This window comes from Ciconia boyciana, chromosome 1, assembly GCF_034638445.1.
Source record: "Ciconia boyciana chromosome 1, ASM3463844v1, whole genome shotgun sequence".
NCBI classification, from domain to species: Eukaryota; Metazoa; Chordata; class Aves; order Ciconiiformes; family Ciconiidae; genus Ciconia; species Ciconia boyciana.
In genome coordinates, this window is record NC_132934.1 from 202,479,142 (window position 1) to 202,614,221 (window position 135,080).

Below are 135,080 nucleotides of genomic sequence, written 5' to 3' on the forward strand. Positions count from 1 at the left end.
CGGTATTTGCTGTGACCTTCACGTGCGAGGCCGTGGGAAGCCTTCCACAAGTTGACTTTAATTTTGAAGCTATGAGAGAAGTTGGGGAAACTCTCTCATGAGACTGAGCGCGTTACGTCCCGACGCTGGCGAGACCAGAGGCGCTGCGAGCTGGCGTCCGGAGGGACCGGGGATCTGCCGCCTCACCCCGTACGCGGGAGGCGGGCCTTGCTTCCCCCCAGGGAGGCCACTGCCAGGGCACGGCCCGGCCCGAGGCGGCGGCGAAGGCCCCGCGGCGCCACCCCGCCCGCCGTTGCCCGGGACGCCGTTTACGACAGTGCCCCGGCCTCGCCGTACGGCGGAGCTGCTGCACGGCTGCTGCGCGGCGGCTGGTTTCCGGTGGGGACTGGCGATGGCGTCCGGGTTTGAGAGCGAGCGGAGCTTGGCGGCGCGCAAGGAGCAGCGGCAGCGGCAGCGGGAGGCGCTGCTGGCGCAGGTGGGGTTCCCGGCCCGGCCTTTCGCCGGGGGCCGCTTAGCCCCCTGCCTCCCCCCGGACGGGTGCTGGGGAGGCCTCGTCTTGCGCGGGGTCGGTGCTCTCCTGAGGGCCGCCCTGGCCGCGGCCTCCCGCCCGCAGGCCCACCAGCGGCAGATGGAGGAGGGGGACGCCCGGGGGAGAGCCCCTTCTGCCCCGAGGGGAGCTGGACTGCGGTACCGGGAGTGGCAGAAAGCAACCGGGAACTTAGTTTTGAGTGACAGCCACCTGAGTTTATGTGTTTTGCCACTTGTAGTGATATTGATCCACTTCGTATTTCACTTATTACGTGTTTCTGTGCTTACAGCTTTGGAGAGAGCCAGGGTCGGTCTTCTTTACACCCTCTCTTCAGATATTTGTATACATTGATAAGATGACGCCACCCCCACTCCCTGGCCTTCTCTTCTCTGGGCTAAACTGCCCCAGCTCTCAGCCTGTCCTTAAATGAGACATAAAAGGCAACTCCTCCTCCTTGTCCTCCTGGCCCGTCTTTCCAAAAGTGTCAATATACCTCCATTGCAACACTCCGGTCATGATATAGTAATAACTTGTGATAACTTGAACAGAAGTGGGACAGCCTGCTTTTGTGGAGCCGGGATGTTACTTGCTTGGTTATATCTTGCTGTAGTGTTAGCCAAGAATTAGGAGGCTCCCTCTCACAGATGCTTTGGTAGAGTTGCTGTGATGTGGAGACCTGGGCTAATGCTGATGTGTTTTATTCAAAGTCTCCCTGTATGCTGTGTTTGGTACTGGTGCAGTAAGCTGCTGATTCTTGTTGTAACTTGTAGGTAGAGTGAATGATAAAACAGTAAATAGCACATCAGTTAGATGACGTGACTTGTTTTGAAGTTTAAGGAGTGGGGCATAACTGTATGGAAAGAAAAGTGTAAGAGGAGGACAGGGTATGCAAAAAGTATGAGGTTGTGATGATGACCTTTTGCGAGAAGGAAGGCCAAAATAAGCAGCAACCAAATCTTACTGGGCAAAGATGTTTTCAGAAAAAAAGTAATGGGAAAATGACTTGGAATAGCCTGACGCTTACATGGTAGTGATGTCTTTTTCTCAAGGCAAAGTAGGAAGACAGAGAGAGGATTTCAGGTAATATATTCTGTGGGTGTCTCCCTTGCACAGTTGTGGAACTGTTTCTAGGCAATAGAAGTTCCCTTCAGTGACTTCACACGTGTGGGGTGATCCTGCACTGTGTGATTCCCCCTTTTTGGCAAGCAGTGGAAGGGAAATTCCTTTAACTTAGTAATAGTGAATCATACAAAAGTTTGTTGTTAAGATGTCTTTTGTGCTATTTGAACTGCTGTATGATACGTTTAAGAGTGCTCCTTTGCTCAGTTCAACCTCTTGGATGTTCAGAAAATACTTTTAACTGGAAGAAAGTGAAACTTATATAGGACACCATTATCCTACTTTACATCGTCTCACTTGGTGCTGCTTACACAGTAAGATATCTGGGGGATTGCCACTCTCTCAGAATCATAGAACAGCTCAGGTTGGAAGGACCTTGAAAGATGACTTGGTCCAACCTTTTGTGGGAGAGGAAGCCTAGATGAGATTATCTAGCACCCTGTCCAGTCGCATCTTGAAAACCTCCAGCAGTGGGAACTCCAGCACGTCCCTGGGAAGGTTGTTCCAGTGATTAATTGTTCTCACTGTAAAAAAATTTATGTCAAGATGAAACCTCTCCTCCTGCAACTTGTACCTGTTGACCCTTGTCATCTCCACGTGGCTCCTTGTGAAGAGGGAGCCTCTGCCGTCTTTGGAGGTATCCTTTAAGTACTGGAATACTGTGATGTGGTCCCCCCTTAGACTTCTCTTCTCTAGGGAGGAAAGACCTAACTCCTTCAGCTTTTCCTCATAGGGTGGGTTCTCCAGCCCTTTGATCATCTTTGTGGTGCTCCTTTGGATGCTCTCCAGTTTGTCTGCATCTTTCTTGAATTGTGGGGGCCAGCACTGGACACAGTACTCCATGTGCGGCCTGACAAGTGCTGAGTAGAGTGGGACGATCACGTCTCTATCGCTGCTAGCGATGCCCCTGCAGATGCAGCCCAGGATCCGATGTGCCTTTGTTGCTGTGGTGGTGCGCTGCTGACCCCCGTGCAGCTTCTTGTCGACCAGGACCCCCAGCCAGCAAGGCCGCTCCCCAGCCACACGGATCCTAGCCTGTGTCGGGCTCTTGGGTTATGTCATCCCAGGTGCAGGACCTTGCACTTGTCTTTGTTAAACTTCATACAGTTCTTGCTATCCTGCTCTTCCAGCCTGTCCAGGTGTCTCTGTAAGAAGTCCCACCCTTCTGACGTGTCCACCTCACCACCTGCTCTGGTGTCATCAGCAAACTTGGTGAGGGTGCTTTCAGTCCCATCATCCAGATCATTTATGAAGATGCTGAGCAGTGTGGGGCCCAGCATTGATCCTGGGGCACCCCACTTGTGACAGGCTGCCAGCCTGAGTAAAAAACATTGATAAATGGCTACTTTTTGTAAAAGCCTTTTACAGTATCAGGCATTGTTACAGTAGTTGCTTAAATAATAATTTTCTTATTTTCTTATTTGCTTCTACTTGCATCAGCACCTTAACGTGAAATAAAAGTGCTCTGTGAGGATGTTGTTTAAAAATGTTGGTGTAACTTATTCTTTGCAAACATCTGTGGATGATTTTTACTTCTTTTGTTCATATCTCTAAAATACTGTTAAAGTAAGAGATGTAGCAAAAACATCACAAAGGTGTTTAATATAGTAACTGGATTGTGGTATTCAATATGCTGCAATCTGTGGAAAAGGTAATGAATTTATACTTAACCTCTCATCATGTTTAGGTAAGTCTCAGTTCTGGCAGGCGGTAAAGCTGAGAAAGGAAGTTTGGTTGCAGTAGTGTTGGAGAAACGCTACAGCAATGAGCCAAAGCTACTCTCATAGAGAAAAGGTTGAAGTTGGGGATGAGAGCACTTATTCAGACAGAGGATATGAGGGAAAAAGGGGCAAAGGTTGGCTTTGGCAGAGTTTGAGTTGGTACCAGAAAGCATGATATCTTAAGCATAGCATATCTTAATGCTTCTTAACTGTTAGGATATGTCTCAAGAAGTCTTTGATAGTAATGTAGCTTCATAGGTCAGTGTTAATATGTTCTTGTAGGTTTAGATGCTGCTCATCAGCCTTGCTGAAGAATATTAGAAAAACTGGTTTGGAGGTTTTAGAATGAAACTAAACCTCATCTTTTTTCTTATCAATAAGATGTGCTGTATTGCAAGGTATGTATATAGGATCTGTGTTGAATTTTGTGATTTTTTTTTCTTTGACTTGAACAAGAAACAGACCACCATTGTATTGTTCAGCATGTTTTTAAAATGCCATGAATACAAATTACTCCTAGATGGAAATCTTAAAAACATATCTGCAACTTCTGTGCAATACTAAATAAAACCAAATACACAACCCTCATTTTCTGGAGGAAGGCAACCCTAATTTTCTATATACAACAGAGGGCTCCGAGTTGACTTTTAGCACTCAAAACTAACAACTGGGGAGTAAATAGCTCTATAAAGATGCTACAGCATTGCTCAGACAAAAGCTAATCAAGTGTTAGAAGCTACTGGGAAAGGAACAAAGAACAGAGAAAGTGGTTTCACAGACACATTACAGATTTCTGTATAATATGAAATAGTGTTTATAGTCCTGGTCCCAGCATCTCAAAGACAACTGAACAGCCTTGGAGAAGGTGGGAAGAAAGGTGTCAGATGATCTTGGTACAGACTGTCCAAGGAGACTCAGGGTTTTGAGATGGGGAAAAATAGGCTGAAAAAAGTTAATATGAGAGAGTTCTGTAAAATCATAAGTGATACGGAGAAGGGAATAGAGAATCTGCTGTTTCTTTCAACACAATAACTAGGTCATATTAAGGGATTTGCAGGTAGCCAGCTTAGAGCAGACAAAAGAAATGAACTTTCGGATGATCCACAAGAGAACTTGTAGGGCCTCTTGAATAGCATGTTGTAAATACTGACACTTCACTTCTATCCAGACAAGAATAGCCAAAAAGCAAAAATATATGTTGAAAGTTATTGACTGAAAAGCTGCTGAGCCTCAAATTGCTGGAGGATACAGGAATATTTTGGAGATGTCTCACTTTGGCCTTAACCCTGTATCCACTTTTGGCAGCTTCCCTGGACATTACTGGACATTTTTCAGTTGGAATACTAGCTTAGATTCTCAGTTCTGAGAATGACAGAACACTAAGAAATTCAATACAGGGAAGCAGGATGGAGTATAATTTGTGAAATACTAGGCACTATGGTTTTACAAGTCCATTTTTTTGTGGAGTGCAGGAAGGGGTTTTGAGACAATGACATTGTTTTCTACAGGATTTAACCATTAGAGGTGCTTGGTCCCTATATGGCCATTAAGAAACTTTTGCAATATGACTTTTCAGCTTCTTACTGAAAGTGCACATTCTAGAGTCTGTGTTATTTTTCCTCAGTGTTATCTTTCCACTTCCGAGCTAAGTCAAACTCCATGACTTTCAGGGATTCTCTTGGGTGCATTGGGTAGCACTGAAATGTACATTAATGATCAGATGTTTTTTGTTGCTGTTGCTTGTGGAATTGCTGTGTTCATCATTGAACTATTTCTTTTCCTTGCAGTAAGAACTAAAAGCTTGAGTAAGGAGAGGACATGTTGAAGGTTGGTAGTTTCCCTGCTACCCCCCTTTCTGTACCAGAGTTTTAGAATGTGTTAGCAAAAGTGTATAATAAGCATTTTATCCCATTTAAGTCGATATGGGACAAAGGAGACTGTAGAGTTTCCTTTATCCCTATCTTGTCTGATAGAGAAATTTAGGAATGAAACTTTTTTTTTTAAAAATCTCATTGCATGTTTCCTCTTCCCATTTATTGACCGAATAACCTAACATTAAGCTATGTAAAATGGCAACATTTAAAAGACTTCTCATGTAGCTACTCTGTTATTTCTGTGCAAAATCAGTTTAGCATTTTGTAACACGGAAGCATGAGGATGTTGTAGTTGCCATGTCAGTACTCTGCTGTCTGCTTTTCAGAAATGGAACTGACTTGCTGCCACCTTTTTGCTGACAGAATAACGTTTCTGTCTCTCTTGGAGTTGAGAGACACTGTAACTTGCAAAGCCTGGAGATGAATATATATAGATATATATAGATATAGAGAGATATGTATGTAATATGTACTAGTACATCAGATGTGGTCACATAGTACCATTTGAAATAGCACTTGATAAAGTGGCTAAATCTTCTACATTTAGCTTAAGTAATTGATGTTGTCCCCATTAAGCATAGAATCACAGAATCACAGAATCGTATAGGTTGGAAAAGACCTTTAAGATCATCGAGTCCAACCGTAAACCTAACACTACCAAGACCACCACTACACCATGTCCCTAAGCACCTCATCCAAACGTCTTTTAAATACTTCCAGAGAGGGCAACTCAACCACTTCCCTGGGCAGCCTGTTCCAATGCTTGATAACCCTTTCAGTGAAGTAAAATTTCCTAATATCCAGTCTAAACCTCCCCTGGTGCAACTTGAGGCCATTTTGTCTTGTCCTGTCACTTGTTACCTGGGAGAAGAGACCGACTCCCACCTCTCTACAACCTCCTGTCAGGTAGTTGTAGAGAGCAATAAGGTCTCCTCTCAGCCTCCTTTTCTCCAGGCTAAACAACCCTAGTTCCCTCAGCCGCTCCTCATCAGACTTCTGCTCTGGACCCTTCACCAGCTTCATTGCCCTTCTCTGGACACGCTCCAGCACCTCAAGGTCTCTCTTGTAGTGAGGGCCCCAAAACTGAACACAGGATTCGAGGTGCGGCCTCACCAGTGCTGAGTACAGGGGGACGATCACTTCTCTAGTCCTGCTGGCCACGCTATTTTTGATACAAGCCAGGATGCCATTGGCTTTCTTGGCCACCTGGGCACACTGCTGGCTCATATTCAGGCAGCTGAATATGAGCATCACACATCTAGCAATAGTCAGTACTTAGCTAAGTTTGAACTCCATTTTTATTTTTTATGTTTTGAACTTTTCTTAATAAACTCTCTTTTGAATTAAGTTAAACACTGATTTTGTCACGAGCAGGCATGAAAATCTTTCTTTTTCTCTGTCCGTTCAGAAAAAGACGAAAGGAGAAAACAGACAAATGAAAAAAACTAGTCTCCCCTTGGGGGTACTCTGCCTGAAGTTTTATGCAGGAAAAAAGTTGCAAATGGCAAATTAGTTGGTATGGTTTTTTTGCTTCCGTACTTCTTACTGGGGAAGGAAAACCAGTCCTTATTTGAAGAAAATGAAGTATTTCTGAAGTTTATGAACTCCTAAAGATGTTAATCTGTTATTAAAATATGTATATTATTGATAATATCAGTAAGTGAGAACGGATTAATGTCTTGAGTGTATTGACTTTCTCTGCTTTACTTAGGTTACCTTGATTATGGTTAGGCTGCTTGCTGCTATACTGGTGGAACAGAACTGGGAGAAAACTACTGCAAGGCTTTATCTCAGTGCATTTTGATTGTCTTGCTTGCAAAGGCAAAGAAAGAGATGCGCAGGGACATTTCACATGTGGCTGACGTAGTCAAGACAGTTATTTGGTGGTTGCAATCTTGAAAGCTCCTGCTTTTTGCTTTGTGAAAGACACTTGGGAAGCTGTGTAGGTCTTTGCTTCTGATAATCCGAGAAGTTTGCAGAAATGACTGTGCTTCGGCAGTTTTGTTTCTGGAAAGATGAGATGTTCAACCAACTCATCTTAAGGAGCTGTTAGTTACAAAATACTGGAAATTATTAGTCAGTCTTCTGTTCTATAGAGTATGTAGTTGGGGCTAGGATAAAAGGGAGCTCTTCAGCTCTGGTTCTTGATAGTTAGGACAGTGAGGAGTCTGAGAAAACCTTCACTATCTCTTCAGAAGTAATTCTTCCCAAATCACCAAGCTCAGTAGAAGAATCTGGGATTAGCTCACTCGTGCAGATTCCATATCCACAAAAATCAAGAGATTAAATATTTACTAGATTTTGAAACGGTTATAGAAATAGAATGGATTTCTTTAGTAACCTTTTACTTTTAAAACAAGCTGAACAAAAGAAGTTGCTTCTTGGTTTTTTTTTTTTTTAATTTATTTACTGTTCCATGTTTTTTGCCAGTTATAAACTTACACTTCTTTTGAAGAACCAAAATACCACTCAACTCATGGATTGAGAGTTCTCTTTTAAATTTTGGAAATGTATTCTTTTATTTGTGTAGTCTGTCTTCCCAACTGCATTGGTAAAACCCAGCAGCTGGTAATGTTTATGAAAATGATCAGTAATCAAATAATTAAGTGTTGACATGGAAATTGTTATTAAGCTCAGATATAGCATCTTGTTTTGATGAGTGCAATAGTTCATGACACTACTGTTTTAGTTTGCAAGGTTAGAATGAGAAAATAATCTGATGGGTGTTTTGTAAGTGCAGGGATGTGTACTTTTCCTAGACATGAACACAGGGTTTTTTTGGTAAAAACTAGCAATAATTCAATTTTGGATTATTCTTGCATCTGTGCTATGATATGGTATTTCTGTAGTTCAGGGTTGCTCTTCTGTTATTTGTTTTTTTTTTCCATGGACTTTGAGTCTTTCACTCTTTGGTCTCTGAGAGTGATGTGATTTCACCATTCCTTGTGCAGAAAATGCTGTCTTTTAATTGTTAAGGATTACTGATAGATTACAAGTTTCTCTTGATAGCAGTACATACTGATTAAAAAAAAAAAGTTGAGTGTAGGTAAGTAAGACCTTACTCAGTATTTCAAACAAATAAGATATATTCTTGAAACAATGTAAATAAAATGATACCTTGAAACAGGTTCATTGCACAAACAAGAAATTGTGTGTTTAGTTTTACTTACTTAGGTTTCTGAAAAAATTTATTTGAGATGTGCAAGCCATTGTTTTTGGAAACATCTTGTTTGATGCTTTTGAGTTAGACCTCTACCTTTATTTTTGTTTTACTTTCTTTGAAAATATAACCTAAAATTAAAAAACCCTCAATGTGTAACAATATCACTGAGTTCACTGTATTTGAGCTCTAAACAAGCTGTGACATCAGCAGGTTTTCCCAGTGAAATTTGATCAGGTATTTCTTCATAAAAGCCTAACCATTGGGTTGTTGCAGTGATTAGCATTTGCTGAGGTGATGGAATGCTTTGGCAGTATTACACACTTTAGTTTTCAGTGGAAAATTACAGAAATTTCTCCTTAGACAGAAATTAGTAGCAGAACATATCACTGGTAGGGGTTATAGAGCTGTTATTTGTTGAAAGTTGCTTCTGTGCTGTAATACGAAGCACCTCCTTTTTGTTTTTTCCCTTTTAAATCCTTTATGAAGTGTTGCATCCCTGACTCTCTGTTGAAGGAAGTAAGCATGTCAGTATTACTACACTGACTTAAATCTTTGAGTGATATTAGGAGAGTAACAGCACTGAGAAATGAATACTGCCTTTTCACAAAAGGCTTTCAGATGCTTTTGACAAAGCATCTCTATATGCATTTTTGCAAGCAACATCTTTGATTTAACAGACAGGTCACTCTAGAAGGCAAGTGATGAAGACAGGTGTCTTCATTGTTATATTCTGTAAGTCCTTCCTCTAGAGCTTGCTCTGCCACAGGAGTGGAGAGGTCCTACATTAACATGAAATATCTGCCTATGGTTTCCTAGCAGTTGTAGCTACCATTGTGCATCTCTTTATCTGTTGTGTCTGCAGCTGTGACAGCAGAAACAGTTACTGCCTTCCAAATGTTTCTGACTGACGGTTGACATCTCCTACAGTCTGCTCTTTAAATTGCATGTCTGACTGTTCTGTAATGATTATTGATCACAAGAAGCTTAAATGATTTAAGTGCTGGTCATTTCAGTGGCTTGTCTTCTGTGCCTTTTGGCAGGCGAAAATGACAAAGAGCAGTGACTTTTCCAGCTGGCACAGCCGTGTCTGGAAGAGGTGGAGCTACAGGCAGCACCTTGACTCAGTTGTGATTTGGCAAGTTGGGGTGGAAGCTAAGCCCTTTCTTGTGTTTCCACTGCTGTCCTCCTTGGGAAAGCTTCGTGGATGTAACAATAATTGGAATATTGAGGGTAGAAAAAACAGTCTAAGCATTCATGAAAATAAGTGTGTTATTCAGGTAGAGAATTGGTATAAGAACATCAGAACTGCAAGGAAGGGTATGTTCAGGTTCCCTGAGCTTTGAGGTGATGGAAGCTGGGAGGGTACTAAAGGCCACAGCAGCCTTTCTGATAGCTGAATATTGGAACTGGTAGATGAGTGGAATGGATTGTGTAATAGGATGGGAGGTGGTCCTGACATTAGAAATGAAGGCTCATTGTTTAGGTTTTGGGTGCCTTATGTTAATATCTGAAGGACTGAGCCTAGGTGTTAGGTCTTTTGAATTTATCTAACACAAAGCTGTTGCCAAAAGGAGTGTTTCCACACTTCTTCCTCCTGTTCCCTTCCTCCCCAAAGTGCACATTTTTTTCCTCCTTCCTTGTGCTTAAAGTAGTAGCCTTGATGACCTTGCCAGAGGGCCAGCTTGGAAGCTTGATCTGCAGGAAGCTGCACCCTGCTCTTGGTGGGATTCATTTTGTGTCAGGGTAGTCCTTGAAGTCCCTTGAGGCTGGCGTGCAGGGACGGACCTGTGCGGGGAAGATGGTGGGAACATGTAAGTGGGAGTGCAGAGAGGAGAGGTATGGGAATGGAGCCCTGCCCTTCAGTGGCAGGTAGCCGTTAAAGCAGCTTAGCTGTTGCTCTCTGTATTGGATGTTTTTGTCATGCTGTATTGATCTAGTGTTGTGCTGTGGAGTTTCTTCTGATTGCTTTTTGGAGAAAAAGGGAATTTTTCTTCTTTTGGATGGAGAATTTGGCTTTTGAATGATGATGATTATCATCTGAAGAGCTAGAGACTGACCACAGTTAAAGATGGGAAATTACATGGTCTCTGCAGTGATATGGAAAATTTTCCCTGGCCTTGGTGAGAGCTGAAATGGTACATAGAGTTGGGGTCAGGAAAGAGCATTGGTCAGGGTTTCTGTGGGCTGGGGAGGGAGTGTTTTAGCCTCCATCCCTAGGGGAGGCATGTCCACTTCTGGACATCTTTGGGGGACTGTCATGCAACAACCTCCATTTATTGTGCAACCTAAACCTTGGCCGTTGGCAGTGTCTTTGATCTTTTCTGCTTCTTCCTGTGGTGTCATGGTGTCATTTTTACAGCTTTTGGTGTTTGTGTCTGCAGTGTATTGCAGGCTGTTTGGAGCAAGGTTTATTCTTCATTTAGCAGATACCGTTGTCAGCAATCATGCAGGCTGGCCTTAATGACCTGCCTAATGAAAACCAGAAAGCACTTTCCCTGAGCTTGGCTTCCTTCCTCATTCAGATGGGCTGTGATATCCAAGACCCCTTTGGCCTGCCTGTGGTAAAGACTACAAAGTTTGGCTCTGTTCACCTTGGCAAACATTGCTAACATAGTGCTGTAGAGTAATTATTGTTTTTATAGCACCTTACCAACAGACCTTTTGGAGTGCTTTGCCAGCATTATACTTCACCTTGTGCTTGTTGCAAAGGAGACTATGAGCAACTTTATTGGGGTGTTGCAGAAGTATGTAATACAGCATGATGCTTGCCCTTCCTGACACGTTGCTTGTAATGGTCCTGTGTTCGTGTGGCATGCCATTTGCATAATTAATGCATTACTTTGAAATAGAGGTATTTCAGAAATTCAGTATTCTATATTTATGGAGGAAAAACATAAAAAATATTGCAGTGGTGACCTAAAATGTACCTAAACACTAAATGTATTAAGTACTCATTTGTAAAGGGGAAAGGATAAATTGTTGGATATTTTTGTGGTATCATAAAGTTTAAATGAACCTTAATGTGAATCAAATGCTTGAACTCCTGTGGGCTGAGAGATGTGAAACTATTAGAGTTGGCCTTCATAGCACAGAACAATGAGTCTGACAGGGGACTTAATTATGTAGAAAAGGAAGAAAAAACAGTTAGGTGCTAGTAAGCCCTGCATCATTATAGAAGACAAGTAGAATAGAAAGGTAAGATTTGAAGCTAATGAAGTAGTGCAGACAGATTTCCCTCCCTCCCTCCCCCCCCACCTTGAAATAATTGGGTGTGTGTGAGGGGAAACCATTCACCTACAATAAAAATGAATATTGTAATTTGATGGTAGAGGGAGCTAGATAGTTTTTAGAGATAGAAAGGATGAGAGGGTATCGCTGCTAACTTTCTAGTTCTGTGTTAAAATGATAATTTAGGTGAAAATACAACTTCTTTCATCTTTTAAAATCTCTAGGCAGCTTTCTATTTTTTAATTTTACATATGGATATTGTTAAGAATCTTTTATATTTTATATCTTTGTCTAAGAAGAAACAAACTTTCACCTGATGCTTTTGTGTCTGTCTCTTTTTAACATTCTGGTGGTATTGCCACTACAGATTCATCTTGCCCAATTCTTTTTCATTTAGTATTCAGGAGACAACAGTCTGCAGTTTGATGATTTCTAGTCATCCTGTGTTCTGAGTATGTATTTGTATACTTCAGCCAAAACAATGATCCACCTGCTTATTCTTTTGTTGTTTTGTTTATTTATAAACTGGAAAACTGTTTTGATGTCAGAATAAATGTCTCAATGTGCTCTTAACTCATTCTTTCTTTATCCCTGCCTTTTGAATTTTAAGATGTAGCATTCACCCTTTTAGACTGTCAGCTTCATTCTAGAGATGGAAGTCCCAGTCTTGGCCTCTTTATTTGAGCTGACTTAATTTTTTTTGTTTTGTTTTGCTAAGGCCCTTCTAAAATTAAGAAGTCTGGGTAGCAGCCTTGCTTTGCTTGCATTTAAGTGCATTAGAAAGTTTATCACCTTCTGGGGCCTCTAAGAAAGTAGGCAGTGAAGATTTAAAACGATGCTTTATTTGGGCCAGTATTTTTTTTCTTTTTTTTTTGGTTCTTTGTGCCACTTTCAGTATTGCTAATGACAATGTTCAAAAATACAACAGCACTCCTACCTTATAAGTTAGATTTTTTTTTTTAACTTTTATTTTTTAGCATGTATTTCTGTTCATTGAACTCTTATGGTGTACTGGTCATCCTCCTGCAAGCCTCGTTTTCTATCAGTACAAAAGCTGCAGATTTCCTTCTTGGCTGTATCAAAAAAGAGAATCTGGTCTGTGATAAGGAGGTTGCTGCCTTGTGCAGTGCACAGGCTTGTATTTAGAGTTTGTTACAGAGAACTAATAGCTGACCAGGAGGAAAGACTTCAACTGGTTGTGTAATTGCCTAGATTTTCTTTTTTTTTTTAAAAATATTGGTCTTTTTTAAACTTGTATGCGATCTATTGGCTTATCATTGAAAACACTTTCTGGTAAAACTTGGTGTTTCAGGATGAAAACCAGACTCCACCTTTAGTTTTTGCTTTGACTTTAGTTATTTAAAAAAGAACCCCCACAAACAAACAAAAAAACAAAAGCAAGCTCAAACTTGCAAGACTTATCTCACACAAAATTAGGGTTGTAAGAGTATAAAATAACTTTCCTCCTGTTTAATCAGGTGTGGTGATATATTGCACTTTGGGATAAAGAGTTTTATAATGGCAAGTTATATTTAAGTAAACTTGTTTGTGAAAGTCATGTTTCTCCTGAAAGTAATAGAGGGAACTTTAGAGGATGAAAAGGTAATTATTTTATTGATGTGGTTTATAAAAATCCTTTTCAGGAATTGGAACTGTCTGCAGTGTTAGTAGTAAAATAGTAGTTGCAGAAATAGTAGTAAAAGTATTTCTAGTTTTATCTCCATAACCAGAAAGGGAAGAACATTCTGCAGCCCAAAATGCTAATCCTTATGTACTTATATACTACTTGAGAGCATGGATTTCTGCAGTTCCAAGTTTTGCACCTGGCTGAGATATTTTCGAAGTTGAATGTGCACAGAGATAGGCTTGCTAACTTCTCAAATTAACAGATAGTGAGCTCTGCTTTGCAATGCAGTAATTGCCCAGATAATTTTTTGAAATAGAAAGTCAGAAGTCCACTATATCATATCATATGCAGTTCATGAAGGCTGTAAGAACAGAAGACTTATTGGAATGAAGAATGGAAGTTGAATGTTTGCATGTCACTCTTATTTAGGATGATAGGATGAAATCAGTGCTAGAGGAGCTGCAAAGCTTCAGCTTGAGGAAGGAGGGCGCATAATATGTTTTAGCTGAATTTCCCCTTTACCATGTAATCCAAAAGTATTTTTATTGCAGTCCTCTGAAAGGAAAAGTTCTCAACCACAGTTCTCGACATTGTGTATGGTTGTGTCAGTGTGGCTTACAAAGGTGCGTCTGTAAGTAAATGCTACTGAACTCCGCCTAGTTATTTTTCTTCTCTGTTTGTCTTAGGCCCAAATTAGTTATGAAAAGGAGCAGAGGCACAAGCTGCTAAAGCATCTACGAGGTGAAGATACGTGGATGCTTGCTGATGTGAATGAACGTGTAGAACAACTGGAAAAGGTGACGGAACTGTAAATCATTGAATCGTGGTGTTAGCTTTATAGCATGTTCGTATGAACAGAAGGATTTAAGGGCTTTAAGATGATCTTTAAAAACCTCCCAATTTCTGAATTCTTTATGCTTCGATATTATTTTTTTTTAAGTGGAAATAATCTTTTACTTACAAAGAGGAAAAATTTCTGTCATTCAATTCCAGCCTCAGTTTCTACCAAATGCAGAAGAGCAAGCACTGCCAGACAAGAATAGTCCCATGGGAAGAAATCTGGAGGATCCAAGGCTTCGTAGCAGTCCTGTTTGTGGTCATTCACAGGAGAAGCCTTAATGGAACCTCTGAATATCGCATCCTTTTAGTGTAGAAATCTGTGCAGATATTTCAACAAAGGACAGATGTGTATTGATGATGCAGTGATTCCTGAGGAAATAGATTTGTCCAAAATAAATGTAGTGTAGAAGATATTCTATGTATAGTTATAGTGTCTTAGTTCCAGTGAAAAAGATAGTGAGAGGGGAAGAAAAGTCAATTATGGATGTGAGGCATGCCCTCCCCCTCGCCCCAATAGAACAGAGAGAGAGTAGGAGAAGTAAAATGTAGCTATGTCCAGCTGTGTGTGTTTTACCTTTTTGAGTGTGGTTTGGTAAGTAGACTGTGATTGTTTTTCTTGTATGTGGGTGATTTGGTTTACTGGATGTCATTTACAAACATTTACTTGTAGGAACATTCTGTGCAGAAAAAAAAGAAAAAGGATAAGCATGCAAAAAAAGCTAAGAAAGAAAAGAAGAAAAATAAGAAACAAAAATCTGAAAAGAAGGATGACTTACTTGATAGTTCTTCGGTAAGTAAGAAACTTTAAAATGCTTCAAATGACATTTTTAAAACCTGCACCATTTTAGTCTCTGTGGGTACACATGGTTAGTAAAATTAAGACTCATTCTCACCATTTTCTGTTGTGAAAAACTGTGGCAGTTTGTCTTTTTAATATACCAAGCTTTTAATCAATTTAAAAGATGCTGTTATATGAGTGCTTGTGAATTTTATAATATTGAATTCACACATTAGGAACTAAGGGATTTATGGTTTTTCAGCAGAGAGAAATTGAAAAAAATCGTCATTCTAGGATAGAGTGGAAAAATTCATAGGTTCCCTGTAGTGAGTGGTATATGGTAGAATGATGTGTCTAAAATTGCAAATACTTGACTTTGATTTTAAGCATGAGTTACTGCTGCCTTTTTCCATGGATGTTCAGCCATGGAAACTCCCAACAAGATGAGAGTTGTACGTGGTTCTGAAGGAAGGCTCAAACTTGTGCATTTGAATCTGTAAACAGATGCCTTCACATTGAGGGGCACTCTGGCAAAACAGTACAGAGGCTGCATTAGAAATCTGGTTGCTGCTTTCTGGCTATGTTGTGTGAAACATCCTCCAAGCATTTTGGTGCAAGTCAGGAAGCACTGTGATTTTTTCTTTTCAGAGAGTCTCTTTTATTGAGTGAAGAAACATGCAGTATGATGACATTTATTTTCCAGGGACCGATATCAGAAATGAACTATGCTTTTCAGTGTGAGAAGTAACCTAAGACACAAATGTCCCACATTTCCCATGGGAGTCATCAAAACCCCTCAGATCACATCAGTGAGTCCCAGGATACAGCACATTACTGGCTGATACCTTCGATTCAAAGTCTGTTATTCCCATGACAGGTTCATGTAAATAGCAAAGAAACTCTGTTCAATGGAGTCCTATTTGCTTCAAGTGTAAAATCTCAGTACACTCTTTGTAAGTGCAAATGTAGGAAGTTGGATATGAAAATAGGAGGAGGTAGCATGTACAGTGCTTTATATTGTGCTGTGTTACTGATTTTGCTTTTTTAATGTAAAACATACTTAGTAAAGAATTTAGATTATTTTGTTTTTGTAATGCCATAAAAACAATCGGTTTTGGTTTTATTCTGATAGTTTTAACTTTAGCAGTGGTAAGCAAATAAACTGCCAGTATGAACTAATGTTACATACTGTGATGTGCTCGTGAAGTATGGTGGAATGTTTTGATCATGAAGGAACAATATCCTATGGGAATATCAATATTCTATTTTTATTATCAGTATTTTAAACTAATAAACAGTATTATATTAGTAATGCTTAGCAATCAGAATCCATTTTGATTATCAATATATTTGGTAAGTATTGCATTTTATCAAAATATAATAGTATGTTAAGGTGTTATTCTCTACATTAAACTATTTTTAGGATTCTTCAGTTGAATGGGTTGAGTCAAATGTGTCACAGTCGGATAACACAGAAAAGGCTTGGAAGGTCAACAAGCAATCAGATGCTGTGAAAGAACCCTCCCTGCAGGTGAGCAGTCTGATAACTACTCCAGAAATAAATTCAGCATGACCAAATGTGAAACATGCTTAGGTTTCTTGACAGCTCTTTTGCAATGTGTTGAACAAAACCTATTTTACAGACAAATGTCTTTGTTTAGCTAGGTAAATGTTACTTTTCATTCATCAGAAGACTTCTCTACCCAATAGTTGCTTAGTATTTAACAAGGCACTACACTTAAAGTTGCCTAGCACCAATTCCTTTCATCATGTTTTGAGGCTCTAGCAACTTAGCTTGATTTTCTTGGAGAGGTAAACTTAAAGATCTTGACTAGGCATGTTATTTTTTTTCTGCATAATTTCGGTGCCTGTTCTACAGTTGAATGAATTTTTGCTTCTGTGGTGCTTAAACAGATGTAAGGAAGATGTCAGCCACAATATTTATGGAATCAATGCTGCTTTTGATCTTCCTAGGTGAATTCTGTGCTTGGTAAGCAGTGTTCATTCTGGAAAATGGAGTAATTCTGAAATGCACTGCTGTGATTTTAGTAACATAAATGCAGTTACATATCATCCTCAGTTGTGTGAAAGGATGATTTTTAATTTAGTGTCTTATTCCACTCCTGAAAAAAGTTCCTGCTTCTCATTCTGAATTTGCACATCTTGTTAAGAGAAATAAAAAGGATCTCTGAATCATATCTATCTATCTTGGAAAAATATAAAGTAATGAATATAAATCCTTATGTATGTCATGATAATTTATACTGCAAAACCATTTTTTTCCAAGCATTTCTTATATAACGTGCACCTCGGGCTTGTCTATTTTTGAGTGAAGGGTGTGGTTTTGAAAGGAATTTCCTGGTCATCCCTACTTTTTGTATTTTGGCTCACATTATGAAGAAGTCTTGGAGCATGTAAATCCATTTCCTGTTGGATTCAACTAAATTAGAAGGTATGTTCTCAAAGTGCACCTGAGGTGCTCCATGAGACAAGTCTCAGACTAGTCCAGATTGCTTACCTAAAAAAAAAAAAAGACAGAAACAAAAAAAAAAGTCCCCATACTGCAGATCTGAAGCCTATATAGAAGACAGAGTCAGGCTCTTTTCAGTGGTGCCTAGTGACAGGACCAGAGGCAATGGGCACAAACTGAAACACAGGAGTTTCTGTCTGACCATCAGGAAACTGTTTTACTCTGAGGGTGTCCAGGCACTGGCACAGGTTACCCGGAGTGGTTATGGAATCTCCATCCTTGGATATATTTGCAATGGCCTGGACATGGTCCTGGATAACTGGCTTTAGGTGGCCCTGCTTGAGCAGGGGAGTTGGACCAGATGACCTCCAGAGGTCCCATGCACATCCACTTCTTTTGATCCATGTTACTTGTTAATGTGGGCATAGATACTATTGAATCACTTGAAGATAGATTATTTTTCAGTTCCTTCTCTTTCTTAGAGGAGATCTAAGAAGTGGAATGTTGTGTTTCACCTCTGAAACTCTCTGGTGTGTTGCCTAATATAATTTTTAAATAACAGAGAAAGTGTGATATATAGCATCTATTCAGATTGACAACTCAGACTTGAACCCTACTGAAGACATGAAGACTATTCTGCAAGGACAAGTTTCAAAATAGGTGTAATCTTGTCATTTTGGTTGCTATACTATCCACAGAAGTGTTCCAAAAACTTATGTTAAGAAATATTTTCGTAGAGTAGTTGTTTATAATGTGTATGTCACTGCTTTCTGTTGAGGCTTCAAGTTTTGTGTGTATAAAGGTAGTAGGTATGTCTAGGCTTTTTATATGCTGCTTTTCTTTAGAGAGTAGTCCTCATTTTTAAAATGTCCTTGGTCTGGCTTAGGTTTGTAAATGCAGTTTTCTACCTGTTATTGTGGGTACAGTTCACAGAATTTAGATGTGTAACTGCTTAATTTGAGGGTGCAGTTAGTGCCTAGATATCCGAGGTATGAACTATGCTCAGTTACTGATTGCAGATTTTGTATATGCTAGAAGAGATGTAAGAGGTCACGAAGTCAGAATTAGCAAGATGAAAAGGAATTGGTCTAGATGTACAGTGTTCGTTTAAGCAAATGATAAGCAGTCTATACAGTTTGTGTGTTTACTAGTGTCTTAAATATGTTGTGAAGGTGTATTTCAAATTACAGAAAGACATTTACGAAATTTATTTGTGTAAATGAATATTAAAAAATTGAAAGATTAGGGTTCTTAAAATCATATTTGCTTTTCATTAAAGTATTTCATATGTGTTTATAAAACCTATACTGTTTACTGTAAGTAACATTTGCCAGTAGTTGCACTGGTTTGATTTGTACCTAAGCCATGTTTTTGTTGGAAGTATGAACACTGATTCTTTGTGTTTATTTTAAAGAGAGAAGAATGGATGAATTTAGACTTCATGTCATTGAAAACCACATCAGTAGCAGCTGTCAGAGGTGAAAGGCACAAAGAAGAAATGTTGGAACGACAGAAAGCTCAGGAACTTGAGCAGGTAGGAGGAATTAATATATCAATGTTTTTCTGCATCTTACTAAATTTTGTGTGATGAATGAACCAATGAATTGGTTCAAATACGTAAGTCTTTGTATAGTTTTTAAACTAATGTCTGATGTGTTGTGTGATAGTGATTTTAATTAAATTGGTCAGTTATTTGTTCTGTTTGGGATGGGAAGGGTTAATACAACAGGCTTATCTTGTGGAGAAAAGCCTTTAAACTATCTTCTAGGTAAGGAGAAAGCCAGTTTTATTAGTACTAAGTTCTGTAATATTTGCAGTGCTTCTGAGGTGTTTTACTTAATAACAATGACAGACTGTTGGTCTGGCCTTCTTCCCCATGGTGTGTGTGAAAGGAGCACCATTGTTTTGTGTGATAAAAGCTTACCTAAGTTAGTGTGTTAAAGTGTAGGGTGCTGAGGCTTGTTTTTTCCTGAAGAAAGAATGCAGAGCAGTTGCCATGCCTTTCATGCCGCAGTCATGCATGAACACAGGGGTGAATCAGGGTCTGGCTGTGGAAGGGGTTGCTGTCATTAAATTAGTTCTGTTTACATACAGTTGCTGGCTGCTTCCTGTGTTCATTCAGCTCCTTAAATGCAGTGTAGTCTGATCTGAAAACCATAGTTGCTGATCAGTATCTAATATTTACTTGTCCTAACATCTCACAGTAGGCCATTTGTTGCTGTTAGGTTTTCCAGTTAGTTCTGTTGTGGCTAGGAACCAGATTGACCTGGAATGCTGTTCTTGTGTAGTAGGTGGCACTTTGGTTATTGTCTTTTGAGAAGCGATGAATCTTCTTGATTTTTTCCCCACATAATTTTTTGCTGAACGTTTTTTCTGAACTGTTGAAGGATGATGTAATGTGGAGATCTTAAATCATCAGAATGTCAGCATGTATTATATGGTTAATGACAATTTATAGGTATTCTTGATCCTAGAAGAATATGATTTTTACAGACTCTCCCACACAACCACTTGCTCTCCATGCAGGTTTATACTTTTTGTGTTTTCTGCACCACAATGTCTATCCTTTCTTTGATACCCAAAACAATGTGTACAACAGATGCATACAGCATGCCAGTGGTGGTGATGAGTTGACGATATGACATAGACAAATTCAAAATTTTGTCAGTGCTGGAATGCCTAATCAACCCTTTTCTCCCGTGGACTTCCTTGCCTGCTTCCAGAGAGGTCAGTTGACAGGATCACAATAAGCGATCTAGTTTAGGGGTGAAAAGCAGTAACTTGAGGTAAAACTAAGAGCCTCCATAACAGCAGTGCTTCAGACGCAAGTGTGTGTTACTGCTATACTAGCAATGCAGTCAAACGGTAGAGCTGCTTCTGTGTAATAAAGGTGCCAACTAAGCACATGTTTGAGAACTTTGACTCAGGATGGAGAGTTATGTTTATTTCTACCTGTCTTTAGATAGCACAAGTTATGAGTAAGCTGTTCTATTCCCACAGAAGTCTCACAAAATTTATCAAGTATTCTAGAAAATACAAACCATCTGTTATGCACACATTAAATTTATTTCTATTTTAGGCCATGCTGTCTGAGAGAGAACTCAATCCCTATTGGAAAGACGGTGGTACAGGTTTGCCACCTGAGAAGGATGAAGCAGCTTCAGTTAAGAAAGGTAAACAGCAATTTTTAGTAATAATCTTAAATTTCTGTCTCTGGTCTCTCTGTTGCTAAGAAGTTACTAATAATGTTGATGTAAAGGGATTTTGAATAACATGTAATGAAGTAAAATTTGGATGAAAATTCAGTAGTGAATATTGGGTTAATTTATGAATATTATGTTGTTTTGCAGAATTTCTCTTCACTGGTTTTTAATCTTGAGTGGTTTGACCTTCAATATCTTTACAGAAATTCTCCATTTTGAACTAATTAAAGGAAAGCATGATTTAACCAAGACAAGATAAATTGTTGTCATCTCATTTGGTTCTTTTCATTCCATTACACAAATTATAGTTTTAAAATATTCAACCACAGAAGTCTGAGTCACATTAAAATGAAGTACATTACAGATGCAGTTTGTGAAAAATAGTATCTCTTTAACCTTTTCACTTCTTTCCTTACCCTAGGGTTATCCTGACTATTTCCAGCCAGAGCGGTTAGAAAAATGTTTTTCATAATGTCATGAAGCATTTATTATGTGATAAGAAGGGCCCTTGTATTCTGTCAACAGGGAACAGTAGGGTCCCTGGCTTTTCTCTTTGGGAGCCTTTCCCTGTGGACAGTCTGTCCTGCAAACCATTAGCCTCATGCCCACTTTTAGGAGTCACAGAGATCAGCAATCTGTAAGAAGTGACAGGTATCAGTGAATACGCGTCCTGAATGTTAAGACCTCTGCTAGCTTCTCAAATGGAAAGCGATGGGTTACTCATTCATTTTCTGAGAAGGGGAATGCACTTGTTTGTGTGTAAGGGGTATGCCAAAGAATGGACACAGGAAGTGGAAACAATAAGAAGGTTCTTTAATTTCATAAAAAACCCCACAACTTCTCATATGCCACTCCTGTCTTGGAAACTGCTTGTTGTGTTCCATGATAAAATGGAGAAGCTTAAATTTAATCAGTGGTATTACTGAGCTATATCCAGCATTGACTTATAAAAACATGTAATTGTATTAGTATATTCTTTCTATTTTTCTTTTGTACCCCTTCAATTTTTACATTAAGTTTAGATGAAGGTTTAATGTCACATACAGAGTAAGGTCTCTCAGAGTAAGGTTAAATAGTAATAACTACTGAGATATAAAAATATGACCTCTCGTTGTTTTGTACTTTAGTTACAGTGGTAGAAGATGCTGGATTAAGTTGGTTACGAAAATCTTACCAAAGGATGAAGGAGCAGGCTGAGAGAGAGAAACGAAATTTTGAGGAAATTGTAGCTGAGAGGTATGGGGTAAGGATCTTCAATTTTTTTCATACTAATAGATGCTTGGAAAAGGTTACTTTCATGTAAAGGCACAAATACTTGTGATGAATAGTTTAAAGCTACCCGGCCTTTTATATCTTTTTTGTTAAATATTTTTTAATATATGGGATCCTATAGCAAATTTAAAATACTTATCTTCTACATCAGGAGGTTCAAATGATCCCAGTTACAAAGTACCTGAGTGCTTCCAAAATTACGATGTATACTAGAAAATGTATTTTTTTCTCTTGCACATAGCAGATAATAATGCACATTGTGGATAATAATAATGCCAAGATAATTTGGAGAGCTGTGTCAAATTTTACCAAATATGAATCTTCTGGCTACTTGTGATCTGCTCAGTTGACATATAGTAAGAAAACTGCTTGCTTCTGAAGAGTTTAGAAGTCTTCAAAATTTATTTTTAATAAAACAGTCTGCCATAACAATATTAACTCTTTAAAGCCTGTGCCCCCTCTAAAGACAATATTATTGTCTTTAAAAGCATTGGTCAAAGGTGTGGGGTGTAAAATCTTGGCCATACTGTTACATTTGAATTTTCTGTGGGTTTTTTGATTAGGCTGGTTTGGTTGTGGAAATCTTGGATAAGACAGTGTGGCTTGATACTATTGTCTTTGAACTGAATTGTAGTCACTCCTGAGTGATGAAACAAACATGGTCAGTGCTGGTGGAAATTATTCGGTGACAGTGATTGTAAAGAATATTATTTTTAAGAATCTTTCTCAAGAAACTAGAGTTCAAACAGCATGAACCACTCTGGCTGCTGAAGTACAGGATAGTGATTGAAAGAGATCCCTGGCTGATTTGCTTCAGTATGTAATGTTTTGAGGAAAAACCAAACCAAACCAAAAAAAGTAATTGGTGCCTTTTAATTCAGCTCAAAAGAGGGAAGAGAAACAGTCCACATTTTGTGTAATTGCGTAATGGATAGAGTATTTGTCCAGAAAGCCAGAAACAGGGATTCAAAGCCTGTTTCAAGGTAAAGATTTTGAACCCACTCTCTTGTGTTTTTAAGGGTTTAACTAGATTGTAAAATGGTTTAGTGGGAATGTCCATTGGTTCTATAGAAGCTGAGCATCTGGTGAGCATAAATGCAAAGTTCATGAGTAAGAAAGAGGAAGCCTTTCTCCCTAGCTCAAGCCCCTGATCTGCGGGTTGCTGGGGGGAGACAGTTCTGAGGCTCTAGTCCCTGTTCCCAGGAGTGCTTTAGCACTTTACTTTAGAGCCACGGGATGAAAGTTAGAAATGGTCCAAGAGAAAGGATCAGAAAGCCTTCCCAACAGAGCATCTTAGACACGAGGCTATAAGTTCCATTTTTCATACTGGTCTTCCTTTCCACTCCATGGCTCATGCCCTTTGCACAGTGACTTAGTTTCACAGAATGGTGCCTTTCTTGTGATACTTTGTAGAGAGCTTCACAATACCCTATGATCTTAAAAGCAGTATGACTTTTTTTTTTATTCTTTCTTATAGTCAATGGAGGTATTTCAGTCACGGTTAGAAGAAGCTGAAAAAGTTGCATCCAGAAAGGAAAATTATTATAGAAGTGGAAGATGGAAGAAAAATGACTATTCAGAAAGTGAGAAAGAGAAGAAAGAACAGCATATGAAAAAGGAGACACGAGATGAAGATGATAGAGACAGGAACACGTTTGGGGGCTATATTAGGGAGAAGTATGGCAAGGGATGGGCACAAGGAGACAAAGGTTACAAAAGAGATATGTCAAGAGAAGACCAAGAATGTGGACACAGTAGCACGGACTCAGTATTGAGAGGCTGCAGCTCCAAAACAGAAAAACACTCCGATGAAAAACGAAGTCAGGAAAAGAGTTCATCTCTAAGCAACATGAAACACAAATTTCTGAAACCCTCTGAAGATGATTCATCATCGTACAGTGCACCTAGAGACTACGTGTCACAGCAGTCCTCTTCCAAACTGCCGGTTCATAGCTCTTTGAGCAGCCGTTTCCAAAAACCTAGTGAGGATACTGCACTGTGGACCAAAACACACACAGAAGATAACAATGAGAAATTAATGTCTGATCAAGAATCGTTGGGTACTAGGGAACAAATTGATGAAAGTGGTTGGGACAGAACTCCAAGTGTTGAAAAAGAGAAGTCACGACAGGAGTACACAGGCGATATCCCTGAGAAGAAACAAACGTTATCTGACAGTAAAACATTGTGTTCTAGGTATTTTACGAACATCTTTACTTGTCTTTTGTTTGCTGTATTTTTCATGGCAAAGTATACTGGAAACTCTGTCTTCTTTGTGACAGTATTAGATCTGATCATATTGGATCTCTTTAGTTAAGAGGAGGCTAGCCTCCCAGGTAGGAGCAGCTAAAATGGACCACTGTAGAAGTAATGAACACCCCCTACTTGTCCTGTCTCCTCAGCATATTTGAGAATTACTAATGATAGATTATTTTCTGCTTCTTTCTAATGTTAGTTCACACTGCAGTAAAATTGGCCTCTTAAGCAAAAAACCTGCAAAACAATATATTAACTGTTGTTGAATTTATAAAAGACAAACTTGAAATGTTAGAAAATGCTGACTAAAAATGGAAATAATTAATACAGCAAGGATAGGTTTGCCACCTGTGAGATGAACTCATATGCTAAAGTGGTAGCATGTGAAAAATAGTAGAAGGTATTGATTAGAAAAGTGCATTTTCTGTGGAAAAGAGGAAAGGTGAATAGGAGTGGGAAGGGAAACACAAACTAATGTGCGGTAGGAATTTCAGTTTGCCTGACTTGGTTTAGTGAAAGACAACAGAGAGTAGTAAGGAGAGGTGGTCAGGAAAGTAAGTTGTAGGCAGCTGAGCTTTTGCTCTATTAGAGGCCACCTGTTTTCCAGTATTACCAGCTTGCTGGTTCTTCCAGTGATATGAGTAGTGTGGTTATTACTGTGAATGCTTTCCTTTAGATCTTCCCAATAATAGGTAAGCATGTGCAAAAGTATTTTAGAGTCAGGATGGTGTTATTTAATTGCTTGGGAAAGCTGGACAAGTAAATATTCTTGGTTGGGTGTAAGAAGGGTGATATGATTTAGTTGGAGACAGCATTTGATGAAATATGATGAAGTGTAATTCCTTCTTTCTTATATGCTTATGTCAGTTACTTGCAGAAAAAACTTCCTATAGTGGGGTTATGAATTCACTTTTAATGCTTAATTGTTGGATTCTAATAACAAGGCAATACCTTAAAAGTATTTATTTTATTTATAACTGTTCCTACGTGTAGTACTTGCAGATACCTCACTGTGTATTTGCAAAGAAAAATTGTACATTAAATGAGTACTGCATGAGTAACCAGAAACAGGCAGCTTAGTCTACACAATTCTTTGTTGTATAGGTTGCGTATTTTTTCCAGATTTTACTTGCTATATTTTCTACTTTGACAGGAGCCAAGGACATTTACATTTTCTTTGATAGCAGGAAGATAAACTGTTTGCATGATGTTCACTTAATCTAATTTATTTATTTATTTATTTTTAAAAGCATGAGTTTGAATATACATCATGGCAAGAGTAGTTCCTGATTCTGGCACGAATAGTTTGTATGCACTATGGGAAGTCCAACTCATAAGTGTTTGTCATGTCTTGTTTTATTGTTTATTTTAGTGTTTGCGTAAGTATTATTTTCCTGGAAAATGAGAAATGTATCTTTATAGTTGTTTTAGTTAGTCTGAAAAAAAGATCTTATAGCATTAAACCTGTGATGTATGAGACATTGAGACATTCGAATTTAGTGATCCTCTTTACTTTTCTAGATATTGCCCAAATAGTTACTGCCCTTGAAGTGCCTGGGGTTTACTACTTAAATGAACTTTGTAAGCTTCTGATTAGAATGATTCATGGTGTGTCTGAGCTGGAGCCTATGAGGCTTCCTCAGCTCTTGAGTCCTGGTTTGTTCACGACTTTGTTCAGGTACAAGGTCTGCACAACCCACAGTTGTTTCCTGCCTGCCTTGAATAGTGCCTTGGTATCCAAAAGGAAATGTAGGTGTTCATGTAAGGAGGGATGCTGTGGTGAGCTGGGAGAGTGCATCTGCACTGCAGTTCAGGCACAGACTCCATGAAAATGAAAATATACACTCAGAATTATATGTCTGGCAAAACCCCATCCTGTTAAGAAGCTTCTTTTTTGCGCACGTAAAAAGGCACAATTATGCATGGTTAGAGTCTTATCCGTCATCTTAAATATCACGCACTTTTTTAAAAAACCCAAAAACTTCACTGATTAGCAGCAAATGATCTGAGTAAATGACATATAATCCTTTAGTAAGTCTACCTTCATTCTCAGTTTTGTTTCCTCCATATCTTCCAGAAGGAGAAAGCAAGATCCAACAGCTGTGTTGTACAGCTGATGGCAAATAGGAGTTCTGACATCTAGTAAACTTTATTTAACTGTGTGAAGTACTAACTATAGGAGAGTTTTGGTGTTCATCCAGAATGCAGAGACAGTGAAGGACACCACCTGAAGACCCTGCACCATGTTCTTATTTGATTTATTTATTTATTTTTTATTTTGGGGGGGGTGGAGGGAGCTGGGTGTTGCTTTGTATGTGTGGTAGGTTGACCCCCTCAAGCAACTAAGCATGTACCCAGCTGCTCGCTCATTCCCCCTCCTATAGAGGGAATCAGAAGAGCAAAAGGGAGGAAAACCTCATGTATCGGATAAAGACAGTTTAACAACTGAGGAAAGAGACAAAAACAAGTGGTGCAAAGGCAGTCAGTCACTCGCCGCCTCCCACGGGCAGACTGATGCCTAACCAGTCTCTGAGCAGCAGCTACTTTGGAAAGACTGCACTCCCCAGCTTTTATTGCTGAGCATGGCATTATGTGGCATGGAATTTCCCTTTGGCCAGTTCGGGTCAGCTGTCCTGGCTGTGTCCCCTCCCAGCCTATTTGCTGGGGGTGCAGAGGGAGAAACAGAGAAAACCTTGAGGCTGTGTAAGCACTGTTCAGCAGCAGCCAAACACTGGTGCGTTGTCAACACTGTCACCAGTTAAGTCCAAAGCACAGCACCATACGGGCTGCTATGAAGAACATAAACTCCACCCCAGCCAGACCTAGTAGAGCATGTAATTATTGAGTAGATGTTGGTGATACCGTTGCCTTGTTATTGTTATCTTGGAAGAAACAACTACTCCTTTACAGTCTTATTTTTGGTTTTTTTTTGGTTAAATAACGGTGAATCACTTTTTAATTGCAAGTACAAAAGCTGTACCTTTTAGCTTTTGGTTACCACATGTAGTAAGTGCAATGCTAATTGTAACTGGACAGAGCTGCAAGTTTTGGGAAACTAGATTGTGTACGGAAGTAGTTTGCTTATTCAAGTTCAAAGAATTCAATTATTATGATAGAAAAGATAATTCTGTTCTTTTCCTCACAGAAGAGAAATAAGCTTAGAAACTATTTAGCTGATATTTTCTTTTGCATGTGTTAGTGCTGTTAAACCTGATTGTGCATCTTCTTTGATATTTTAATTCTATTTCTCAGCCAATACAATTACTGAGCTGATTTATTAGTAACGTGGAGATTATTTAGGCCTGGAAAACCATATAGCCTCTGCTTATTCACTTATTTATTTCCAAGTTCTTTGAAGCTGACTCTTAACTCCTAAGCTTCTGTGTGTTTGAGATAGCGTATGACCTGTTTTCCTGTTTCCTTCAGTGGGAATTGTCTTTTTTTTTTGCAGAATTTTGTAGAAAATTCTGGCTCTTGGAACGTTTCGGGTTTGGATATGTGGGGTAGTTATCTGTTGGGAGTAATTTATATGCTGCTACTTTCTTCTTCCTCCTGAAGTTTCAAGTCTTGTAATACATGTACTCTTTCAGTGGTGTTCAGTCAGTCACAAAAAGTAAATCTTCATTGACATGAAGGCTTGGATTAATAGGTGTTGCTGGTTCAGTTCCTCATCTCTCACACTGACAATGTACCTTTTAAGTTTTATCCCTTCTAAAACACAGAAAGAGTTTCTTCAGCCTATAAATCAAAGTGTTTTGGACAGTTATGACACAGGTTAATTAAAAGTGCTGATTGGATGTCCAAGGGATCTCCCCAGAGGAAAAGTCCATCCAGCTAGTGTTTGCTGAAAATCACACTTAATAATGTGACTGCTTCAGAGTTTAATTTGAGACAAGATAAAAAGCAAAACAAAACAATGTCTCTAATATCAAAAAGTTCAGATGATGATTCAAAGGCTAACACTGCTTAAAAAAAGCATGTGTGAAGTAATAAACATCTTTCTCCCTTTACTGAAATAGTTTGCCTTGTTTTGAAAAATATAGGTTAAGGGGAAGTGAGAACTTCATCCTTGAAAGCTCTGTTTCAGATGAAGTTAATGTAAATGTTTCTGCTGAGTTTTTGGGTTTTGGATTGGGTATCTTCAAAACAGATAAAAGTAACTTTGGTAATTTCCTTGGGGCTGGGGAGATCTGGCAGTTAAAGATGACACCACCTTCAAAGTTCTCCTGTTCTTCAAATCCTACAGGGTTTAACCATCTCGAGTAGTGAGTGAATTCTCTCTCTTTTAATAGCAGGGACCAATATCATAACTGTATTCTTATGTCTCTTCTGTGTTAGATATTTTACTTTCAGAGTTAGTTGGTTTTAGTCTTTCCTAGAGTTAAAGAGCCAAACTTGTTGGATGCCTCTTTGCAATAATTCTTAGAGACCTTATTTATTATCATAAGAACTCATACACCAACCTTTTAATATTAAGATACAATACTGTTTATTACTAGCTGTAGCTTCTCTAGGGAGATTTGATATTTTTAAAATGGTGCTAGTTAATTTTCCATGGAAACTTTACCATATGAGCCATAACATCTTTAGAAGCCAAGATTGTACTGTGAGCAGATAAGTATGGGCACATAAGTGGTTTTCAAGAGATGGAAGGCCACTTGGCGTGCAGGAGAACAACTAGGAAATGGGTGATTTTGGTGGAGCTGAGAAGTAAAAGCATGACCAAAGCCAGAAAGGACAGTTACAGAGTGGGTTTAAATTACTCTTTCTGCTCCTCTTTTCCTTGCTTTTTGTCTGCTTATACCTGCTACTGGCTCTTGACTGTTTTTTCATGCTGAGAAAGTGTTTATAGATAGTGCTTTTCATTTTAATTGCTCTCAAAAGTAAAAGGAAACATACCTCATGAAAGTTTTATTTAAGCATTTTGGTTTCACAGTCCTTGGCAACTTCTGATTGCAAATATATTTTTATAATATGTTGTTATCAATTATTTTGACAATAGGAGCATATGTACCGGTACAGGAGGCATATAATACTTAATTACACAGGTGAATACTACATTGTTTTTTCTATGGGTTTAGTGCTGCTGGTGTTTTACAGACATACAGTAGAGGATGAGCCGCCTCGGGTCCTTAGTGAAGAGGAGATGAACAGACTGGGAGCAAGGATTGTGAAAGCAGAACTCATGGGAGACATGGTAATGTCTTTGAAAAATTTTCATGATTTACTGCAATTTTTCTTCAAAGCTCACAGTGATTTAGTTTTTTAAAAAAAAAAAAGGTATTGATTCAAGCAAATAAAGTCCTGCAAAATTTGATCAGGTGGGATTTGAAGATATTGCTTTTACTGTAACTTCTGCTTTATACGCAATGGTTCATAGACTAGAATAGAGGATTCAGGTCCCCAGGTTTTGTAGGCTAGGCAGCATATCCAAAACCAGTTGTTCTCTGCCTTTTTAATAGGATTTAATGTCTTTTTATTAAGCAGGGAGCAGGTGAAAACTACAAAGCTCCCAGTCTGTGTTACAAGGTAGACAGTGTCTAGAGCTTTTGTTATTTCATCTACTTTGTCACAAGTAGATGCTCGTGGTCCATAGCTCTGCCGTATAAGCATACTTATTATATGGAAATATAAAACTGGAAGGAGCCGCATAGGCCATTGCATCCAGCTCTGCAATGAGAACAGCTGTGTAATGCTTTGTGGTCAGTTCCACAGAATGTCTGCCTTGAATGAGACTCAGCCCATGGAGCTGAGATAACTCAGCTGCACGTTTAACATTGGTTTAGGAGGCTTGTTTCAGACAGCAACCTGAAGAGTCGAGAATTTCACTCTTTTGGAACACTCTAAACTCTGGAAGTGTTGGGTGGTGTGGGTTTTTTTTTTTTTTTTTTAATTACATTAAGTATATCTGTAGTGAGTTAATTGCATTCAGTAGTACTGCCTGGAAGTTTCAGTTATAACAAGGTCATAGTCTGTTAGTTTTTAAGCTATGTTTTACAAGTGCTTGCTCTGAATAGCTGCTCTTAAGGAAGTATTGCTGAATTTTTTTGAAGGATATAATAAAATAACATTTTTTTAGAAGTGAATCCTATCACTATGGACCTTTGTATTTTTTTTTTAAAGGTTAATATTTAGTGCACCTGTTTACCTTGCCTTTTGTGACAGAATATTTGCACCGAAATCTGCATCACTAAGAAGTAATAAATAAGACATGTTATGACTTTGAGTGCCAAATTAGTATTTCCTGAGAGCCGTTGATTCTTTGATTTGTAGGAAGTTTAGGATATTTGACATACAAATTTATTGCTGGATTAGGATATGGTGTGGGTCTTTGTCAAAGCCCCTATCACATAATTTAAATTTTTTTCAGAGAAAGTGTCCATTTTATAAATGTTTTCTTTTCAAACCGATTTTATACTATGGATTCTTTTTCCACAGACTTTAGACACAGATGTCTGCATGTAGCTTTACAAAATTTGAACAAATACACCTTTTCTAGAAATGCTGTCTATTTGAAATCTTATCAGCTTCAAAAGTGAATGAAAAGTAACTTCAAGCAGTGTATTTTCTACTAAGGTATAATGAGCGTTAATGATTTAAATAGATGCCTCCATGTTTTAATCTGTAGTTTTCATAGTTAATATACAAAAAAATACACTAGTGAGGAAAAAATATGTTTATGAATGTAATTATATGATAGGTTTTTGAGGGACTGGTGTTAGTCACTTAAGATATTATTTTAAGACATTTTCCTACATGAGAGAATGATTGAAGCTATCTATATACTAGTTGCTATAAAGTACTGGGGAGGGGAAAGTTTCCAAAGACACTCATGGAGAGCAGCAAAAATTTGTAAACTTTTTTTTTTTCCTACTGCTCAGCTTCAATAGCATTGTCCAAATAAAAGTTTGGGCACAAGTGTGAGTTTTTTTCTTTTCAACCTGACAGTAACTGACTAAGAGCAATTTGAATAAAAACATACAGGTGTTCTGTGGAGAGAGTGTGATTCTTTTATTATTGTACCATTTTGTTTTGTTTTGACCAAAATCATGTAGCAGAAGCCAACATTACAATTTTACTTTTATATATACATTTTTCTACATATGCACTCTGAATTAGCCTAGTTAAAAAAAAAAAACCAACACAACCATAGTATAAATAATAAAATAACTAATCTTTGCTTTGTTGCTCTTTAAATATTTTTTCATGGACTTTCTCTGATCAGATTGAAAATGCAGCTTGTTGTTTAAACAAGTTCATCCCCTCACACCAGAAGAGATGGTTATGTAGCAGCATGTCCTTGTGGTTGGAGCTCAAGGCTGACCATGTGGGACAAATGAACTCTGAATCTATTTTTTGTTACTGACTTGCTGCTTGGTGTTAGCTAATGACTTAATTTTAGGGTGGCAAGTATAGGCATGATTGTTGGAGTCCAATCAGTGAAACTTGCAAAGTGGTCAGAGTATAAATGGTTGTATTTCTTATAGGTTGATAGGCTGTCATCTGGCAATTCTTAGCAAACCAAGATATTCTAAAATGTTTGTATCTATTTAGTAAACAGATGCATGAGAGAGCAGGAGCATCAAAAACAATTTACACAAGACTGTAAACAGTTCTCATTTTCCACCTCCTGTCCATTTTAATACCCAAAGTAAGGTCTTAAGTGCCAAAGTTGGACATGCGGTGTAGAGAGATATGGAACTGCATAGCAAAAATGTCTGAGAGGTATTTCCCTAGACCCATTGCATGCATATGTGTGTATGTGTTTGTATATATACATGTATGTGTATATATATAAAAATAAATCAAAGGATATGTAGCATAACCTGGAAATGTTATACACTTGATGTTTTAGGCTTCCTTATTTAGCTTCCTATACATAAAGTAGTATCTATGCTTAGCTACACAAAACTTTTATTAGTATAACTGAATAATGTTTAAGCATATTTTTTCTGGTGTTTTTATGACAATATATGTTTCTATACTTTAGATGCCTCTGTTCTGAACAATTTTTTAAATTTTATCTCCAGTAAAGAATTGTGTGAATGATATTGACATGTTTTCTTTAGTCTTTTGTGTCATTAGAGTTTTAAAAAAATCAAAACATGAAGAAATGGAATGAATAGTTAATTCTGATATAAAGGTCTCTAAAAGTTTAAAATGGCTAAACTAATGGAGCACTACTACTTTCTTTGAAGGAGTTAGCTTCAAAACTTCAAGCAGAACTTGAGAACGCCCGCAAATTGAGAGAGACTCAAGGGCAGATTCCAGCAAAGTCTGGCAGAGAGGTAAGGGGAAAATATTATTCTTTTCTTTGTGCTAACACAGTGGTACTATACAGGTAGCAGCTGAATTACAGAGAACATGAAATGTACTTAGGGAAATGACAAGGTGTGACTTTAGGTGAGTTACTGTTCAAATTGAATTGTACTTTTTGGTGGTAAAAACTTTCTCCCATTGTACTTTAGCAACTTCCATAGAATTTTTTTACTTGTAATATTTTGTCAGCAATGATATATATCTTCCATTAAAAATAGAACTTTTATGTGTTGTGTTGTTGACTGTGCTGGCTGTTACATGACTCTGATGTCTCTGAAGAAGCTGGCACTTAAAATGTTGTCCTTTTTAAAGGGTGGTATTCAAGAAATGGATAGTAATCTTCTTCCACACCAACTTTGATATAGCTACAAGGAAACAGGGTTAATATCTTCGTTCATGAGCTCTGTCCTCATGATAGAGAGGAGACTTTTAGACAAAACCTAATGTTCTGGTTCAGTTTGACCCCAATTCCACAGTGAAGATTCAGCTGCAAGTCAGCTGAGTTTGAAAAGCCACTAATATTTTTTTCGAAAAGGCTTCATCTCAGACTTCATACATTGACTAGTATTTTTCCAGTCTTTAGAAGACAGACTGAACTGGAAGTTAATGTGTGGCCTCTTGCTGACTACATTGTGACAGCCGTATTAAAGTATAAAGTCTCAGATCTTGAATTCACAAGAATTTAAGACTACAAAAGGTCTGTGTAGGTAGACTCTGCTTTGTTGCAGTGCAATTCTTAGGCGTGTTTTTCGTGTATATACAAAAAAACCTGAATAAAGCAGATTGGAGTTGTGTAATTACGCAGGAAAAAATCCATTCAGATTTTAAAATTGGAAAGTAGAGGGCACGTTATGGGTGGTCCTCAGAAATGTTGGTAAAGACCTGTTCCTTAGAAATTGAGTCATGAATAACAATTTTGGTCAGCCTTGCTCTTAACCATAGTCTGATTTTTATCTTAATTTTTAATTAAAAGATTTTTAAAACTAACAGCATGTAGTCATTGCAAAAGTACTAAATGTAAATAGTACTTGACTTTTCAGAAAGGAAAAATAATTTAATAAAAACCAAGTGAAAACATATTTAGCTTGAGGTCTCTCTTTCTAGCTCTCTTCATCCTGAGGGCAACTGATCTCACAGCTTGTGCTCTTACCAAGTGATACACTGCTCTGCAACATGGGGGAGATTCCTCCCTAAATGTAGAAACACCAAGCTCAGCAATGCAGGAGTTTGAGGATTCAGAAGGATAAACTGACAAAGAAGAAATAGTCTGCATCCTTCTGGCCTGACATGGGTCTATTCTGTCTCCGGACTGGCATCTGAAAAATGCATGAGTAGTCCAGGAGGAGCCTTACTGAAAAAGAAAGATGTATTATAAACTTGGCTAGATTGGAAATACCATCTTGCTATCGTAAAGCCTCAAAGCCTCAGGGATTGCCTTAGTAATTTCTATTCATGAATATGCTACAAGATAATGATGATTTTTCTTTTATCTTTTGTGTGCCCGTCCATATTCAGTTTTGCACTCTTGTGTGCTTATTTACTCAAGCTGGGTGTGGGGACTTACAAGGCATGTCCGCTCCTTGTCCTGCATTCCCTTTAAACATGGTGGAAAAAGTTGTGAATAACCCTAGTCTGTCGCCTCTTTTTCTTTCTCTCCTGTGGGAGCTTGACTAAGCCACCATTGACCACCTTAGTGTTGTAATTGATATAAGCTTCTTTGGAAGACTGAAGGGATTTAAAAACAGGGCTCTTTCCTCTGAAGTATCTTGGATGCAAAATGTCTACCCTTGTGAGTTCCATGTTGGCTTTCTCTGAAGCTCAGGATCAGTTTCTTACATAATCCCAGATGTAGGAGCTTGGTTTTTAAGTCTGTTCATCTTAGAATGTTTATTTTTATGTTAGAGTCCATCTGTCTTGCAGAAACGATCTTTAGTTTGTGGGAACCAGGACTGTTGACAGTTCTGCTGTTTTGGACTTTCTGTGGTTTGCCGATGCAAATAGTCCCTTACAGATACAACAGGGTTGATGTTTGTAATTCTGCAAAGGTTAGCTCTTGAACTGCATCATGCCAGAACAGCATCAACCTCTTTACAGCAAGCTATAAAGTTGCGCAACTTCTTAGGCTTGCGGTAAATTGGCAGACTCCCCAAACCATGGTGAAAACCTTGAAGTTTATTTGAAGTCATTTGGGTTTTAATTACTGCCAGGGCTTTCTTTCCAGAGGGTGAAGGTCTTCCTCTACATTTTAGAGGCTTGCTGTCTTGTCTTTATGAATATGCCTTGCCTGTTTCATGGCTACTTCTAGCCTGTATTACATGGCTTTTGAGTGTGAGCAGTCCAGCAAAGCTGACAGTTGCTCTGTCCTAAGTCCTATCCTTGTGATAGTTGCCACGGTAGTCTTAACTGGTTTTACAGCTTCAAACTGGTTTTGGACTACTGGGACACAAGCAGAATGTGTTGGATACTCCTGTGTATCAAGGGCCAGCTGTATCACACTGTGTGTCTAAACAGCCCAGATGTTCAGAAACCATCTCATAACACAAGAGAGGCTGATTTGTGAAGGTGTATTTGATACTGTATGAATTGCTCTTTCTATAACATTGACCCCACAAGTGATAGTCTCAGTCAGTTCAGCCAGATGTATTGCAAGTAAGACACCTGAAACAGTTTCCACGGAAGTGGTTTTCCAAATGGATGTCCCATTGATCCCAAAGTTTGATAGCTTTGCCTCCGCTACCAATAACCAACATGAAGCATTTTGTTTCAGGCAGGTCTGTCTCTGGTTCCTTGGAGCAGCATGGCAAATGTCATGCTGAAAGGTCCTGAAACGTGGCTTTGCCTTATTTGCACTTCTGTTGGGAGAACTGGGGAGATAAATCAGGAAGCAGTGAAGCCAATTTTGAATGCATCTCCCTAGGAAAGTTTTTTTCCTTGATTAATTGAACATGGATCAATTTCCCAATTCAGTTCACTGTGTGGCTGAATGAAGACTCGTGCTAGTATAAGGGGGTGTGGATGGGCGGCTGGGGTTTGTACAAAGGACAGGATCAATTCTTTTGACAGTCGTGCTGGTTTGTTTTGCCTTAAAGTGATCAAGAAACTACAGACTGAAGGGACTGTAAAGTTGTAGCTTAAATCCTGGTTTTATTTGTTTGTTTGTTCGTAAGTGAGAATAGAGGCAAATCTAGCTTTTATAGTTTGTTTGATTTAGACAAGAATGCTACCCCAAGCAACCCTAGAAATGTGGTTTTGAAGTACAGTTTTCCAGTACTGATGTTTGGTGTTTAAAAACCTTATGTTTATGAGCTGATACATTTTGCCAAGCGTACAGATCCTGGTAAGACCATTTGGTTACTAGTTTTCATTTTGGCCAAAGTCATCCATAGTTTTAAGACCTGCTGTTTGTGATGCATTTAGATGTTGCAAGTAGAGATTTCCAGCTGAAAGAAGCCCAAAAGCATGAATGTATACATCTTTCTGAACCTAGAATAGCAAGAAAATTGTAAAAGATACTGAAGCAGAAGAGAAGTCCATAGCTGCATTCTGAGTAAGCCCACTTGGGTGATTTTATAGCAAAAATTTACCTTGAGGAAGAGGATTGGTTTTGTTTTCTTTTTTCTTTTTCCTTTTTTTTTTTCCTTCTTTGTTCTTGGTAGTTAGTGTAATGTTTCTATTAAATGAAGTGAACACCCACAAATAATAATGTTATAGGTTTTTTGTGTATGAAGGTATCCCAGATTAAAATTCAGTACAGGCTAAAACATGTTTGGATTCTCTTGATATTGAAAAAAAAAAAAAAACCAAAAAACTTAGTTTTAAACCATTTTTCAGCAGTATTGAAGTGTTTCTTTTATGCACTACCAGCCCACATTTTGCCTGTCTAACATTTTGGTTTGTTTTCAACTGCTAGCCTTCCATGTGTCCAAAGTGCAGAAAAGGTGAAAATTTATTAGTTGAGTTGTTTTTAAATTGTTTGTGGCTTTTGAGTAGCTTTCTAAATGGAATTCTTTTGCCTGAATTGAGATACGAATTTTTCAATAAAATTTGTGTGGTTTTTCTGAAGAGGTTAGTTTTTATATGTATTTCAAGAGGTTAATTTTTAAATATATTCCTCTTGAAGCCATATGAGTAGTTGTTATCTTGCTTTTTTGGTACTTCACGAAAAATACTAGGGAATGTTGTTTAGGGATATTGGTTCACTGAAGTTTTTTAATTTTTTCCACATTCCCCTCCCCCCCCCCCCATTTCCACATCTTCTTAAATATTTAATTTCTCAATTGCACTTTTTCCTACTTATTTCCTGTAGCTAATTTTTTAAAATAAAATATCTATAGCTATAAATAAATACAAATATATACCTATATATACACACATGTGTATGTGAAACCTAAATAGAGGATAAGTGTTTTTTAATACCTCTGAACTGATGTGCTATCGTAAGTATTTTCCTAGTTAGTTGTGCTAGGAGAGCTAAGAAGCATTGCTATTATCAGGCTTAATGCCTGGATAAGCAAGTAAGAAGATACAAGTTTTCTGCTCTACAGTAAGCAGAAGGACTGTGAGAGGACACCACCATGTATCAGGCTGTAAGTTGGGAAAGCTCCTCAGTAGCAAGGCTTGTGAAACAGAACTCCAGACTAGACAGGAAGATAATTGGAGGTAAAAGGTAGATTTATCAATATTTCTTCTCTTCGCACCTCTAAATATGTCAATATCTGATATCCTTAAGTGCATCACAGAATATTTTCTGTATTAGTAACATTAAATAAACATTCTGATCCTAATTTTTTCTAGTTTGAAACGTGAAATTAGATCAGAATAACAGTTTAAGCACTCCAGACACCGAACAAGCCTGAGTTTTGCCACGTGGGATTAGATAGATCTCATGGGGTAGAGACTCTGTGTGTATTGTAAATGGAAAGTCTGGGCCTAAAAGTGCAAAATGTATAGGTGTCTCGACTGGTTTTGTGTGCTCGGCTTCAGTGAGAGAGACACTGACTTGTTTGAATGTAGCATCCTGGAAGTCTGTATACAGAAGCTACCTGTGTGGTGTGTCTGTTGCACACTGCGTGGATGTCTCAGCTTGGGTAGAGCCCCTCTGTTATTCGCTGCAGGCTACCTTAAGTGTGTAGTCCTATGAATTTTAGTAGGATTACAGTTAGATTAGGGCACCTGTTAAGTGAAATTTGGGGCCCTAAAGGCTATTGTGCTTAAATACTTGGGTCACGTATATACAGCTACAATGACTGCATATGCAAAGACCCTTTTTAAAAAGATGAATTAAAATGTAGATTGTGCTTGTTTTGTCTTTACATTTGAGCAGGGAGTCAACCTTCAGAGTCTATGGAAATTAAAAAACTGGGTGAATTGGCATTTGGGCTGTATGAAGGGACTAACCCTGAATTAAATATTTTCATTTCATTTGTGATAGAATTAAGCATCTGAACATTAGCACCATTTATGTCTAAATTTTCATGGGTATTTTGAGAAAAGCAAAGTTGCAGGTTGAGCCCTAGTGAAACTGTGTAAGAGAAGGCTGCTGTACCATAGTGTTTCTGAGTTAGGATAGGTGATGAAAATGAGTACTTATTGAATGTAAGGAGACAGAAGAAAATCGTGGTGACTTCAGCATTTAAAAAGTAACTCCCATGTGTTCATGGTTTACCTCTAAATACAGTTTGTATTTCTGTTATCTGAAAGTGCTGCACAGCTCTTGATTTGAATGCATTGGTTACGAGGATGCTATGTCTGCCGTTGTCAGTACCAGTCATAACTGATGTAATTTATGCTTTTGTTCTGTATTTTTACTTAACAAAATATATCTGGAATATTAGCATTCTTTTGAGGCAGATCATTTGCAGTGGTTTTTGGTGGTACAAAAATTGGGAGGTAATAGGTTAAATGAGCAAGAGGCAGATTGAAAACAAATGGAGAAAAGGTGATTCTTCACAGAATGGTGGCTCCAGGATGTTGTGGATATTGTAGCTTAAGTAGATTCAAGGAGAGACTGTATAAGTTCATGAAAAAAAATTCCCTTGAGGTTTGTACAGAAATGATGTCTGGCTCTTAATTGCTGAGTTGCAAATGCTTGGAGGCATCCTTTCTTTTTGTACTCTTCATGAGTCATTCACTTTTGGGTACTGCTGGAGAAGGCATGTTGGGCTTTGGTTTGATCCAGTATAGCTGCTTTTATGTTTTAATCTGCACGTAGAAGTGTTCTTTATGACGATTCTAAAAAAATTATGATGTGCGTTATTTGTGTGCTTTGCCTTTTCGATTTTTTTTTTCAGATTTTTTCCCATCTCTTGTCATACTTCTGTCAACATGGTCCCTGCATAAGAATTAGAGTCAAATCGGCTAGATGAAAAACAGTTTGCTTTTGTGTTGCTGCCGACTGCCTTAATTTTGTTTTGTATTTTTTAATTAGGAAGTTTATTGACATGACACAAAATTAGGTAAATCTAGACTCAGTTCACAGTGGTGGATGAATGAAGTATAAGTGTATGTATCTTTTAAAACTGTTTTCAGTTCCAAATGAAGTATGGTCTATAAGAAAAAACCTTCTCAACACTAAGCCTGTTTCTCTGTTCCATAGCTCTTAATCAGTATGCAGGAGACAGAAAGTAGTCTCTGCTGAGCGATTGCTAGAGACAGTTCTTAATAATGATGAATTGTGTTTAAAATACAAAATCAATACAAAATTGAATGAAAGGTAGAAGGTGGTACTTTAAGCAAAATAACATGGTAGAGGATATACTATTGTAGAATGTTCAAAAGAAGAGAGTGAAGTTCTGAAAAGGTAGAGAGAAACAAATACAGGCTTTTCTGTCATGCATTTGAGAAATTGTAAGGAAAACACGAATGATTTCAGCATAGCAAATCTTCATTTGAATAACTGAATTTTTTATGAAAGTCCATCAGCCTTCAGTCTAGTATGATGCATTTAATAAATATATTTAAAGCATAAGGAATAAAACAGTGGTTGAGATAGATATATAGAGAGATATATATACACACATGCATAAAATGTGTAAAAAAAATATATATGTATTCCACAAGAGATGTATATATTCCTCAGATAGAGCAAAAAACTCAGAAGAAATCTGCTAAAGTTTTTCTAATGAAGAGTATGTAGTGCTTCTGTGAAGCCTCTTGGGCATGAAAGATATCTGGAGAGCAATAGTCTTCAATTTTGGCAGGCACTGTATTTCACTTTACAGTAGGCATCTGACTGACATGATGCTGCTTTAAAGGAGAAAACTTTTTCTAGGCTACCTATTGCGTCTGTAAGGGGAACACTCTCCAGTCCGTTGCTTGTGCATCTCAGGTGGAGAAGATTTTATAGTGCAAGGAAAAGTTAATTTAGCTAATTTTATGGCATTAGTAGGGCTTGTCTTTTAGTGAAAACCTTCATAATATCAAGAGCTCCATGTACTTCAAATGCTTCTGCTTTTTTTATTTAATTATTCTTCCCGAGTATAAATAATAAGGGTGATTACGTTTCCAACACCTGCTCTTACAAACTACATCTGAACACAAATTTTGATGTATTGAAGGTCTGATGTTTAATTTGGATCCCCGAGATGCATTAGAGTCCAGACTGAGAGCGAATTCTGGGGAACCCAGCTCACTATAAATCAATTTTTTTTTTCCTTCTTGTTGAAGAATTAATGCTTACCATGTTTCAGAAAGGAAACTGAGTACAACAGCTTGGCTTATACCTCAAATCCTATTTATTATAAAATACCATCCATTGTAAACCATTGCATATAGTTCTGCATTAAAAGAGACAGGATGGAACATGCTGCATCTTTATCCAGAGAAATTATTTGCAGCACAGTTATTATCCTAAGACAAGTAAACCATATGACATTAGGAGTAGCTGAGAAGAATCAACTGTAGAACAAACCTGAAATAATATTCTTTTGGTTCTAGTAATGATAATAGGGAAAAATGAGAATGTTTGTTTATTTTTCATGAGTTTTCAAGGTTGGCCTTTTCAAAAATAGCTTAACAATGACAGTGATTCCTTGGACAAAGAGCCAGTTAACTAAAAGTGAAGTGGGGGGGGTGTGTGTGCGCATGTGTGTTTGTGTATATGTGTGTATACATGTAAAATTTAGATAGTGATTAATACTTTGGAATAGGACGTGAAAGACAGAAGAAAAATAATCAGTGCTTCTGATGTGTGGGGTTTTTTCTTTCTTTAGAAAAACCCCAAACCAACACCAAACAAAAAAAACCCCAAATCACCCTGAAAATTAACATTCAGAATTGCAGGTATGCCAGCATGTTTAATTTTAGGTTTGGGAATTGAGACTATAAACACAGATATTTTTCTGCAATAAAAATATTTGGTTGTCAAAATTTACCTGTAATATGTTTTAATAACACATGGTTGAATGGCCTTTCATTGTGACATACCCAATGCAGAACTTAAATACAATTGTAGTAATGCTCTTAGACTTATGATATATAAAGAATCATTTAAAAAATTATTTAAAACTGCTTCTCAGAAAAATATAGCTGAGACACTTGTATAAAAACTAGAATGCTGAGGATTAATGATCCTCACTAAATGCACAATAAAAATCTGATTTCATTTGGAACTTCAGATGGTGGGGAGATACAGCAACAGATGGCTCTTGGCCTGTTCATTCTCAGATGTTTTCAGCTCATCATAATTTCTAATTCCTGCTGTTCCATCACACTTGAATCTTGTCTGCAGGATGGCTGTGCCATTCTTTCTTCAGCAAAAGTTTGTGTTTTCCATAAAAGAGTTGACTAGCTCTAACTGGAACAGGGAATAGTAAAGTGGGCATACTTTTGCAGAACAGCTTTAGTATCATTAGTGCATACTTTTTAAAAATAATAGGTATATGCAGTTTCTCGTGAGTGTATTTCCTGAACTCTTGTTGATGTCAGTAAGAGAAGATTACACAATTATTTATAAGACAAAAACATATTAAGGCAAAGTGGCTTAACTTCCTGAGTGTAATTTATAGGAAATTGGTTTTCGCAATTAAAAAGTACTGGAGAAATTGTATCAGTAACTAAATGATGTAAAAATATCTTACTGGTTTCAGTACATGTAACAAGTATGAAAAGGCAGAGCGGATAAAACTTCTTAGAGCTCAAACTGTTATACAAAAGCTTTGGAGTATGCTTTGACACTGGAAGCACTTGTAGCTGATGGTGCTGTTTTTTCTAGCTCTGTTTTTCTCCTAATACTGTGTCGAATTTCTGCATATTTTTACTGCTGTATCTACCCTTTCACTGTGTTTCCTCAAAGTCAGTTCTGGTTTTCTTAACAAATTTGACACCACCCCAGCCCCAAGAAAAAGCAAAAGCAAAAACATTCCTGGAAAGCCTTTCTGGTGCAGTAGATACTTCCAATCAGAAATGGAAAGGTAGAACCTCACTGATGCTTCTCTTGGTCCTCACACAGCCTTGGTAAATACATGGTATTAAACCTTTTTAGACTTAAAATAATTTACATGTAAAACCATTTATAAAAGTGTGAACCATAAATTAACAATATATTTTGTATGTTTAAGCAATGAAACACAATTATTGTGTTCAAAATGAAGTTTTGAAAGGATAATCTGATCAACCAATGACTGTTGGGACCACTTGGTCTTTAGTGTAGTTACATGTAAGGTCTCATTAGCTGTTGCTACCAACATAAAGCAGAAACATTTAATAGAAATAGGCTGTTTAAGAAGAGCAATTAAACTGTGCACCCATCCTTCTAAAAGGAATGAAGACATTTGGCTTTGGGCCAGCATATCTGGATAACGAGATGCTAGCAGCACGGCTTGCAAAATTGTGTGCCTGAGATTTTTATAGAGGCTCTTCATGGGTGCTGCACTGATGGCTGTGGAGAGTGCGGCTCTCCAACGGTGTCTCGAATGGAAGTGCCACTACCAATGTCAGCAGTAGCTTTACCATTTTCTTCTGCCTGTCTAGGCAAGAAGATGTTATAGGCTCCTTGCTTTTTCAAGACTTCGGCTTTCTTCTGATGTCTCCCAAAATAATAGCAGTGATAATGGCTCTGCAACATCTAATTGCTCACATTCTTCTTCTGCTTCCTCTGCTTTTTTTTGAAGACCCTTTTCTACATATACTCCTTCAATAACAATTTGTCAGATTGGACTACTTCTCTTTCTAATAAAAATGCATTATTAAGCTCCCTCATATGCCTAAATTACTGTTTTCTGGTTGGGTTAATCTGTTGCTTTCAGTTTGTAAAATTACCTTTTCTGATACTACAGTCTCTGAATATACCTCATATACCTGAGCTAGGGTAAATCTCTTTTCTAAACAGTGAATATTGAGGCCTAAACATTTTTGAAACTTCTTGCAGTATTTTTACTGGACTTTTTTATTTACTTGTTACTAAATTTTTATATTTACTTAAGTAAACGCTATTTTTATTTACATATGCTGAACTTCTGCTTATCACCTTCTCAGTTGTATATTATATTTCTGTCTTTAAGATGAAACAGGAATTTGTGGACTTAAGAACCAACATGCTGTAATACTTTTCTTTTTTTATAGTCTGAGTATATATGTTTGGTATCAGATGTTCTTGCTATAGAAACAAGCCATCTAGTCATTACAGTTTTTTAAATTTTCTTATATCCCATACCTACAGTGTCTCATTGATGGTATGGTTGACTAACCATTTCAAAGTGTAGCTAAAATATTAAGTGTATTTAAAATATCAAACTGCATCTTTAGACCTCTTTTTAAAGTTGTATTTGCAAGGTTATGTGGCTTCCTGACATCCAATATTATTGCTCAGTTAGACTTAATCACTTTAGTTTTCCCCATTACTAGGCACATCACTGGGCACATTACATTCTGCTGTCAGTTACACATTACTAGTTCCAATCTTACTTCCACAGGCTGGCAGTACAACTCTTACTGAATTTGATTTGAAGTTTGTGTGCATGTCCATTCTACTGACAAGATATTATTCTGATTGCCCCTTCTCAGAGATGCTCTAAGAAAATAAGTAGTGAGAGCAAATAGGTTTTTGAATGCAGGGATGATTGGAGGCATTCAATATAAAGAGGAGATTAATAAGAAGGTCAGGTTACTTATTCTGAGTAATAAACAGTTTAGCTAAAATACCCTTTTTTGTAATATAAGAACAAAGAATTGTTGAATTTAAAGGGCAATGGATTTTATATCAATAAGATTAAATTAAGTTTTTTACATAACATGTTATTAACCTGTGTCACTCACTGACTGGGGGAAAGAAAGGATAGAGACCAAACAATTAGCAGTTATCTAAGTACCTAATTATTTTCTATAGAGACCAAACAATTAGCAGTTATCTAAGTACCTAATTCTTTTCTAATAATGAATGTTTTCACTTATAAATAGGAGCTATGTTTTTTTTTTTTTCAGTCTCATGCTTTATACATAAACCTATCACTACCTGATGAAGATACTCTTATGTAGACTAGTTAATTTCTGTGTTACAGCCTGCATTAGATTTTCTAATGCTTGTCACTGTTAAGCACAAGGTCTTGATTATGGCAGACCAACTTTCTGGTCTTGTAAAGCCTTTTTTAAATCCAATTTCTATATTAGCTTAATACCTTTTGAACTTGTAATAGTGATGCTTATTACTATGTTTACTGAGTCTTTCTTGAAATATTAAATTTTTAACCTAGGTAGAAGTTTAATCTTGCTTCCCTTCTTCATGCTGCTAACATTTCTCTTAACCTTATTTTTTTTGAAGAAACCCAAATCAAAGATGCAAGTTTTATATAGTGGACTGCTGTTACAGACCTGTGACCATTTTAATTTCATCTTAAACCTTGGTCTTGATATAGAGAATGGTCTACCTACTGATTTAGTAAGCATTACCTTGAAGTTCACAGTTCCATTGTTCACAACAAATGGCAGAGCCTGAAGGGTGGCTTAGATGCTTTGAAACCTATGTTACATGGGGACTCCAGGTAGTGACTACACTGACTCCTAATCACTGAGATGTGGCCTTACAAATAGCGAGCACTGAAGGAGGCAGACTGTTCCTTCTAAATGGGATTGACGCATCCTTCTGATAACTGTGGCGATCGTGTGTAAACGCAACCTGAGAACCTAACAGAAGGGTAACTGAAATGGGAGAAGAAAGAGTAATGGAAGAGAACAGGAGATAGTGTATGGAAGAAATAGCTATGTCCAGCACTCTGAGAAGTGCTAGATGTCTTCTAGACACTTATTTGATATTATAATATAAGGGTAGGCTTTTCCAGTAGAGGAATAAGACAATATTCAAAGCATTTCCTTTCTCTTACAGTCTATGGCCAATGGAAACAGGTTGTATACTTAGTCCAGCATCTGATTTGTCCATAGCTAGCATTTAGTTGTAGAGGTTTGTTCGTTGCTGAAGATTGTTGCTGAGCTTTGTTATTCCTTCATTAAACTGTGCTTGTACCACTTTAGTGTAGCTCTTGGTAAACATTTGCAGACAGCTCTCAACTCATGCAGCATACAGCTGTTTGTTGACTCAGTAATTAAAAAAAACATATTTGTTTTTCGTAGCTCTAGTTGCTCCCTATCCCACAATATACTGACTCTTAAAGTATATTTTATTCTCTTTAGCTATTAACATTGAAAAACAGTTCCAGCTGAGTAGATCCTATCTCAGATGCTTGGCCTGCTTACTCCCTTTGTTCAGCTACTCCAGTGTCTGTTCCTCAAATTAAGCCATGCACCTGGTGGCAGAGATTTTCCATTTCCTCCTGCTGGGTTATGGAACAGGCATCATCTCTGGAGAGTTCAAAAATCTTTTTCAGAACTGCATTTTATTTATTTATGTATTTAATTTAAAGCATTTATCTTTCAAAACCAGACTTGTCTGCTTTGTTTTGTTCAACTGGGTGTTAATTGCTGTGTAGTGGTTTGTATGTTTGGTGAGAACAACTGTGTACTTTGCATATTTAATTGGCCTGAAGTAAAAATTCATGTTCCTTAATTAATGGCAACAAACAATTCCCCTCTTATTCAGTAAGAGGGGAACTATCTTTGTTCATTCATACACACTATCTTTGTTCATTTCAGACTGTAAATTATATTGTTTGTATAGCAGTCATCACAAGATTCAGGGGTAGTGACTGAGTCTCTTCTCCAGTTTCAACTTTAACATTTAATAACATGTATCATATTTAAAGTACTTTAATATATATATTTTAAACCTATATTGTACTTATATAAATAGAGATAATGCTTATCTGATTATAATTAGTAATGAATAATTATTACATTACTATCACCAACATTTCTGTTTATAATATAGCTTAATATGCTTAATATTTAATAATATATGTTTAATAAGTCATTAATTCAGAAACTTGAGAGGTTTAAAGTAAGCTATGTAATGCCATGCCACTGCACGAAGAAATAATACACTCTCCAGATATTAAAAACAAGTTAAAACAGAAGCAAAAAGCCAGACTCACGTGAATCTCTACATAAAGCACAAAAAGATAATTATTACCTCTTTTATGAAAGATGGTAACAGTTCCTGTATATTCGTAAGGTCTCCTGGACAATTTCAGTTTGTTAGTAGGAAAGAAAGTAGTTACTCCATTCTTGTGCTATGCTGAATGACACATAGGTGTTACTGCATACCATGTCATATAGTCATAGGAATGCAAGTCTATAAATGTGTAAAGAAAATATCAACAAATAAAATGAGTGTTAAGTATACTCTTTCAGTTAGATGGGTATCCACACTCCCTTAAATACTTCAGAAAAGTCTAATACTTCTGTGAGTCATGGCTTTTCCCTGCAAAGGCTCTTTCCCAGTGTGCCACATTTGTTCAAGCATAGAGGAATTCTGTTCTTTATTATACTTGTGTGAGTTTGTCCATTACAAATGTTAGATACATTGCCCCATAATTCCAAGAATGAGACTTTGGCACATTTTAAAGGTTTATGTTGTAATTGCCACCCTCCATTATTTTTGTACTGAGACCTATTTAAGTGATATAATGCATGCTGAAAGATGTGGACATTATGTATTGGAATTATTTTTGCGAGCTCTGGTGAAAATCATCTCTTCACGGCAGCTTGCTTGAAAACTCCTTTCACTAATATGTCAATTTAAAGATGATTCCTAAAGTTTATTCTGTTTTTAAAAGAAAAAAAAGTTGTTGAATAGGAAAATATTATGTTTAGAATGCAAATAATTAACTTATTATTCAAAACTCATCTTCTGATACTGCTATAACCATTTGATAATCTTTTTTTTTTCTACCAGAAAGCTTTCTGCTTCTGATGTGTTTAGAAATAGCTTTAGTATTTATTGCTAGTAAGATCGTCCTCAAAATCAACTTTTGCCATGCCTTTTTATGTTAATACAAATAACTTTCTATATTTATGCTGTGGTTTTAATTCAGTTCTATTTAGACAGGATTTTGACTTCTGAAAGATGTCTTTACCTCTAATAACATCTTTACTCTTCTGAATAATCATGCCTGGCATATTTGATCCATTGGATTCATCTTGGTTCATAGTATGCATTTACTTTTAGTCTCTAACATGACTTCACATTAGTCTTCATGCTGTCCATAATTATTTTATCCTTTTATCTGTTCCTTTTAATTTCTCTTTGATGGACCACTTCTTTTTTTTGTACTTTGTCTTCTAAAGCTAAATGTTACTATATTTTTTTTCCTTTTCCTTTTCTCTGGAATATTAAATCTAAATACGTTATGGTCAGTCTCATATCCCTTGTGTCAGGACTCTGGACTCTTTGAACTCAGGAGGAAAAAAAAAAGTCACAAAACCCACAAAAACCTGCCAGCTGTAGGGTTCTAACTCAAAGAATTCAGTATGTCTTGTATCTAAATGTTTATCCTCTGCATCATTTCATGTTGTGTAAATGAGAGCCTGCTGAAATCTCTCATTGGAACTTACTAATGCCTTACTGCCTTCCTCTCTAGTTTCATTGTACACATCTATGTTTCTCAATAGTTTTTGAGCCCTTCTTGTTTTTTTTAGAAAAAAAGAAAACATGATGATGATTCCATATTCTTCTTAGGCAACTGTAATGTCGTTCTACAGTCCTTAATGTTAGAAGAACCTTTCTAATACTTAATTTGCATTTCTTCTGCAATTGAAACCTTTTTGTTTTCCTCTTATTCGTCACATATTCCGTTTGCCAAAACCTTTTGAGTTTTTGTCAAAAAACTCAGTTTTTGGCTAGTTTGCCAAAACCTAGCAGCATGTGTTCCCTAATTTAGTCTTCCTTCTCTTCTAACTTTTTTTTTAAAGAACTTTTTCTTGTCCTCTAGTCATTCTTCTTGCTTTTTTCTAGTTTCTCTTCCATTAAGTTTGCATCTTTCTTGAAATGTAACGTCCCAAATAGGGTGTAAGGCCATCTGAAGACTTGCATCTGGAAAAATGGAAGTATTCCCACACAAGTCAGCTTATAGTGGTATACATCTTCTGTATAGGTTCCAGTATAATGCTTATTTTTTTCCACAAAATATGTTTACTTGGTTTGTGAACCATTCTGCATCTCCAAGATCAAAACATTCACCTGGAGAAAAGATCATATCTAGAGAGGACTACTACTAAAACCAGAAGCTTAACAGCAGCTTAGTGTTTGGTGGCAGCTACTAAGTTTTTATATCATGCTAAAATAAAAAAATGTTCTAGTACTATGTTCAATTGTGAGTTGCTTATTGTTAGAATAAATAGACAACTTTGAAGGACCTCACGGGACGACATTTATCAGGAAGTTGAGAAAGTGATTTTTGAGGCAGAACTAGAGCACCTTTAAACAGTAAGAAGGTGGGAAGGAAACATATGCCTGTTTATGTGGATGATCATTAAACATGGAAATAAACCATTGATATCTGTATCAAACATGATACTTTTACTTAAAAACACTCCAGAAGCATGTCCAAAATCATACTTTTAAGTCAGAAGTTAATCATCGTTATGGGCAGATTTGGTAATTTTTCTTCTCTCAGTCTATAAAAGGCTTTTTGCAAAAAAATTAGCATTTAGGTGTTTGATTACTGTATTGTATTTTTGCTTGATCTTCAGCCAGATGTTTTAAGTCTGGTAGCAGCCTACGGAGATTGTAATATTTGAAGTAAAACAGTTGACCCTGCTGAGGATGGAAACTTAGTGAAGAATTTTATTATCAGATGCATTAAGAGAAAGGAGAAACATTTGAGTGGGCACAGAGGCAGCTCTATTTTACTGATTTCCCGCACCGCCCCAACTCATTCCATGGTTCAGACCCAGAAGATACTCTGCTACTGCCTGTATGTTAGTGTGTTGGCACGCAGAAATGAGAAGAAAAAAGGAAGTGCAACTGTTGTTAGGATCTAACATTTTAGAGCTTGTCTTCAGAGGCACATAAAGTCTGTTTTTCTGACATGTAGAACACCTTGTGAATTCCATTCATTTTGGGAAAATAATAGGCTGCTCAACAGGGGCATCCTTTTTGAAATGTCTGTATTTTAAAAATTTTAGCGAAGACACTTAAATCTTGGGATAGATGTTTTAAAAAGGAATTAGCTGCTTGTAAGTTGGCATAAGAATCTTGTGTTTACTGTTCTGTGCAGTTGCTGCAGCATTGCTGTTGTAATGTCTATTGTTTTTAGTGATTTATCTTTTTGAAAAAGTCGTATATACAATGAGGTGAAAATTTAAAGACTGGGAATGGAAAAGTTGCAGCCATTCCTAGTGGAAAATTTCCATCCCATTTCTTGTCTCAGCAACACAAAGATGTGGGGAAGGAGGGACCTGATTTCACCTGACGTCAGCATCTTTTTGTAGACTCCATAGGGGCAGCAGGCCCCTTCACAGTTTTCAGTGAATAATCTAACAAGTAACCATTTCTGAAGGGTCCTGTTTATGTGAAATCCTCAGTCAGGCATGTCTTTCCACTCATTCAACTGTTACTTGCTGCCCCTTCTGCGTGTGGATTTGACTAGTCCTCTTGGGAGAGCTGCCGTATCTCTGCTTGGCCACATGGGTTTGGTAGGTTTGGGACAAGGTGGGTTTTTTTCCTCTACAAAGGTGTGGTTCATTTCAGACTAATTATCAACGCTCTGGATTTTTGAGCTTTCACTGCAACATCTGTGGTTATGTCTTCAGCTTCCAAACTTGTAGAGTTACCCAAGTCTTTAAAGAACTAGGGCATTTGTCGTGTTTCCTACAATATGTTCTGTTGGTGTTAACTTCATCTTTGCTTTCCCTGTCTGCTGTGTATAAATTTTTAAAATGATTCCCTGTTTCCTTTCTACCTTTTTGTACTGCTCTTTTTATGATTTTCCTCTGCATGATTATCTTGTGTTAAGTCTAAAGTATTTAGCCTGTGAGTGTATTTGTCTTTTCCACCATTTCAAACAAAATTTTATGGTTATTTCAACAAAATGTTGCATGTGGGTGAGTTTCTTGTTGTCAAGTGAAGTACTCCTTAGGAAACATTTTTCCCCCCTCATTCTGGTTTTTAAAACTTTGCTTTTTCTTTTACTTTCCTCTTCCCCAGCTCTTTCAACTGTTAAAATTGTTTCTACTGTCTGTCACAGTACTGGGCCTTGCTAATTCATAGGTTATTTAAGCATTACAATATTCACAAATGTCCACCTATTTTGTTTGGGTTCTTTTACACGCAGAAAGAAATGACCAATGCCCTAGCAACTTGCATTGATTACCTCTTCGTTATTATATCCAGAATACTCCATTTGCATTTATATCCCATTTAAAAGTGTGGTGTACATCCTGCTGCTTTTCGCTCATGTTGCATTCTTCCTCCACCCTGTTGTCCTTTGTCTTTGCTCATCTAATGCTGATCTTTTTTTTTGTTGTTGTTATGTTTTCAAATTAATAGTGCTTTTAATGTTGTAGCAATAACGAGGTCTCACACCTGTCTGAAAAGCATAATGATGACATGAAAACACAGTCCCCCCCCTCTAGTTGCCTATAGCCAGGCTTGACTTTTAGCACATGGCAAGTGTGGGGTGGAGGCACACGGCCTTTTTCTCCTATTGCGGTGAATCGCCTCTTCTCCCCCTACTCCCTCCCAATAGAGAGGAAACACCTTATCTTATGAAAAAGTAACAGCTGAGGCATGTATCTGGCTGATGCTGGAAATAAGTAGTGTTCTATGTATATTCTCTGAAAACATCATTATTGTTATTGGAGGCAGACCAGTGTGGGACATCTTGGTTTGCTTTGCAAAATGAGATTTGCCTTTAGTGATACAGAAGAGAGAATTTTGGCTTACCTAGACAGCTTTTTTGGTCCATAATGTCTACCTTCGTGTGACTTTTCTTGGAAAAATATAATTAAGCCATTGAAGCTAGCATACTTCAGTATCTACAGAATTTTCAGACTTCATTGGGGTTTCTGGGTCAATCTTTCATTAGGCAAGGATGGCAGATGTAAAGCAGACATCAATTGTTTGGTGGAAAATAGTTTCAAATTAAGATGAATAAAGTTGTTTATAAGATTTGACAAAGGCTGTCCTAATATCACCAGATTTAGTGCTGTCCCCATTATTTGCTCTAACTTAATCAACTGATTTACCTAAACATCTTTGTAGTGTAATCAAGAAGCTCTCAAGCTTTTTAATTTTTTTTTTTTTTTTAAATTCTTAATCTTTTCAGAAAGTTAAATCCTTGTTTTTCTGGTGAAGAATTTCTGCCCTTTTTTAAAATTTTTATATATATATATGGGTGTGTGTGTATATATATAGGGAGAGGGATACATATATTTATTTAAGTCTGAGAACACCCCTATGAAGTGGGAGTGTACTATTGTCCCTGTTTGGGAGGGAGCTCAGCTGACCTGGCTCTTGACAGGACGTCCATCATCTGAATGGACATCCGTCAGCTGAAAAGGTAGTAACTTCCATTCCAAAATAGAAGGTAGTTTGTGGGAGCAGATGAAAGTATGGGAAGACTGAGGGCTGGGCGCATAAAGGGAGTGATGTGGAACAGCACTTAGCACTCCTGTGCTTTACTTGTAGGCAGCTGGCAACAATAGTGTAAACTGCCACTGCAAGTACCTAGAAATGGAGTTTGCAATAGCTGAGGTGTAATGAAGTGTTTAAGCAGTCATTTGGGAAATGGATGTATTCATTCTACTCCCTGGTATTTCGTCTGAAGGACTGGAATCCATGGGAGTGCCTTCATCTCTGAGCTATACGATAATACTCCATTTTCATATGTGCTGATAAATTCTGTCTGGCTTAATGAGTCCTCCATGTCTGTTCTTTACTCCTGCTGTACAGGTGTTCCAGGCCTCCTCTTCCTCCTCTCTCTGCTTGGTGGATAGAGAAGTCATGGGAGATAGATTTGTAATCTTTCTGAGCTGCATTGAAGTTAAAAGAATGAATGATATTCCTCCAGAATATTTTTACAAAAGGGTATATTTTTCTGAATTAAATCTGTGGCCGCAGCCCTTTTTAATGAACTCAAGAGTGTTAATGAGCACTAGGTCTGAACTAAGTCAACCAGGGATAAAGCTTAGGGCTAAGGGTGCTTAGTCTAGGCATTCTGATTGGGTTTGGATATGGAATAGATGTTAAGTCATCCATCTCTGGCAAAATGGAAGCAGTTTTGGGCATGCTCAGAAGCATAACTTGATATGACTCTAGAACTCCACTGAGAAAAACTTAGGTGCCCATAAGATCTTAAGTGCTGAAGGGTAGACTAGGAGTTCAGGGATTACACTTTTCTGTCCAAACTAAGATGACCTTGCTTGTAGGTAATTCCTTGAGGCAGGTGTTTGCTTCTGGTCTTACAGTTCTGAAGATGCCCAATATAATAAGGATTTACACTATCTGGCAAAATGTTCCTATTGTACAAGGAAACCGAGGGGTCTCCTCTGTGCTCATACAAGTGATAGTGATTTTACTATCCATTCACCTGTCACTGCCTGACAGATTGAACTGAAGCTAGGCAATTGGCAGCTTGCTTCTTGGGTTCTGATAAAGAAAAATCAACATTACTAGTAGTTTTCATGTTAACCTTCTGTATCTATGTCTAATGGTAAGGACCACTCTGTGAACTTCTTTCTGATAGGCAGCATTGAATATGTTCACAGCTGTTCTGTTTTTCCTCTTTAATACAATTTAATATAATCTCAGACGAACTGTCAGTCATAGCTAATAGGGTTTTTTCTTAGTGTTTTTTCCTTTTCCCCCCTTCAACTGAAGTAGAGATTAGGAGCATAATGCAGAATGGACATGCACTTTTTTATGATAGCATCCCTGTGTAAGTTGTGACATGGATCTTGTGATATCTCTTCAGTAGCGATCTGCCTTTCAAGTTTGAAATGAAAGTTCAAAAAACTCAAACAAACCAGAAGACTAGTTCTGGGTCCTGTCTTCTATTAGTTTGGGTCCTGGGACATGGTGCTTTGTGAACTCCAGTATTGCAAAAAAAACCCAAACTGTTCAGAATGATGATAGAGATAATGAAAGGAAAATTACACTGTTTATGTTTAGTTTCCTATTGGTCTTTATTCAGTTTAAATAAAAGATATATGTCAGACAAAGGATTCAGTTGACTGATTGCACTATTTCTAGATCAGGTAGCTCCTGTTTAGAAGTTTTGAACTCTTACACCAGTTATAATAAGCATATTAAAGTAAAAAGAAAATACATAATCATCTTTTTTTTGGCTCATAGGTCCTAAAAAGGTCTCCATGCTTTGTCAGGTAATAGTAATTCTGAAATAGCTGGCAAGATGTGCATTTAGCGCTGTTTGTCTCATTAAAGAGAACAGGCTAGAACTTGTTGACTGCAATAACAGTAAGCAAACTGTTTTTTGCTAAGAATAAAAGATTTCTTACTGATATCTGTTGATTACAAGGAAAGCAAAGGCAATGTGGAAACTTGCAAAGCTCTACATCCATTGTAAATAAGCAGTTGTATTACGTTCTATATAAAAAACACAGGAAGTCTGCTTAAAGACTGTTTTGTATCTGTAACAATGTTAAATATTAAAATATAGAGTAGAAAATTGCTGAAAAACTTCTAGCTGATAGTACAAAAGATGTTAATCTGAAAATACGTTTACAAGAAATTAATTTCTGTTTAGTTTTACAGAGGGGGGAAATGATAACTTTCTATGTACATTTTTTAGTATTTGACAAAGTGATTATTTCACTCAACTGTGTTTCAAGGCTACATACTTATATCACTAAAAAAATAAGAGTTATTTCAGAATATTTTTCTACTGTATTTTGTCCAGAGCTAGAGCAGTTTTGGGAGAATGAATGCTTTAAGCTTGTTTCAGTTGCCCATTTCCCTCTAATCTTACTAGTTTATGGGATCTTTTAAAAATGACTTTTTTGCAGTTCTTCTATGGGTAGTAAGTTGGTGTAATAAATTGCATGTGCATGATTAAGGGTAGCATTTTGGCCTATAGAATTCTCATTACTTTATATAATCTATGAGGTGGAAAACACAGCTCAGGATGTGATTAGCTGGCTCACAAACTTTTTTTTTTGACATGCTGTTGACCAAGGATCCCAAGTCTTTTCTACAGAGTTTCCCCCTAGTCTGTCTTCAACCTTTGCCAATGAATGAGTTTGTCCTCAGGTGCAAGACTTAGCATTTGTTTGAGGTTCCTGTCGGCCTATTCTTTCAGGTTGTTGAGCTCCCTCTGAATGACAGCCCTACCCTCAAGTCTACCAACCATGTCCCCATCCCACCTATTTGGTGTCTTGGCAAACTTTGGTGTCTTGGCAAACTTTAATGGTAGTTAAACTATGAGGAGTGCCAGTTAGACTTTGAAGTATTGACAACTACTCTTTGAGCCTGGTAATCCAGACAATTTCCCACCCATCTTGCAGTCTACACATCCCTCCAATTTGGCAACAAAAATACTATGAGACTGCATTGAAAACCTTGCAGACTTCAAGGTAAACAACATCCCTGGTACTTTCCTTGTGCACTAAACCAGTCATCTCACCGCAGAAGGCAGATTGGTCAGGCATGATTTGCCATTTGCAAATCCGTGTTGGCTGTTCCCAGTTGCCTTGCTGTTGTTGTTCTGCTTGGAAGGGGCTTCCACGAGGACTTGTTCTGTAACATTTTTGGAACTAAGGTGAGGGTGGTTATCCTGTTGTCCCCAGGTGTTTCTTCTTCACCTTTTTGAAGGTGACTCTATACATTTACCTTTTTCCAGGGGCAGCCACCGATCACCACTACTCTTCAGATGTGATAGGGAGAGACCTCTTGTCCAGTGTAATGTATGCATCCCATCTAGATCCATAAGCTAGCATATTTCCACTTTGCTTAAGTGGTCCTTAAGTTGATCCTTCTTTCCTGCAGGTAGTACTTCTGTCCTCCAAACTCTACCACTAGGCACTGGGGCCTGAGAAGCCTGAGGGCAGACCTTGCTGGTAAAGACTGGCAAGGTATTGAGTGTCTTAGCATCTTTAATGTCCTTTGTCACTAGGCCTTTCCTCTCTTTCAGCAGTGGACCTGTGTTGTCCTTGCTTCTAGAAGGATATCCAGTATGCTCACAGAATCCCTTCTTTTTTGTTTGCATTTCTTGCTAGTTTCAGCTTCAGCTGTGGTTTTCCTAATTCTATCCCTGCATGCCTGGAAGGTGCTTCTTTGGTCCTCCTGGGTAACTTGTCTCAGGTTCCACCTCCTGTAAGCTTCCTTTTTGTTTTTGAGCTTTGTTAGAAGTTCCCCATTTAGCCAAATAGCAGATCAAACGGACCCTTCTTATCCTCTGTGGAGGTTGTCCTTGAAGATCAGCCAGCTCTCTTGGGCACCTTTGTTATTCATGACCATCTCTCATGAGATCCAGCCCAGTAGATCCGTCAATAAGCTGAAGTCCATTTTCCTATAATCCAGGGGTTTTTTCTTTGTTCTGTTACTTGCCTTACTCACTTCCCTTAGAATCTTAAGCTCCATTATCTCGTGGTTGCTGCAGCCGAGGCAGCTGCTGACTTCCACATCCCTGATTATGCTGTTTTTTTAAATTTATGAGCAGAAAATGCAGTAGAGCAACACTCCTGGTCAGTTTGTTCAGCATTTGTGTCTACTTGTCCTCAATGCATTCAAAATCTGGATTGCTTGTTGCCTTCTGTGTTGCTCTTCCAGCAGGTGAACTGGTGGTTTTATTCCACCATGAGGACCAAGGGTAAGTGTGTGAAAGCTTCCCTTGTTGCCCTGTCCTATGTGTGCCTCTCGCCTCACATCTCCAGCACCTCAAGAGCTTGATTTAGTCAGGTTTGGAAGATACCTTCCTCATGATTCCCAGATTTCTTTTGATATGTAGAAGCAGTAATTAAATACAAGTGTAGTTTATGTGAGATTGAATGTGTTTGCTATCCAAAGGCAAATGACTTATTTGGCATATATCAGGTAAACGCTTGTGTTTGTTTCCATGTATTTTGGCACATAGATGAGTTAAATGTTGTCATTTCTGCCTCAGTCTATAATTAATTTTGACCTAAATAATCAATGTAGTAATCTCTTTCTTCTTCAACATAGAAAGAGATACTTGTGTTGAGCTGTTTGTATTTCCTGTTCTGCATATCCTAGTATCAAGATTAAAAAAATTACAGCATTACATTGTGATAAAAGTGATCTGTACTGGTGGTAGGTGCAGTGTAGAAAACAAAAGTCTGATCTAATGGAATGTGTTGAAAAGCAATAGCTAATGTTTTGGCTAGTTTGTTAGCCAAGTTTGGAAAGGAAAAAAATAACCAACCAAACAAACACAAAAAAACCCCCAACACCCCCAATCCACAAAAAGCCCAGAACTGGTAATGTGCTGCAGCTTTTCAGATGGTTTTCAGGAATACACCGTTATAATGGTGGTGGCCTATGTTAATTCAATATTATCTATTTAAGTCTTCAGAAGCATTGTATTTCTTCTGGGGGTAAAGCTTTATGAGAAAGAACCAAGAATACAAACTTGGTTCTTTTGGAAAGGTTTTGTTAACTGTGCACTTAACTAGCTGAATATATTTTTAATATTCTGTTCTTTTTGAATGTGGAAAAGAATACCTTGTGTAAGATAATACTGTCTGCTTTAAATTATAATGAACATGCAAAATGTAAAGAATCTGTTATTTAATCCTTAGGATTTTAAACACTTATTTAGTGTGGTTTAAGTGTTTCTTTTGTTTTTTTCTGTATCATGTTTTAAAATACATCTTAAAACCTGACACAGGCTTCAAGCCGCCAAGAGGATGAACAAGTGGTCCTTGTCAGAACAGATCAAAGTGGAAGGGCATGGCCTGTGGCTGCACCAACTGAACCACAGGAGCCAAAAGGAGGACGGAGAAAGCGACAGATGGTAAGTTTTACAAATGTGAGTATTAAAATGTAATTCTGAAATGATTTTGTAGTTTTACTTTTATGATGCCATAATTAATATGAGTGTCTTATCAGAAAGTCAATAGGTAGTTAAAAAGTTCCTCTCAGAAGATGATTGTAATTAAGTGTTAGAGTACATATTTATTAAGCATATATTAAGTTTATTTTCAGACTACGTTTCCCTAGGGATTGCTTTAGGGCTTATTTAAATGCACATTCAAGGAAAAGTAAGTTTTTCAAGTTATTACAGTCTCTTAGCCAAGTAGTTTATATTACATAAAGTTATGTAAATAATGAAGATTAGCAGAGGTGAATATTTGCAAAATAAGAAAGATGTTACTGAGATACTCAGGTCTCAGGGGCTAATTTTCTTTTTCTTTTCTTCTGATAAAAAATACTGCTACTGCTGATAATAAAAAATATGACCTAATCCTTGTAACAAAGTGCTTTGGGGAACAGTGAGAAGCTTGGAGGCTGGAGCAGTGTTTTATTCTTAGGATAATTGCTTGCAACAGTAAATAAACTAATATTTCGATCTTCTTGGGATAAGAGGAGATCACGATATCTCATATTTCTAGCAAGCATGTTCTTGATTAGTAGCACAGATCAGTTTGTAACACTGCTGTGGAGGAGTGAAAGGCACAAGAGGGTGAAGAATTGGTTGTCATCCTCCTGTTGTTTCCATTTTGGAAAATGCCATCTTGCTTTATGTTAATGACCATTCCCTATGCTCCTTCAGGATTTAGTTTAGTCCTGCCTTAAAGGACAAACTCTGTTCTCTTGTGCACTCTGTCTAAGATGGCAACATTTCCCAGCAGAGGTACCACATTTATACAAGTTTTCAGTACTGTCTGTGATTGCTGTATTTCAGTAGTGTCTGTGACTTGACAATTCAAAAGCTTCTGTGAATAATGAAGATTACTTTTTGGAATATTCCATTTCTGTGAGCTGATTAACTGTTTCAGTAAATTACTGTACATCTTTCCTGAGTAGTAATGTTGTAGCTCTGATAGCTTAAGGATATAAAGGGTATAGCGATTGTGGGAAGAGGCTATATTTTTATTTAGATGTACTAATCCAATTGAAGAAAGGGAAGGATGTTCTTTTCCTTAGGTCAAATGAAGCAGCAAGCCCAATTGTTTCGGATATGCTTAGCTTGATTCATGATTCTTTAAACTTGTTGAAATTATTAGGATCTGCATTTTATAGTTGATCTTTCTCACGAGGTTAATATTTATTTTCAATATGTTTGTTTCCAGGTCCCTACTCATATAGATAAAGAAAGAGTAAGGTATTTTCAGGATGATGATAGTATGAGCCTGAAGGATTTGGTCAAAAATGAGAAGATGAGAACAGCAGAGGATCAAAACTCACTGTTCATGCGTATGGCGTCAAAGGTAAGGTGTTGTGTGTATGGCTTTTTAATTAAGCATTTTATTATTAGAAATATCAGGGAGGACATGAGGCCTCAGTGCTCTAGGTATGTTGGTTTTGGTTGAGAATTCTGATTGTCTTGAATAATAATAAAGTCTGTTGTAAGATGGTCCTGGTAGATGTTATCAAAGTGACGGAAACCTGTATGCGTGCAGGAAATGTGGTGTATTCAGTTCCTTCATAGAGGTGATTGTGCTGTTCCTCTGTCTGTAGAGTTTGACGCTTTTGAGGTGAATGCTTTTAGATTGTGTTGTACATTAATGGGTTACTTATGCCCAACAAAGCAGGTTTTCCCCAAATTAGCGATGAATAAAAGCAGCATTTTCTTAGTGTTTAGAGTGTCTCTTCCATCTAGAAGTTACAAGAATCAATGAGATTTGAAGCAAACTACCTGAAATTCCGTCAGGATTTCCTGGATAATGAGTTACTTTCTGCTTACAGGCCACAGAGATTTATACGTTATGGTTCCATGAGTGATTTCACTTAAAAGAGTGGCTAGCTCACAGACAGATACTGCAGTGAAAATGGAATGACTAATTTCTGTTATCCAAACTGAGTAATAAAGGATACTTTCTGTACTTGTTATGGAAGGGTTTGATAGAGGTGATTTCCAATAGCCATGACATGCATTTTCTCTAGTATACTTCAAATTTTACTAGGTTTACTGCTCAAGTATTTTGTGCACCACTGAGCAGGTTTTGAAAAAGCTTGTTAGCATGGAATTAGTGTCATCACAGACAAAATTTGTTTTTCCATTTATCTAGAAAGCAGAAAGATCCTGGAGAGTAGGTTTTGTTTTTTTTTTTTTCTTTTTTCTTTTTTTTCTTTTTAAAATTCTCCTTCTTCAGGTGGTACTTAAAAGAATCAGAAAAGCCATGATAGTGCCCAGTAGAAAATATTTAACCTGCTGCTATAAACCATCTGGCAGGAAGTTCTTCTGGAGAGATTATCAGAATTTAGTGTGGTTTATGCATCTTCTCATTCAGCTGCTTCTGGTAGAAGTTCTCATTCTCTCCCACTGGCATACTCAAAAAAATGATGCCCTTGGGGTCCAGTTAAACAAACATGTCTTGTTGCCAGTATTTGATTTCCTTCTTTACCTTCCCTTCCAAAAAAAAAAAAACCCAAACACATAAAACTTTGTTTCAAAACCTGTGTAATAGTGCAAACTATTACCTATAATTAACTAGCATATCTGTCATGCAAACATTTACAAGTAAATGAAAATGTAAGGACACAATAAAACTTTGTACTGTCTGCATCATATGATAATAAGCATAACAAAGAGAAATGGTTTCCATTTTCTCAAGAACCTTATTCATCTTGTATTGTCTCCATTGAGTATTTTCTTTAGAAGAGGTAACTTTTGTGAAAAATGGTGGTTGGTGTGTATGAATGTCTATATTAAAACATAAGTGGAATGGCATTTAAAAAAAAAAATCTTTAACTCAAATCTGGGCATCAAAGGTGAGTTTGTAAATCAATATTAACATGTCTTTCTGAAAATATTATTAATGTGCACAATTTGTCCTGTGTTTAGTCTGATGTTTTCATGTGACTGCTTCCACTGAACAGTTTACAGGATTGCTTTTTGTGCTCCGATTCTTTTCAGAGATGTGAAAATAAAACCAGGATAATTTGAGCTTCCTGAGTTTGGTAATAGCAAATGTTTGCAGTGCCCCTGTGAAGACATGGTGAAGAGTGCTCTCAAAGAGAAATATTTTTTTGCTTGTATTTTTCCAAACTCAAATGAAAGGCCATTCGGACTTTTCTGAGAAACCTGTGTGCATTTATACAGTAATGTACTTGGCTTGCCCCTGAAATTTCTAAACTTTGTGAAAAGTATTGTTTGTGTATTCATATATTTATTGATTCCAAGTTTCTTCACTTCAAATTGGAAATCATGTTTGACTCTTAGAGCATGTTCAGTTGTCCTTGGTTTAGTTTTTGTATTTTTGACATAATATTAAGTAATTATTAATGCAAGGAAGACTAGCAAACTTGAAGGGAGATCAAAGATTTCTATATTATTTAGTTTTATAAGTCTTCAAAGGGAAAATCCTGATAATTTTTCTTTGGTTTTTTTTTTTTTTTGTTCTGTTCTTTTTGTCTATTCAATTTTGAAATGCTGTGAATTTTCCAAGTTCTTGATGACTGAGGCACTTAATGCAAGAGCAGCTATATGAGAGATTCACTCAGCCCAGTATTCTATGTCCAACAGTGGCTGCTTAGGAGAAAGAGTGTAAGACCAGGTCACATTTCCAATGATGCAGCCTTCATGTACTTCCCTGGCCTTTAGCAATTTGGAAGTTTTTATGGTACCTCCTTACCTGGTATTTCTCTCTGCTTTTGGTTTATGGATAGTTATGTTAATTGGGGGTTGGACTGAATATCCCTGGTTACTTCCTTTCTGTGGCTCCTCATCTCCCATTCTATCATCTGTATCTATTGCTAAAAGGCATGAGCTATAATTATTGAATTTGAAGAAAACAGAAAACCAAATCCTGTATGCATAACATCTTTGGTTAGCATTCTTGTACCTGCAGCCAGTTCCTCAAAGATTTTAGTTACTTGCACTGTAAGGATTCTGGGACAATGGTGAAATTTGATCCATTTAGGAATGGTGCAGAAATGGCTTGGCTCAGTATGTGGCTGTTTTGAAAATAAAGATTCTGTACAAGTGAGGGTGAACTTTGGCAGCTGAACTTCTGCATCCATACAGTAGAGGAAAATACAATATAGTGTTTAACTTCTATAAAGAGGCAATTATGAAGAAATGTGGAGTCTATTTAGTGGGAATTTAAAATTAGTATGTAAAGAGAAAATGCTTGCAGGTTATGAGGGACTCTCTAATACTCAGCGCTAATTGCACATGTATGCCACTAGTGAAAACATTCCAAGGGAGTGAACACCCTCCCAAAATGGGATAAAACTTTATTTAATTGTTTTTATATAAAAATAAATCCAAGAGTGAGTGAACAGAAGAAAAAAGAGCTTCTGGAGGTTAAAAGAAAAATCAAATCCAGAACCCAACCATTATTTAAAAAGTACTTGTCATGTCCAAGTAAGGAGAATGGAAAAGAGCGTGAGCCTAGCAGCCTTAGAAGTAAACTTTGATAAGAAAGATTGAAAAATTATCCTGAGGGAATTACTTTAACTGATTATTTTGCATTTGCTAAAAGCATAAAACCAGGAGTTAAACTCATTGGAAGCAAGAAGCCTGCAGGAATGTGGTGTTGAAAAAACCTGATCAAGGTATAATTAGAGCATTTAGGAAAGATAAGTGCATGCCAGAAGAACTAATGAACTATTTGCATTAATATCCTCTGTAAATGAGGTCAGAGTGATTCTTTTGCATGAGCCGTTATTTACAGGGAATAAAGTGAAAAACTGACTCAAGTTAACAGTGTCAGTAAAATGAATTTTAGCTCAAATTTATAGAAATCCATTATTTTAAAAAGAAACTTGAATTTGAGATGAATAATAACAAATGACTAAAACCGAATGGTCCTCACTTAAGTGGTCTGAAAAAAGTCAGGTGTGACATGCTGAACTATGAACTGCTGAGTGTAATCTTTATTCATCCTGAGGAACAGAAGATGCAAGTATAATGGCAATCTTTAAAAATAAAACAGAGGGCAGGAGTAAATGGTTATTTTTTTATTATAAAAGGAGGTTACCAGTGGATTCATCAGGAATCTCTTCTGTTCAACACATGCATAAACCATCTGGAGGAAGGGATACTTTATGGCCTGACAAATTGTTATTGCTAAGTAATTGTAATTATTCAGGACTGTCAAAAGTAGAGGTCACTGTAAATTGTAGAATTTCAAAATACAAAGTGGGATTTTTCTAACATTGTGAAACTTATATCTGAACTGATTTTTAAGATTCACTTTAGAGAGTTGCTGGAGAGAGATACATATTTTAGTGGTGTGAGTCATCCGTCCTATTTTGAATGCCATCTGAAAGACATGGGTATAAAAGGAATTAAGATGTCTCGCTCAGACACAGGAGATTATGCTATAGACCTCTCAAATAAGGAGAAAGAGATCCCACCATTAAGTGTCAAGACAATAAATTCAGATGAAGGTCAGGGTTGATGAATGCAAAATGATGGTAATCGTGAAGCTGAGTGAAGCCATAACTGCGCGTGTACCACAAGAGGCTGTTACTGCTTGATTTGAGAGTCATTGCGAGTCTGCAAACATCGTCTCAGTGCTGGTGTGATTAAAAAGAGAAACAGAATTTTGAAGGTTGTGAAAAAAGGGAATTTAGGACCAATTTAAAACATACAAGGCTACTATAGTGCACCCATGGTGCACCCGTAGCTTGAATGCTACCCAAGCTTGTAAAGCATACCCTGTGTCAACGGCACAGAATGGTGGCCATTTGAACAAAACTTCAGTAAGCAAAATTTCTTCAGCTGGGGGGAAAAAGGCAGCTGGTAGACTAGAACACACACTTAGCATAAAAGTTTAATAGAAAACAACTCTTTTTGTTTCTTTTATGTGAAGTGGTCACAGAGCAGAATTTAACATGAAGGAGGGTTTGGTTTTTTTTCCCAGTGAAGAAGGAAATTGTAGAACTCGTGCTGTAGAGCATGAGATGCTGTGGAGGCCTTAATTGTGAGTGGGAGGAAAAAAAATACAGTGACTTTGTGAAGTACAGTTTCATTGGTAAATATTAAATAGGGAGATCTAGATAGGCTTTTGACTTGGGATTTCCACAGTGAAATGCTGAGAGCTGCAAGTGTGTAGCAGAAGTGTCAGTTCTACATGCTTTGTTTATGCTTTTCCCCATAAGTTTTAGCCATTGCTGGAGATTGATTTTGCAACATAAAATGATCACACGGGGTTAGAGTGAGCAGCTGAGTTTAGTATGTTTCATTCTAAAAGCTTCTTTTTTTGTTTGTTTGTTTTGTGTAAGGATAAAATTTCTTAATAATGTTAAAAGAATATATCGTGTTTCCTGGCTTATGCAACTGCTTTATTTTAGTTTGGGAAGGCTCTGAAGTTCCCACTGACTTCAATAAGCTTTGAGTCTGATGCTACGTACTGTGTTTCTTTTTTGTTACTAGGCAAAGATGCAGTACATCACAGTATTAGAACAAGCTTCTTGAATTAATAACTAGCTCTTGACTAATCTTTTAAGACTGAGCCATGTTATTTATTTACTAGCTAAGTGTGCTGGAGCATGTGCTCAAAATAAATGTTTTGGTCAGTTACTATTCAAGATGAGGGTGTTCTCTTTTGGCTCTACAGGGAATCTGTTGCAATGGATTTTTAGTTGTCTGAATTTTAGTTCATGGTACTGAAGTCCTCCAGTCCCGTGAAATGTCACATTTAGGTTTTGAAGGTATTTTTGTTTGGCTTTCATAAAAAGCAGCATCATAGATGCCAGGTTTTCTTCTCTGTTAAAATTTGTAACGCTTTTAGTAGTTTCTGTACAGGTGATTCCCATCTCTTGTCACCACAAAATGTGATGGTCTTCTCCACATAGTGATTGTTTCTTGATCCTGAATTAAGAAACTGTCTCCTAGGCATCCTGAGTTTTCTATGTCTTTAGGTAGAAGGCATTCTTGTTCACAGCATTGCAAGATCAGTGTTAATGCTGAAGCGTTGGCAGCAGTCTGAAAAATTTGGTTGTGATAACAGACATTCTAGATGGTTTCTTTATGTACTTTATAAATCTATACTACAGAGACTATCTGCATTATGATCTGGGGGCTCAGTGAGACAATCTTCAAAAATCTTGCATCTCTCCTAAGTGGATTCATCAAGGTGATTTTACGTCCAGCAGGAAGTCTAGCAACCAAACCCCTTGTCAGTTTTAGTTTGATAACATAGTACACAAATTTGACACATACAAATTACTTTCTCTTTGTGCCTTCATTTGAGAAGTGGAAAAAAAAAAATTCCACACAAATGAATCTGTCATCTTTCAGAAGAGCGGTGGGAGGAAACTGCTGAAAGTCTATAAATGATAACCTACCTAGGATGGGAGAAGGGAGATCCTACCCCTTAAATTCTGATGAATAATTTCATTCATTTTATCAGTCTGAACTACTTTTGTTGAGTGATTGTTGTGATTTCTTAGGCGTGGCTACTGGAATAGAAGAAGTTATCCACTGCAGACAAGGCAATTGCTTTTAAAGAATGAAATATAGGGTATGTTTTTACCAACAACCTTCCTTTAAGGATCTCTGTTGCACAACTGCTTCTCATTACAGTGTTGGTTTTGCTTCCTTAAGTAATAATGTCAAATCTAATGCCAACATGATTTCCGGGGAAAATGGATGTTTGAGGGGTGGCTCATCCTTAGGTTCAGTTGGATACCTCTTTCTGGTTGAATGGAAAATAAACCAACACTTCTTTGAATAACCCAAAAGAAATTTGGTTATTTTTTTTTATCTGTTGCATTTGTCAGTTGTCTTAAAATTGCTGGCTGCTCAGCCAAGTAAAAAGAAAAGTCAGACTACAAACTTAAGGAGCTTCTGCTACCATAATATGGCCAAATGTGTCTCTTGGGTTGGTTGGTTTGTTTGTTTTGTTTAGAGCTTCTATCTTATGGTCAGATTATTTTTCCATATTGTCTGTATCTTGTTCAGTGCAGTGAATGTTCAGTGTCTGGCAGGAAGGTGGCTCTCCAGTCCTTACAGCTCTTCAGTTATGGAGTGTGATCACCCTTATTGCCACCTTTAATTCAGTGTGAATTTACCACTGTGAAGTGAGGAGCCTAAATCCTCCCTGTCGTCATCACCTCAATCTTGTGCAGCGTGTTTGCTCCTGCTCCCGTGATGTTGGACCAGCCAGCAGTGTAATTCCCCATGCACTTGTGGCTGTGGCCAGCCGTGGTTACTGCTAAGCATGTAGACTACAGCACTGTTATTTCCTTCATAGATTTTCCCAGGGCTTTTATCACTTTCCTAGACTGTGCCAAAAAGAAAATTCCAGCCACACAGCTGTTGAGGATGGAGGAAATGGGCACTGCTCTCATGAATGGGAACGGAATGAGAAAGACAGACCAGCATATTTTCCAGCTTTTGCACAGCTGAATGCTCTGCTTCACATGAATGTTACTTTCCTGATATTTAGTGTTTTAATGGTATTTCAAATTATATACAGACTAGTTGTTATGCATCTCTGAAGATAATGACATAATTGCAGTTTTGTAAAGGGAGATGGGGATGTTGAAATAGAAAGACATAATTCATAAAAGGATTTACTTTCTTAAATGAGACTTGGAAGAAATGTCAGTATGTAGACCCAAAATATCCACAAAACCTCTTTGCCAATGTTATCTCATGCCTGACTCCCACTCAGATTCACAGACTAAACATCTGTTGAGGTCAAGCCGTACTCTTCCTTTCAAGTCTTTTTCCCACCTGTAAAGTTTCCTTTTCTCAAGAACTCCATGAGATCAGATGGAGGGAATATGCCATCTCCTTGCTATTTGTTTGCCTCTTGAGCCTGTATTTTAAATTTAGATGAAAAGCAAGTTCTGATTTATTGCCCATTCTTGCCCATTGCCCTTCTTGCCCATTCTTCTTTTTCTAGTCATGGTTCTAATGCATCCTTGTTGTACTTGAGGCTCTTATCTCCTGTTACTTTTTGGCTTCTATTCACAGCAGGTTGATGTGGACGTCAGTTATCTCAAACAGTTTGAAATACAGCCTCTCCCACAGCCGTCCCGTGCATGCTATTATGTCAAACCTATAACATCATGAAAAAACCTCAAATCTTTAGTTTTCAGTGGTGAAAAAGCTTTTTTTTAAAAAAAAACAAAAATTAAAACCCTAACACTAATCTTCTTGATATATGGAAAAAAGCAGGTCTTAAAGTCTGATTCTTTCATATTTCACTGTTACACCTAAAGAAAAAAAACCTGTTTGAAGTTACTGTATTTCTACTTTTTTCTTTCTTCTGCTAGGAAAGCAGATTGGGTTCTCACTGCTTCAGAAGCATGACTATAGGATACAAAAAAGTCAACAAAATATTTGAAAACTGATTTTTTTTTTTCTCTGCCAGTTTGAGAGTACAAAATATGTGAGAAGTCTTAGGTTTTCACTACTGATAGCTTTGAGTACCCTGTCTGTAGTTCCTTCTGCCCTTGACTGTTTTAAGTAGTTCAATTTTCCCAAATTCATACTGTGAAGATTTATGTAATCCTTTCACTTATGTCAATAGATGCTTGTGGGTGTATAAAGACTGATTTCTAGAACATTACCTCAATAGAAATTACCTTCTATTTGTACACATAAATTCTACTAAGGCATTTTTTTTTCTTTTTCATTACCTTTTACTAAAAGACAGTGAGAAAGATTAATTTGTGTTGTTCATAAGACCATTTACATTTTGGCCATAAACTCATTTTATTTAACAATCTGTGCAGTAATCCGTAACATGAATTTAAACAGTGAAAAATACAGAACTATATTAGTAATACTGACCTTCATTTATGGATTTAGTAAAGAGGTATGCTGGTATTACAGGTTTGCAAAAAGGGAATTTGCATGTTGTCTTTCCTTGGTTCTGAAGTCTGTAAGATAGAGAATTGCTTTCAGCCTTATCATTTTTACTTGCTGTGCAAATCTACCTGTGGCACATCTTTGCATTTCCATCACCGTAGACCAAAATAATAGTCTAGAAACATTTTAAAAGCTAAAGTGAAAAAAGCAGAATGTTGCTGCTGCTACTATTACATAATAAACCTTTTTCTTCTTTCTTCACGTGGTGAAGCTGTTCTAGCACAGTATTTAACAGACATGATAAAACTCTAACAAAGCTCTGGTGCACTGTTGCTTTCTACATTTACTTAAAGATCTACACATATGCATAGTTTGCTGTAAAAAAATTAACATAAAAACCCAAGAGAAAATAATTTCAAACACCTTGTTCTGCGTTACACTATGTTTCAGTTCAATGCACTGAACTAAACAACATTCTGTGTATATTTTGTAGACACAAAGTTAAAGCTGTTCCTGCATGTGGAAACAAATAAACAGCAGTGACAGCTGGATTAGGAAAGAAAACCTTAGAACAGGAGAAACTGTGTATGTAGACACAGCCCATATTAAATGAGTGCATAAGCATTTGGTGTTCTTCATGAATTATCTTAAAATTACAAGATATGTTGCAAATGAAGACTTGTGCAGGACAGTCTTTTTTAGGCATTTAAGTTATGGCCAGGGATAGCTGTAAAGTTAAACGCTAATCATACTTTTAATAGCAGAATTCTGTGGCTGAAGGTATTTTGTTTGGCTTACATTTCATTTCATTGACTTGCATATAAAGTTTTATCTGTCCTAATAACTAATTTCAGCAAAATCTACAGTTTTCATTTCAAATAACCGAAGCAAAAATAAGCATGGTCCCTAACCATTAAGCAGTACTCTGCTGTTTGTTTATTGCTTGACTTCTGCTGCTCAAAGGTAATCCTGAACTACCTTGCTCATCAACATGATTCATAATATTTTTCTGTCAGCGTCACAGGCCTTAAAAGCACTCTGTGTTGATATGTTAAAATCCTTTGATACTATGTGTTTAACATATTATTTCACTGGGATGATAGGTTTGGGAAATGCCTGTATGCTGAATTATATGTTGAATTAAACCTATGAATTCAGACGTTTGCGGTTGTAGGGAGATTGGAGCTATAATAAAATGAACATGATAAAATTCCGCCTTGATTTGGCTTGAGCAAATGCTATTTGAGATCAGAAAGACTGTTTTCTGAGGTGATTTTGTTGTAAACAGTAAGTGCTAAATGCTGAATAAATTTAAATGTGATGAGATGTATTCATATGTCACTCAGGTTTATATTCTAAAATAATAGTTTATTCTTCTTTATTGCAGCTTCCCAAAATATATTATGAGCACAACATTCCACAAATATTAACTCTGTCATTTAAAGTTGAAGACGTCATTGTTGCCATGACAATTTAAAACCAAACTGATACGTTTTATACAATCTATAGACTTTTTTTCACAAATTTTCTAAGCAGATGCACTTTTATTAGCTTATATGGAAGTAACTTTAACTATGATTACGTTAGCGAGAAAACAGGAAAGGCAGAAGTTTAACAGTTGCATACAAAATAGAGCAAGAAAATAAGCAGAAAAGTACGTGTACAAAAAAGCTGAAAATAACCCACACTAGAAAGATGCAGGTATATTTTGTTACCGTGCTAATTGCATTTAATGGAATTTCCTATTTCATCCCCAAATTTCAGGGGAAATTTGAAGAGGGAAAAAAGTGTACTCGGGGTATTATATAGGAATAATCCCTGATGATTAGGAGCTCTGTCTCTTGAGGTTTCCTTTCAGTGTCACAATGATATTAAATTCTTTAGTAGGGCTTTCTTTTGAAAGGGCGCACCAAAGAGCAAGTAATAGCAGCAGAGGGAGAGATAGGAGACACAGCATGCAGCACACTTCAGATGGAGTGTGTAGGCAGCCAGCAGTGTATAAGACTCCAGGAGTTCTACTGTAGCAATAAGAAAAACAGAATCAGTTTAAAATTAAGCTATGAGTTATAGTTCCATCAGTCTGAACGCTTGGCAGAAAAATAAGGCTGACCCTGGGGCATACCTGACACAGATCTACAAGAGTTACTTTCGGAGGTAGTCCCATGCCAAGGTGCCTAATGGCTTCAGTAATGTAAAAAATGAAAAAAGACATCAATTATTTTATGAAAAGAATGTTATATAATGAAATTATTAATGTAATATATTAATATTATTCATGCTAATTATAATGTTAAGGATTTCATCAGCAAATACAACAGCAAATACAACAGCAAATTGTGGTTTTTCCCTCTCTCAAATCATTCTCATTTATGCATAGTCAGATGCTGATCTCTTTCTGAATTCCTGTGCTGAATGGTTAGCGATCTCTCTCCTTGTTTTGGGTTTTGGCCACATTTGCACACATTAGATCTGTCCAAATGAGAGGCCTAAGGATGATTTTTATCTGCTCCTGAAAGAAGTTTGGATGCCTTCCCTGGCTGCTGTTTAAATGTTTGTGTATTACAGGCCTTTCTGGGCCAGGGCAAGCAAAACTTGTTAACTTGTTAACCGTCGCTGTTAACCAACAGGGTTAGACCAAAACTGCATCCTGGTTGTGGAAAATGGATCCCCTGTCAGATGGATGGTAGAAATTTCACAGTTGTACAATTACACTGCGAGATGTAGGAGGCTGTGTCATTTTGCCTGGTGCTAAGAGTCCTAAAGCCGCCTGTGTATTCTCTGGTTAACCAGTGCTTGCCAAAAACGAAGGAAAAGTTGGAAAATAGAGGGTGCGTACAAAGGAACAATGTGGCAGATGAGCCCAGAACAAAAAAGTAAATGGGAAAGAGAAGACAAGGGACTGTGGAGATGATCTGTCTTATGAGAACATCAGTTTAGGTTAGCTCTTGGTTTTGGCCATTGTCTGGTAGAAACAAGGACTATCAGGTGCATTGTCTTTACAGATGTCTGAATTTCTTACGTTAACTTTAGGCAGCTCAGTGAAGGTTTTTTAGGACAACCCAACTTAAAACTGATATATAAAAGTGACTACCTGCTTCTTTCTGATCTCTGTGCAGCACCTGAAATACAGCGAGCACAGCATCCAGCACAGTGAGGGAACTAAATACACAACTTCCAGAATGCATTGACTTTCATGTTTAACAGGTGTGATGCTTCAGCTGGTGCAGAACAGCAGCTTTCCAGTGAATCTAATACATCAGCATAGTTCCTTCTTTGGATTTGTACTAGCTCTGTCTTTTATATGGAAGAAGATATATATGAAAGAAATCAGTTTTTACATGATTACTTGCTTTCCTTCTGGCATTTTGGAGAACACTCTCTTCTTGTTCTTTCAATTCCCCTTTAACTTGTTTGGAGAGATTTTGTTATAGCCAAATAATGCAATTGGCAGAACACACTGGGCACCTTATTGTAAAAGAGTATAAATTTTTTTGAAAGAGAATTTGCATTTTCTTCCTGAATACCTTTTCAAAAAGGCCCATATTTAGAGTAGCAGTTGAAGAGTACTGTCTAGTCTGCCATGGTAGCAGCTACATTTTATTTTATTTCAGTTCTGACACATTGATGTTTGGCATTTGTAGGATTTGAGGAGTAATCATATTTAATGAATTACGCACTTAAAAATACTTTTTTTTTTAATTGCTACTGGCAAAGAATGTGTTAGTGATGTTCATTGCTGCTATTCCAATATTGCAGACTAAATGTCTTTAGAAGTTTTTTGTTTGTTTTTAAGGCAGAAAACATTGCTGAATGGATTTCCCCACTTATATTCATATCATATCTTATTTCAGTAGGAGTACACAATTCTTACTGGATGATATTTTTGCCTGTGTTTTAGGTTTCTGTACTTCCTGAACTGTTTTGAGGTATGTTGGAAGGACACTGTGGTAATATGGGAGTTGCAAAGAAATTCTTATTCCTTCCATGACTGTTGTTTTTTAGAGGTGAAAATATATCCCGTTTTAACACTCTTTTAAAGTCATCTAAAGCATGTGACAAAACACGACGAGGAATGAAGATTCAGGGGCAGGGTGACCATCTGTAACTTGGTCTCTTTGTCTCAGAACTGCGATATAATGGCACTGTGCACTGATGTGCTAGACTTAGGACTTGAATAAAGGTTCTCTTAGTCTTCTCCTTAAAGGTGTGAAAAAGGGGAAAAAAAATAACCCCTAATTTTTCCACTTTGTCCTTTTCTGGTTTTCTTCAGCAGGGGAAGGGTATAGTGCTTGAAGAGCATCCAATGGGACATGAATTATTAATGACTAGGCTTTGTTTATTGCACAAGTAGGTTGAAATGTTTAAAATAACTTTTTTCTTAGACCCTGCTTATTTCAAGCACTTATTTAATGTCTTTGAGGCTGGGGTGTTGGTTTCTTGAACTGCCTTGCATTCCTTATTATCTTCTGTTATTCGTTAGTATTGCAATGGGATCTATAATTTTATGCTGGTAGAGACTCTGTGGTAGAGGTAATCTGAATCTGATCTGTGAATACTCCTTCTCTAAATATCCCTTTACTATGGCTTCTCTCCCCAAAGTTCTGCATTGCAACCTACCTTTTCTTGTTCCTTTACTTCTCCAAAGTAATCTTATGTTTATTTTACTTCCTTCCCCAATGTGCTTCATGTAATTCTGTTGACCAACATATATTACATCTTAAACCAGAAGTGCAAGGTTGTCTGGCTCCCATGGCCTCTAGCTGTACGAAGAACTCTTTTACACCTCTTTTTATTTCCAGGAAAAATCCAAAATTTTGTTTAAGACTCTCCACTGACTTACTCTAGCCTGATGCACAGACCTTGGGTGGGATCCAGGCTGCACTAGGAGCTTACATTGAACAAGTAATGTATGCACATGGTTCCACTTATGTATGTAGCCTGTTTAGTAATATTGGAAGTGAAGGTATTATTTAATCTTTTCCACTGTTTCCCTTCTCTTTGAGGACTTTTAATTTTGAATTCTGAAATACTACTATTGGATTTCCAGGAAGCACTAGGAGAACTCTTTGGTGCAACTGGGAAGTCTTTCTCACCATTCTTTTGGGTGACTCCAACTTTTGCCAATGGCTGGTTGGTTGGTTTGGTTTTTTCCTTTTCCTTTTTTTCGTTGCATTTGTAGCCTGGTTTTTTAAAGTCTCCTGAATTATGCTTGTTTTCATTGACTCCACTCAAGGTCATGTATTGGACTTTATATTGCTTCAGACCTACTGTCATTGAATTATGAGTATTTTTTCATATTGCTTTGAACATGATGCAGGAAAGTACAATTCCTGAAGAACAGCAACATCATTTCTTTTTGGTCTTACTGAATTACCATTTGAAATGTAGTGATCTTCTGTTGGTCATGGCTGTACCAGGAGAAACCAAATCTGGTCTTTAGACAGCACTTATTTTAAAGATTACTGCCTTTTAGGTGAGCATTGTCTTTTGGGTCCCAGGTAGCTTATTGTATATAGCAGTTTATCCACTGTTGAAGACAGACATCATCCAGCCCATTTAATAAGGTGAATATTTATTTCATCACTAGACTGAATTCTCGACTTGTGTTCCTGTGACATAAGGGACTTGCGTAAGAGGATCTGTAGAGTATTTTTAAGGTGTTTTAAAAAGTACTACTATTTAAAAGAGGTCATGCATAACAAACCAGGAATTTCCATGACTAGTTCTAAGTGCAAGCAAAGCAAAATAGTAATGGTATTCTGTGCTGCATGTGATACTCCTGATATCCAAGGTGTTTTGATTTCCATTCTTCCTTTTCTTTGTAGTCTGCCAGCTGTCTTGTTTCATGTGTATTTGCATTCTCATGGCAGATTTTTTTAATTTAAAAAAAAAAGTAAACCTTTATTTTTGGTAATAACAAAATGGTGCCATTCTATAGGTAGTGCTTATTGATGTTTCTTCTACTGAAGCTCCAGTTTTACCTTTCTTATGCTTATATGGCAGAAGAACAGAGACTTGACTTTTGACACCCAAACCACTAAATATTTTTGTATACAACTCAGGAATCTCCTGTTTATTTTAAATATAGATTACAGCATTGTAGTAAAACAGAACAAGAACATAGTTGAACTAATGAACTGTTGATTTTAGTCTGCAGTGGCTTCCAGTAGGAAATGCACATAAGCAGTTAAATATATTATAGCTAAATAAAGTAATATTAAGGAGGCTGCTTCTCAGTTGTTTAGTAATGAAAGTACCGAGCATATACAAAATAAGCTATTGGTCTGTGTTAGAGAATTGCAGTGTTCAGGAAAAGCAAGAGCTGTCATCTGTGTTTTGGGGAGGAAAGTTACTTATCTACACTACAAAATAAAGTCTTAATGTCTTCTCATATCAGATTATCTACAGAAACTATGCCTGGGATATTTGGAAGATTTTCTTTTATTTGGAGACCATGTTTCAATTATGACAGTATGCCTTCAAAATGCCTTCAGCTAACATTAGTCCTTTGCTAGGGCTACCCCAGTCAGTATTCTAAAATATATTAGGACTTGTGAAGACACTTCTACCATTTCCTTAGCAATTCTTGGAGCAAAACTACTCATACATAAATCTGCCAAGACTCTGAAGGACCAGCACCTCCAATACCAGGAAATCTGTATAGTGTATTGTTTTTTTTTCTCCCTGTCATTTTGATAAGGAGATTACTGAAACCATTCAAGATAAAAGTACAGTCCAGTATAGCATAAAGTATTGCAGCACGGGGATTTCATTTAAAGAGGAAAAACTTGAAAAAATTATTTTGAATGCTTTTTACATTTGCTTTAGCTGTATGTGTTGAACATTTAGGGTATTAATGGCACATAATTTTAAAGTCATGTAGAGCAGCCAAAGCAGAAAATGGAGAAATACTTTCCTAAGTCCTTTAAAAAGTTAATCTTTTCAATCAAGACTTGCTAAGTCTTGATTTAGGCAAGATATCATGGGATTTGTTTGTCATCAAAATAAAAAAAGATTATCTATCTATAATTATATATATGTATATATATAAAAAGTGTTCTGTGAGTTATGAAGCTTAGTGAAATCTACTGTCATTTGGGTTTGGGTCTCATGACCCCCATACTTTTCTTGCTTTCCTTTCTGTTCATTGTCTCTTGCTGCTATTGCTGTAAGCTCACCTTCTTACCGTGTCCTCTGTCACCTTGTGTTACCTTCAGTTCCTCCAGTTCCTATCTACAGACTCCATCCCTCCCAAATATCGTCTAGGTGAGATCTATCCAGTTTGTGTGGGTTTCCACTATTAAGATCCTGTAAGATACCACTGACCCTCAAGCATGTCTTCATAACAAATTTAGTATTTTCAGAGTTTCCTTTTAAATGTGGCACATTTAAGTAAAATGTAGCAATTAATGAGCAAAGAAAAAACCCTGTGGATCATTCAGCCTTGTTTCTGGTAATGTGCTAGTTGTGTTTGTTACCCATATCTATCAACAGATGCACTCAAGAAAGACTAAATATTGAAGACAAAGACTTTTTTATTCACAAAATGGCTTAGTACTGTTCACTTGGTAAGCATAACTGTTGGCATGTTTTCACAGAATATGACTATGAGGTGCAGAGTCATGGTCTAGTTATTTCACAAGAGATGATTTAATGGAGAGTGGTAGTCGTAATAGGAGGAGAGGAGGAAGAAGAGGGGGAAGACCGACATAAAATATATGATAATATATGATTTAAAAAATTGTGCATTGAAAGCTGAAGTTATGTCGAGATAATATTGAAATACCTAGCCCTTAACTTGAGATGGAATATAGTAATATACTCTTCTCACTGCTGTCACACATCTGTATTTTAACACCTATACTGTCTAAGATTGTGTATGACTGCTCTTAGGAGATGTACCTGATGATTCCATGTGCTGCAGATGTCATATGGAAGGAAGCAATGCTAATGCTTACATACTTTATGCATTTCTCAATAAAGGGTACTACAAAGAGCTAAGTATTTTTTCTTGCTTATTTATATATACATGCAATTTTTCTGTGTATCTTTTCAGCTTATGGAAAAAACTGACAGAGAGTACTACACTCTGGATGACATGTTTGTTTCCAAAGCAGCCAAAAGAGCACGCAGTGGGGAAGAGGAAGAAATACAAAGAAGAAAAGCAATACGTGAGCACCAGCAGCTTGCTGCACGCATGGAAAAGTGCCCGTACTGCTTTGATAGCAGTGAACTTTCTAAACATCTTATTATTGCAATTGGCACCAAAGTAAGAAAATAGCAATTTAACACAAATGTAAAAATAAAAAAGAAATAAAAGAAGGCAGTGTTAATGTTAGAGTGCCTAAGATTAAGAATGAAGTTGCTTCTATGAAATGATTTATTGTTCTGCATCTTATTTTCCTTGCCCTTCCAATTGATTTCACAAATTCCTCAAGGGTGAGGGAGAAAAAGATATAAATCTATCATGAATTATAAAACTAATCTTTGATATCAGAACTTCAGATTTGTGGATTTGTGAAAGAAAGGAGCAATAATGAAAGATCTGAGTGCAGAGATTAGGCTGTAGGTGGATTTGTGGAATACAAAATCACACTGCACTGGAGGAAATTTGAACTGGTGAGGAACTGTATCTCAATGATAAAATTAAGTGGAGCATTCCATTTTAAAGCCTAAAATACTTTGAAATAAACAGAAGTTTGGTATGGGGAACCCTCTTGGTTCTGTTAATGCTTTCAAAAGTTACATAAATATTTGGATTTATGACATATGAAATGCTTCGGTATAGGCTTTTTTTGGTCATTCTTTCTCCAAAGTTTTAATTTATTATTGATGTTTTTCACTTGATTTGAAACTTTTTATAGGCCAAGGAATTAAATGCATAGATACGTATTATGGTACACTGCAGTTATTTTTTTTTTATATAGGTAGATTATATATATATATGTGTGTATATATATTAAAAAATGCATGCAGATATGTATTTGTGTGTATATGTATGTGTGTATATATATGTGTTTATAGATGTCATATATATACAGAGATATATCTATATCTGCATTTTTGTATATATTATATTTTATTTAAAATGCATACAGATATATATCTCTCTATTAAAAAATGTATTGTAATGGACTAAACAGTGTGATTTCATAATAGTTTGGATACCGCTTGGCCTATAAGGCTGATATTACTGCCTTGTTGGTGGAGCTGCTGTCTGCATACTACTAGCTCATTGGAGCTACTGATGGATAATGGGACCTAAAACCACTAAAATTACTAATACCTTGCTGTAATTAGAAGGTAATGGCTTCTGTTGGTTTGAATTTTAGCAAATGATGTATTTCTTAGCCTTAGCAATAGGAAGGTTTTTAACACTAGAAAAATGGGCACTTCAGTTTTTGTTTGCTTTTTATAGGTATACTTGTCTCTACCAAGCAATCAGTCCCTTACTGAAGGTCACTGCCTGATAGCCCCTCTACAGCACCATACTGCAGCCACTCTTTTGGATGAAGACATCTGGGAAGAAATCCAGGTCAGATGCGAAACTGTCTTGTGTTCTAACATTTCTGTAAAATAATATTGTTTTGAATAATAATATACTTGTCATAAGTACCTGTTTTCATAATTTCCAGCCTGGCAGCTCTTTTCTGATTCCACTAAGGGGCAGAACATTGTTGCATTATGGATGAAAATTAGTGGTGAAAAATTGAAAAAGGGAGATGCAGGGTAAACACTGAAGAAAAGTTCTAATTTATAAGCACCAGAAAAAAGATGCCTGGGATGCTGTGGAACTTCTACTGTTGGAGGTCTTTCAAACCAGGGTAGAGGAACATCTCACGGGGGTGATGTAGGTACAGCTGATCCCTTACAGAAAGTGGAATAACTGCTTTGGCAGTTAGGATTTCCTTGGGAGTACCAAGGAAAATAAAAGGATTGTCAGGGCAGAAAGTTCATTTATAATGAAACACAAGCTGAAGATATGTTGTTTACATATCTTCAGGTTTTTTAAGCTAATCTGGGTTTTGGGTGGATGTCAATTGAGAGAGATGTCAATTATCTCATTCTTCTTCAAATCAGTGAGGTCCCTGTAAGAATCCAATTTCCTACTTTTTAAAAAAGAATTATTAGAATAAAGTGCTAAGCATGATGGGTCATGCTTTCCAACTCTCTTATGAAGACATTTTGAAGGTTTTGAGTTCTGTTTTCTTTGGAAAAGGAAAATCAAGGGAGGAATGTAACAAGGTTCTGCCTAAGAGTTTGACAGTGATTGGTGTCCCCCCCATCAGGATTATTACAAGGAGAAAACAACTTGCAACCTCTTATATCAAAATATTGGATATGATTTCAGACTAGAGAAAGGCTTAGTTGCTTGCAGTTGCTTAGATTTATAAGCAGATTAATTCATGAATTTGAAATGGTTTAAGTAACGTTGATCTTGCCTCAAGCCTGGCAGATGGATTCTCTGACTTTCCAAATTTGCTCCCCACATTGATTCTAATGGCTGATGTAATTTTTATACAGTGTTTCCTAGTAAATTATGCTCCTCCCAAGCAGGAAGGGAAAGTTCTTCAGTATATGACAGAAATGCCTAAGAAAGTTGGATAAGAAGCAAATAAGTGCAACAAGTAGGGATCAGGAGGAACAACAGAGCATGGGAAAAAGTGATAAATATGTTTATTCTATATCTTCTATTTATCCTAACTTCTTTTAACTAAATAGATGATAATTTTTTCTAAATTTGTATGAGAAGGAAAACGGGATAAAGAAAAGATAAGCAAATGCAGTTCCTGTATTCAACACTAGTCTTTTCCTTGCTAGAAAATGCAGCTAGTTGGTAAAACCATTATCCATTGATGCTGTGAATACATTCATAGCCAGTTTAAACATTTCTTTGCAACAAAGTACTTTGGGAGGTGATGGACACAGGTTTTTTTTTTTTTCCCCAGCTTCTATGTAATTCAGTAGGACGAGTCTGGAAGGCTTTAGCAGGAGTATAAGCATACATTTACTCAGTGACTAAACTAACTTTCTGATGCCAGAGCCATATTCTATATTGCTGTTGAGGGGAAAAAAAATTTCACACTTTAAATATTCATAAAATGTTGTATTGAGAACATGTTTTAGCTAACTATTTTTGCTGGGATTTTTTTAAAGATATGTTGGAATAAAGCAAGAAGGGTTCTTTTACACTGTATACCCTCAGGCACTTGAATTTAACATATTGTGTGTTTTAGACTGATATGCTTACTTGCCAAAGTAAATATGCATGTAATATTTTTAATATGAAAAGATATAAATCTTTACATGTTCTGTATTGCCTGAACTATTACATGTATCAATGTCGTGTGCATCCGAGCATAAGCCAAGCCCTCTTATTTGCTCTTATGAATGGTTTTGTCCTTTCCAGTGCTAATTATCCTTGATATTTTGGCCTGTTAAGAATTTGGAGGAAAAATGCAATGTATTTAAAAACAAGAAATTACGGTCCGGGAAATGTTAGCTAACATCTGCAGATATTCTAGGCTTTTCAGTGGATTTGTATTTCAGTTGATATTGCAGGGTAGCAACTGTAAGTAGTAGTCCTTCCCAACCTTTGGTTTAATGTTTCTCTTATCTCACCACAGTTGCTTGCTTTGGTGTATTTCAGAAGTAGAGGTCTGGGGGCTGGGATGAGGGGGAGAAGACAACAAGCTATTAATTCCGAGTTGTCTGTTGCTCTGTGCAGTAAAGTCCTGTATCAGTCATGGTACAGTGATCTATTCACTGGGCAATATCTTCTAGCTGTGTTTCATCGGTTGTGTTAGAGGGGTGCTGGTAGTGTTTTCTTGTCACAGCATGGAGCAGCTTGTTTGTGAGGGAAAATTCAGGGCACAAAGGCCTGCTTTGGAGAGCTTAAATACCTGGTTAAGATATATATTTGTCCAAGTTTCTCAGACTTTTAGTTTGATTCATACTATGCAAGATGACAAAGGGGTGGGGAGAAGAGAGCTCAATTTCTAGTCCTGTTGCATTGAAAACCTAGTAGTGATTTGTTTTCCATCTGTTTTACTTCAGTACTTGCGGATGTTTATGAATATGTGTATTTGCTTATGCTTGTTTGATTCATCAACTCTCCATTTACATTAAGATAGGAAATCTTCAACCTTTAGATGGGATTAGCCTTTTAATTGTGTTGTTTGTACTTCTAAGCATTGTTAATTGAAAAAAAAAAATCAATGCAAAAAGGACAACGTATGAGTTATGTGAGTTGTAGAGCTATGGTACCTGTGGTCTATGAGGCTCACACAGTTTCAGTGATTTCTTGGCTTACACTGTGGAAATGGTATAGGGATCATGCATAATACAAAAGTCTTAATTTTAAAAATCAGTTTTCAAGATCTTGAGACACTTTGGGAAACATTCACCCTGTCACAAAGTCAGATCTTTTGTGCATTTGAAAATGAGTCCGAATGAGTCTCTGTAATCATCCCTTGTGCTTAATAATTTAGTTCATCATCTACATTGTAAGTTGTAGAATGATGCTTTTGCATATCTTGGATACAAATACCGACTGCCGATAGTCATCAAGAGTGGGCTGCTCCACAGGGAAGGCAAGGCAGGGGTGGGTGGAAGGTGGTGGGCAAGGCAGGCGTGGGAAGTCACCTCAATGATGAGGTGCAGTCCCATGGTACCCAAGCCAGGAGAAGAGAGGAGGTTCCATGACAGTAGACAGGGTCAGCCACAGCCCACTGATGGCCAGACAAGTCTGCAGCGATGAGTTAGGTTCAAGGTCAAGTCCGCAAGTCAGGGTCAAGATCAGTCAGGCACATGGCTGGGCACGGGCATCCCTGAAACTTACCTCAGGCAAGGACAAAAAGTGAGGGCCTGAGCTTAATTGCAGCTCCTGAGTGAAGGGGGGCCAGGCCCCCATTTCTCACAGCTCTTTTTTCCCCAGTTTTTTCTGCTGTGTCTGATCCCAGCTTGTAGCTGTACCATGTCAGAGCTGCCCATCTGCATGGGCAGCCAGAGCCCCGGGAGGTACGAGAGGCTGCAGAGCCTGTTGAGTGTGTGCAGGGCCCTGACCCTGGAGCTAGCAGAATTATAAATTGAAATACACTTTGAATAGGTGCATCACGTAATCTGTAAGGGGAACGGGTAACATTGAGGCCGGGTGTATTACAGGATTGCATTTGGTTAACTTCCATACAGTGAAGATGGTGGTTATAGCCATGGCTTTCTTTGGAGGCAACATTAATATTGTTGACCTTAAAGGTCAAGCATGCCTGGTGGAAATGTAATTTTAAAAAAAACCCCATGTAATTGAATAAATAGTGGAAGGATAATGGTATCTAGAGTCAATACAAGCCAAGACATTAACTTAGAAATTGTAAGCTTGGGACCTACTGTTAAAGCCATATTGTTTTATGGAGCATCACAGTTATGAAGTTCAACATAGTTTTAATTTCAACTGTAAAAATATGTGGTATTTATTAAAACTGAGTTTGTAGTGTTAATTATAATGCGTATTTCACAGTAGTTTTCTAGACTTCCTATCTTTGTATCTTAGGAAATACAGTTCATGTTAAATTGTTGAATAATACAGAGTTTTCCTAGTATGATTGCTGCTGTTATCCATTTTATTATGAGTTTATTATGAATATAATATATATTAGTGAAATAATATAAAATATCATATCTGAAAGCTTTGAAAAGCTAACTTAAATTACAATTTTTTTTTTTCTTTAAACAGATGTTCAGAAATGCATTGGTGAAAATGTTTGAAGCTAAAGACTTGGACTGTGTGTTCCTAGAAACAAACATGAGTATGAAGAAACGGTATCACATGTTATACGAATGCATTCCTCTTCCAAAAGAAGTAGGAGATGTGGCTCCGATCTACTTTAAGGTACATGAAAATGTTTTTTCTTAGGTCATTTGAATGTACTTATCATAATTGATCAATTTCTGGGAAACTTTTTTTTATATTAAAGTACTATTTTTGAAAAGATGGATTCTTTGATCCTACTTCTTGGTCCATTCTTTGATCCTATTCCTTGATCTTAAAACAAGCCCTGTGAGGTAATTCTGTTATTCAAGTAGTCAGTGGAAGAGCTGTATGTCACTGTGCAGTTGCCTCAAGTCTGACTGCACTGACAAATACTGGAGGAAGATGACAAAATTGTAGTTTCTTGAAGTGCTGTAAGGATTGCAGTACTTCTCAGTTAAGTCCTGTAGTATAAACTTAAAACCCCATACATGTGCCTCAGCAAGCATAAAATGAGAAAATAATGCCAACTGTTTTAAGAAATACCAATATATAATATTTCATCCCCATTTATTTCAGTAGGCTCAAATTTTACATGTGTCTTGAGTCTCTGATGAACATTAGACAACATGATAGATATTTCTTCTATAGCTTTTCTGGTCTCTTTCCACTGACCCTGTAAGGAAATGCTTATTGAACCTTCTGCCTGGAACTGAGGCCTTTCGGGTTTCAGCAGCTGGATTGTGATTTGCCTTTTATAAGTAAATTATTTTATTTGTTCTTTGAAATATTATTTTTGTTTTCTGGAAATAAATAATGTAATTGGTTTTTGATGAAGTGGAGCAGTCAGTATGATGAACAGCAATGCAGTAACTTCTACCACATTTGAAACTCTCCACCTCGTTGATTTCCTTGCTATGCTTCAAGTGCTGATAAAACTTGTGTTTTATCTGAATACTAAAGGAAAGACAAAGTACAAGATTTAATGCAATGTCATATGCATAAAACTTTCTTTCAGAAGTGTCCACCATTAAAATATACAGCAAATGAAATTTAAAAGGTACCTACACTATGCTACACTATACCCACTTCCATACTATGGAGGGTACAGAGGCAGCTTTAAAGGTTTTTAAGCGCAATCTGCCTTCTAAGCTGGATTCTCCTCTTAGTGATTAAAAAGAAAAAAAGAAAAAAGGCTAATATACTGTAATGAATTCATAAGAAGTTTTGTATGAGCTTAGTAAAAAGAGAATGTGACCTTTTAGTTGAGACTTGTTAGAGATAATTTGTGTCAGGGAAAAGTTAAATTAAAAAAAAAAAAAAGAGGAATAGAATTAAGTGAGTTTGAGGATATTGTATGATGCCTTTATAAAGTAAGTAAGTTCTGGAAAGCAGAAAGGTTGCCAAAAATAAAGTTACTTTGTTAAGAAATAATTGGTACTTGCAGTGTGATGTACTTCATTACATTGAAAAGTTAGTTCTTTGCTTGCTGTATGAAGGACTATTTTCACATTTAGATAAAATGATTTTACAGAAAGCTATAATGGAGTCTGATGAAGAGTGGTCCGTGAACAAGAAGTTAATTGATCTTTCTTCAAAAGATGTTCGGAAATCTGTAAGTGATGAAATGTATTGAACACTGAATTTCTCAGCAAATTCTTCTCATCTTTTTTCGTTATTAACTGTTTCAAAGAGAGAAGAAAGGGAATGCAATTAGATTAGTGGATCAGGAGATGGCATAGGCATGATGAGAACTAAGTCTGACTGAACTCCTAACTGACATTAGGGAAAAGATTCCCATTTATTTCAACAATAGGTGGACTGAGCTGCAAGCATTGGTTGAGAACAAAGCTGGCACTTTGAGGACATGTACCAGCATAATTTTCTTGATTAACTTTAAGAATTAAGGTAGATCAAAGATTTGCAAATTACTTTCCTGGAAAAAATATGATGTGTCTTTTTCATTGACCTAGAACAGACTTTTGTGTTGCTAAGTTTATGAAGCGAAAATATAAATAGCATTATAAGTCTTTTTTTCTAAAACAAGGGAACAGTAGTCTATCTGTCTCCTGGATACTAAACTGAAACACCTTTGTATACACAAATCTTAAAGGAATAATGCTTGAAACTGTTACATTCAAAGATTGTTCCATCTTTTTAATATTGAAGTGAAAGATGTGTGGTATATAGACTTTACCACAAGTAAAGTCTTTACCACTTAAAAGACTTCACCACTACACTACAATGTAGTAATAATACTTAATTTCTGAAAGTGTCTTTTAGTAAATATAGCACCTTTGCACTAAAAACATCTTAGTTCAGGAGAAAGAGGAGATGGGTTTTAATAATGAGACGTGAAGTCTGATATGACAGAGAGGAAAATTAAATGCAGAAGAGTAAGGGATTGGGTATAGTAGGAGGGGTTTAGTATATTGTGATGACTCTTGAACTAAACCAACATGGTAGCAAATGTAGCAAAAAGACAAAATTTATTCTGCCACGTAAGCTGAAATGTCATATAAATGTAATGGGAGTCAGTTATGGGTCACCTATGGGTTCAAAGTGGTGAGGCTTCACCTGGAAAATTTGGGTCTGGTTTTGGGCACAGCGTTTTAAGACAGTTACAAAAGAGGAGAGCATAGGTTAGAAAACTTAAGTAAAGAAACTGGTTTAGGGGTTGTGCAGTCTAGGAAAGAAAAGACTGAAATGGGATGTGGTGGTAGTTTTCTGTATATAAGAGATTGTCTTAAAGAAGATAGTACTTAGTTGTTCGCTAGCACTATTGCGTGCAGCCAAGAAGGAATTCAATTAGTTTGTAGCAAGGACTTAGAGAAGACTTTAAACTTGAGGTGGATATAAACAGACAACAAAATAAGTATGTTTTGTATATCTTCTGCTCATTGGCGTTTCAGAACAGGGAAAGCCAATATCTGTCACAAATAAATGAAGTATAATTTTCTTGACACATGGTAGGGCATCAGGACATTTGATTTCTTTAAGAATCTTCTTAGCCATACGATTTTGTGACTGTATTATATACCCATTTGAAGGTAGGCCAGTTTTCGGATTAAGTCATGACACTTCTTTAAATTAATAAAATGCATCTGAGTGTAAATTGTTACATAGTTCTGTGATTTTTAACATTGTTTTAGAGTAAAATAAATGCCTGTAGCCTTCAGGAAGATACGAAAGTATAGTTTAGAGACTGAGCTGCGGTTTGGGAAGTTGGAGAGTTGTATTAGGAGATGGTGGTGCCTGGAAGGAGGATCAGACATGGCTGAGACATCATCTAATGGGTGGATTGTGTGCAGAAATTGAGACTGTGGTGTCCAGAGGCAGAGCCTAAGCATCCAGCCCTTGCACAGCATCAAGGCCTTCTCTGCTTTCCCCTCTGGTCCCCGCAGCGAGGGAGCTGGGGGTGGGCAGTAGGCTGGGAGTGAACACAGCCAGGAGAGCTGACCTAGCAGCAAGCACTGTTCAGCAATAGCCAAAACACTGCCATGTTATCAACACTGATTTGGTCACCACTCCAAAACTCAGCACCATATGGGCTGCTGTGACGAAAATGAACTCCATCCCAGCCAGACCCAATACATTGCTAGACACACATAAGATAAAGCTGACCTTTTCCTTAAGGCGTCACCCGTCGACCCATTTTTTCCTTATTTAATGTTTTTTTTTTTAGTTCATTTAAAATGTTTTACGTTTCTTGCTATGCTACATTGCCCTTCTGTATTAAATCTTAATTATTTTTAGAGTGAATTTTCAAGCAATATATGGGACATGCCTTGTGAAAATTGTGCAGTTATTTGGACTGTAGCAGAGGAAATGCTTATGAATTTGAGGCTTTGTAATTCTTACCTGTACAGGAACATCCTCAACAATTAAAAGAGTGGGAAATAACTTGTTGCAGTGAAACAGCAGAAATTACTTGCAATACTGTAGCAATAAATGAATCCACTTCTCACTTTGTCAGACTGAAGGGTCTTTCCTTGTGGCAGGATAACCAGCATCTCCTCTGTAGGATGACTGAATTATTAAATTATCTGATTCTGCAAGTTAATGATAACTTCCAGTCATGTAGTGGGGTTTTCTGGTAGTGTATTCTCCATAGAGGTGTTTCCCCTACCCCCCGAGTGTCAATGTTTTGCCTGGGTAAATATCTCCTGTTATCACACAACACCTTATCTTTAATAAATGCAACTTGCTGGTGGTTGTCTTAAAATTTCTACTCAACCGATGTAATTCAGAAGCATGGAGTCAGGAAGGCATTTGCTCAGTGTGCATACTGCTGCCTGGTCCCTCCCCATCTCTTACTGGTGCTGCAGCAGCGTCCTCAGGAGGTTCTGCCACCCAGCCATCATCTTTTCAGTTTTTACTGTCTTTTTATCTAGTTGTTGTGTGTTGTTCTTTCCCCTTGCCTGTTTGTTTTACTGTTTCTCTGTCGCAACTTTATACTACACATACTTGGTTTGAGAGGTGGTTTAAAATAAAATGTGATATTATCAACTGTAAAACCACTTTCAAATTCATTAAGTTGTGGGGAGGTTAACTAAATGCCTACAGTCTGTTAAACATTTTAAAATGTGGGTTTGTGTGTATAGGTTCCTAAAGGATTACCATACTTTTCTGTGGACTTTGGCCTTCAAGGAGGATTTGCTCATGTCATTGAAGATCAACACAAGTTCCCTCACTACTTTGGAAAGGTATTGTCGTGTGAAAGATCAATTTACCAATTATACTCTATTTTGTAAAATTTAAGTAATTAAAACAGATGCTGCCAGACAGTCACTTTGATGTACCTTATCCCAATTTATTAGCTGGCTTTTCTTGGTGAGTCATCATAACTTAGCCTGTTGAATAAAGGAATAATTGATTTCTTCACTGACTGATACTCAGAATGTAATTCTAGATCCATGTTTCTTTTGAATTAATAGGAACTCTAGGTATTTGACATATAGTCTAATAGATGGATAATACTTGCGTCTGTTTAAGAAGAAGAAAAAAAAAAGGGGGTTTTCATGACCATAATATTCTCATGTAGGTGCACTGGCTTCTGCTTGTATAAATTAGGGTGCATACACATGCTAGGAGTTGTCTGTGAGTTTGTATAAAACATGTGTGGTTAAATTATTCCCCATAGTATAGGGAGTATAGTATATACAGGAAGAGCTGCAATAAAATCTTCCTTTCTTTATTATGTCACAGCAATAATTTATTGAAAGAGTCAATATTGCAAAAACATTAAGAGTGATTGGGGAGAAATAGAACTCATTTCAAGAAGAGTTAAGAGCAAAGCGGGCAGCTTTCTTTTTTCTGAACTTTTTTTAGTCGCAATTGTACTAATATATTAACAGTCTTGCAATGTTAGGATATTTATGCAGTGCATTGCTATGCTGTACTTAGAATTTTGCTGAGGCAACCATCTAACAACTACAGTTCTAATTTTTGAATTGGTATATTTTTCAGAATTTCCATTTTTAATAACTAGCACTTGAAGAAAACAGTGACAAATAATCTCATCATTTGAAAATATATATTTCAATATTGTATAGTAAAATAGTGTTAAGTAATGTGGTAATTTTGCGTTTATGATCTATCTTTGTTCTACTTGCAAAGGAAATAATTGGTGGTATGCTGGACTTGGAACCGCGGCTCTGGAGAAAAGGAATCAGACAGAATTTTGAGGATCAGAGGAAGAAGGTGTTGCAGTTTGCACAGTGGTGGAAACCATATGACTTTACCAAAAAGAAAGAATGAGTACATCCCTTCAGTCAAGGACTATATAAGCCATGAATTACATTAAAGGATATTTCATATGTTAAGAATAACACCAGTGTGTTATGTATTGCTAATATATTTTAAAACCAAGGATATTGTTTAATTGCTGATTACCTGTTTCTGGTCTAGACACTGTGTGGATCACATGAACCTGCAAACCTGACAACCACAAGTTTACAGTGTTTTTAGTTTTTAATTTTTTAGCTGAGCCAAAAGAATAATATCCATGTGGCTATTGGAATTCTTCAAAATGTAGCTTCTGCTTGTGGAGTTTTTATAATCTTTGAGGCAACTGATTTTTTTTTTTTTTTTACTGTATTTAGTATAGAGCCAGTGCTTAATTATCATGGTGACTTTTTGTAGAAAATGGTGTAAATTTTAAGAACATTTTGATTAATACAAATACATTGTTGCAGAAGGAAGCTGTACAGAAAATTATTTCTGATTTTGAGTCCTTGTGCTCTTTAAGTTGAGGACATTGCAGTAATACAAATGTTCAAGTATGATGTGATCGATAAACCTGCTGCTGCCCCCCGGCACAAGATTTAATGCCATTTCCTGTGCTTTCTTTCAATATGAAGTAGTATTTTCAAGCTGACCTGTTGCACAAAGGATGATGTGACAGTCCTGAGCTGGTGGCAAATGACAGCTTTAATGGTAACAGTTACTTATGATGACAATAAAAAACCCCAAAAAAGATAGAGAGAGGAGCAGTGAAGAACCTTAAGGAAAAACACTCTCCAGTGGCCAGAAAAGAAGGAAATCATCTCAGGGATCTCCCGAGCTGACTCCTCTCCCCTGGGCATCCTCTCTAGTGTGGCAGGCAGTCCGCCATAGTACTTTTCTGATAATAACAATATAGTTTTTGTCGGGAAACTCCCTGCTGGTTGTTCCTGCCTGTGATGGTGTTAGCACTGATTGGAGCACACTCTGATCAGAGGCAAGAGTTGCACATTAACTGATTGTCAAGCTTTGTACATGGATGTCACTGGGAAATGCCTGTCCGCTATTTAAAGGACTACTGTCTACTGTGTTATTCACTAGGTTTTGTTTTTTCTCTTGTGTAAAAGTTACAAAATGGGGGTAGGAAAGGGGGAGGGGGGGGGAAAGGGAGATTCTTGCATAAATGTCAATCACTTTCCGTGGGAAACCTGACATAGCAGGCTCAGGCTTTGCAGGCGCAGAGCTGGGAGAACAGGACAAGGACAGAAGGACAAGGATCAAAACATTGCCACAGCATCCTCCCAGTGGATAAAGGAAAGGGTGCAAACTTGCAAGCAAAAGACTGCAGTGGTACAGGGAAGGGCTCTTGAGTGGCAAGTGGAAGACCCTTAGCATAGCAGAGGTTAAGGCATCGTGCAAGTGTCCCAACGTCTTTCCTGCTCTTTTCCTGCTGAACCGTTGTCCTGTACAGCTCTGTTACCTATTCTGAACTGCTCAGATTAAGAAATGGATCACTAAATATTACAGGGTTGATTGAATAAGTGTTCATTTCTAGTCCCTTGGTGGTCTTTTGCAACTTTCCTGAAGAGCTAGTACTTCCCCCTCCCCCCCCCCCCCCTTCCATTTTGGCAAATAAGTCTGGTAGAGGTAGAAATCTACTGTGTTGTGAATTATTTTCTGTAGGATCTTTGTAAATTTGTGTCACTGCAAGAGAAATAACTTAAAAGTAAGCTGTCATGATAATTTTAGTGATTTAATGTCCCATTTGTACTATTTTTCATCAGCAAGCCATGGATAAAAGGGACAGTTCTACTGTTCTCCAGTAAGTTTTGATCTTCCTTAGGCTACTGGGGAGATTACAGAGCAAATAGGACATGAAATAGTAGCTGCTAGTAGAATGCGGTAATGCTGAAGCAAGTTTAGGTAAAGTGCAGTTTTGGTGGTGTAAAGCATGACTAAAAATTGTTTTCTCTGAAAGCATATGTTGCCTCCAGTCTCATCTGCTCCCCTGGAGGATAGCTGGCAAGTGGCAGAGGTGACTTGTCTTTTAAGGCCACGCAAAAGTCTTTATCCAGTGCTGTGTTGGAGATGCAATTTTTCTAAATATCTTCTGCTCAAAATTTGTGTTCCTCATGGGAAGCGCTGTGCTTCACAAAGGATCTCTAACTTGTACATAGAAGAGTCTTCCTCTCTGACTCATGGTCTGTGTACATTTTATTATTCTGGTTTCAGCAAAACTACTGATATTCTTTGGACCAGAAAGGACACTGAAATATGGAGTAAGGGTAACAATGTCAAGCTAGTGATACAGGAAAATGTGTCTTACCCTATTAGACATTTTCAGAACGGGAGACTGTGCTTACCACATACACTGAGAATAGTATCTTGTAATTGGTCACAGACCAGACATGCATATCTTCAGATTAAGCTGTTCCTCTTCATAAGTATCTCTAAATATTCATAAGGCCATGAGAGTGAACACAGCTTGTTAGGGCACTTATGTGGAAGGCATGGTACGCTTAGACTTCAGTCCTTACTCTTATAAATATTAAAATATTTTAAATAGACCTCCTTCATCTGGAAGAATACCCAATACCTAAATGCTTTTGGCACTAAGAAGTGGAAAATGTAAATTCACATGTCTTTAGGGAGAACAAAGATCAGCGGCTGGATTTCTTACATTGCTGTAATTGTGCTCCTATGTACTCTTTGGTGTAACTGGGGAGGAACTTGAAGGGACTTCTCTCTTCAAGTGAATCTATGTGTGTGATTTAACATGTGCTAGAACATAGCCATGTCCTGCCCTGTCAAACGGGAAGGTTCTTACACTTAATATGTGCTGCTACTCTTCTGGTCAGTGCCTGGCATAAAATGCAATGTCTCCCTGCTATCAAGTCAGTTTTTCCCAACTGGGAGTACTCCCCTCCTTTGTATTTCCTTGCTATGCTGAAGGAATTGCATCCTCTCACCTGCATTCCAGGTCTTTCAGTGGTTTCAAGGAAGGCATGCTGCACCAGCACAGCACTATTGCTGCTGCTTGATCAAGCCCTCTGTGGGGTCTGAGCAGGAACTCAGACTCCAGAGCTTTTTATTCCATTATGTTTGCCACTGAGTTCTCTAGAGGGAACCAGGATGGAGGCTATAGTCAAGCAGATCATCTGCCTCAAGTCCTGATACCTTGAAGATTCCCAGCCTGGGTCTGTCTTGGGAAAAATGAGCTGAACAGGCTCCTGTGAGATGTTCACTTTCTTCTTTGCTTTTTCTCAGCCTGTACTATTCAACCTGGTATTCCCCAGGCCCATGCGGTTGCTGTGGAAAGCTGCCTGATGCATGAGGCAGTTGTCTTCATATTAAGGACGCACATTTTGAGGTTGTTGTTTTTGCTCAGATTGAAGGAAAGCATCATTAATTTGTACCACACCATTAGCTACAAAATGAAGTGCAAAAGCTGCCATGGTATCATTATCCTTATCCATAACCAGTGGTTGGCTGATGTCAAGGTGATTGCCTGTAAGTCATGCGTTGATGTAAACTGAGGTAATGTACAATGAGGTTGATGTAAGCTGAGGTAAACTCGGCTAAAATGGAAAGCAAGGCTTTCTGCTAGTTACTGGTGTTCTTCCAGATAGGTAGTTCTCATATATGTCTATCTTCCACTTGCTTTTCCCTTCTCCTTTTGTGTTTTCCTTTGGAGTAGGAGAGTGAGATGCTGCATTTAGTGCAGTTTTGGTGTAACAGTTGTGGATTGTTGCTTTGTACTTGTTAAAATACCTGAAAGAGAACAATGTGGATTTTTGTTGCTTTGCTAGAAAATCAGTATAGCAACATTCAATCTTAGGTCTGTTTGGGCTGATTTTTTCCCCCAGTTTGTTAATGAATCCAAAGAATGAGTTATTCTGAGTCCTAATCAAGTGTGATTTAGTGGGATTTTACATACTGAGTTCAACCACCTTGTTTTAAATTTCATACAAGTTCTGACTGGAAAATGACATGTTAAAATAAATAGTAACTCTCATGGCAAGAGATCACAAATCCCTTGCAATCTATGAAAGAAGCAGTATTTTGATGGCTCCCTTAAGAGTTCTGTCTTTGGTCAAAACTTTCTTCAGCATTTCCTGTTTTCTGCATCTGTATTTTTATCATTAAAGCATGTTTTCTTTTTCTAATTCCAGCTGGACTGCTGGATGAAAATATGTGGAGACACAGGCTGCTATACTCTTACTTAGTGTAGCTGTTTTGGAAACAAGATCCTTAATATCCTAGCTAAAAGTGACATTTTTAGCCCTTACAAATCAAGGCAGCCTAATCCAGCATGAAGGAACAGACTTTAAAAATCCAGGCTTGCTAACATCATAATTCTCATGTGCATATTGATGTAGCTGTGTGGTAACATTACTTTTCCAGATGTTGCATTTGTTTGTTGTTAAAAGTGAGAAGGAAGGGTAACATGCACGAAAGACATGCTGCTACACCCTTTACAGGGAAGCTAGTGTAAATTTTACCGCCAAGTTAAGAACCACGGGAAGTTGGTTCTAAAGGAACATTTAAGCTTTCCTCAGGTCCCGGATTTTAAAGCTAATAATACAATCCCAGGATTGTCCCACAGAAATCTTTGGAAAAGTTACCTGTCATTGTAGAAGTTGATAAATTCGTAGTTTTAAACATTGTCCTGCTTGATGATCAATCTTGCACAACTCCCCAGCTGTCTCTATTTATTTTGAGACTTAAGATAAAGCATCTGTGAAGTACTAGAACTATGTTTTAAAAGGACTGCATAATTGCAGGACATCTTTAACTACAAGCATCTTTACCCACCCTGGTGTCCTGACTCCTAGGTGTGACCTAAGCACTGTACACAGAGAGCCCAGAGGCACATCATGGAACACGAGATGAGTGTGTTGGTTATGTTAGAGAAAGCACAGTCTGAGCTCTTCACGTGTGGGTAGGTGTAAAAAGTTCATTCCACAATGCCCAAGTTGCGTCTGCCTTTGTACATGTGGTCTGAGGGCAGCTGGTGGCCTGAAATGGCTCTGATGAACCTGCTTTAAGTTCTGTCTTAAAGTTGAAAATCCATCAATTCATTCTTTTTCAATTTTTAGCTTTTGTAAAGCAAGTATCTTAGAGCATACATGCAGTAAAACCCAAGAATTTAGCAGAAAGCCACAAGTGTAATTAACCTTTTAGAGTGAAGTTGAAGGCATTCTTCATGGACCAGTGTCTTTGAGGGCAATATTTTTCTTCAAGATTTTCTGGTTTGTGATTTCTGGTCATTGATGCACAACTGCTGGTCACCCATCAATCCGGAATGATAGACAGGTACAGTTTATCTGGTCTTGAGACAGGACGAGATGACTTTTCAAAGTCTTTCCCAGCTCTTTCCTCTGTGATTTTAAGATCTTGTTTCATTTTGATATTTTATGTGAAAATGGCTTGGAGCAGCACTTGTAAGACAAGATGTGAACAGCTAACAGAGCTGACGTATTTAATGTGGCATAAATACACAGTTATCACTGTACAGCTTCCCCATTGCTGTTGTCACAGGTTTACAAGGCTTCATTTGGGGATGCCAACTGGTCTCTCATGTCTCTTTTTAGATGCTTTTTATAGCCAGCCCCAGGCATGTGCTTTGTAGTTGTTGGAAAGCATTATAGCTCTTCCAGCTCTTCCAACATTCTCCCTTTTAGTGCTGAACAACTCTTTGAATGTGAGACCCCAGTTCAGTAGGTCCAAGAACTTGCCTGTGAGGTGGAAGAAGACAACTGACAGTAATAGCGGCTTTGTGGATGATGGCATCTTCAACTGGAATGAGTATGTAGGCTCTCAGTTTAGAGTTAGCATGGGCAAATTCAATCAGAAATGGTGACCTTGTGCTCTTTCCGTCCCTTTCTCTTCTTTCCTGGCTGCTGTTGCAGGAATTAAGTTTTCATTGTCTTACCCAGGCTGCTCTTTCATTAGGTAGATTGTCTTAGCAATACTTGCTAAGACTTAGCAAATATTTGCCAGTCAGCCACTAAGATTGACCAGTCTGTACTAAAATACTGGGTCTTTGCCTGAGTCACCCTCTCCCATGGTTGACAGTGAGGGTTTGCTACTGTTATGTAGTAGAAAAGGTACAAAACCTGGCATGCCTACTGTTCATTGGAGTAGTACCAGCACTCCAGTTCTCCATGTGACTGTGTGTATTAGGATATGTATTGATTAAATTTAGAGAACAGCTGCTGAGACTTAATATGATTTCACTAGAGTTACACTAGGCTTTACACCATTAACAATGTCAGAATATGTTCCTTATCATGAGGAGGAGGTAGTTTTAAGGACATGAAAGGAATTAAAACTTTACTTGTTCATGTACTTAGTCTGCTAACATTGGATATATGAAATGTATTAAGTAAACCTTAAGCCTTTCATAAGCGGTTTGTGGCATCCATAGAATCAGAGGAGGAGGACAGGAGATAATTTTATCTAGTTGATCCTAAGACAAGATCAGCTACATTTGTGGCATTCCTAGATCTGTTTTCTCTATGAAGATCTCTGAGGAGGGAAAATCCACAGCCTTCCTGGACAACCTATTCCAGTATTCACTCTTTTCATCACTAAACGTTTGTCTTCCTACTCTTTAATCTGAATTGTCCGTGATTCAAGTCCAGTATTTATTGTCTTGTCTGTAATGAATGTGCGAAACATTATTTCATTCTTTGGAGCTTCCTTTTACATGTTTAAAGACTGCAATTAAGTTGTCTTTCCAAATCCTAGTCTTCAGGCTAAACTGTGCATATTCTTTCAATGTTTGCTTGTAGGTTGTTTTTTCTATTCTTATAATTCTTTTGTGCTCTGGAGTCTCTCTGGTTCATAAAGATGTGATGGAAGTCTCAAGAGCAGATATGGTATTTCATTGAGGTGTTATCAGTGTGTCTTGATGTGAAAGAGTTACTGCCATTCTTGGTGGAATATCCTCCTGTTCATTCCCTGTCCCCTGTTCCCCCAATGCAGCGTTTGCCTTTTTCACCAGAGTTTGAGATAGTGAGGCCCATGACTCCCTGCAATCTTCACATCCTCTCCTGCTCCCAAGTCAACAGTTTGCTATTATAGCTGGATATTTTTTGCCCAAGTCTAGGTTCTTGCTCTTATCTTTGTTGACTTTGTTTCCTTTTCGTAGACCATTTTTTTCCATTTTGCTAAGATAATTTGGAATTCTACTTCAGCTTTTAAATGATTTTTTTTTACAGCCCCTTGAGTCATCAAAATTAAGCAGCAATACTGTATTGCGGCAACTAGAAATTGATGCCACATCCACGTGTGCCCTGCAATATTTGTGTACACTGGCTAAACTGTTTCCCTGCTATCACTTTTATCGTTGCTGATGGAGTTGCTGCAACTTCTGATACCATTATTCTTGCTATGGATGTGGGTGCTGTGGGCATCACAAGTAGCAAAGCAATAGAAAAGTGGCTTTAGAAGAGTCAGAACCCGATATCATCTGGGAAAGGTGAGGTGGAAATGAACTCCAGGATTATATTCTGTGTTTCTATGGGGAAAAAATGGGCTGAAAATCAGACATTCCTGTAATACCATTCCCATTTGGGTCATCTGCCTGGCTGTGTCCCCTCCCAGTCTATTCACTATGGGGGCAGAGGGAGAAATGGAGAAGGTCTTGATGCTGTGCAAACACCGCTCAGCAATAGCTGAAACATTAGTGTATTATCAGCATTGTTTTGGTCTCAAATCTAAAACACAGCACTGTATGAGCTGCTATGAATAAAATTAACTCCATCCCAGCCAAAACCAATACAGGTACATATATTTTTTGCAGGGCTCTAGGAGAAGAATAAACATCAGGTTCTACTCAGACTTGTACATAATTTGACTATCTGGTAGTCATATAGGATCAGAAGGTAAGGTGGCAAACCTGTAATTCCTGAGCAGTTTTTCTCCCTTTAAAGACTGTCACTACATTTCAGCAGCTTTAGGATGCACTAGATTCTCCATCTCGGATTTAAGCGAGTGCCCCTTTGCTGCAAAGCAACACTTGTGTTTCCATCTATTGCTGTTCGTGAGTATTCTTGAAATGGGAAGAAGTCTTTTTTACACACTGCAGGTGGGATTCAGCACAATGTTAAAACACTTTTGTGTCCACCTGTGAGCTGTGTGTCTAAGTTCACAAAATAGGCAGTGTTGGCCTAATCAAGAAAGTTAATGGAGCCTTAGGGAGTGATTCCTTTTATGCTACTGCAGGTGACCTGATGGGTTAATTGAATCATTCACTAGGCTCTAGTGACTGTGTTGGTTAGGGACCAATACCTTCTATTATTAATTTTATTACGTAAAGGCAGTCTAAATTGGGCAAACATCTGACTCTTAGCCAAGAGAAGCACTTGATGGAGGTGTAGCCATCAGTGTGGCTGTCCCTGTATAGCATTTGTCTTTGTTCCATGTGGATGCAAGGAATCTTTCAAATGTTGCAAGGTACCTCTATGCTGAATAGTGATTTTACAGCCAGAAATTGGAGGTTTCTTTTTCTTGGGTTTTCTTCTCTCTAGTCAGAAGTGATCAGAGCACTGAACCTTAGTCTGTCAGCAAAGAAAACTTGGTCAAAATCAATGTATTTTGGTGAAATGGCTCAGCTTTATTGAAACAACTTACTGAATTAAACTTTGTGGCTGATGTTCTCAGCAGTTCTCTCTCGTTGCTTATTATGTGTTGAAAATGAATGTGGTATTCCCATATTTAGTGTTTCTAGCCAACTGCATTTAGAGTGAGTGGAAAGCAACTGCCCATGTAAAGCAGATGTGGAAAGCTTGAGGTTGGGTCCTAGTTTGGCCCATACTGGTCTCGGGGAAAATTACCTGCTTTGTTTGCCCTTGGCTATTGGCAGATAGTGAGAGGACCATGACCCAGCAGAAGTTTTGAGACTTGGTTGAAATTATGTGCCATGAGTACTTGCAGTGATTTCCAAACAGGTTGGTTGAATTTAAAACTATATATTGCTGGCTGTTCCTGAGAACTCTCGGGAAAATGTTCTCTGTAGTTACAACATAGAGTCAGGATCTTAAAAGCCCTAAACAACTTAATATGCTTTTGAAGGCAGAAAGTGGACAGAGAATTTGGCTATTATCTCTTTACAAACAGCACATGCTGCTTGAGAGATTTCTGTGAACCAGCTCTCCACTTTTCCTGATGTGTAGTCTTTTGTGGGAAGCTTTTGGGTTATTTTTTCTTTAGAGCAAAAATATTTTGGCCAGTATCAGAACAGAAGCATGACATGGAATTCACCTCACGTCTCTGTATATAGCTGTCAGGAAGTCTGTGTGGATAAACAGCATTTTATATTTCCTACTGAATAGGAAACCTTTTAAAAACTTTGTTTAAAACTGAAAAAAAGAGTGAAGCCCTCCAAGGAAATTTTAATCCTCAGGCCTTTCGTCTTCACAGCTCTTTACAAACATTAACTTCATATGTCTGAAGGCTTTGACCAACATAGCTCCCTCTGACAGCTGTGAAACTGCTGTCCCTTTGGACCGAGTGAATTTGCCCCCATGCCTCAGTGCATCCCCTGCCCCAACCCAGCGCTTGGGCTTTGGGTTGCTGAGAGTGCCCAGAAGGTCCTCTCAGATCCTAGCTCCTTGTGCACCCCTGAGATCCCGTTCACTTCAGTTGATCACATCCTCCTTGAAGTGCTCCTTGTCCACGAACACTGTTTTATATGATTTATGACTACACAATCTTTTATTTTTAGCTTCTGTGCAAAGATTCCAAATCAAATCTTGGTGGGAACTGCTATCTGTGATAATTTTGTTGTCTTCCTCTCCACTAATGAAAAACAAGTTCGGTCTTGCAGTTAAATGGTGCAGTTGTCTTCCTTAGTACATTTTTATACAAATCAAACAGGAATACAGGTAGATGAGAACAGTAATATGATTCTGGCTTATTAAATAATTAACTTTAAAAAGGTTAATGAGTCCCTGCCTAACAAAACAGCAGTGCTAGAAAGCCTGGATTGTCTTTTAATCCAGGGAAGAGAGGACAAGCAAGCAGGTTGTGAGGACTCCAATTCACCATTTTCTTGCTCTTGATTCACAGAAGAGTTGCGCAGCATTCGTAGGAAGCGAGTTTGCTGTGCAGTGAGGATGCTCACTTCTCCCACCCGTCTTTGAGGCTGTTTGTCATATTTGGTTTCTGTGAACTGCTGTGATTTAAACTTTAATGCTTATTTTTAAGGTATCAGAGATGTGAAAATATAAGATGATGATAAGGGTTTCTTCTAAACTAGAAGGCAGGGGCTAGTTTGTGAGGTGTTTGGCCATTCTGGTGGCAGAATGCTGGCTTGCTTTGTGTTAGAGACCAGGCATCAGTGGCAACATTGCCTTCCCACTGGTACCTGCAGCCTTAGTCTGCAAGGGCTCTACAGGGAGAGGCACAAAAGGCAGAAACAGAATGAAATTAGTATGGGATACACTTGCATTCAAGGAGACTAGGGACTCTCTGAAAAAAGAGTTGCTTTTTTTTTTTTTTTTCCTCTGAAAAAACTTGGAGGAACTGGAAGCAAGATGCTCAAAGATGAGCAAAACACATCCATGTTGCAAATACATGGCCTGTTGTAACCCAGACAGGTAATGCTGACAAGAGTTGCAGCTTCCTTCATTTGCTTAGTGTGTGTTATACCAGCATATATGAACGTGTGTGATGTGTCTTCTCTAGCCAGTGGTGGCAGTGCCTGAGGTGGAGTAGCATACCCTGCTCTGGGCTCCACAGCTCTGGGATCTGGAGATTTTGAGAACAGGCTGAAGAGCATTTGTGGGGAACAGCACGGGTGGTGTGACGCTGTTTTAGAGCAGTGGAATGCACTAAATCACCCTCAGAGTCCCCCGTTGCCCATTGCCTGTGGTTTCTAGGGAATTTGCACACCTCTGTTGCTTGACAGTTTGGTTACTTTGTCACAGAAACATAGGATTAGGAAAGGGATATTTTTGTCACCGATTCCAGGGGACTGATCCACAAGCATTGGTCTTGACTGTCCATATTACGAACAACTTACACAGGTTTGTAAGTATAAACAAAAAGTGATTAGCAGAGATCCAGCAAAGCTATAAATGATTGCAATTTTACAGGAAACAACCAAGAGAAAATAAAAGTGGCATCAAATTTTTTTTTTTTTTCCAGTAGCGGGAACTGATGCTGCTTAGGAATAGAGTATGACTCATGATACAAAGAGGCAAGAAGTCAGGCAACAGCTAGCCATAATGTGGGGGCAAAAAAGCATCTATAAGGGTTTCCAGTGTCACTTACAGACACAGAACATCCCATCACTTCCTGTAGCCTTGCTCTGGTGTTTCACAGGAAAGTGAAGAAATAATCCAGGAATCAGTTTTATACTGAAGGAGGCCAAGTTCAGTATGATTACTTTGGGGAAAAAAATTGTCTGTGACCTTATACATCAGCAATGAATTCCTTTTAACTGGAAAACTCTAGCTTAAGGTCCCCCACATGAAAGACCATTCCATTAACCAGTATTTTGCTAATAACAATACAAAATTTATTAATAAATGCTTTTGTTAAAAGAAATCTTAGTTTCTCCACTGCTCATATAGTTTCCTTTGCTTTTATAATCAGGTGATTCCTCAGTTCTGTCACTACCAGTCCTGTGGTGTTTCGCACATATAGCTGCATTATTTAGGGCAATAAAATTGTGATGTTTCGTTCTCTTAAATTAGCCTATACATGTTACTTGAGTAACACAGTCATCTTTGTACAACTTCTGGTTAATGTGTTTTAGATTCACAGAAGATTTCTGGCTGCGCAGTTTTCCTTGCGTGGTTTTTTTTCCTGTAAGATGTTGCCTGCAGTAGGTCTGCTAATTTGAGGGTGCCAGCAAGAATGCTTCTCCTCTGTGGCATCATGCTTAGCATCTCTGTATGTGAATTCCTCTTAGTTAAGTAGACTGGCACTGCCCAATCCTGGGGAGTCCTCGGAGACCTGTGCTGTTGCCTTTCCTCATAGGTGAGGATCTTGGCGACAGGGTCTGTTTATTGGAGATGGGGTGTGTGGTTATTGATCGTTCCCTGTTCTAAAGGAAAAACATTATGCAAGAGGACAGGTCTTGGGGAATAATCTAAATGTGATCACCCTCACCTTCTCAGGGAGCGTGTTCCACATCTGGATCAGCTTATTAAGGATATTTACTAACGAAGCCGTGGTGTGGTGACACAGCAGCCAATTATTTTTTGCACTGACTTCCCACTTGTTTAATGACAGACAGCAGGACCTTTTAAAACTGCAGGCCTGACAACTTTATGTTAAATCTGTTATTTCAGTTTAGTCTTTAACAGCATGTCTAAACCTCAACCTGAATCCCCAAATATAATCACATTACAGACCAATTATTTTTCTTGCTGAGTCACTTTGTCAGTTTGACAGCATGCCTGGCAGAAAATTTTGATTCTTTTCAATTCTTTGATTAAAGAAAGTAATTAATTCAGAGTTTTATTTTGTTTGGAGATACCAAGGTCTGACTCTCCCACTGATTCATAGTCCCCACTGATAGTCACTGGTGGGATTCATTCTCTCTCCAGCCCTTTGAAGCTGGAGAGATCTCTTTTGTGGTAAAGGTAATGAGCAGTCACGCTTCTGGGCAAAATCCTTCTCGCTGCTCTGCTGGGGCACAGATCCCAGGTCTTGCTGTATTTTAAGACCAGCGTATTGCTTGTAGTGGCCAGAAGTTGACTGTATTTCTCTCTAGTAGCCATGAATGGCCAGTGCAACAAGTAGTCATAAAGAGGGGGTTGATCCTTACGAAGAATTTCTTCCTGATGGATTATTATTTAAAACGGGCAATACAAAAATGTGTAGACAGAGTTTGGAGATGGGAAAGAATCTTTTAGATTTGAACAAGCTGGTCTTGAAGTTGAAGTTAGCAAATATTCATAGTGTTTGAACTTGGGAATATTTGGTTGCTTAGAAGAGTTGGGTATCTGCAGCCTGTAGTGAAGACTGAGAACTGTTAACAGAAAAATACTGTCATAGGTCTCTGTTTGATATATTTTTCTACCCATTGTAATGGGAAAGGAATAGTATTAGCACTGGTATTTTGAAACTGTTTCTCAAATACAACAAACACATTATGATTTAGAATTTATGAATATTATATTGCTATCAGCATGCTGCAGACCAAATCGGCTGTTGTGCTGGCTATTGCCCAGTCACATAACTAGGCCACCCATATCATAAAGAGTTCAAGCTCTAGCCAAAAAAAAAACCTCAGAGCAGAGGAAAACTCGTACTTTTCACTCCCATTTTGCTAATGAGGAATGAGCCACAGAAAGATTAGAGCCTGTGGGAGTTGCCACTTAACACAGCGTAGTCCCTCCTGCTCTGATGTGGTCAGCACAGGCAACGTTTAATGAGAGGGATGATAATCCACTTCTAATTTATGGGAAGGAAAACCATGAGAGATCTACATAAGGACATAATAGGAATGTGTAGGGATAAAATCAGAAGGGCTAAGATGCGAAGTGGATCTAGTGACTTGTAGGGTCATAAAAGACAAGGAGAGAAGCTTCTACACCTACACTAAGAGTAAGGCAATGAAAGCACGGCATCATTGCTGAGTTAGGAAGAACAACAAATAACTGATGGTGCAAAAGATAGATTAAGTAATTTTGGCTTCTAACTTTGTAAAAAAAGATTAATTTTGACCAGATGCTAAACAGAATTAGGGTGATAATAGTCAAGTCAGGAACATGGAAAGAAGAGGTAGAAGAAAAGGTTTGATAACTTGCATGCATGCCAGTCTCTGAAAAATCAACAAGAAACTATCTGGGTGGTTTGGATTATTTGGGGAAGATGCAAAAATACTATTACCACAGGCTAATAAATATTTACAGAGACTTTCAAGTATGGTATAATGTTACAGTATGTGTAAAATTGCCTAGACCTATGGCCCATAGCTTTGTTCCTTTTGTCAAGCACCTTTTTAAAAAAAAATAAGAAGAAATTAAGCAAACTTTCAAGAAGCATAATTTTTTTGACATTCTCGCCATAGGAATCTTCACACTTCCTTAAAAAGTTACCTTTCTCTCTGAGCAAAACTTGCAGTATTTCTACTTTGAGTTTTCTGTCATTATGCAGTCCAAATAAAATTCATCTGTGAAAAAGTTCTTTCAGATGGAGCTTTACTGCCCAAGAAAAAGAGTATAATTTTCACTGTCCTCGTGGTGATTTGTGCAGCAGAAAGGTTTTGAAGTGCACAAAACCTGCTCTTTGTGCTGGGTAATTTCGCACCCTCTTGTGGCCGTGAGGCTCCTTTTTTAGTCTCAAATTCCCTGAAGCAGATAAAATGCATTGCCACAAGAGGCAGAATGTTCAGATCCTGAAAGTCATCTGTGTGCCCTCTCCCTATAATCAAGTAATCCACATCTGTTTCCAAAAGGAGATATTCAAATAACTGCATTTTTTAATGAAACTTTTCCTTTCCCTTCCACGCTGCTGGGGGAAAAAAAACACTCATCTGTGACACTTTATGCTTAATAGCTACCGTAGGCAGACAGGAGTCCTACAGTACTTTCTTGTCACCTTTGACAAGCTTTGTAGTATCACAGAAAAATGGCCTTTGGGAATTAAAAAAAAAAGAGCTATGGTTCTGTGTCTGCATCTTCAAACATCTTTCTTCCATCTGTTGGGACAAGCCCCCTGAGAGGAGAAATTGCTTCAGTACTGAAACAATTTACATATTATTTCCAAGGCAGGCATCAATGAGAGGTGGTGAAGGTCTGAATACCTCAGTACTTGTCTATGTTTGTTCCCAACTAAATCACAGAACTGCTTGAAACTTTGTATGTGCGGTGTCCATACATGGAAAGAAACTTCTTTCAAATGCCCATCAGCATCCTCTGGAAGAGAACCTGATATGCAATTATGGACTGTAGATGCATTTCAACCAAGACCCCTTATATCTCTCTTTGAGTCCAGTTTTTCCATTGAGCAGTTTACCTTTCCTCCTCTAAGAAGCCACCCAAGACAGTGTTACCCTTGCTGGCAAGTAACCCTCAGCCTTCACTTTTTGCTTGGAAATGAATTCTGCAGTTTCACTAGGAAATGTAGTAAAAAGTGTAGGCTTTTCACTACACAATGATGAGATGCAAGTAGTAGAATATATCTTACTTTAAATTTAGGGGGGTGATTTAGCACTGGTATAGGGAAGGTGTCTAAACTCCTGTTACAGTCAGTACAGTTATTGGAGTCAAGAGTGTGATTCAGCCCACTGAGTGTGGGTGGTGTTTTTGGGATGAGCCAAAAACGTGTCTTGGAGTGGCCTCCAAGCCATGTCCTGGCTGGTTCTCCGTGGACTGTAATGGGAGCTCAGACACCTGCCTCATGTAGACATGTGAAACAGCATTGTAGAAACTGAGATCCAGGAAGGCGGGATTGTAGCCTATATTTTTATGCAGAAAACTATTGTCATGATTTTTTTCTCCTATACAGGAGTTACATCCCTTAGACTATAACTTTTCTACTGTGAGTCTTGCAGCAGCCATCAGGATAGTATTAAATTTCCTTGTTTGAAGATATTAGCCAAACTGTGGCTTATTAAAGATGGGAAAGTTGAATATGTTTCACATATTGAATATTTAATGCTTGTTAATATAGTTTAATGCTCTAATGAGAGGTGGGGACTGCGGGGAGAACTGAGGGCTCCTCTTTCTGAAGGCACAGGATCCTAACTGAGGCCAGCCCCTAAAAATTGAGGGTAAGTTTTCACATAAACTAGTGGTTATATTTCAGAAGTCAAAGGCATTGGGCAGCATCCCAGAGGACTTGCAGAAGAAAAGCATGTTTCAAAAAGCAGGCTAAAGAGAACCCAGGGACCTGCATTCTTCTAAACCATACCTTGGAACTGGAAAGAAAGCAAGTAAATATCTAAGGGAGATACACATGGGTAAGGGGAAAAAAAAAAGATTTTGAAAATTTCTCAAGACTTTTTTTTTCTTTGAGTGGCCTACAGAGAGAGCAATAGATATGATATATGTGGAATTTTAATGATTCTCTAACTCGTATGTGATACTTCCATAAGCAACCTATGATATGAGGATGATGAAACTCTGAAAATGTTGGTTCATTCCACTATTCAATCCATCTCTTTGGTCTCATGCAGCCCTAGGTTCCAGGTGATTCCTATGATGCCATTAAATGTCATGTGGTTATTAGGTTTAGGGTATATGATTTGTAAAGTCTTAGCACAGCCCTGAAAGTGTGAAGAACAGCAAGGAGGTAATTTTGGCAGAAAGGAAATTATTTTGAACTTGTGTTCAAATCCTCAGTCAAGATGAAGGACATCAAAAGACTATTTTGCTCAAGACAGGATGAGGCACTGTGTGTAGCACCACTTGATGCTACTGGAGTGTAGTTCTGCTGCCTTTGATGTAAAAAGAAGATGGTCACATACCAGAGATGATAGAAAAGAACAAAGGATGAAGATTGGACAGAAGCAGTCACCCCCCTCTTGTCCTTGTCCCCCTGCCCTTAATGAAAAGAACACGGGAAGAGCAGCATACCTTTTTGTGGCTTCCCCCCGCCCCAATTAGGCCAAATTTTAACTAGTCAGTTGTGTTCTGCTGAGCTCCAGTTCTCACGTGCTTCTTACACAAATAGTGCTACGTATTCCCTAGGTTACGTCAGTAGCCTCTTCATCTGACTGGTAAGTCCTACTGTCTTTAATTCCTGCTGACTTTTACTAACAGTTGTATTTAATGACTTCAGGTGGACATTTGTTGCTTTCCCTGGTACAGGCCTCTGCACAGGTGAAATCTCTTGTTTCACGCTGTTGGGGGTAGCACAGTGTTTTCAGTCAAGTCATCAGATACTGGCAGGAATCCCAGGGGCAGGGCAGCTCCAGCTCTGTACTCGTGCTGAACACAGCCAAGAAGAGTTGCTGGCATGGAGCTCTGGACTCCTCTGTTGACAGTGGACCCGTTATTTCAGATAGGATATGCATTTTTGGAGGATCTAGTGTTCCTCGTGGATCATATTTCTGGATGCACTGCAAGAACCCAAACAAAAATGAACACTTCCAGAAGATGTTTTTAGTATACCAATTGCAGCAGTTTAATACTATGTAAAAATACAGTAGGAAATATAAGATGTTTTAAAAGTAACATACAGCTGTAGAGGCCAGGAGTTTGGTTGTGGATTCATGATTGCCTACATTTGCAGAAAAGTCTTTCTTCTTTTTAACCATTGTTCAAAGGACTGAGAAGAGCCCCTGGCTCCAGACTGAATGGCCTAAATGCCAGCAACTGGAAAAACCTGGGTGTGTTAATATTCCCCTGGTGAATTTAATCCTGTGTGCATACGTGCATATGTTTGCCAGCAAGGTTTGAACTGGACTAGCTGGAGGAGACCTGCCTCTGGAAAGACTCGAGGTCTGAGCCAGTGGCTGGGTAAAGGGTCCTGGGGTCTGGGCATGGATGTTAGGTGGACTGAGAGCGTGTGCTGATATTTGAGGGGTCGGTGGGTGTGGGGTGCCCGTGAGATGAGTGTGTGAGTATATGCCTCTGTTTTGCTAGTGAGCATCAAGCTGGGCGAGTCAGTGGGTAGGAAGAGACCTGCGTATGGGGTAAGGGGGGGCAGGTTCAGGCATGGGCCTTAGGTGGACTCAGGGGCTGTGCTGGCATCTGAGGGATCTGTGAATGTGGATGTGCTTGTCAGCCTGGAGAGCGAAGTAAGTCATGTGTGTTCTCACTAGCAAGCGTCAATCCTGGCCAGCTGGGCGGGGGACTGGAGGACCAGCTGGAGGTCTGGGACTGAGCTATCAGAGCCTGTATGTGGGCGCTGTTGGGGCTTGTGGGAGTGCTGGCAAAGGCCATGCTGTCTGTGGCGGTCTGCGTGTCAGCCTGTGTCAGCGTCCTATCTGTGTGTGTGTGTGTGTCTGGGATACACTCTCAGCCTCGCTGCTGGCTGAACCTGCAAGCATCTGAGATATTTGAAGACTACTTTATAGTTGACTGGCATTCCTGAAGGCTCTAAGTATATGGTATCCAAGGCATGGACTTAATTGAACGACTTCGTTAAAACAGCGGCCATATGGTATCCTGCTTCCCTTGACTGCAATGACATCTGCTAACAATAAAAGAAAAAAAAATAGTCATGTCAAAGGTCGTGTGTTATTTCCATGAGTTACAGAAAACATCCTTTCCTAAAACTCTCACAGCACCGAATGTAATGACTCATTGCCTCTTTTTACAAAGCTTCTGTGTGGGGGTCTCAATTTTATGACAACAGATCTCACTGCCATCACTTTCATAATGACGCTGCATCATGGCATGTTTGGGCCTCAGCATGGTGTTAGGCTGAGGGCAAAATGTACCTTGGGGTTTGTTTCCAGTGGTGAAAACCTCCAGCATCCACAGCTCCAGCACCTACTGACTCATAGCCAAGGAGAAAATGAGTGGAAAACCCAAGTGAAACTGCTGCACATACCAAGCAGGAGAAGCAATAAAACTCCAAGGTTTAAGGCAGAACTAGGTGATGTATGTTGTGGTACAGCCAGAACCACCTAAAGCAAAAGGACACTTCCAGGTACGTATTCCATCATCACGTGCTTCCCACAGTGCTGCTGGACACAGCCTCTTGAAAATAATGCTCTTTTACTCTGTGTAATTTGGAAGTCAGAAGGAATTGTAATCATCCAGTCGAGTGACGTCCAGCCTTTAGCTGAAACTTGCTAATAAAATAACCTTGTTTCTCTGCCTGCCTCTAGTTATAGCCTAATGTGTGCTCCTACCTGTGGCAGAGCCATGATTAATAGTTTTGGTGGTGATATTGCCTCTGTGATAGGAGATCCTGCCAACCTGAAGGGAAGCTAATCCCAAAAGAGAGGCATGGCACAAAAGCTAAAGCTGCTGTAGGAGTGCTGGGAAAGTTGATCAGAGGGGATGAAGGAGCAGCTCTGATGGCCCTGAAAATATGCTGGGTGAGCTTGCTGAGGCTGCTCAGAGAAAGTACAAAAATGGTGTTTGAAAATAAGAAGGAAAAGGAAAAATTGGAAGAGCAATTGAGAGAAGAGGCCGAGAGTGAACGCTTTCCCTCTTAGTTTTCACCCTTGATCAGTATCAGTACAAAGATTAGGAGAGACAGAAGAGTTTTGAACAGGTCTGAGTCATCTCTTCTAATTTGGGGGTGAAATATTCTTCTGCAGAGTCCTCTCTCCTCTTCAGGGTATGCTTCTGGGAATCAGTCTGCCTAACTGAGGTGGCTTTAGGCCTTGCAGAGAAAATTGTGATTGCATTAAGTCTGCTTGCTGCCTTAAATACAACCAGAAGGAAATATGTTTGGGGTAGTTGCTGAGCTTGCAAACACCCACTTTTGATTATTTTGGTTCCAAAGGTGGCACATCTTACCATTGAATTATTAAAGTGTTGTCCTAGTTAATCTGAACCTACAGATCATAGTGTCTCTGAAATACTTTTTCTCCATTAATTACTGATTTTAACAGTGTGGTTAGGTATGACAAAGGCTGCCTCTCCCTGGCACGGGATATAGTCTAGCTTCTTTTAATGTGATTTTCCAAAATAAAATAAAATCTCATTTTCTTTTTTTAAATCTTCATTTGGACAATAATTCTTTGTGAAACTGTACTAAGAGGAGTTTCTTTAGACACTTAAGTAAAGATTGCAGAAAGAAATAACTATCAGACATTCAATCCAAGGAGCTGGAGATGCCTCTTTTCCACCAGCTTTTTGACCAGGCCATTGTGGGTTGCCTAACATGTAGGCTGCAGCCCAGCAATAAAGATTTCCCAGCAAGTCCGTAGACAATACTAGCTCTCAACTTGCTTTTTCTATGCTGTTCAGGACAGCATCACCTAAGAAGGACTTGCACTAAGCTATCTGTTAAGTTTTTACATTAAGAAGCCTCAGCACTTTTTGATCCCTAACGTAATTTATTCCTCCTGTGCAAAGGAATGACTCAGGTTCTTGTAGCTGTTGTGGCTGACTTAAAATATATTACTCCCTTTGCATGAAAAATAATGCTGGAGGCCCATTACTCCATAATGGCTGCTCTATGGCCATTTTGTGGTCTTTGGCTCACTCCTATTATAAATCTTGTATTTTTGAGGCATTTCCAACTCACTCATTGAAAATTGCATCAACCTAACATTCAACATTCAGGATGGTGGTTAGAAAAATTATCCAGGCGTTTAAAAAGATGCAGATGCCTTAGTCAAAGGTAAGATCTCCTGAGACAGAACATCTCTTCTTGTCAGAGCTGTTGGAGTTCACATGAAAAGCCTTGGGGAGGGATGCAAGACCAGAAATCCCACAGCTATTCAGTGTAGTGTGAGGCTCTAGGTAAGCTCCTACACTAGACACCTTATATACATAATAAGATTGTGCTGGCCTGAACAGCTTACAACCCAAAGAAAGAGAGGCACAAAGAGGTGAAAGAGATTGGGGAAAACTGAGTTTTGTGGGTACCGACCAAACCTTCCCTGCACAACTGCAGAATTGTTCTTGATAACCTGGTGCAATTCCAGGTGCTTATATCTTTTTGCCATCATTCTGTTGGTGTACAAATAGTGAATTAATGGTCCTTAATCCACATTACAAGAAAGACTTGGTATAGTGGTCCTAAGAAATTTAAGCAGGGCTTAGCACAGTTTGAGGTAAGTGAATAGTAGACAGGTGTTCTTTTTTTTAAACTGAGTTTATCCATAAGAAATGTGCTCGTTAAGTTGACTTGGTGTTTCATGCTTACTGGGCAGCAAAATCAGTGTGCATTCTGGATCTTTTAGGACATACGTAAAACTGACTTATAAGTCAAAGTCAATTTACACAAAAACCAGCCTGGCAGCCCAGGGTAAGGTGGGACAGATGATAAGTGCATTGGAATTGGGAACCTCACAGTTTGCTAGGAAGTTGCTCTAGATAAGGAAAAGGAAATGTCTCCAGGGATATCATATTCATATGCATACGAGCACAGAGGTGCTGGAGGAAGAGTGTGGGAGAGGCATGCCAGCACTGGGCAGCTGCAAGAGGACCCTGGCTGGTCCCACCAGAGCAGCACAGGGTACCCTGCCTGTCCAGATGTCCTGCCTGCTCAGGGCAGTGGGTTGCATTAGTAACACAGATACTGGTAATTTGTCCTGCTTTTCTTTCCTGTCAGGCTACGTTTTTATCTGTTTTTTTTTTCACTTAGCTTCAGCACACAAGCTATTAATGAACGTGTCATGCCAGCAGGGCTGCTTCGTTATCCGGGCTCCAGGCAATCCAGCCTGGACACAAGCTCCTACCAGACTGTGTTGTGTGGAATTTCTATGGGTTGCTTAATTAATACAGCAAATACAAATGACAAATTAGGTGGAGATATTGAACCTGAAGTTTGCATAGGGATTTTTCAGCCCAATAAAATAACTCTAGTATCAGAACGGTTCTATGTTCTTTCTCCCTGTTGCAGTTATTGGGAGATGATATCTGAAAGTGCTACAAGGAGCAGAAAGAAAGAGGTGTAATAAAGGCATCAATTTAGTTTTAAAACATCTTCTGTACCTAAGTGGAAGATGCAAGATGACACTAAGTAATTTTTAGGCCTATTACCTTATTACAGATGACAGAGGTGCATTTAGGCAAATCTGTATGAGCAGACAAGCAATATTTAGAGAAGAAAGGGAATTGGGTGCTTAGAAAGTAGTTGTTTTTTGACAGGCCTTTATGATGAACCAGGAAAAAGGTAGCTGCATAATAAGAGTTTGGAATATGTACTTCAACTGCAATCACATATTCTAGCAAGATATTGAAATCATGGCACTTTCTTGGTGTCTTGGTCTTGTAAAACCGGATGTTACTTGTGCAAATTTGAGGCTTGGAAGCACTGTGAGAACTGCAAATGCTGCTGACTGCTTTCTTGATAGAATCAATTTTTTTTTTTTTTTAATATACTTCAAAATCATGCCAGAGGGAAGAAAAATGGGAGGTGATGTTTTTTCCTTCTATTATGACTCTCCCCAACAGCATCACCATTGCAGCTTGGTACTAGGAAGCTTTCAAAAGATATCCTTATCCCCTGAAACAGGAAACCCATGCTCTCCCAACAAACCAGGTGCATAGACATCATAGCTTAGACAGAAAAACTCTAACCACCTTTGCTACAATGTTCTGGTTAAGGTGTGTTACTGAAATGGTTATGAAAGCTCCAGGTAGCTGTAATGAGCAGCAGTGCTGGAACTGGTCCCTCTGCAGGCCAGGGAGTGGGTAGCCTCCCTAGAAATGTGTCCTTTCCTCCTCTTCAGCAAGGCCACCTCCAGACCTTGGCAAGGGATCAGCTCCTTCACAGATGTGCAAAGAAACCTGCACCAGGTACTGGCAAAGTGGCATCCCTGCACTCTTCTTTCTTAGAGACAGCAGCATTTGAAAGATAAGTAGGGACTGATTATTCCTAAATCAGCTTCTGAAACTTGCGTAGGAAAGGCAGCTGCACTCCACGGAAATGTCCCGGCAAACACTGTGGTGAAGCTGGGCAAAGCAAGGAAATCTCAAACACAGCAATGAGCACTAGAAAGCATGTATCTGAAGTCACGGCTGAGGCTGATCTCTATTTTTGTTAGAAAGATCAAAGAGAAGATGTGAAAGGTTAAATGATAAAAAAGAAAGAAGGAGAAAATATTCAGGCCAAAAGAAATGAGGGACAGTACTGGTTTGCATCAGTAGAGAGTACAGCCCTTTTTTAACTAATGGACTTTCCTGAGGTAAGAAATTACATCAATTTGTCTTGAAATGACACTTGACAAAGGGCAAAGTGTCTTTTATAATCTCATTTAATAAACTGTTCAGCCCACTTAAATATGCTTTCTGTCTGCTTTATCCACTGGAAACATGTGCTTTAGCAATTCATTAACCTCCCTTCTAATTACGTGAATATAGGCAGCACTCTGCTATGACCCTGCGGAACCACAACACATGAAATTTTGTTCTATTTCTCAAAGTACATGTTTGTTTCTGAAAAGGGGCACAGAAAGGTCAGGAGGATGTAGCTGTTGGTACTCTCTCTTGGATTTACTGGAATAATTACTTGCTTGTTCAGAATTAGCCATTACTTCAGTAAGGATTTTATTACAGGTCAAAGGCACAGTTGTGGAAGCAAAACCAAATCTCTTACTAAAATAAAAAATAACAGATAACATGTGATACAGTATTTCTACTTCAAGGAAAATATAAATAAGTACTTCATTAAAGATGTTCTCAGAGGAAATAAGCTGGCTTGGAAGAGATCTGAACTTGGGGACATTTGCTCAAGGTGGAGCCGAGTTCAAACTTTGCAGCTCTGGAGATGTATTACATTTTTTCTGAAGGGAATGTGGTGGGCGCAGAATGCTGATAAGCTCAAGTGAGCTTCTAGGTTGCAATGTCTTCCAGTGCAGTTTATTTTCTAGTTTAGACTGGAATCCAACACTTGCTGCTTTTAGGGAGAAAACAAGAAGCTTTCCGGGCAGTTTTGAGGCTGACTGCTGTCATGAAGGTAGTTTGTTTGAAACGCGCAGTGCCTAGAGGTGAGTTCATAATGTCTGACATGAGCATTTTGCAAGGCTTTGAAGACAGCTATTTTCCAGCTTTAGTATTAATTATTTCAGCTCATATGATCTATAGGCAGTTTTAAATCCACTAGTTTCAGAGTCTGTGAAGTGGCTCGTACCGCTTGTATCATGTGTCAATGAAGTCGAAAGGCTGCTAATGCACTGGGGGGACCAAACCTTGGAAAGAAAATGGAGAAGAATAAAATGTTGTATATTTTCCTTCAAGACTCCTAGGAGAAACATTAAGAAGATTTCCAAGAGATTTTGGAAATTTCCCATCCTGCTCTATTTCATTACTCATATTTATTCTCTCACTCCAGGAAGGGTGTCCCAGGTGTTGTGACAGCTGGGGGACAGGCCTATGACTTCTTAGAAGTGTACTGTCACCTCGCTTAGCACCTGAAGAGGATGCCTGCAAATGTGTGTGCTCAAATTGCAACAAAGATTACAGCATGGACCATCGTTCTGCTCCTTGGTTGCACAGTGTCAAGTGCCACAGGGGTCCTGGTCCATTACTGGGGTTTTTACGTATTAGGTCTGCCACCAGAATAGACAGTCAAAATGAGACAGAGCTCCTCTGATAGTACATGGGCTATCAGATGCAAATAATAAAACACGAATGCTGCTCTAAGCAGCTGTCACAGCAATGCTCCTGTTCTCCACATGGCCCTGCATTTTGTGAATGAGGAGAGAGGTCTGAGAGAAAGCAGGTGTAATCCTGCATCTAGCACAGAAAGAGGATCAAGTAGAAAGTTCTGCACAAAAATCTGGTGTAGAAGAAAGTGTGGGAGCCATGGGAAAGCCGTGCTGAGCCCTGGTGAGAGAGGGCTGAGGACTAAAGTAGGTCTATGTCTTTGCAGACTTGCCCTGAACAGATATGAACATAGTGCTGCCTCTGCTCTGGACTGGGTACTGGACAGCTATGATGAGCATGCTGCTGGACTGGTGACAGTGCTGGGAGGTGATGGCTATGGCTGCAGGCTCAATGCCCTGTTAACAACAACAGCAGAGGTAGGTCATGGCTGCCTATGGACAACATGCCAGTACACCCAAGGAAATGTTCCCATTGGGTGCGTGCCTAAGCTGTGTAGAGACCTTCATGGCTTGTACTTCACTCACGGGAGTGTAAATTACATCATTGAATTGCCTTTACTACCCGTTCCCTTAACAAAGATTTTAGCTTGAGGACATCCCCTGTTGCACTTCTGTACTGTAGTATAACTCCATTGGCTCCTCTGACTGAGTCAGTCCGTATTAGGCAAGTAACTAGGACTTTCTGAGGAGGAAAGCTGGTTGCTTGGGTAGAACAAGGCCACCATTCCTCCACAACTACAAAAAACTGTTTACGAGGTGAACCCTAGGTATTATTTTAGAGCCAGTCCCCATTCTCCAGATGCTCAAAACCATACAGATGTGAGTAACTGACATTACTTCATTAACGGTCGTTGTTGCACATAACCTACATATTTTGAGGAAGTGTTGCTGTGAATATCCTCACATAAAATTTTGAGCACCGTGCATGCTCTGCCCAGTAAATGGGGGAAGAGTAAACGGGGGAAGAGTAGATGCTGCTGGCTGTTTTACATCAAAGGTGCCTAATGGCAAAATAGGCATGAAGTGAGGGGCGTAAGATTAAACATCTCAACTAGCCCTTGCTGTGCATTAAGGTAAATAACTACACATTATTGAAAAGCCTTGGGTTTCCATCTGGTATTTCATTCAGGTTTTCCTGAGATGAGAGGGGCCGCACACTGCTGTGAACAGACGGAAACTGAGCACTTGACATGAGCCTTGTCACTTTGTGGTGGACTGTGGCAAGCCCTGGGTTTCACTGTTGTAGAGTAGTGGTGTACACAGTACAAATTCCGACATTAATCAAATAATGAATTTGAAGGAGTAATGGACATGGATTTCTCTTCCAGCATTTCACTGTTAGATCTTCTCAGCCCGGAAAATGGGATATTTATTATTCAAGAGGACCTGCCATTGCATTGGATGCAGCCCAATCAAGCGTTTTTGTTATAATGGGGAGGGCTGAGTGCTAGGCAAGAAGACCACGAAATGACTTCTAAGACTAGTTCTCTTTCAGGAACCACCTGTGTAGACAGAAAGTCTCTTTCATGTTTAATGCCATGTAAAGTGCTGTGTACAGCAACTCGCTTAACTGAATGAGTAATATCAAAGTGATATAATAATACAAAGGTAATATAAAAACCTCTTGAGACATTCATGACAAGAATCCCATCTTTTTGTTTCAGTGTATTTCAGAGTGCCCTAGGGGAACCTTTTTTCCAGGAGAAAAGCTGACTTATGAATCTTCCTACTATATCTAATTGTAAACAGAGATTCCCATAACAGAAAATTGAGATGCCTCAAGAGTACCTTTATCTCTTAAAATTGGATACCCACCCATGAGGATGTGTGACCTTGCTGCCAGCTCATGTACTCTGTGATTCTCTTTTGATTTTAGATCTGGTGCTCTCCTGAGATAATAGATGGCTCTGTGGGGCTTACCAGTATAGGTATGGCATAAGATAAGTACGTGGTAACCAACCAAATGGGCAATAAAAGTATAACCGCTTGGAGTTTCAAACCCCTGTTTTCAAAGACTTGGTGGAAAGGGTTAAATATGCTTCTAAAGGCATATGCAAATGACTATGCAAATGACTTTCCAACCAACTTGTTCCTGCATAATACCCTGTGAGATGCAGGTTTGTGGCTACTCCCTGTCCCATACTTGTTATCATGGTCAGAGTCCTCACATATGAGGTATTGCCTACAGCCCAGAAAGCAGGGCAAAATATGAACTCCAGAGAAGAGCTGAGCAGGAGGTCTTAATGCTGAAAGAGGCAGTGATGGGTTCAGGAGAGGTACCTATATGATGGTACATTTCTGACTTCACTGCATATGAATTACTGCAGCCTTGGAAACAAAATTCCTCAAGGTGCCTCATTTGCACCAGGCACCTGGAGATGTTGAGATGCTGAGCTGAGCAGGCTGGAAGGAGAGGCACAGAGCTGGGGCCAGGAGCTGCATGATGTATTTGAACCTATTAATGGATGAATGAATGTATGATAGTCATCCCTCCACATCCTAAGCATTATAATGGAGAGAGGGTGAAGAGTTCCCCTTCCTCTCCTTTGAAATCACGGTTTCTGCCAGGGCAGATGATCCCCCTTCTCCTCTTTCATTGTCCAGCCCTTACAGTCCTGCTTCCTGCCTTACCTACAGGTGTGGGGATCCTCTGTGCTCACTCCCAGGAATTTGTTAGGCTATAAATTCATTATAAAGCCTAACCACAATGAACACAAAGACCCAGCGAGGATCAGAGTGGCAATATCAGGTGGAGCAACCAGGAACCTCAGCAGTGCCAACAGAGCCCCAGATCTGCTCCCTGTGATTGCTGGAGGAGAGCAATCAGCCCCAGGCCCCCGGTGAACCCCACTGAGGAGTCCATGGGGCCACTCCCTTCCCAGAAGGCCCTGCGGACTAGCGAGGGTGAGGACCTACAGGGGCATAGGACTCTCGGGGGGCTGCAGGGGAAAAACATTAGGGGACATTGTACAGCTTCTTATGAGGTGTTTTAAGGGGGTTGTGGGAATGTGCAAGACTTGTTATGGGATATTTCGGGGAAGGATCAAGGGTGGTTCTGCAGAGGGAACCAGTGTGAGGGAAAAGCGGATAAAAGGGGCTGGTCCTGGGTAACAGCTGTCTGGTCAGTATGTTTGACCAAGCCCTGCACCTGATCACCACAGTCTATGCTACAGTTTTACTAAATACTCTTATATAGTGATGTAAATAATTATTTACTACTAGTACTAATTACTCTTACATTCTTCTATCTGTCTTCTGTGTGGGCACACCCTCTATTCTGAGCCCATGTGAGAGACCACCAGTAACCTTCAAGCCAGACCAGTGGGCAGCAGCATCAGAGCCGAGTGCCGGCAACTGGAGCGGGACCACGAACCTCAGAGACTGGAGGGCGCCGGTGCCAGCACCTGGGGAAACCGGGGCCTGAGGCCAGCTCTGGGACAGACTGAGCAGCTAATGCCAGCTACCAGAGAGACCCGTTTTCCATGTGTGGGTATATATTTCACTAGTGGACATCAGTCTTGATCAGCTGGGAAGGAACAGTACCTGCTGCCTGTGCTGTTCACATGTGTGTGAGCACTGTGTGTGTCTGAGTCTACACAGGTGCCAGTAAAGGCACTGCTCTCTGTGTTCGTCTGTGGCTAGCCACGTGTGTGTGTGTGTGTGTGTGCGCACACGTGCACCTCCTGGTAACCCGTCCTCAGCCTCACTGCAGGCTGGACCTGGGAGCAAGGAGCTGCAGCAACCTCATGTCCACTGGACAGGGGCAGGAGGAAACCCCCTGGGTGCTGCAGCCACAGGATCTGGCTACCCTTGACAAAACATGACGAAGAAAAATGCACACTGCTCCTTGTGCAAGGACAGATTAAAGGTTTAATGGTGAACCACTTTGTAGGTGCTGGCATGGGGTGGAGAGTCAGGCTCATTCACAGCAGAAGACTCTCATGTCATTGAAAGCTGTGTCGTCCCCCTTTCCCTGGGGTTCCTCCACTTTTGTCTGGAGCCCACAGATGGCCCCGGAGGTGCAGCTGCTGCTCCATGGGCCAAAGTCACCCCCTGAAAGTCCCCAGCCCTCCAGCTTTGTCCCGTCCGAGCAGGAGAACCTCACGTTGTTGGCTGCCGTGTCATCACGCTGGTGCTGCCTCTCTTCCACACGCAGTGAGAAGGAAACCAGCTTGTTGCTGGGGCAGAGCTGGGCTTTGGTCCATTTTCCCCACCTGCCAGAGAAGAAAACAACTTGTCAAGATGTGTTCACCCTCTGCGGTGCTACAATCCACACCACAACTCACATGGGAACCTCGTAGTCCTGGGGCACCTACACAGGACCTACACAGGGACGGTGGGTTTCTGCGAGCACCTGTTTCACTCTGCTTCCCCATCACCCTCTAGATCCCTGGCCACCATCAACCCTGGGCTGCCCTGTCGCTGCATGACCCCTTGGGAATTTCAGCTGCTTGCTTTGTCCCTGTTACTTAATACCTATGTCCTTTTCAAAGTAAGTATTTGAGAAAGTACAGGTTTAAGATCTGCATTTTTTTAACTCTCCTTCATCTTTCAAAGTACTGTTCCCTTCCCTGGGACCAGATCTCTACCCTAAGACCCTCACACTTTGTGGCCAGGAGGACCTCAGCCACCTCCTCAAGCGGGGTGGGGAGCCAGCTTCACAGGGGGTGTGGGTGCCTATGGAGAAACCATTGCACTGGTTTTCCTTCATGGTCCTCAGAAGCTGCTGCCCTGAAGGAGGATGAGAAAGTGAAGACTACTCACCATCCCACAGAGGACTCAATGACTGTGCCATCCGTGCAGAGCAATCGGATGCCGTTCAGAGCCGTGTCGTCACCAAACAGCCAAAATCCCTGGTAGGGCTCCACCTTAGAAGAGGGGATGAAAACAGGAGTGGTCAGCACCCTCCCCCATTTAAAAGAAGAGATGAGGTGAGCCCTCACGATGAGGGGTGGTAGGAGGCTCCGGGGACAGAGCCAGACACAGGTAGTGCTGCTGAGCAGGGCTGTGAGGCAGCTCCATGGCATTTCTCAGGGAGTCCTTTTTGCTGTTGCCCACCTTTGCTTTTTCTCCAAGCTGCGGAGCAGGGGCTCTGGATACAGGAACGCTTGGTGGCTGCTGTCCCACGTCATGCCCACCCTCTTGCTGTGTGCTGTGACACCCAGAGCTGGAGTGCTGGCAGGTGGGAGTTGTCCCAGCCCCTTGGGAACAGGCTCTGCAGTACTGTCCCCAGGTCTTTTCTTACCCCATGAACTCCTCTGCGAAGAAATTGCTCACTGGCAGAGAGCCTGGAGAGCTACTCTATGCTAGAGATTTCTTGCTGATAAGCCTGCATGAGCGATGCAGATACAATGCAAACTGCTGTGATGGGACAAAGTGTTGTGGCCAGCCCTGCTGAGACCAGAATAAAATAACATCGTTTCACAGCAGGGTTTTTTCCCACCCCAAAGAAGGAGTGAAACCTTACCTTCACTTCAAATCCCTTAGCATAGCCGCTGGGGCAAAACTGCTCGTGTCCCCAAGAGCCCCAGGGGCCTCCGTTGGGCACTGTGAGGATGGAGTCATATTCCCGTGCCTCCGTGCCCCAGAGGCAGCAGGAGCCCAGCAGGCAGAGGACGGCCAGGATGAGCAGCTGCATCGCGGGGACCTGCTCGGCGCGTCACTGTGTGCAGGTGATGGCACGGGGGAATTTATGAGCCAGGAGAATGGGTGGGAGTCCTTGGGGAGCGTCAACAAACTGCATGGGGAGCGCTGGTTGTTGCTATGTACTGCTCCTGTTGACTGCCTGTCCCTCGGTGGTGGGGCCACCCTTGCCAGGTGGAAGGGGTGTCACCGGTGTGCACTGGCTGGGGGGCTTGCAGGGCTGTGAAAACTTGTGGATGTGAGGGAAGGGAAGGGGGCAGAGCTGGGACCACTCCCTGAAGGGGTGCTGTACTTTTGGGGAGGGTCCTGGCAATGCTGCAAGGAGGGTGTTGGAGAGACTGAGGTGAGAGGAGGAGTGGTGGACTGGGAGGGGAAGAAACCTCTGAAGGGGCTGAGGAAAAATGGAGGTGGAGGGGTCTGAGGGTCCTTTGCCCTGTGGAAGTCCTCACTTGCTTCCTGTCCCTCGCTTTCCTTCTCACTGTCTTACTGAAGTTGAGGAAAGTGCCTGCACTGGAAGCCATTGCATTTTCCTCTGGAACATGCATTAAACGTAGGTGACACTGTGCCTCCTCATGGGGCAAGTGCTCCAGCTGCCGACCATCTCATGTGGCCTTTGCTGAACTCAGTCCAGGAGGATAAGCTGCTCACAGTCTCATTGAAGAGCAGGTGATGATGCCACCTGGGAGAGCTGTCCTGTGAGGTCTATACCAGCAGTGTATCCTACACGATAAACACAGCCAATTCCAGGCTTGGATTACTGAAGAAGGGAATACACTGCTTTTATAACAGCCACCTTTTGCAGGCAAAGGAGGAAGTGCTGCTTTCAGTTGAAATCCTCTGATGGTCCCCCTTGGGTAAAATTTTGAAGATCGTCAGTTGCTCATGGCACCCCATGGGAGACAATGAGGATGAAGATGTCTTTTTATGTCTTTGTATCTCATAGGCAGCAGGAACCCAGCAGAAAGAAGACAACAGGGATGAAGGGCTGTGTGGTCAGGGTCCTGGTCTCGAGAATGGATAGCTCATGGACACTTTGCCACTCCTGGTGAGACAGGACTTTCTACGCTTGAGATGTCGAAGGGATTTCCTCATAAGAGTGGCAGCAACCACAGCAAAAGTGATGGGCCATTGCCAGGTACCATACCCAGTAAAGAGCTGTGAATAAACGGTATGATCAACCCTCTTCATTAACCATGCTGGCTGCATAGGGAGGCTTTCAGGATATGTGGAAAGCTATGGCTTTAGGGTGGAGCAGTGGCAGAGACACCTAGAACCCAAAAAGGATCTTAAGGAGAAGGCCCTGAACTGGCTGATGCCAAAAAGGTAGAGATGTTTTACCATTTGTAGTCATGTCCACAGAGCTGAATCTTGCTCGGTTTGAGTCCCTCTTATTGACAGGGTCTGTTTTCTTTGTCTTCCACTTTCACACAACTTTTGCTGTTTCCTCTCTGTCGATTAGTCTGACCTCCATCCCCAATGGTCCTGCCACTGCAAGTAGGAGAAGGGGGATCTTGGCTGGGAAAAGACTCTGCTCAGCATCTTTGCTGATTTTTTTGTTGCTCCCTTTTGGCTGCCTGGGGAGGAGGTGGCCAGAGGCAGTGGCACCGGGTCAGTGGTTCTGTGATATTCCAGCAGGAAGCAATGAAAACAATTCACACGAGTAATTAACTCTGCCTGTGGGAGAAAGCGGACACCATATACGTTTCTATGACTTCAGAGTGGGGAGCTAGAAAACAAACAAGGAACTAATCTCAGCTTTATGTTTCCCTCTCTTGTCTCTCATTAATTTTTAACCCTTCCAGAGTGATGAACCTCCTTCTTGAGTCAAAGACTTTTTTTTTTTTTTCCTACAGGAAAGCTTCCCAGCTCTAGGAGTAAGGCATGGAGTGGAATGAAAATGCTGGGATCAGTATCAGCAGTTGAATTTGTGCTGCTGGGGTGCAGGGCCAATGAGTATTTTTGGATAAATCTGCTCATACACTGAACTTCCCTGAGTATCCAGTGATGTCTCCAACATCCCTGCTAATTAACATTTTCTCATCTGGGGAAGCTCTTTCTCTTCACCCCTGCTTCTTTTTCTCTTCTGTTAACCTGCAGTCCTCCAGTCACGCAGGGAGAGTACCAGCTTGCCAGCCCAGGATGGGTGGATTTTTCATTATGTTAGATTGGAAAGCTGGAGTTTGAACTTCTCAGTGAGTCTGGCAACTTCTTTGCTGGTTAGCTTTGGCAGCTAGTTGTAGGGTCATGTTATGTGCCATATCTTTTTTTCTTTTAATCGAATTATTGGAAGGCAGGATAGCATTATACTCAGCAGTAGAACTGAAGACATGATGGCCAGTGTAGAACAAAGACCCGTTCTGTATTTTTGCAAACATATAAAGCAAAAAGAAATATATCTTATTTTTTGGACAACTTAAGTCCTCCTCCCTATGATACAAAAGAACAGAGAGTTACATGAAATCAAAATCTTCGAAAACAGTGCAGGTGCTCAAAATAATCAGAAATTAGCAGAATAGAAAAAGGTATTCACAGAGCCAAAATATCAAGATAAAAGAGTGAAGTGCTTGCAGTAGCCTTGTTGACATTGCATATATACATTTACATTGTAGATACCTACGTGTAGGTTAGGTGAATCTCACTTTCTGTGGGCCAGAAGGTATTTTGTTATTTACTGCCCATGTACAAGATGGTGGGGTTCCCCAGGGAAGGCACAGGAGATGTGTTCTCAGTTGGCTTTCTTCTCTAGCAACATAAATCTTCTTAGATGATGGTGAGAAAAAGTTACTTTAAATTTTATGGGGACTGAAAACATTCTTGCAATGGCCTTTGTAATGTCATTGGAGATAAAGCCAGTTAAATTATTCCCACATCTGGAAACTAAAGATAGTTTTTGGATAAAAGACCTAGTTTCAAGCATTCTTTTGTGCTGCCAAGGGGCCAGTCAGCCTTTGAAGCATGTAGCACTCATGCCACTGTCATGTCAGTTTAAAAACAGATGCAGAGGCTCAAAACTTTCTATGCTACTAATGGTGTTCTTTGAGTTTCAGGAGACAGGCGCTGGCTGACACCATTGGTGCACCTAGACCAGATACACAGGCACGTTGCCGGCTGGGTGAGGGACAGCACTACCTGCCTACAACATAACAGTGGTGAGGTGTGATTCCTGTGACTCCCTACATGAGAAAAGTGGAGTTTCCCCCTCTTAGAATCATCCCTAATAGCACAAAGTCATTAGACTGAGGCAGAGTCCCATGACTTCTCACCGCTCTCAGTGCAGAGCACCTAGTACTGAGAATTAGCTCTCTGAGGCAAAGGTAGAGGCAAAGACATCTTTCCCCTTCACAGTTTCTTTCTTTCTCATTTCTGCTGCTTCTTGCTCTTTTCTATTGCCTGGTGAGGCCACCAGAGCTGTGGTTCAGGTTCATCTAAGTTATGACACTCCCATTTATTTGTCTATACAAGAGTCCACCTGTGACCTTTGTGTCTGAGCTGCTGCTACAGTCAGCGGGGATATACATGCTCAGTGAAGTCTAGAAATTGAATCCACTGAACAGCCTTTATGCAGCTGATTTGTCTGCCTGAGGGTAGGTGTCTAGTGCCACTGGAGACTTCATAGGACATCCCATCTTGCTTCTGCTTACCAAGCCAGAAGATGCACTTTTTTTTTAGGCCTGGTAATAAGAAACTGAGGTCTACCTTATATTTCCCTCTACTTTTTTTCCTATAGTTATGTCTTTCATATTTCATGATAATAATTTCTCACGGATCTTTTTGTCTCAGCTGAATCAAATTTCTATGGAGAGTCTTCATGAGGACAGAGCAGGTTGTTTCTGGAGAGAATCTGTAATAAGGAAATGTTGGCAGTGGTTACAGTCATTAAAAGTTGCATGTGAAATAGATAGCAAGCTTATCACACTGTGCGGTGGGTTAGCCTTGGCTGGCTGCCAGATGCTCACCGAGCTGCTCTGTCACTCCCCTCCTCAGCAGGACAGGAGGAGAAAACAAGATGAAAAACTCATGGGTCAAGATAAGGACATGGAGATCACTCACCAGTTACTGTCAGGGGCAAAACAGATTTGACTGGGGGAAGGTTAATTTAATTTATTCCCAGTTAATAACAGAGTAGGATAGTGAGAAATAAGAACAAAAGTAAAACCACCTTTGCCCCACCCCTCTCTTCTTCCCGGGCTCAACTTAACTCCTGACTTTTTACCTCCTCCCCACAAGTGGTGCAGGGGAATGGGGGTTGCGGTCAGTTCATCACACGTTGTCTCTGCTGTTCCTTCCTCCTCAAGGGGAGGACGCCTCACGCTCTTCCCCTGCTCTGGCATGGGGTCCCTCCCATGGGAGACACTCCTCCATGACCTTCTCCAATGTGGGTCCTTCCCACAGGCTGCAGTTCTTTACAAACTGCTCCAGCGTGGGTCCTTTCCATGGGGTGCAGTCTTTCAGGAATGGACTGCTCCAGCGGGGGTCCCCCACGGGATCATAGGTCCTGACAGAAAACCTGCTGCAGCGTGGGCTCCTCTCCATGGGCTGCAGTTCCTGCGAGGAGCCTGCTCTGTGGAGAGCGTGGGCTCTCCACAGGCTGTGGCTTCCTTCAGGGCACATCCACATGCTCTGGTGTGGGATCCTCTACAAGCTCTATCTGCTCCACCGTTAACTCCATGGGCTGCAGGGGGACAGCCTGCCTCACCATGGTCTTCACCATGGACTGCAGGGGAATCTCTGCTCCAGCCTCTGGAGCATCTCCTCCCCTCCTTCTTCACTGACCTTGGTGTCTGCAGGGCTGTTTCTCTCACATATTCTCACTCTTCTCTCCCAGCTGCTATGCAGCATTTTTACTCTTTCTTAAATATGTTATCACAGAGGTGCCACCAGCATCACTGAAGGGCTCCTTTTGGGCAGCAGCAGGTGCATCTTGGAGCTGGCTGGCACTGGCTCTGTCTGGCATGGGGGCAGCTCCTGCTGTCTTCTCACAGAAGCCACCCCTGCAGTCCCCCCACTACGAAGACCTTGCCATGTAAATCCGGTACACAGTGGCAGACCCCACTGTAGTATATAAGCTGGAATAAGAGGTCTGTAGTTACTCAGATCATCCTTGGAACAATTTTTTTAAATTGACCTCATGTTTGGCCCTGTTTAGCCTTCCAGTAATTTTAAATGACACATTATCCATCACTGCTATGACCTTAGCTCTTCCAGTTTACAGACATCTTAGACCTCTTGAGTACTTATTATCAGTTCTAGTTATTCCTTGCATTAGACTGAGGCACAGAGTTATTCACTCTGTGAATTTTTTTTTCATCTCTCTTCTAAAGTAATTTTAATTTCTACTTAATCTTTCCTAAGATCTTTAACCCCCAAGAGTGATTGGAACCATCTGAACACAAAGTTTCTTCCACTATAAGCATTGATGCAAATAGATCTTTTAAAAATGGCCATATCTGCTGTGATCTTCTTTTATACCATCAGCTGGTTCTACAGATTTTCTGACAGTCTCCTGAATCTTTGATGTGAAGAAACATTATTAATGTTAATTCCCTTTGCCATTTGTTCCGCAAAGTGATTTTTGTCTGCTGTGTTTTTACATGCAATCTGCCACCAGATATGTTACTTCTGTTTTTTCCATTTGGCCACAGCTTTAGCTTTCACTGTTTCCCGCAGCCTCCCTTACCTTACAGTTTAACGCTGCCTATTTCCTTTTACCCTTCCTCAAGTCCTTGTTAATAAGTTGTGTGCCCTGGTCCTGTCCTTCCAGTGCCATAACCTTTAGACCGCTCCTGCTGTCAGTCAGTCTGGGGTTTCCTTTGCAGACTGCCTTTTGGCAGGAAGAATGGAAAAGGACCCCCTGCAGGGTCCGTGTCTGTGGTTTGTCTGTGAGCAAGGGGGAAAGAGAGCCAGGAGCTACTCCAAGCACTCCTGAGGACTTGGTGATAGAGACCTGCAGCATCATCTCAGCCCTGAGATGGCAAACAGAGAGAGACAGGCATCCTGCAGCTGTGAACATGCCCTGTGCCAACAACAGTCTCTACTACTTTTTATTAGATTACTCAGATTTTTTTTAAGAAATAAAATGTTGCTGAGGAACATCGTAACAGAAATTACAGATATTGCCTGAGGAAGCTGGAAGGCAGGTCAGCAGCCTTGCCCAGGGACTTGCCCGCCTGTTGCCCAACTCATTCCCACCTGATCAATGAGCAGAAATCCTGGCTGCAGCTGGGGTGGGGAGTGAAGGGCTGAGGCTGTTCCATGACCCCCACGGAGAGCCTGTGAGGAGGGTTTTCTGAAGATCTGAAGAGAGGGGAGAGCACCAAAGTGAACTGAAATTAACTGGGAATTAAGTACTTCTCTTCGTGTATGAAATCTGATAAGAAATTCCTTGCAGGTGGTGAGCTCTGGGGACTTTAGCACTAGCAGAGTTTTGCTGGTATTTCATACCTAGTAAAGCCATAGCTATCCTGGCACGATGTATTGCTGCCAGCTCTTGTTCACTTTGAAGAGTGAAAATAAACAAATTTGAGAAAGGAATTTTTCCTGGAAAAAAAACGTTCAAAACCTGACTGGATATGACCCTGAGAAACTCGATCTTTCTTTGAAGCTGGCCCTCCTTTGAGCAGGGTGCTCAGGTTCTGTGGAAAAGCCACGTCTGCTGAGATGTTGTCTGTGACTGAACTGGTATAAAACTAGATATATCGCAGTGTTACTGACATAACTGTGACGGCAAAACTATTCTCTAGACTTGTCCTCTGAGTTAATTCTGAACACATTTCCTTCCTGATTTATGGTCTTCCTTCCAATTTACACAGTCTCTTCTCTACTTTCATCAATCTCCAGACACTATCTCATCCCTTCTCTTTCGTAAGCCACATGGATTTATCCTTTTGAGCTCTTCCTTTGCACTTCCTTCTGATATTTTCTGTGTTGTCTGGGAACTTTGGACATTTGAAGAGTTAAACCCCCATAAGTGTTGTCTGCAGTCTCTAAATTCTTCTTTAATAACATCCCTCCAGACACAAATCTGAGTTTCAGGTATTCTTTAAGCTAATATACAGCACGGGCCTGTTTGCTGATTGCAAACCAAGGGGGGAAAAAACCCCAAACAAACAATGAAAATACCTCAAGCACAAAGGGATTCTCCTTGTGAGACTGGATATTGAAAGTACAAGGGCAGATCATGGAAAAGGAGAGGTTTTCTACTGTCAATGCAAATCCCTCGGTATAGCCACAGGAGGAAGAACGCATAATCCTTTTGGGACGCCAGGAGCCTCCACGGGCACAGCAGGGACGGAGCTGTGCTGCTGAGCTCCTTTGTGCAGAGCACAGCAGGAAGAGAGCAGGCAGGGAGAGGGCAGCTGCAGCAGGGTTGCGTGATGCCCATTCATCTTGAGCCTACTGAAAGAGCAGTTGCTGGGTAGCTCCCAGCTTTGGAAATGGGGGAATTTATACTCCAACAACATAGGATGATCCAACCTTTATAACCACTGCTGGTATCTGCTCCTGTGTCCTCTGAGAGCGGCTGTCAGAGTAAGGAGGGCCACTGCTCAGTACAACAGCAGGACAGCAAAACTGGCCATGTTTGCTGAGAATGAGCTGGGACAGTTGGGCAGCTCCTTGAAGTTCATTGATAGGAAAAGTGGATGTTAGACTGAGTGTAAAATAGGTCCTCAGTTGGCCAAGCAAAGGTGCAGCCAGAGAGCTTTTATCTTTTCACAGTCCCATTTGCAGGACTGATGGCTATTTCTATTGCCCCCCAAAGTCAGCAGTATCCCCTTTTGTGGGCTCCCCCAGGCTCCCTGATAATCTGTGCCCCAGCCGCTGCATGCACTGACCTCTTCCATCTTTCAACTCCTGTCTCTCTGGGACGTGCTGGCATATGGGAGGTGATCTTGATTCAGTGGCTATGTGACATGCCTGTGGCATAAGGACAGGCATTTCTGACTTGCGACCGGCTAGGACCTCTAAGATGAAGCAGATGACATGCATTATGTGTTATTTTTTTTGTCCTCAGATGGGAAACAGGTAATAAACTGAGTTTAGCTTTGTTTGCTCCTATCTCTTGCTTTGTCTTGTTTCTCATGAGGCCCTTTGTATTCTGTTCTCATCATGAATCCTCTTGCCCCGACCAAATCCAATTTCCACAGAAAAGCTGCATGAAGAATGAACAAGGTGGCTTCTGGAGAGTCAGTAGCAGGGAAATGTCAGGCCAGGTCATTATTAATGGTTGCCTATAAAATAAATAATAAGCTTATTAACTTTGCAGACCACAGCAAAGTGGAATAGGCTGCAAGTACTTTGGAGGACACAGCTTGAGCTTGACAAACGGTCTTGTCAAATTGGAGAAATAGTTTGAGAAAAATAGGATGCAGTTCTGCAGGGACAAGTGCGAGCTCCCACCTTATGCAGAAATAAGCAGCTGCATGAGGAAAAATGCCTGCATTAACATCAGTCTTCAGAGAAGGGTCTGGGGGTCATAACGGATCAAAGGCAAAGCATGAGTCAGCGGTGTCAGGTCGTCTCCATGCCGAGATATATGAACTAAATTACAGCCTGCAAGACAAATGGAGTGATTTTTCTTCTCAGCATGTGTTAGTCCCCAGCAGGGATGCTCTGCTCAGCTGAGGGCACTGAACTTCCAGAAGGATGTGGCCCAGTTGGACAGAGTCCAATGGAAAGCAACAAACATGATCAGCGTCTGGAAAACATGACCTGTGAGGAACGAGCGTGAGAGCCGGGACAGTATAACTGAGAGATGGGAGGACTGGGGAAAGGGAGTCATGGGAAGAGCAGTTCAATCAGGGCTCTGCAGCTGGGGCTGCTGTGGGAGGATGTGAGGAGGGCAATGCAGGGAGCACAGGGGAGAAAATCTACCCCAGGTTTTCCTGTCTCCTTCCTCACTGAGCCTGCCTCTGTGCCACATAGAGCCAGGCTGGGTGGCAGCTGTACGGGGCCAAGGTGGGCTGTGAGGAGAGTCAGCGGGGAGGTGTCTGGTGGCTGTACAGGAACCCCTGTTCAAGAGGGAGACGTAAAGAGTACATTGGGGAGGTAGGCATTGCTTCAGGGCCCGAGAAAACGTGACAGTAAGAGTGCTGTCACCTGGGTCTGCAGGGAATGAGAGGATCGGCAAGTCCCCACACCCTGCATGACGAACGGCTCATGGCCACTGCGGGGGGCGGGCAGGATAAGAGCCTGCAACGGTGCAAAATACTGCTGCAAAGAGAAAGGGAATGACCTGGTCTCTGTCTGGCTGAGGCAGAGAGTAATGGATGAGCATTGCAGCAGGCTGAGATTGGACACTGGGGTGCACTTGATAACAATAGTTATGCCTAGGGAGGTTGTGAGATCTCCAACACTGGAGGATTTTTGGCAAAGTCTGGGCAGATGTGCATCAGGGGTGATTAGCGTGCAATGATTGCTTTGGATCAGGAGTGCACCTCCTGAACATTCTTCCAGCCCTGTTTACTAACTAAATTATTCTTTGTGCAAGTCAAGTGGTTCAAAACAAGGACCCCACACTGACCTTCAGCTAGTGAGCAGGGGCAGAGCCCCCAGGAGCTGCTTTCTCCTCTGGAGACTCACTGGGCACATAGCTGCACCTGGGGTTGATGGGGACCCTGGTGGGAACAGCACGAGAGAAGAGACTTGTGGGGAGCGGTGCAGCTGTCATGGACACAGCTCCGCTCGTGGACCCTATCTGCTGTCAGTGCTCAGCACAGGGGCTCTGCAGCAAGAGGGTCTTTGCTGAAGCATCAGTTGCTGGAGGTATGAGCGAATAGACTGAGGTGGGAGAGGGATGCCACTTCTCCCCCACAGCCATGCAATTGTGTCATATTTTTCTGTAAGCTCACTGGGGACAGCTTTCCCTTGGGGCCTCGCCTGGCTGCTTGCCTTGGCCCTGGCACTGCTGTGCTCCCAGGGAGCAAAGCCTCCTTCGGTGCTGCAAAGAGGGGAGTGTGAAATGGCAAGTGACAGGAGTTTACGGGAGCTTCACACCAGCAAATGAGTGAAGGCTGCTGCCAAAAACATCATTGCAATGTGTTTATCTTCTTTGTATTTGCAGGGTAAAATTGGGAAAAAAACGAGAATATGAGCAAAGGCAGTTGGACAGCTGGGATCTAACTGTTTACACAAACTGTTGATAGAGAATGTAAGTAACCAGGGTCATACATACATTACAGCATGTGCTGCATTTATTAGATTAAGTATATTAAAATATTTGTTAGATCACATATTATTACATGGATTATGTTTTACTGTGATCATAAGCCTGTACTGAATTTCCCAGCTCCTCTACATCTGGCCAGCAGAATGGAAGTACTAAATAATCTTGAACCTTTATTAATACAAGCTGGACTAGAGTTGCAGATAAGAAACTATTGGACATCAAATTCCTGCTGCCTGGGGAGTCCTTTTCCTGACCGGTAATGTGAGCCTAGCAAAGGGTAAATATCCCCCAAGCAGCAGTGAAGAAAACAAACAAGGAAATAAATCCTGCCTAGCACTGACATGCAAGAAATACCATAAAGCCAATTTTCTCAGGATACTCAGCACTTCCCTCTAGCTACAGCATTGTTTGCGGAGCTGGGTGAGCCCAAGTGTGCCTGCCTGAGCTCTGGCACAGGTCTGGCCTGGGTTGGAATTAGGAAACACTCTCTCAAACTGGCATCAGCTCTTTTTGAAGGTAGGGATGGGAGGTGAAAGGACAATTTGGGGTCAAACAGGGGAAAGGAAGGAGAATAGAAATAGTGCTTTAATTCGGTTGAGTTTCTCTGACATTGCCAGACCTGGAGTAATTATTTAAGTGAACGAGCAGGACTCGCACTGCTTGTGCGTCCTGGAAGATGTTCACTTTTGTGCAACGCTTCTGTGGGACTGGAAAGCCTCCCCACTCTGGGTCCCCGATCGTGCAGTAGCAGCGAAAACCTGATGTGGGAGCAGGGGCAACAAATCTCCAATGCATCAGCAGCAGCCAGTGTCACGGCAGCGGCTGGCTGACTCATCACCGCTGCTGTCCTCTGCAGAGGTGGCTTATTTTCTGGTTAGGACTGTGTGAGATGTGCCAAGTAATAACGATCCTCTTGGAAAATCCTTCTGCTGCCACCGACTGCAAAGGCTTACTTGTACATTTTGTGAAGCTGCTCTAAACCCAGAGACCTAATGGGAAAAAGCTTCTTCAGACCATGCAGGGAAGAACAAGGGGTCTGCTAGTACTCTGAACGCTGTAGGATAGTTGGCCACCCACAGCTGCCTGGACAGGAATTGGTTGCAGGACATGTCAGGCAAAAGTAAAATAAGCCATTCTGAAGAGCCACGATGGGCAAAATGGCTGTGGCCCCAGTGCACAGGCCTGGCCCTGGAAAGGCAGGCTGTGAGCACCGTGGTTGTTGCAGAGGGAAGAGTGGGATGGCTGGATGGTCGCTACTGCTGGGGGAAAGTCTTTCCGCAGTCGCTGCCTCCATATTTCCCACCTCCTCCGGTAGCAACTGGAGAACTGCTCTTCCCCGTGGCTGTCCCACCCTGTCACCTCTTCCCCAGCAGCAGAGTGTAGGGAAGTGACAATTACTGCAGGGAAGAGAAATGTGGCCCCAGTCAATGCTTCCAAACATCCATCTGCCCTGGCAACAGCAAGAATAACAAACCTTCATCCATTTCTCTCTCCCAGCTCTGTCACTTTCTCCTAGTCTTCTCTTCCCATGGTAAACATGAGCACACACTGTATCCTCCTCTTTGGGGTCTCAGAGTTGAACTTTTCTATGCTGCTAAGGAGATATGAGGCAGCTCTGATTTGTTTTATCAGTGCATGTTCATTTCTTGAAAAGGGATAAAAACTGAAGATTATGATGGTTATTAAATTCCAGGTTTATTATCACAACCTGCGTAGGAAAGATGCCTCCAACACCTGGGGGAAGATTTCCAAAGACAAGTAATTTAATGTATCAGGCCAAGCATCACAGTATTTGAAGTATGTCTGTGGCCATGCTTGTCCTTTCTTTATTTCCCCCTTCTCCCATTTTTTATTATTCCTGACATATCTGAAGAAGGCATTTTCAGGGGCAGACATTTGAATTCTGTGTTATCTCCAAGTGAAACTGAATGCCGTGAAACATGTGTAGTTTCCATCTACCCTGCACAGGGTATACTCTGGATGACCCTGAAGGTTCAGATGTTTCTCCTGCACCTGCCCGTCCCCATCCCTTCCTCCTCAGCTGTCCCACAGGGACCTGCACCGCGGCCGTCCTGAGGTGGTCTCAGCCAGCCGTTACTCACCTCCTGGGAGAGGTGCCCTGCAGGGCCTCTTCGGCCGTTGTTTTCCCTCAGGTCCATCCAACGCTAGGTGCATTGACAGCTCTGCACTGGCAGCTGTGTTCTGCCGTGTTGAGACAATAACCTCCTCTGTGGATAGATCCTGGTGGTGTGGGCAAAGTCTCTCAGGCTGGAGAGACTTTGTCACTGAGACAGGCTGGAGGTGAAAACAAGAAAGAAGAGGCAGCACTGTCTTGCAAACACCACTTACCCCAGGGGCACAGAACTACACTAGGTACAGTTTCCCATTTTCCTCTCTCTTGCACTGCTATAGCACCCTCCCCAAGTGCTTTCCTTGTTCTCCTGGTAACCCAGCCTGCTTCTTTGCTGGCACAAACTCTCGTCTTGCTTTTCCTCCCACTGCTTCCCTAATGAACTCAACCTCTGTTCCTCCCCTGGAGAGGCGAGGGCAGTCTGCCTTCGCAGAGAAGGGGCACCATGCACATGTAAGTGCCCATGACTGTGTTTGAGCTGCTGCGTGGCAGGAGAGAAGAAAACAAATTTCAACTCATAGCAATGACTCAATGACTTTGATACCTGTGCAGTAAAGACAGGTGCTCTTCGGAGCTGTGTCATCACCTCTACTTTTGGCAGACTCCACCTGGGAGGAAGCAAAGATCTAGTGACAGGAGAAAAGACTGGAAGGCAAGAAAAAATCACCTCAGTTTTATTCAGGGGTTCAATAGAATGCTGTGCATATTTTGATTTAAATGAGACTCTTAAAAAAATTCCATTAAAACTGAAGTTGACACACCACATGGCTTCAATACCGATCCACAAAGCCGACTGTTTCCTGCATATTTCCTTCTCATCCAGGGTGTAAAGCTGAGGTCCTGGACCTCATCTGGAAAAAAATGAGGGGGCTGCCTTGCCCTTCTCTTCCCCTCTCATCAGCTTGTTGTCCCCAGGCTCCAGCAGTACATTCATTTCTTGCAGCAACACAGAGATCATAACAGCTCCAAGCAGCATGGGAGAGGAGAGCCCAGGCTTGATTTGCATTAATTTATGCACTAAGGCTTCCCTTTGTCCGAGGAGCTTTTCGCTAATAGATTCCTCATTGGCAGGAGCCAAGGTCTAATTACATGATAAAATTGTGCAGATGTGGCCATAGAAGAGACACACACTGTTAATAGAGTATTTTTGCACTGTGGCTTGTCCCAGTTTGGAGAGAAAAAATAAACTGTCTCCTTTTTTTTTTTTTGTTTTTTTTCCTGGCTTGTATAACTGCATCTCATGTAGGCATATGGTTAAAATGAAGAAGACCTCAGCCTCACTGGTGAAGCTATTATGGCCAAGCTGCTTGGATCTGTATTTCAAGAAACGCAGGGGCTTTGCCCTTTGATACCTGGACATGGATGAGGAAGGGACAAAAGGATCAAAGCACTGAGGAAATTTCCCAAAGCAAGTGTTACTTAAGTGAAGTGTGTAGAGACCATTTGTAGTGTTCCAAGCACTTAGACCACATGCAATCCTACTTTGAGGAGTAGGTAAAGATGAGGGGAACAGAGTATTTGAGAGGCCAACAGCCAGGGCATTTGTATGGGTAGTTAAGAGAGTTCATGCCTTCATGGATAGGGTTGACCTATTTTAGTGAAAGATTTTCTAGGGAAATGTCCATAAATTTCCAAGAAATGGAGAAAATCCATATTCCAGCTGCATAAAATTACTGGAAAACTGGACATGCAGGGGGAAATCCAGATATGAGATAGATAGTTTTTGGCGTGCAGCCTGGGGAATTGTGAACTGCTGCTGTAACCGCAGATGGTGGTACCTGTAGAAAATCATGTTCTGGGATCAAGGAGGGTTTTCAAAGGGGGTTAATGACATGTGGGTAGCGGGCACAGGACACTACTTGGAGTGGTGAAGACTTTCACCTTCAGTGCAAATCCAATGATGTATCCACTAAACCGATAGTGGGGATTCCCCCAGTTGCCCCAAGATCCTACTCATCAGGGATAGGGAGGACAAAAAAGTGGTTTTGTGCATCTGCTCCCTGGAAGCAGCAGGAGAAAAGGACACCAAGCCCCTGGCTGAGGGACCTGGTGAGTATCTGGGTTTGAACTCTGGCCTGGTGATAGCACAGTCAATGCTCCTTGACCCATGGCCTGAGCAGGTCTTCAGTGACCTGTCCTCGCTGTCACTGAGACAAGGCTGTGGAAGGGTGGGCAGTTTGTATATCAGAGTTTTCCATTAGCAGCCTCCTCCACTCACCCCGCTGTCCCACAGCCCCCATGGAGAGCCCTGGGGGTGGGCTTCCTGCCCACCCCCAGTTCTGAAGAGAGGGGTGAAAGCCAGGGTGACCTCAAATGAACGGAGAATTAAGTACTTGGTGAATGAAACCTTCCACCGAGGAATGCCTCTGTGGTTGTGAACCCTGGAACGGTGCACACAGGCAGATCCTGGTGGCAAGGAGAACACAGCTTCACAGCAAGTGGTGTATAGCTGCATTTTTCTCACTTTGAGGAAATAAGCAGTCATTGTGATAGCACATTTTTCCTGTTAAAATTGTATCTACCTTTTGCCAGCACAGAAGGACGTCTCCTAGCTTCGGTAGAGGACATGCAATAGTTAAATTTTCTCATCTCGCCCGACACCTAAGGCTTGTTCCAGGCAAATCTTTTCTTAGTTTCAACCTTTCCTTTCTAATATTGCTTCTAGTTATTCACCACTATTAACAAGTTCAGATCTTTGCAGACAGTCATTCCATCTCATCTCCAGAGAGAAAACACTATCTAGACCATAGTGTTTTCTCTCTTTTAAACTCTTCCACCAAACAAGATGCTGAGGGATTTCCAGCCCTGAGGACCTTGGGACCCTGACCCTAAACCTAACCTCACCCTAGCTCTGCTATGGGGTAGAAGAATGGTGCTGCTCAAAGGCACATTAAGAGTAAGGGGCTTTACTTGTTCATGGATAGAGTGTATTTCTCTTTCCTAATTTTCTCATGTTTTCTCTCCTTGTTGCATGCACAGACTGAGTGTTTGTGTGTACACTAAAGCCTGTTAGAGGCCTCATTGAACACGCGACTTTTTTTTTTTTACAAAATTCTCTTCTGGGGTTCCACCTGAAATAAATTTTGATTTTTAAGAGGAACTGCAAGATATTTGGACCCAGCATGATGCTAACATTTTCTTCTAGGAAGAGTTATATGTGTTGTTGCTGTGTACAGGCTTGCTAGCAATCCCTGTTGAGATTTCCTACTGTTTGCTTCTGTAAGACTGATTTCAGTTGCTTGTAGCTTTTCCAGTGTATAGCCATTTGTGCTGAAATTTTCCATTTGTGGTTGCAATGCCTGACTCAATGCAAAAGTTTTTCTGGAAAGTTTTCTGGAAGAATGATAAGGCTATGGCTTGAGGGAGATGGACAGAAAAACGTACATACTAAAACCAGCAACTTACTTCTCCTACAGTAGCGATCCCCAGTCAGATGTTGGAGGTCTGTGCCATGAATTTGCAAATTTCAACTCTACTGATGCCACAGTGTGCATTGCTTGAGCAGTTTAGCTCCTTTTTAAAATTACTTAGAAAATTAGACACTCTAAGAGGTAAATTGGAAACTCAAGAATGAGTGTAGCATGAGTAATCAATTATTCATTTGATTTACTATTTTTATGTAATTAATTTAATACTGAGGACAAGATGGACTCAGCAGAGTGATGCAAGAAAGTGTTTTTTGAAGGGCCCAAATGTAGCAAGAGTGGGACACAAAGACCCACTCCAAAGGGACCTGGGAGTTTTATCTGAGTGCAAAAAAAGAAGGGACCACAGCATAGCAAAAAGATGAGAAAGGACGATTTTTCATCAAGCCACTCACCTTTTTTGCCTGAAATAAGAAAGCAAGCAAGAACCCAAGCCTGTAGCTGAAGGACCAGGTGTGTTTGCTCAGGCAGGATCACATAGTGGCAGCCAGGGATGCCCAGACCTGCCCTTTGGCTGCAGCCCACACAAACCTAAAGGAGCGAAGAGAGTCACTGAGAAAGGGCTTCAACCCAGAGGTGATGCCATAAAAAGAAAAAAATGAGGTGTCTGTTTTCTTCTCTCTCCCTGCTGTTCCTCAGACTATTCCCCCTACATCTGCATGGCTGCTCCTGCATGGTGGCAGGGACACACAGACCAACCTACAGGCACTCTCCCTGGTATCCCCTTTGTCCCTGCACTGAACATGAGGGTCTCTCCCATGTTTGGTGTGAGTATGTTACGAGGGATGAACACTGGGGGGAAGAAATGGAGACAGCAGTGTCAAGGTTTCAAGGACATGCCAAGAGCAGCATGACTGGCAAGTGCATATAGGCAGACTCTTTCAGGTTAGAGCAGTGAGATAAATAAGCAGAGCCTGGCACAGTCACGATGAGTCTTTCATGAGAAGAAACTCTTGGGGCCATCTGAAAACCTGTGTGTGGCAGCAAATAGAAAGAGTTAAGTGGGCTTCCTTTTGGGCTGCCGTAGGAGACATGCCATGGGCAAGACCCTGTTCAGATCAACAGTTCTCTGTTAATGCTTCACTGACAGCTAGAGTGGCAGGCTTCGGTGTGGACTAAACAAACTTATACTTGCTGGAGCATTTAACCCTTTTTTAATACATGCATATAAATTTACAAGCATGTATAAAGACGAGATGTCACTCACGTGCACCTAGCCTCTCTGCAAGAAGTTCTCAGGGCAGGTGATTTTCATTCATACCCACACAGAAATTTTAAGCCTATTCAGAGACTGGAAGTTCCCATCAGTGTGGGATGTACCTCTGCTCTACAGTGACTCCAGAGAGGAGGGGACTGGGAAGCTTGTGCCCGTTGGCTTCAGCCAGGAGGAGAGTGATACAAACCAGCACCGGTCCACTGCAACTTATAGTGGGTAGGGATGTGGGTAAGTGGCTTCTGCAAAAAAAAAAAAAAAAAAGGTCATCTGAGACTTACAAAAGCAGTAGAGGACTTGGAGGAAACTGTGGAAGGCAGGAAGAACAGCTGTCCTGACTACATTGCCCAAGTCTTCCTTTCCAATGAATTTCAGTTGGTTGTAACTTTGCCGTATCATAAAGCCTTATGGTGAAACTTCTTGTGCTGTGTACTTGTCTGTAAAACTTCAACTTCAGGCATTTCTGAGAAGGAGGCTAGGGAAAAATATATTGTTTTCCACTGTTGTAAAAAGTCAACATTTCAGCAACATGTTGGAACAATGCGAAGTCTGACAAAATATCCATCATATGCATTCCCTCCCCACATCTTGTTATCATCCCTAATTAGTGTGAACATTAAATGTAACAAAAAAATGCATTTTGCAGCTATGCAGATGAGCCTTGGCAGCAATTGCATTAAGTGGACTGGTTATTCCATCTCTGCTGGGTATACTTCAGCCCTGAGCAGAGAAGGATTATGGATGCAACAGCAGCTGTGGCCTGATACACCTGTCTTGGTACTGGACAGAAAGCAGAGACACAGGCCCCCCTTTTCCTGAAGCACTACCTGTGCTGTACACAGACAGCATAGCATCAGAAGTTCCCAAATCAAATAAACAGGAGCCAGAAACCAGATATGGGAAATGTGGAAAAAATAGGCATAAATGGTCTGAAACTGGAGGTAGGAGCTGGGGTGAGGAAAAGCCATTGCCTTTCCTAGGATGCAAGATTCCACAACATCTCTTCCACAGCAATTCTCCTCCCCTCCCAACGATTGGCTGCAAGTGAGCACCCCAGATTAGGAGATGTGGGAGCTACAGCAAGCCATTGGAAGAGAAGCTTCCTCTTAACAGCAAGCACTTTGGTCCCACTGTCCCAGCCGGCATTGCCTTCTCCAGGTGGGCTTGCATGAATGCACATGGCTGGGGAAGGAGGTGGGAGACGGTCCTGTGGCTGGCAGAGCTCTGTGGGCAGGTGGATGCTACCCTCTCCCAGGCTGGCAGCGGCTCTCCTGCCTTCTTCTTGTGGCTGTGCTGGCCTCCCCTTGCTTCTGTCCGTGTTAATGGTCAGTACCTAGGTGCAAGGAGAGAGACATCCACCTCCTCTGTTTGCCTCTCCACTGCTCTTTCTACCTCCCCAGGACTTTCCTGCTCCCTGCAGCTCTCACCCATGAGAGCAGGAACTAGTAGGATGTGGCACATATGCCCCCATTTAGTGCAACACTTTTAATGATGCTGGGGTAATTGCTCCTCTTTTCCTTTCCTTTCCAAGGCTTTGAGCAAGGGATAAAGCAGAAAATGTTGCAAGGGGGACTGGATCTTGGCTTCAGAGTCACGTCAGGGAGCCAGGGTCTGGATATGGTCAGTCTGAGATGACTGGGCAGCAAGACAGGGCCTGGGGACTGGAGCCTGAGCCGCTGCTGAGTGTGAATGCTGCCTAGGGCACCTCTGTCGTGCCTCCCTTGGTGGTTCAAGGTAGATCACTTCAGCCATTCACAGATGGTTTCCTTATTTTTGGTTATTTTCTGAGTTGTTTACACTGAGACACGAGAGTCTCAACTGCAGAACAAAGTTTTCTACAAGCAGTTTTAGCTCTGCCTTGAATTTATTATATCCTGTGTAATAACTGAAACCCTGAAATCTAGTCAAGGAAATCTGGCACTCAGAGTGGATGGGTTCTTTTGTCTTTAGTCTATGCACCTTGGTGCCTGGACTATTACATGGAGAAATGTCACTCCCTCATTTCACAAGAGAAACTAATGTTTGTGGAGCCCTTGGATACCTCAGTGAAGAACACTGTGGAAACCCCCAAAGCAAATAACTGAACCTTTTCAGATCAGGGTTTTAACAGAGTGTAAATAATAAATAGATCATGCCCCAAACAGCTACCATTGTTTGCAGGTGGTGACCAACTCTTGCTCTTGATGTTTATGACAGCGGTGAGGCAACAGATGGAGGTTCGGATCAATGCATTTGCAGGAG

General features: G+C 39.8%; 2 protein-coding genes across 3 annotated transcripts; one reads left to right on the forward strand and one right to left on the reverse strand.

Moving 5' to 3' along the window:
* The first annotated feature begins 342 nt into the window (after positions 1–342).
* Positions 343–87,133, forward strand: CWF19L2 (CWF19 like cell cycle control factor 2). Of its 2 annotated transcripts, XM_072850612.1 has the most exons (19): positions 387–475; positions 5,157–5,196; positions 13,948–14,058; positions 14,772–14,891; positions 16,303–16,410; positions 18,764–18,883; positions 20,429–20,522; positions 21,680–21,795; positions 23,302–24,020; positions 29,181–29,277; positions 32,279–32,368; positions 56,591–56,716; positions 57,996–58,133; positions 74,697–74,909; positions 76,059–76,175; positions 80,373–80,528; positions 81,922–82,002; positions 84,992–85,093; positions 86,007–87,133. In XM_072850612.1, the coding sequence occupies exons 2-19, from the start codon at positions 5,188–5,190 to the stop codon at positions 86,145–86,147; spliced, it is 2,658 nt and encodes an 885-aa protein (XP_072706713.1). In that variant the 5' UTR covers positions 387–475; positions 5,157–5,187; the 3' UTR covers positions 86,148–87,133. The 2 variants fall into 2 exon arrangements, with proteins under 2 accessions (XP_072706712.1, XP_072706713.1); XM_072850611.1 differs by lacking the exon at positions 5,157–5,196 and having other exon boundaries at positions 343–475; positions 86,007–87,132.
* A 27,048-nt stretch (positions 87,134–114,181) lies between these two features.
* Positions 114,182–115,900, reverse strand: LOC140648697 (vitelline membrane outer layer protein 1-like). Its single transcript, XM_072855057.1, has 3 exons — positions 115,730–115,900; positions 115,027–115,130; positions 114,182–114,476 (listed from the first exon to the last, which is right to left on the reverse strand). The coding sequence occupies exons 1-3, from the start codon at positions 115,898–115,900 to the stop codon at positions 114,182–114,184; spliced, it is 570 nt and encodes a 189-aa protein (XP_072711158.1).
* Positions 115,901–135,080: the final 19,180 nt, after the last annotated feature.

Coding starts and splice junctions, on each gene's coding strand:
- LOC140648697 (XM_072855057.1), bottom strand. CDS start 115,900: ATGCAGCTGCTCATCCTGGCCGTCCTCTGCCTGCTGGGCTCCTGCTGC. Junction 115,131..115,729: donor CTAAGGGATTTGAAGTGAAG/GTAAGGTTTCAC, acceptor CCCTCTTCTAAG/GTGGAGCCCTACCAGGGATT. Junction 114,477..115,026: donor ATTGAGTCCTCTGTGGGATG/GTGAGTAGTCTT, acceptor CTTCTCTGGCAG/GTGGGGAAAATGGACCAAAG.
- CWF19L2 (XM_072850611.1), top strand. CDS start 392: ATGGCGTCCGGGTTTGAGAGCGAGCGGAGCTTGGCGGCGCGCAAGGAG. Junction 14,892..16,302: donor ACTTACTTGATAGTTCTTCG/GTAAGTAAGAAA, acceptor AACTATTTTTAG/GATTCTTCAGTTGAATGGGT. Junction 76,176..80,372: donor ACATCTGGGAAGAAATCCAG/GTCAGATGCGAA, acceptor TTCTTTAAACAG/ATGTTCAGAAATGCATTGGT.